Source organism: Scardinius erythrophthalmus, assembly GCF_964197995.2.
Source record: "Scardinius erythrophthalmus genome assembly, chromosome: 14".
Lineage (NCBI taxonomy): Eukaryota > Metazoa > Chordata > Actinopteri > Cypriniformes > Leuciscidae > Scardinius > Scardinius erythrophthalmus.
The window spans coordinates 26,641,804-26,785,688 of record NC_138234.1 but is presented as its reverse complement, the minus strand read 5'-3'; the positions used below and the strand labels follow the sequence as shown (position 1 = coordinate 26,785,688).

General features: G+C 39.1%; 11 protein-coding genes, 1 long non-coding RNA gene and 1 pseudogene across 15 annotated transcripts; 7 read left to right on the top strand and 6 right to left on the bottom strand.

Moving 5' to 3' along the window:
• Positions 1-334: 334 nt before the first annotated feature.
• On the bottom strand, positions 335-1,170 carry LOC308702201 (beta-1,3-galactosyltransferase 2-like; annotated as a pseudogene). Its single transcript has one exon. The product of its transcript is annotated as a beta-1,3-galactosyltransferase 2-like (transcript).
• A 1,250-nt stretch (positions 1,171-2,420) lies between these two features.
• On the bottom strand, positions 2,421-4,942 carry LOC308701749. The gene is made up of 3 exons (XR_014031499.1): positions 4,678-4,942; positions 4,006-4,143; positions 2,421-3,741 (listed from the first exon to the last, which is right to left on the bottom strand). It is a non-coding gene; the product is annotated as an uncharacterized lncRNA (long non-coding RNA).
• A 7,764-nt stretch (positions 4,943-12,706) lies between these two features.
• LOC308702200 (beta-1,3-galactosyltransferase 2-like) lies at positions 12,707-13,597 on the bottom strand (the record flags this gene model as incomplete). Its single annotated transcript, XM_081384867.1, has 1 exon — positions 12,707-13,597. The coding sequence occupies one exon, from the start codon at positions 13,595-13,597 to the stop codon at positions 12,707-12,709; it is 891 nt and encodes a 296-aa protein (XP_081240993.1).
• A 5,843-nt stretch (positions 13,598-19,440) lies between these two features.
• aars2 (alanyl-tRNA synthetase 2, mitochondrial (putative)) lies at positions 19,441-29,898 on the bottom strand. Its single transcript, XM_081384022.1, has 22 exons — positions 29,615-29,898; positions 29,073-29,261; positions 28,371-28,516; positions 28,099-28,290; positions 27,696-27,840; positions 27,460-27,605; positions 27,276-27,384; positions 27,158-27,196; positions 26,309-26,423; positions 25,894-26,021; positions 25,651-25,795; positions 23,765-23,934; positions 23,564-23,677; positions 23,336-23,476; positions 23,122-23,259; positions 22,664-22,767; positions 21,046-21,154; positions 20,850-20,975; positions 20,650-20,760; positions 20,483-20,566; positions 20,289-20,402; positions 19,441-20,212 (listed from the first exon to the last, which is right to left on the bottom strand). The coding sequence occupies exons 1-22, from the start codon at positions 29,870-29,872 to the stop codon at positions 20,030-20,032; spliced, it is 3,006 nt and encodes a 1,001-aa protein (XP_081240148.1). The 5' UTR covers positions 29,873-29,898; the 3' UTR covers positions 19,441-20,029.
• Positions 29,899-31,413: 1,515 nt separating this feature from the next.
• rrbp1b (ribosome binding protein 1b) lies at positions 31,414-52,889 on the bottom strand. 2 transcript variants are annotated; one of them, XM_081383662.1, is made up of 28 exons: positions 52,839-52,889; positions 49,866-50,571; positions 49,616-49,764; positions 49,400-49,522; positions 44,660-44,812; positions 44,443-44,561; positions 40,977-41,130; positions 40,269-40,407; positions 39,950-40,101; positions 39,755-39,792; positions 38,776-38,883; positions 38,574-38,636; positions 38,430-38,490; positions 38,312-38,346; positions 38,124-38,211; positions 37,113-37,205; positions 36,841-36,933; positions 36,611-36,685; positions 36,437-36,526; positions 35,579-35,671; positions 35,434-35,496; positions 35,157-35,249; positions 34,188-34,271; positions 34,044-34,109; positions 33,753-33,836; positions 32,580-32,660; positions 32,332-32,475; positions 31,414-31,826 (listed from the first exon to the last, which is right to left on the bottom strand). In XM_081383662.1, exons 2-28 carry the CDS (start codon positions 50,542-50,544, stop codon positions 31,791-31,793), a joined length of 3,156 nt encoding a protein of 1,051 aa, XP_081239788.1. In that variant the 5' UTR covers positions 50,545-50,571; positions 52,839-52,889; the 3' UTR covers positions 31,414-31,790. The 2 variants fall into 2 exon arrangements, with proteins under 2 accessions (XP_081239788.1, XP_081239787.1); XM_081383661.1 differs by having other exon boundaries at positions 31,415-31,826; positions 36,437-36,685.
• Positions 52,890-57,138: 4,249 nt separating this feature from the next.
• On the top strand, positions 57,139-57,987 carry pet117 (PET117 cytochrome c oxidase chaperone; the record flags this gene model as incomplete). Its single annotated transcript, XM_081383660.1, has 2 exons — positions 57,139-57,364; positions 57,835-57,987. Exons 1-2 carry the CDS (start codon positions 57,269-57,271, stop codon positions 57,985-57,987), a joined length of 249 nt encoding a protein of 82 aa, XP_081239786.1. The 5' UTR covers positions 57,139-57,268.
• Positions 57,988-60,847: 2,860 nt separating this feature from the next.
• Positions 60,848-66,869, top strand: kat14 (lysine acetyltransferase 14; the record flags this gene model as incomplete). Its single annotated transcript, XM_081383659.1, has 10 exons — positions 60,848-61,106; positions 61,276-61,397; positions 61,622-61,743; positions 61,834-62,015; positions 62,759-63,178; positions 63,981-64,561; positions 64,645-64,778; positions 65,612-65,787; positions 65,874-66,064; positions 66,254-66,869. 10 exons carry the CDS (start codon positions 60,848-60,850, stop codon positions 66,425-66,427), a joined length of 2,361 nt encoding a protein of 786 aa, XP_081239785.1. The 3' UTR covers positions 66,428-66,869.
• An 8,361-nt stretch (positions 66,870-75,230) lies between these two features.
• On the bottom strand, positions 75,231-83,225 carry dzank1 (double zinc ribbon and ankyrin repeat domains 1; the record flags this gene model as incomplete). Its single annotated transcript, XM_081384866.1, has 19 exons — positions 75,231-75,402; positions 75,476-75,550; positions 75,642-75,769; positions 76,206-76,289; positions 76,376-76,461; positions 77,433-77,523; positions 77,615-77,698; positions 77,814-77,917; positions 78,005-78,209; positions 78,306-78,461; positions 79,293-79,415; positions 79,531-79,623; positions 79,699-79,812; positions 79,892-80,009; positions 80,169-80,257; positions 80,352-80,452; positions 80,971-81,086; positions 82,887-83,043; positions 83,117-83,225. 19 exons carry the CDS (start codon positions 83,223-83,225, stop codon positions 75,231-75,233), a joined length of 2,205 nt encoding a protein of 734 aa, XP_081240992.1.
• Positions 83,226-84,108: 883 nt separating this feature from the next.
• On the top strand, positions 84,109-88,948 carry polr3f (polymerase (RNA) III (DNA directed) polypeptide F). Its single transcript, XM_081384017.1, has 9 exons — positions 84,109-84,566; positions 85,298-85,415; positions 85,503-85,570; positions 86,100-86,167; positions 86,271-86,383; positions 86,469-86,612; positions 87,750-87,857; positions 87,941-88,132; positions 88,588-88,948. The coding sequence occupies exons 1-9, from the start codon at positions 84,511-84,513 to the stop codon at positions 88,663-88,665; spliced, it is 945 nt and encodes a 314-aa protein (XP_081240143.1). The 5' UTR covers positions 84,109-84,510; the 3' UTR covers positions 88,666-88,948.
• Positions 88,949-91,031: 2,083 nt separating this feature from the next.
• nptxrb (neuronal pentraxin receptor b) lies at positions 91,032-94,422 on the top strand (the record flags this gene model as incomplete). Its single annotated transcript, XM_081384185.1, has 5 exons — positions 91,032-91,724; positions 92,898-93,132; positions 93,222-93,463; positions 93,546-93,725; positions 94,189-94,422. The coding sequence occupies 5 exons, from the start codon at positions 91,032-91,034 to the stop codon at positions 94,420-94,422; spliced, it is 1,584 nt and encodes a 527-aa protein (XP_081240311.1).
• Positions 94,423-98,626: 4,204 nt separating this feature from the next.
• On the top strand, positions 98,627-102,502 carry dnal4b (dynein, axonemal, light chain 4b). 2 transcript variants are annotated; one of them, XM_081384248.1, is made up of 5 exons: positions 98,637-98,739; positions 99,212-99,294; positions 101,497-101,583; positions 101,700-101,783; positions 101,871-102,502. In XM_081384248.1, the coding sequence occupies exons 2-5, from the start codon at positions 99,223-99,225 to the stop codon at positions 102,033-102,035; spliced, it is 408 nt and encodes a 135-aa protein (XP_081240374.1). In that variant the 5' UTR covers positions 98,637-98,739; positions 99,212-99,222; the 3' UTR covers positions 102,036-102,502. The 2 variants fall into 2 exon arrangements, with proteins under 2 accessions (XP_081240375.1, XP_081240374.1); XM_081384249.1 differs by lacking the exon at positions 101,497-101,583 and having other exon boundaries at positions 98,627-98,739.
• Positions 102,503-106,066: 3,564 nt separating this feature from the next.
• fam20cl (family with sequence similarity 20 member C, like) lies at positions 106,067-114,295 on the top strand (the record flags this gene model as incomplete). Its single annotated transcript, XM_081384772.1, has 10 exons — positions 106,067-106,443; positions 107,423-107,598; positions 109,044-109,122; positions 109,837-109,929; positions 112,403-112,518; positions 112,603-112,783; positions 113,100-113,209; positions 113,411-113,492; positions 113,595-113,654; positions 113,737-114,295. 10 exons carry the CDS (start codon positions 106,067-106,069, stop codon positions 113,984-113,986), a joined length of 1,524 nt encoding a protein of 507 aa, XP_081240898.1. The 3' UTR covers positions 113,987-114,295.
• Positions 114,296-129,695: 15,400 nt separating this feature from the next.
• LOC308702650 (sialoadhesin-like) lies at positions 129,696-133,519 on the top strand. The gene is made up of 9 exons (XM_081385659.1): positions 129,696-129,800; positions 129,955-130,023; positions 130,205-130,546; positions 130,620-130,859; positions 131,197-131,523; positions 131,611-131,820; positions 131,968-132,049; positions 132,429-132,492; positions 132,587-133,519. The coding sequence occupies exons 2-9, from the start codon at positions 129,978-129,980 to the stop codon at positions 132,794-132,796; spliced, it is 1,521 nt and encodes a 506-aa protein (XP_081241785.1). The 5' UTR covers positions 129,696-129,800; positions 129,955-129,977; the 3' UTR covers positions 132,797-133,519.
• The last annotated feature ends 10,366 nt before the right edge of the window (positions 133,520-143,885 follow it).

Here is a 143,885-nt window from a genome sequence, read left to right as displayed (position 1 = left end):
CCCCCCCCCCCTTTTTATGAAGAGAGGACATCAAAATCATCCTCACTCCCTGAAGGCTCCATTTTGTATTGTTTTGCGAATTTTTCCGCTACGGGTTAATTAATTGCCATCGGACTCAGTGTGCAAGGTTTCTGTGTGTGATGAATTTGATAGGATGACAAATACGAAAAAACGCACACAAAAAATTCGGACTGGTTGAAATTGCAACACATAAAGACCTTAGTTTACCACTTTAAATTGAGCATGTTTATAATTTCTAAATGAATTTGTTTTAGGGGGTATCAAAACAAAAATGTCAGTGGGATATTTTTTGCAACACTTTGCCAGAACTCTATTATCTGCTTTGGTGACCTAGCGATTGTTGTAATGACCTTGGAAAGACCTTCATAAAGGTCAGAAACTGAGAAGGATCTGATGCACGTGAGGGTTTAATGCCCAACCGTTTCAGACAAGTGCCCAAATGCATCCTCTATGTTTAAGTGCTTCACGTCCTTGGAAGCCTCAACTATTTTTTTGGGAAGGTCATTGGAGAAAACATATCCTACTCCCAGCACATATGTGGGGTATTTCGGTTCGGGGTACAGCTCCTCTGAGACGTAATATTTAGATTTTTTTGTTTCTGATGACATGCTGGTTCCACATCAAAAAACCAGTGATGTAGTTCTGTCTGGGTGTGTTGGGTGCCAATAGGAGAGTCATCAAGTTTTCCAGATTTAAGTACATGTCAGAATCGACCTTCATACTGAAATTGTCTTGAGGACAACGAGTGGCCAACCAGTCCATGATCACCATGGTCTTTATGGTCAGGTTGAAGTACGAGTCCACAAAGTTGCTCTGCAGTAAGTCTCTGTGTTGTCGGCTCTCTTCCTCCAGTTGCTGTTGAGCTTTTTCAGAGTCGGATCCTCCAGTCAAACCCACCAAGAACAGAGTCATCACTGCTTTTCCCTGGACTGTGCTCTCACTCCCCCACGTGCTCCGGATGGCGTTACGAGCTTCTACCTGATGGGGCGCCACAGGGACCATCAAGACCAGGAACGGAATCTGCTGACATTTATCAGGGTAATCAAGAATGAAATGATAGTTGCTTGGATGAGCTACATGATAATGCACTGAAATGGGTTTGGTGCTAATGGATGAAGTGGGTTTGTTCAGTGTAGTAGGTGTTTGCATGATTTTCCAGAAAGAATGTTTGCCAGACAAGCCCTCAGTATAGGACCAGTGGTGGAGAAAGTACTGAATCTCAGTACTTAAGTAAAAGTACAAATAACCAGAGACAAATTTACTTTAGTAAAAGTAGAAGTACCACAATGAAAACCCTACTTATGTAAAAAGTAAAAAGTACCTGAAAAAAGTACCTGATTTTAAATGTACTTTAAGTATTAAAAGTAAAAGTACTTGCATAACAATTTATTATCTTAATGTCTATATTCTAATAATTAGGGCTTTAACAATATGCAATATGAAACCGAAATCGCGACACTCAGATCCACGAACCTGTGTCACGGTGTGAGAAGGCAGAATTGCGACACACCCCTTATTTGAAGTTAACATTATACAATACATAGACCTACACCACAAAACTAGTTGAGGATAAATTCTTTAAAATTGGGGAATCCCCGCATTATGGACGTGACATTTGCAGTAAAAACTTGAAATATAAATTTTCAGAAAATGCATTTAATAGGCTACATATTGAAACTGTTTATATATCCATACTTCCTTAATAAAGGAGTCCAGACATTAGCAAAATATCAGTCTATAGACACATGCGTTTTATATTTAATATGAGGGAAATAGGCTACACATGCGTTACGGACGTGACACAAAAAAATCTTTAATTTTTAGGTGGCCAAATATTTTTAGTAATTCTGTGAATTACACTGCGCAAAACAAAATTAATACTACCCACCGGATAAAGAAGGGTTGGCACTCCACAGAACATAACATATTCATTTTATCTTTTGTGTTCGCATTTATGAAGAAAAAACAATGTTACGGACGTGACCGCTCTGAAAGAGGCACTAAAAGACTGCTTTAAAACTTTCACAGAGACCTCAAACAGAAAGCGCAAAGCCTTTCTTTAAAGTGAATTTCATTTTGTATTAATTGTATCTTAATTTTAATCAGCTTCATCAACCAATTGCCTGGATTTAATAAATAAGTAAATATAGGCAGACAATAGATAATCACGACACGGAGGCGCCGGCGTGTGAACTGGAGCTCGTCTCATAAATGAACCGAAACTCAGTGTATAAGGTGTATATATATATGCTTAAGGTGTAAGCGTATAAGGTCAGCGTATACTTGCCTCACAGACCTGAGAAATATATATATATAGAAAGCTTGAAATGTCTTCTTTTAAACAGAGCAATTCAAAACGAAAGAAAACAGACTGCTATCTGCTTATGTAATCCTTAAGAAATGTGCATTTCTCTCTGGCGTGTTCACTACTGCAAAGATCGCGAGTCAGCATCGTCAACTTCATCTTTGCAGCCGACACTGACACAGAAAACACTTGTTTATTAATAAACAAAATGTCTCCTTGCTATATTTTACATGTTCCTAGTCATTTTTGACGGTTCTTTGCGACAGCTTCTAGGTGCTTTATTGGCAGCGCCACCCTTACATGTTACATGAACGCTCATCACCATATCATCACCGAAAACATGGAGATTTTTTTCAATCTCTGTTTTGGCAGGGTGCAAAAAGTAACAGAGTAAAAGTCAAAAGTATGCACTATTGATTCTACTTAAGAACAGATGCATGAAAAATGTACTTAAGTAAATGTTAAAAGCACATCTTAAGACTTCCTGGGCATCTTCATGATGGGTGTTTGAGCATTACCTAGTCTAGGTTTTTTTTTTTCTTTGTACTGTTATTTGTGTTTAGTTATTGTAAACCACTTTGGGCAACAGCTGCTGCAATATAAAATGAAACTCTTCAGGCAAATTAATAAAATAAAAGAGACTTAAAGTATGCGATTTATTTGTTAAACAGGAAAAACATCCCAACAAAATCAACACCGCATGCATGGCCACATTCTTTATGGCCAGGAGGACCCCCCCTTAGGGCCAGGACATGGGCCATCAGAGTGAGTTTTTTGGCAGTTTTCAGCACATACTGCAGGCTTTGCTGGTTCGGCCGCAGGCTTCACCACAGGCTCTGGAGGACCCTCCTTAGGGCCAGAACATGGGGCATCAGGATGAGTTTTTCAGCAGTTTTCAGCACATACTGCAGGCTTTTCTGGTTCGAATGCAGGCTTCACTGCCGGCTCTAGAGGACCCCCTTAGGGCCAGGACATTGGCCATCAGGGTGAGTTTTTTTGGCAGTTTTCAGCACATACTGCAGGCTTTGCTGGTTCGGCCGCAGGCTTCACCAGAGGCTCTGGAGGACCCTCCTTAGGGCCAGAACATGGGGCATCAGGATGAGTTTTTCGGCAGTTTTCAGCACATACTGCAGGCTTTTCTGGTTCGGATGCAGGCTTCACTACAGGTTCTGGAGGACCCCCCTTAGGGCCAGGACATTGGCCATCAGGGTGAGTTTTTTGGCAGTTTTCAGCACATACTGCAGGCTTCACTGGAGGCTTTTCTGGTTCGGCCCCAGGCTTCACTGGTTCAACCGCAGGCATCAGTACAGACTCTGGAGGACCCCCCTTAGGGCCAGAACATGGGGCATCAGGGTGAGTTTGTTGGCAGTTTTCAGCACAAACTGCAGGCTTTGCTGGTTCAGCTGCAGGCTTCACTGCATGGATTCAGTTAGTCAGCTTTAGTCAGTCCGTTTTGCAACATTCAGTCTTAGATGTACAGTACAAAACACGCAAAGCATGAACAGAAAATTGTACTTCGAGAAAGAATTGTATTTTAAGTGTTATTCATCTATTAAATTTGTAAAGCAATCCTGTGCTTGAAACTGTGCCATCGGCTCAATACTCAATACACGGTGAACGATAAAATACATCCAACTGAAATAACAAGGCTGACTCAAACACTAATAGAACATAAATACCTGTTAATGGAGCCATACACTGACGTCCACATCCATTGCTGCAGCATTTCTCATGTTTCGGACAGTCACTATCTTAGGAACACAACTCTGCACAATTTCCTCCTCCAGATTTTGTGTTTGGACACTGTCCTGGCTTTGCTGTGATACAGACACATGGCAAATGAAAAAAAGTGGTCAAAGATCAGAGTAGATTTTACAAGAAAATACTACTATTTTTACTAAATTCTACTTTATAGTTTCACATTTAGGTTAGTTTAATTAACATTGTCCTCCAGAGCAGTCTCAATCACAAGTACATCCTCCACGGCATGACCGACATCTTTACTAGACACCACAGGAGTGTTGTTGTAATAGTTTCAGTATTTATAAGTCAGGGGTTTCGCAGTGTGCATCTCAAACTTGAAAATATTCATACATTTATCTGTTTCAAATCAAGTAGAAATACCATTTATAACTAAACTGACAATTAGTTTCAAAGACACAGAGTGCCATTAAAACCTATCCAACTACTGGTGAGATGTGTTATAAAAGTACAATGCAGAAAGAAGACATCCATCAATATGTTGTTCATAAGTTTACTATTACAACTAATTGTACTGAACATCATATTTTGTAAGGCATTTATTTATGCATTTCTTCAGGCGGTGTAATGAAGCTAAAAGATCTTCTCACCTATGACTCCAGCATGGTTTGTGCTCAAACATGCAGACAGACACAATAAAACAACACCCAACGAGCCGTACACTCGAGCTGTCATCCTCTTGACCTGTGATCTCACAATCAACTTTACTGGAAAACGCACTGAATTAATCAGTCAGTAGGAACAGTGAGGCACACAAAACTACACCAAAAACAGGTGCTGCATAAATTGCTGTCCAAAGATTTATAGATCCAAGGAAGTCTGGGTAACTCCAACCCTGATGAAACTCACCTGCGTGTAGCTTTCTAGTAGCCTAATCTTGAAGACCTTGATTAGCTTGTTCAGGTGTGTTTGATTAGGTTTGGAGGAGCACTGCAGTCACGCCAGATGACATAATTAGAAGATTGAGTGTTTCTATGGCAACACTATCAATGAAAAAATGGTCAGGTGGTACAGCGATCACATGGTACAAGTCGGAGCTCTCAGAAAATTGCACCTTTACAAGTTGTTGCTATGAATAACCTCTTACATCTAAACTCTACAGGAAATGGATCTCTACATTGCATAAATCTGTGTAGAACATGAAGAGACACAGCATACACAGACACAGGGGCATGTCTAGAATTGGAAACTGAATTACAATTGCTGATTGACTTGTGATGCGGATCCAAATAATTATGACTAACAACAATGTTTTCAAGCAACTAGGGAATACAACCATGCTTATATCAACGCCACTTTATTTAAACATCAAAATCATACATCTAAAACATAAGTTATCTATGCGAACAGTGCGATGTATCTTGCTATACATCCCCAGGCGTGATAGACTTTGGAAGCACCTATTACACCTCAGCTTACAGTTACAATCACAGCTCATGATAAGGAGCCCACCCCCTCTCTATATATACAGCTATGAAACCCAAAACGGCATTCTAAGCACGCTCTTCCCCTGTGTTATGCGAGTAGGGAAGCTTGGTCAGATACCTTGCTCTGTTCCCAGAGAACCGGGGTTACGCAAGTGACCTAATGTTCTCTTTCAAACACTATTTAAGGCCATACAGTTGATGGGGCTCTAGCGCTTTGGATAGTGTTTATAACCTTCTGCAGAAGCCCGAATGTGTTTAAATTGAACCCTTCACTGGCGTAGACACAAAGATCGACTTGTTCCAGGTTGTGGGTAAAATATTTGCCAGTGCAGTGCATCTGACAGTGCAGGTCCAGCTGGGCAATCGCTGCCTGCCACAGCCTCACCGGCCAACGAGGGGCTATCAGAAGGATAGATCATTGGTTTTCTCTTACTCTGTCCAGGGTGGGAGAAATTAGACTCAGCGGTGGGAATGCATAGCAACACGTTCGGCCACAAATGTGCCAGCATATCCACACCCAAAGGCACATTTTCATCCCTGAAAGAGAAACATACAGCAGACACTTTGTGTTTGCCTGCAAGGCAAAGAGATCTACGGCAGCCCTGCCACACATACCCAAAGTTGATTCTGGACCCCAGATTCAAGAGATGAGACTTGAGCATCTCTGTGTCCCTTTCCACACACTCCCGTGAGTGAGCGCATATCAGAAAATCGTCCAGATAAGCAGATATTCTGGGCTCATTGTGCCTCAGCGCTGTTAACACTGCCTCTCTGCACCTGCTGAACCCGTGCAGAGTTAGGCTGAGCCTGAATGGAAGAATAAAAAAAATGTGTACACTTCGCTCTGAAAGGAAAAACTGATATATTTCCTGTGTGCAGGACAGATGCTTATAGGACTGAGTTTGATTTACAACATTAAACATTGTGTGATGGTGCGTAACTTGCTTGAGAGAGAGAAATAGATATAAGCCATAGTAGACAATGATAATGTAATTGTGAACATCAGAATGAATCTTGTTTTAATGTGACACGGAGTCAAATCGCATCTGAAGAAGGAGAAAGAGAAACATTAAAATAATAAATAATCTCCCTTGGAATAGTTTTTGCCACAATCAGTCCTAATTATTTCGAAAGATTGAGTAGCACAACACTTATTTTTTCATGCAATGTTTTCGCTGAGTAAGTTTTAGCGGCAGTCTGCAATTTTCTGTGGAGTTTTTGTATGTATTTGAAGGTCAATTATGTTATGAAGTTGATCTATCTCATGAGTAAGCTGCACAAAAAGTGACCGTGCCGGTTTTTCCTGTCTGACTTCCATTGAAACCTCTTTCACAATGTTTTCTGAAATATGTAATTGTAGTATTCTACATAACAACATATGTTTTTAAAACAAAGAAATATGCATTTTTGGGAAACATAGTTCATCTTTACCTTCATGCATTTTGGTCAGTAGTGTATAGTTAGTATATACTCAGGCATTGTTAGGGGCCAAGCACTGAAGGTGCGGAGGCACCTATTGTATCTGTTCCCGTTCTTATTATTATTCTTCCATTTCTTCTTCTTCTTCCGCTCTGGGAGTCTATGGCGGCCCATAGCAAATTTGGAGTCTCCAACTCAATCCCTCTAGCGCCACCAACTGTCCTAAGTTCCACTCATGTTTATGCTAATAACTTTTGAACCATAAGGGCTAGAAACAAAATTCCTTAGCTCAAGCCGATTCGAATGCACCCTATGACGTCATTTTCCGTCAAAATTTGTCCGCCATTTTGAATTTTTTGAAAAACCTACTTTTTCTCCTCCTAGGCCGTTGCTCCAATTTTCACGAATATTTAACCAGATCATCTCCAGACCATGCCGACAAAAAGTTATGGAATTCAAGTTGATTCGTCAAAATGTTTTCGATAAACTCACAAACAAATTTTACGTAGCGCTTGCGAAAACAGACATAAGGCTGTATCTCCACAACGCTTTATCGTATTCAGACCAAACTTGGTACATGTCATCACAAGCATGACCTGAGGCTACATGCTGCGTTTTGGCGCATTTATCCATATTGACCATTTTAGGCGTCGACCATTTTGAATTTTGTACCAAAATGCTGTATTTTATGAACGAATTGTTACGAAACTCGGTATGGGTCATCAGTACGATACCTTGAAGCATGAGAAGTTTTGAACCAGCAAATTAAATTTTAAAATGCTTATAACTCTGGCTGTGGTTGACTGATTTTCATCTCATTACATTCCTGAATCCTTGCCGAGTTAAACAATACCACACATGCTAGGTTTCGCCTTACGGTTTGTGTTTAGCGCTTTTAAAGCACATTTGCCAATATCTTCGAAACCGTTAGAACAATCGAGACGAAACTTCCAAAAATGCTAATAACTTTTGAATAAATCTGCCTATTGTAATGCCACTGGCCTTAAGGTTTGTCATTGTAACCTAATTCTGACCACATCACATCAATTTTGTAACTACGCCACCTATTGGTCGAAAGTGATAATTTTTTCATATTTTTAGTTAATGTATATGATTTTTCAGCCATTTTTTCTGAATTCATCTTTAAATGTCTTTAATTGCTCCTTGCTGCAGTTGGCCTGACACTCCCAACCATGTTGGCATGTCTTCTTCGTCTTCTTGTGCTTGGTCCCGATGATTGCTGCTTGCAGCTATGTTTTCCACTTGTTATTGTTAACTATGACTAAAACTATTAAAAATCATTTTTGTGATTGAAAAGTGGAGATAAAGCTAAAAGCTAAAATATAAAATATTAGATGGATTTCTTTTTTAAACCCAAAAAAACAGAAACTAATAAAAATGACAATGACAGAAGCACACAGTTAACTTCAGGGAATTTGACATTTTAAATCTCATTCAAAATGTTAATAAATACTATAATAGTATATAAGAAACTGATTTTATTTTCAATACATTAAAGAGTTTTTAATAACTGTGAACATTTTCAGGTATAACAATGAACTATGGGATCTTATGTGAACTTGACAATTCCAAGCTTAATCTAATTAAGTTGCAATTACTTAAAAATGTCAGTCTTCTGAACTTAAAACTAACAAGTTTTTCCTGAGTTCTGTCTACTTACTTAAATTGAGGGAACCCACTGCCTTGTAGTAACCACAACTTATCGTACATGAGTACTTATAATTCACTTGAGACTGATTTGATGTAATCTCATTTTATAAATTTCTTTGAAAGTCACAAAAATTGTAGGCTATACAATTCTTAAAAAATACAAAACTGTTCAAAACAACATTGTGTTTATTCCCATACTTCCTTAAAATGCACAAAAAACCCTCTTCTCTGAGAATAAATGACATTTTAAATTGTCAATCTGTAATTATACTATTATACTTTCAATTTCAATATATTCAGAAAAGCAAAAATTGTATTCAACTAAGTGGAGAAAGCACTTTTTCACATTAAAACACAGAAGGTTCTACTGATGCTGTAAAACACATATGGGTAGTCAAGAAGACTCCTAAGTGACTTTTTCACTCTGTACATGCTACCCTTGGGAGATATCATTTGGAAGCATGGCATTATGCTGATGATACTCAGCTCTATATTTCTTCACGCCCTGACGAATCCTACCAATTCACAAAATTAACGGAATGCATAGCTGATATGAAAAAATTGGATGACTAGTAATTTCTTAATTCTGAAAAAACAGAGATTCTAATTATTGGACAAAAAACATCCTCACGTAATAACCTACTGTCTAACACTTGATGGCTGCTCTGTCAAGTCTTCGTCGTCGGTTAGGAACCTGTGTGTGCTCTTTGATACCAATCTTTCATTTGAAAGTCACGTGTCTAGTATCTGTACCACCGCATTTTTCCATCTTAAAAATATATCTAAAATACGTCAAATGCTCTCATTGACAAATGCGGAACAATTAGTTCATGCGTTTATGACCTTAAGGCTAGATTATTGTAATGCTCTACTGGGTGGTTGCCCTGCACGCTTAATAAACAAACTACAGCTAGTTCAAAACACAGCAGCTCGAGTTCTTACCAGAACCAGGAAGTATGACCATATTATCCCTGTTCTGTCAACACTGCATTGGCTGCATATTAAACATCGTATACATTTTTAAATATTGCTGATTACTTACAAAGCACTAAATGGTTTAGCTCCGCAGTACTTGAGCGAGCTCTTAACGCATTATAGTCCTTCATGTCTATTGCGATCTCAAAATTCCGGCCAGTTGATAATACCTAGAGTATCAAAATCGACCGCTGGCGGTTGATCCTTTTCCTTCTTCCTAACATTGTCCGGGAAGCAGACACACTCTGTCAGTTCAAAGCTAGACTAAAAACACATCTCTATGGCCTAGCATACACATAACACTTTATAAACTTCTATAATTCAATATTAGGCTGCATAGTTTAGGTCAGCCGGAACATGGGAACACTTCCCATAAATCCTGATGAACTCGTTACATCATAAGAAGAATGGTGTCTGCACTAATATTAGTCTTTCTGTTTATCCCGAGGTTTACCACAGTCCGCCGGATCCAGGGCGTATCCAGATCTGATGAAGGACCAGCGCCTGGGCGCGATGACAACACAGTCCTGAAGTATCAACTAGTCTCTCCCCTGTGAAGGCCTCCTTCCCTTCTCTTTACCTCTGTATAGATAAAGCATTGTCGGGATGATTCCGGTTCACGTGGCTATGCGGAAGCATTAGAAGTTCTGTATTATAAATTTTAAGGCCAGACAAGTAGTTTGTTGAGGGTTGGTTTGTAGGGAAGGACTACCTGCGCGCATATATTCACACCTGCGGACATATATTCAAACGCGCATACCTATAGACTGAACTCGTAATACGCATGTGCACGCCATCAGCGTTCTCACGGGTTTGCGTTTTTTAAGTTTGCGCAGAAAGAACTTAAGAGTTTTCTGTTAAAACGGTGTCGTGTTACCGGCCCCTAAGTTAATAAATAATGATCGTTGCGACTGAAGTGAATCAATCAAAACTAACTTTAGCTGGACAATAACTTTATTCTTGAGCTGCTGTTAAGACAAAACAATCTCTGTTACTTTAATTTCCTATTATCAATGTAACGCCACTTTGGAACAATCTACATTGTTAAAAGCATTATATAAATGAAGATGACTTGACTTCACTTGACTAAAACCAAATCAAAAACAATCCCAAAAATGTCTATTGCCTCAGCAATCCGCCCGAAGACACTGTACACCAGGGATGGGCAACTTCGATAGTGACGAGGGCCAACATTTTTCTCCTTCATACCAAGGTGCCAAATTACTAATCCACACTCACACCTTTTACACCGTCTTACTCAATTGACTTTTTATTAGGGGAATTCAACAATGTATTTTTTTTTTTTTTTTAAGATTTTTTTAACTATAAAACTTGTGAAATTATGCTAATACAAATAGGAAACTTTGTTGTCAGTTATAGCAATATAAGTCTACTCCAACAAGCAAATGTAAACATCTCAATTGCATTGTCTGTAAATTTGCAACAAACAAATGTACAGATGTCCTAGGCTATTTTTGATTACAAGCCTAGAGAACATTCTCAACAGTTAACAAGTGCTTTTTCAAAAAATAGTAGGCCTATTGGTATTAATCTAATCCACATCCACATATTATCATGAATAAAAATACTATTTTTAAAAAAAGTATAAGAACATAATTAAGTGCACACATTTCTGTCATGCATTTGGCAAAAAGGATTTTGTTGACTGCATTTTACCTTTGCAATCAAAGACAGGTGCAACTCATGCGTCACCTGTATACTTCTCGTTCTGTTCGCTTAACCATTTCATTCCGTGCTGATCCGAGCCAGCTGGTACGGCTATGGTTTCGTTTTCCACTAGTGGCGATAGAGCTTTGGGTGCTAAGCCTTTTCTACATAAATGCAATGAATATTTTGATTTATAGATTTTAATCTGCGATGACATGATATAAAGGTTCATTTATATACAGGCAACATGCAATAATGGAGAATAAAACATTGCAGTCAAGTTAAAAAGAATTTCCCATCTTTTGCACCGATAGGCTTGTGGGCAGCTCGGGTGAGCCAAGTTCGAGTTCCGGCTCGAGGACCTTTCCTGATCCCGTCCCCGCTTTCTCTCTCCCACTTCACTTCGCTTTCTGTCTACTCACTGTCCTATCATAATAAAAAGGCAAAAATGCCAAAAATAAATCTTTAATAAATAAATAATGCCCGATTACCTGTGGCAGTTGTTTTCACAAGTTCACACTTACGAATGATTGAGTGAGAACGGGGGTGAAAGTAGCCTAATTGGTAAAGACCTGGGGTTGGGTATTGATAGACCACACTTGTGAATGACTGACCACAGCAAAATATCACTGTCTAAAAAATCATCTTTTCAAATTATGTTTTTCTGAAAAAAAATGGTACTTTCGCCCCTGCTCTTCCCTTAACGAGTAAAATAAGGGTATTTAGCGTGCCGTCCGAGGGGATTGAGGGCTCCAAGCTTGAAATTTTGCCTAAACCCAAAGTATTCCCAGCTAGGAATAGGAACCAGCCGAGTGTGAGGAGTCTGGGTGGTGTTTTTTTTTTGTATTCATCATTCAGTGGCTCTGAATTGTCAAAACACCTCTCAAAATGCATGCTACAGATTCGCATCCATAGCAAGCATTTTGAGAGGTCATTTCAGAACCATGTACAAGCAAACGCCAAAATCCAGAACTAATCAGATCAATTGGTTACAGAAATTGGTGGTCTTTTTAATGTGTGGCTCCAGATTGCTAGCAAAGCATCAAACTGAGCCACTGACATCGTGAAGTAAATTTTGAATTGCTCTGGATGGACCAAATATTTCCTCTCCCCCCCCCCCCCCCCTCTTTTTATGAAGAGAGGACATCAAAATCATCCTCACTCCCTGAAGGCTCCATTTTGTATTGTTTTGTGATTTTTTTAATTAATAGGCATCGGACTCAGTGTGCAAGGTTTCTGTGCGTGACGAATTTTTAGGATGACAAATACGAAAAAACGCACATGAAAATTTCGGATTGGTAAGATAAAATGTTTTGTGAATATGGCCTCTTTTGTGTAAATGTATACAAAAATAAGTTGAAATTGCAACACATAATGACTTGAAATTACCACTTTAAATTGAGCATGTTTATAAGTTGTAAAAAAAAAAAAAATTTAAGGGGGTATCAAGACAAAATGGTCAGTGGGATATTTTTGCAACACTTTGCCAGAACTCTATTATCTGCTTCGGTGACCTAGCGATTGTTGTAATGACCTTGGAAAGGTTGTGACTTTTAGAATCCTTCATAAAGGTCCGAAACTGAGAAGGATCTGGTGCACGTGAGGGTTTAATGCCCAACCGTTTCAGACAAGTGCCCACATATGCGTCCTCTATGTTAAAGTGCTTCACGTCCTTGGAAGCCTCAACTATTTTTTTGGGAAGGTCATTGGAGAAAACATATCCTACTCCCAGCACATATGTGGGGTATTTCGGTTCGGGGTACAGCTCCTCTGAGACGTAATATTTAGATTTTTTGTTTCTGATGACATGCTGGTTCCACATTAAAAAACCAGTGATGTAGTTCTGTCTGGGTGTGTTGGGTGCCAATAGGAGAGTCATCAAGTTTTCCAGATTTAAGTACATGTCAGAATCGACCTTCATACTGAAATTGGCTTGAGGGCAACGAGTGGCCAACCAGTCCATGATCACCATGGTCTTTATGGTCAGGTTGAAGTACGAGTCCACAAAGTTGCTCTGCAGTAAGTCTCTGTGTTGTCGGCTCTCTTCCTCCAGTTGCTGTTGAGCTTTTTCAGAGTCGGATCCTCCAGTCAAACCCACCAAGAACAGAGTCATCACTGCTTTTCCCTGGACTGTGCTCTCACTCCCCCACGTGCTCCGGATGGCGTTACGAGCTTCTACCTGATGGGGCGCCACAGGGACCATCAAGACCAGGAACGGATTCTGCTGACATTTATCAGGGTAATCAAGAATGAACTGATAGTTGCTTGGATGAGCTATATGATGATGCACTGAAATGGGTTTGGTGCTAATGGATGCTGTGGGTTTGTTCAGTGCAGTAGATGTTTGCATGATTTTCCAGAAAGAATGTTTGCCAGACAAGCCCTCAGTATAGGATTGAGTCTGATTTACAACATTAAACATTGTGTGATGGTGCTTGAGAGAGAAATAGATATAAGCCATACTAGACAATGATAATGTAATCGTGAACATCAGAATGAATCTTGTTTTAATGTGACACATTAAAGCTCTATCCGGAGTCAAACCGCATCTGAAGAAAGAAGGAGAAAGAGAAGCATTAAAATATTAAATAATCTCCCTTGGATTAGTTTTTGACACAATCAGTCCTAATTATTTCGAAAGATTGAGTAGCACTACACTTATTTTTTCATGCAATGTTTTCGCTGAGTAAGTTTTAGCGCCAGACACACACAGCCAGTGACAATAACACCATTCTAATAAAAGATCAAATTGTTTGCTATTGGTATTAATATCACACACACACAAATTACCATTTGTCTGTGCAGTTTCTGTATGTATGTGACAGTCAAATATGTTCTGAAGCTGATCTATCTCATGAGTAAGCTGTACAAAAGTGACCGTGCCGGTTTTCCCTGTCTGACTTCCACTAAAACCTCTTTCACAATGTTTGCTGAAATATGTAATCAACATATGTTTTTTTAAAACAATGAAATATGCATTATTGGGAAACATAGCTCATCTTTACCTTCATGCACTTTGGTTAGTAGTGTATAGTTGGTATATACTCAGGCATTATTTTCACTTGTTATTGTTAACTATGACTAAAACTATTAAAAATCATTTTTGTGATTGAAAAGTTGAGATAAAGCTAAAATATAAAATATTAGATGGATTTCTTTTTTAAACAAAAAACATAAACTAATAAAAATTACAGAAGCACACAGTTAACTTAAGGGAATTTTACATTTTAAATCTCATTCAAAAAGTTAATAATCCTATAATAGTATATAAGATACTGATTTTTTTCAATACATTAAAGAATTTTTAATAACTGTGAACATTTTCAGGTAAAACAATGAACTATAAAAGGTATTATATAAAGATCAGCAGAAGTATAAAGTATCAAAATATGACTAATTATAACCTCATATTTACTTATAATTGTTCAGTCTATTATGGGACTATAGTTACTGCATGGTGTTCATGAAAGTGTTGATTTTATAGCATGAATGAAAAGCACATAAACAACAAATAAAAGCAGGGACCATACCTCTTCCACATGCTTCCAAATCCAAATGTCATGACTGCATATCTAAATGAACTACTAGAACATGCATCAGTTTTTTGCATAGATCATATTTTCATAAGTAGTTAGCTGGGTGGAGCTATGCATTGAAATGACTGCATTTGTGATGCAACACTCTGAATCTCCTTCCGATACTATTATAAGAGGAGCTTTCCACAAATTCCATGGTTTATGGTGACTATTTGCTATGTTTGATGAACTATTACTTTAAGTTTAGAAGTTTAGAAGTTCTTGAAACAAACGATCTAGAACTTGAACTACTGATGACTTACTGCGGAGTCTCGCCTCACATAAATATGTGTGCTTCTTCTAACTAAACTGCAAGAAAAAACGTATATATACGCACGCACATACATACATATGACCCCAAAAGTTGGGATATTTTGTAAAGTGCAATAACATTAAGAATCTGTGACTTGTTAATTGTCTTTCAAGTTTATTTAACTGACAGAAGTACGAAGAAAAGGATTCCAATGTTTTCACTGAACAACTTAATTTTATTTTGTAAGTATAAACACATTTTGATGGCTGATACACACTAGTTTACCAGTTTACCACTGTCACATCACCTTTCCTTTTAATTGCATATATATACATATTTTTTTTTCATTTGGGAATTGAGGATAATTGTTTAAGTTTCGCAAGTGGAATTTTTGCCCAATCTGCTCAATATGTGGTCATCATTGTCTGATTCTACTTTTCATGGTGGGTGATCATACATTTTCAATAAGAGACAGATCTGGACTGCAGGTTAGCAGTGAAGAACATTCCTTCAATGGTGTAGAGTGTCTATGAAACCACTCTGTTGTAGCACGTGCTGAATGAAGCCTGTTGTCTTCGGAAAGACATCATGATGCCAGTAAATGTCTCTGTATAATTCCAAATACGCCTCCACGTCAATTGTACCTTTACACAAATGCAAGTCAACCATGCCGTTTGTACTGATGCATGAACATACCATAGCAGATGTTTGCTTTTGCACCTCTCGCTGATGAAAGGCTGGATCGTCCTCTTCGTCTTTGGGACTGAGAACTCATGGACTCATCTGACCATAGCACACATTTCCACTGTGTTTTGGACCATCTGAGATGAGCTCGGGCCCAGAGAACACGGCAGGATCTCTGCACTGAACTGATTCAAGTGGCACTCCTTGATGCAGCAGCAGGCTGTGTTCAGTGACATGGTTTTCTAAAGAACTCTTGAGCACATGTGGCTGTATTTATCACAGTAGCATGATGGCTTCTCATGTAATGCCATCTGAGGGCTCAATGGTCACGCACATTCAACAGGTTTCCTGTCTTACCCGACACAGACTGAGATTTCTCTGGTTTCGCTGAATCTCTTCACAATATTAGGTAGGAGATGCAAAGACCTAAATTCTTTGCAATCTTGCATTGAGACATGTGATTTGTGAAATTTGTGACAATTCTCTCATGATATTTGGCATAAAGTGATGAGCCATGACCCATCTTTGCTTGCAAAGACTGAGATGCTCCTTTTACACTCAATCACGACACTCACCTATACTACCAGTTCACCTGTGTACTGTTTCAAAAGAGTTTAACTTAGATATTCTATAAGCTTTTCAGTTTTATTTTGCCTCTGCCCCCACTTTCAAAATGAAAATTTGTTTATATTTACAAAATACAATTAAGTTGTACAGTGAAAACATTGGGAATCGTTTCTTCGTACTTTTGTCAGTTAAATAAAGTTAAAAGAGAATTAACAAATTCTGGATTCCTGAATACTGAATATAGGCCTAACTGAACTGACTTTATTTTATTTTTCCAAATGTCCACATTCCAATGAAAGATCCACATTTACTGCCTGGGAAATGCCATATTTAATCAATAAAAACAATAAGAATAATAAGACACTACAGAGCTGTTACCAATCAAATTAAATCACTAACACCAAAATGTATACACTGCAGAGGTGCCGCAGAAATTGCTTCTGAATTGGTACAATTACAACTGAATAAATACACCTTCAAAAATGGAGTACAGGTTATAAAAATACACAAACTTTTCGGAAAACATACCTCAGGTGCGTCATGATGTTTTTTTTTTCTGTAGTAGGCTATGACTACAAGAAACTTAAAGACATTAAAATGTTAGTAGGTTGGTAGCCTATTTTCATTGGTTGCCATGGCGGAATGTACTTTGTCTCTCGAGTTGTAGTGCTGTTGTTTGTTAAACAAATGGGAACCAATCAGAGCCGCAACCAGTTTACATTTTATGTCCGCAACACAACAGTCTTCGTGTTCACGCGCGCGCACATATGAAATGGAATAATGCCGCGTTCCAGGCAACCTGTAACCCGTGTTTTTCCAACTCGTAACTGGGAGTACATCGATCTAGTACGAGTTCACGGGTGGGAAGTCACGGGTTTGACTGCCGTTCCAGTGCACTTTCACGGGCGTAAGGTTGGAAAAACACGGGTTACAGGTTGCCTGGAACGATGTACTCCCAGTTACGAGTTGGAAAAACACGGGTTACAGGTTGCTTGGAATGATGTACTCCCAGTTACGAGTTGGAAAAACACGGGTTACAGGTTGCCTGGAATGATGTACTCCCAGTTACGAGTTGGAAAAACACGGGTTACAGGTTGCCTGGAACGCGGCATAAGACCACATTCTTTAATAGATTATAATTCAAACGAAATAGATGTTAAGGAAAATGAATTAACATTTTGCGTATGATGAAATTCTTACGAAATTTAACCATTACATGGTTTAAAAAAAAATCCATTGTTTTTGTAGTTAAACCACGGTAAACACAAATTAAACATTGTTTTGCTACACCAACCATAGTGTAACCATGTTATTTGAAGTACAACTGGTTATACAAATGGTAATCAATCGGCAAAAAAAAAAAAAAAAGAATAATAATAAAAATAAAATAAATGGTTCCTACAATTTTACTAAAATAAAACTATGGTTAATTTTCGTAATACACAGAATGAACATTATCAAAACACAATGGAAATACCACACACACGAGTCAATGAAAGCACCAGGGTAGAACTGCAAGCAGGTGGGAAAACACTGAATAAACTGTCCACAAAGTGTAAGGAGATAGTTCAAATAGGAATTTGAGGCAAGTTCAGTTTATTTCGACATCATATTGTGGGTGAGTTTTTAAAGTATTTTTTGTCTCCCTCTGGTGACTGAATACTGTGATTCTCTGATGAAGAATAATAGAAGATTCTAGCCAGCAGGGCGGCGCTCTGACACAGTGAACGATGCTTTAATTTCATGCATGATTATACAGTCCCCTCCAAAAGTATTGGAACAGTGAGGCCAATTCCTTTCTTTTTCCTGTAGACTGAAAATATATGGGTTTGACATCAAAAGATGAATATGAGACAAGAGATCAACATTTCAGCTTTTATTTCCAGGTATTTACATCTGGATCTGATACACAACTTAGAAGATATAACTTTTTGTTTGAACCCACCCATTGCTCATGTGACCAAAAGTATTGGAACAGATTAACTTAAAATAGATTAAAGTGAATAAGACTTAATATTTAGTTGCAAATCCTTTGCTTGCAATAACTGCATCAAGCCTGTGACCCATTGACATAACCAAACTTTTGCATTCTTCTTTTGTAATGCTTTTCCAGGCTTTCACCGCAGCCTCTTTCAGTTGTTGTTTGTTTTGGGGGGCTGCTCCCTTCAGTCTCTTTTTAAGCAGGTAAAATGCATGCTCTATAGGGTTTAAGTCTGGAGATTGACTTGGCCAGTCTAAAACCTTCCACTTCTTGCCCCTGATGAACTCCTTTGTTGTTTTGGCACTGTGTTTTGGGTCATTGTCTTGCTGCATGATGAAGGATCTCCCAATCAGTTTGGTTGCATCTTTCTGTAAATTGGCAGACAAAATGTTTCTGTACACTTCTGAGTTCATTTTGCTGCTGCCATCATGTGTTACATCATCAATGAAGATTAATGAGCCCGTCCCAGAAGAAGCCATGCAAGCCCAAGCCATGACATTACCTCCTCCGTGTTTCACAGATGAGCTTGTGTGTTTAGGGTCATGAGCAGATCCTTTTTTTCTCCAAACTTTAGCCTTTCCATCACTTTGGTAAAGGTTAATCTTTGTCTCATCAGTCCATAAAACTTTGCCCCAGAATGTTTGAGGCTTGTCTCTGTACTGTTTGGCAAATTCCAGCCTGGCCTTCTTATTCTTCTTGCTAATGAGAGGTTTGCATCTTCTTGTGTAGCCTCTGTACTTTTGTTCATGAAGTCTTCTGCGAACAGTAGATTGTGATACCTTCACTCCTGCCCTCTGGAGGTTGTTGCTGATGTCACTAACAGTTGTTTTAGGGTCTTTCTTTACAGCTCTCACAATGTTTCTGTCGTCAACTGCTGATGTTTTCCTTGGTCTCCCCATTCGAGGTCTGTTACTTAGTACACCTGTGGTTTCTTTCTTTCTCAAGACATTCCAAATGGTTGTACTGGCTATGGCCAATGTTTGTGCGATGGCTCTGATTGATTTTCCATCTTCTCTCAGCTTCACAATTGCTTGTTTTTCACCCATAGACAGCTCTCTGGTTTTCATGATGGTTACACGTCTAATTATAAATGCACTCTGCACAGGTAAAACCAAAATCTGAAACTGAGCGCAGACATTCAGTGCTATTTATTGTTTGAATAATCAATGTAATAGGACACACCAGGGCAAAAAAAACACACCTGCCAGTCACATGTTCCAATACTTTTGGTCACATGAGCAATGGGTGGGTTCAAACAAAAGATTGTATCTTCTAAGTTGTGTATCAGATCCAGATGTAAATACCTGGAAATAAAAGCTGAAATGTTGATCTCTTGTCTCATATTCATCTTTTGATGTCAAACCCATATATTTTCAGTCTACAGGAAAAAGAAAGGAATTGGCCTCACTGTTCCAATACTTTTGGAGGGGACTGTATATATTACTGACACATTAGATAAATTAATTACGTATTCATTTTTTTGCATTTACAATTAAATATTTTACTGAGCAATGCCATTTCTTGAATTAAAAAAAAAAATTCTTGAACCAAACCTACTATACAAAGTGTACCCAAAACAGAGGAATAACTTAACATTCAAACATATATAGTATATTCCCTACCCTTTTAAAACAAAGGGGTCAGAAAAATGTGCTAATTTTGAGGAAGCATATCCATTGTGGTACGCTGGTACTGTGTCAATGATTATCCAAAATTAGTTTGTCATGATGCATTTCTAATTTTGTTGTGAGCAAATTCTTCAGCCCAATGCAGGACCTCTGTAACATCTGAGACTTTGGTTGCTTTTCCCACACCTTTAGCAACCTCGTTTGAGCCATCTGCATTTCCTTCCAAGCGTGCGCACACATGAAGAGCCCATTCGATCGCTGAACCACCAGCAGAGCCCTAGGAAGACAGTATGAAAGCAATCTCACACCTGTGTGGTTATACTGTAGTTGTGTGATTTTGTTGTGTGCTGTACCTTGGGTACTTGGCAGGCAAAAAGCACCTTCCCTGACTGCTGCAGGTGAGCAAACAACATGACCAGGGAATCGGGACTGCTCTTGCTCAGCTTGAGCACAGTCTTCATCAGCACCTAAACACGATAACATGTAAACCAACCAATTGTATACATTTGATACAAATATAATCGTCAAAGATCATCACAAAACATACCGATATCGAGACCGTCTGGATCAAGTCCACAAGCACAGTTTTATTAGAGTGTTTGTCCAGCAGCTCTTTGGCTTTCAAGGCAGCCTGAAGCAGAAGAAACAATAAGCCATATGCCTAAACAACAGATAATATTAACAACTAGCAAGACAACCTTTAGACGTTTCTACCTCTGTGATCTCCAATTTTCTGATGGAGGTGTTGCTGCTCTTCTGCATCGCTTTCAGGCAAGTCTGCAACTCTCGTCTCTGCCATTGCGGGATTGGTGTGTTATCAACCACCTAAAACACAAAACACGATATAGACGAATGAAATTCATACATCATGAACTGACTTTCCAATGAAGACGAGAGGTTATGGAGTTACGTACATTCATTAGGACGCCGATCTCTTTGGAGAGTTTCTGAGCTGCTGCTATAGACGGGACGCTTGCAACTTCTACCCGTGCCACCAAAGACTCCAACTCCTCCTGCATGGCTTGGCCCGCCTCACGAGCCTGGGTCACAGGAACAGTTAACATCACAGAAACTGAACTGCTGCCCAATGGTAGATTTCGTTTTTCGAACCTTTTTGGCTTCATCTCCAGTAACAGCAATGATACGGCTAATGCCTTTCACCATCTGTCGCTCAGACACAATGACGAAGTCTCCAATTGCTCCCGTCCTCAATAAATGCCTGATAAAAGCAACAACATATTAGTGAGCTTGGCTTAGGGTTGGGTGATATGGCAAAATATCATTTCACAATTCTTTTCAGACTTTTTAGATACGATTTTGTTGGATTCTAAGACAATTTTTTTCATGTTACTTAGCAATAGTCAAACTAATCTCCGCATTTAAAACATTTAGCCCTGTAAGATGAAAGAACATGTAAGGGTTAATGCCCTTCGAGGTGTCCATTGTCAGGTATTAATGGACGACGGCGAGGCGTGATTTAACGTGATCGCCTCCGCTGCGCGTCGGACGGCTGCCTCCGCCGAGGTCCATTAATACCTGACAATGGACACCTCGAAGGGCATTAACTCGCTTATACCATGGTCACTTGCCAAATAACATATTTTTAAAACATTAGTTTGTATTTTAAATTAGTTTTACAATCGAAATCTAAAGTTTTTACAAACAGTAACTTGGTTTCCCTGGTTACGCCTGACGGTTTATTTACTAGGTGTCCTCTATCACTTTTTAATGGACACCCTGCAGCCAATCAGAATCGAGTATTCACCCAGACCATGGTATAAGAAAGAATAAGATATATTACATAAAGGCCCAGTTTCACAAACAGGGCTTAGATTAAGCCAGGATTAGACCTTTGTTCAATTAGGACATTTAAGTAGCTTTAATAAATGTGCCTTAGAAACAAAAACATTACTGGTGTGCATTTTGAGACAAAACAATGGCAGTGATATATTTTAAGAAGTGTCAGTGCAAGTTGCTTTCAGTTAAAACAGATTAAACATGCATTTTAGTCTGGGACTATCTTAAGCCTTGTCTTTGAAACCGGGGGAAAGTATTAAGATGATTAGACTACAGTCACTTTAAGACCTAATGCACAGATCCAATATTCTCAACTGCGTGCGATTTCTTTCCCAGCTGTTTACATTCACTTGAGGCATAACTGACTGTGTTTATGTAAACCTTCTGTTTTTGACAAGTTAAGCGCAATAAGACGCGAAAGTATTCACTGTGCGACCGGAAAACATATATCAGAAGTTCAAACTGGCAAGGCTTTAAAACGCATGCAAATAATAAACTTTTGTGATGACGAAGAACAGCAAGGTCACAATTGGTGAGTGATCGCGATAGAGGTGATAAATGAAAAAACTGAAACGCCAACTGATAGAATCTGCACTGTAGCAAGATACTGACAATCTCTCTGTACAGGAGACATTTTAATCATTTATGATCATTACACACCTTGGCGGCAGCTTGGAAATGGTCAGATGTATAAGTGGTTCGCCCAAAGCAGCGATAACTAACCCTGATCCTGGAGGGCTATCCTGCAGAGTTTAGCGCCAATCCCAGACATGTCACATCTGAACCATCCAATCAAGGTGTTCAAGATTATTTGAAAATAACACGCTGATGAAAAGTTGGAACTGAAGTCTGCAGGAAGCAGCAGCCCTCCAGGAGCAGGGATGGCTGACCCCTGGTCCAAAGAGTTCCGGCAGTTTCAGAAGAACCTTACGTGCCACAGCAAAGCTCCACTGAAGCTTGTCTAGCAGTGTTTGAGGTAAGCAGATTTGAAATAGGCATAGCCACGGACACCACTCGCACTGGATCCGGATACACCTGAAACAAATGACATGGTCAACACCTTACATATACCCCAGTTTCCAGCAACAAGGTGGGGGGCCAAAGTTCTGGCCCATTTCCTCCAAAGAATAGGAAGTTCTGGGGTGTAAAGTCCTAGTTCTTTTATCTTACATCTGGGCTGTCCAATCCTGCTCCGAGAGGGCCGCTATGCTTCGGCGTTTATCTCCGATCCTACTTAAACACACCTGAACCAGCTAATAAAGGTCTTCAAGATCACTAGGAGCTTTCAGACAAGTGTGCTGAGGCAGGACATTTGCTCTCCAGGAGCAGAATTGGACACCCCCGTCTTATCGGATATAAAAAAGTGGGAATCAAGCCATCAGTATTTACCTCATCTATAGTTCTCAGACCTGGAATCAGTTTAGCTCTGGACAGAGGGACCTCTTCTATGTGCACCTCTGCATTTTTACGAATGATGTCCTGGGCCAACTCTTCAACTTGCTGTAGCTCAGATACACTAAGGGAGCCCTTTATACAAGCACATACATGTATAAGCCAGTTTGGAAATCATTAAATCCCTGATGCAGACACACAGTCATTGTACCTTCACACTGAAGTCGAATCGGAGGCGGCTGGCGGTGCAGTGTGACCCTCGCTGACTAACAGAGGGACCTAGCAGCTCTCGCAGGGCGAAGTTTAGCACGTGTGTGGCAGTGTGCTTCACCATGCAGCCCAGACGCCGAGCCTACAGTTGGAAATGCAACACTTACCAAAAGGTATCTACATGATGCGTTGCCATGTCTGATGGTACTTTTACTCCTACTACTCTCACCTCATCCACATGAAGATGCACTTGGTCCCCAGTTCTCAAAGTCTCTGCTGCTGTGACTTGATGTACCACATAACCCCCAGCCAGACGGACACAATTCACAGGGAACAGCACATCCTGAAAAGCATAACCACAAATGCTAACTTCATCTTGTCTGCTTATCAAATACATAAAAATAAGATGAGATGTGATGTGATCAATAACCTGTAATCCATCCTTGGTGAAGTAACCCTGGTCGTGCGCCTGTCCTCCCTTCTCTGCATAAAAGCTGGTCCGGTCCAGAATCACACCACAGCGCTGACCCTCACGCACCTCTGAAACCAAAGACCCCTCACAGTAGAGTGCCAGGACTGACGCTCTGCAAGGCTCAAACACTGAGAGAGGGAAAGAGTCAGGATCATTGTTCAGTCTTATACCATGTCCCAACCTCGTGTGATGTAATAAAGCGACAGGCAATAAATCCTATTCCTTCTGTAATAACTAGAGTTCTTGTCCTAATCAACTGAAATGCATTGAAATGTTAGCCCAGCCAACACTGAAATCTCACTGGTAGCTATGCAGTGTGTAGCATGTTGCTATGTGGTTGATAATGTGTTCTGAGAGTTATTCAGTGTTCTGAGTGTTCTTTAGCATGTGACTTTTTTTATTGTGTTGCTGTGCAGATACCAAGATGCTCTGAGTGTTTTTTAACATGTTGCTATGCAGTTGCTCAGGTGTCTTTAGAATGTTGATATTCGGTTGTTAGTGTTCGGTATTCGAATTTGTGTGCTTTTTCGTGTGTTGCTGTGCGGTTAGTGAGGTGTTCTGAGTGTTTTTAGAATGTTGCTATGGTGTTTTAACAGTATTTAGTGTGTTGCTGTGTGGTTATTGAAGTGTTCTTTGTTTAGAATGTTGCTATGCAGTTGCTAATGTCTTTTAAGTGTTTTTAGTGTGTTGCTCTGTGGTTAAGGTTTTCTTAGTGTTCTTTAGAATGTGTTTTATTCTGTGTGTTGCTGTGCGGTTACTAAAGGCCCTTTCACACCGGATGCGTAACGAAAAAGCGAATAGTTCGTGTGCGAATAGTTCGCGTCAAAACCCATCACATGAGCCGCGTAAACACGGTCTCTATCTCTATCTTTGACGATTAGCTTTCTATCCCAAATGTAGTTTAGCCTTCTAGCCTACACAGCACAGGACTATACAACAACTAAAACTATCACACAACATACTCACAGTCGTGATAACCGAGTTGGTTGGCAATGCTACGCCACACAATCATTGTCCTTGTAGTATATGATTGGCTGAAGTCTTTTCTGTCGCCGCAAAAGGAAAAAAAAAATCATTTTTTCGCCGCAGCACATTCGCGTTCGGTGTGGTTATTGCTATGCAGTTACTGAGGCGTTCTGAGTGTTTTTAGAATGTTGATATTCGGTTGCTAAGGTCTTTTAAACAGTTGTAGTGTGTTGCTGTGTGGTTATTGCTATGCAGTTACTGAGGCATTCTGAGTGTTTTTAGAATGTTGATATTCGGTTGCTACGGCCTTTTAACAGTTGTAGTGTGTTGCTATGTGGTTATTGCTATGCAGTTACTGAGGCGTTCTGAGTGTTTTTAGAAAGTTACTTTGGGGTTGTAAGGTCTTTTAACCGATTTTAGTGGATGATGTGTGGTTATTGGGGTGTGTAACATGTTGTTTGACATGTTACTTTGCAGTTCATAAGGTGATTTGAGTGTTTCTGGTGTTCTTAGAATGTTGATATTTGATTGCTAAAGTATTTTGAGTAATTTTTGTGTTCTTTAGTGTGTTGCTTTCTTCACGATATAAATTTTTAGTGACAAGCTGAGCCATTTCGCATTAATTATCGCAGGCGATACGTCCGCGATAATTAATGCAATATGGCTCAGCTTGTCAGTTAACTACGGCTCTGTGTTGTAAATGGCGCTCCATTTGAAAGCAGGTGATGGCGATTTACTACTAATCAAGGAACCGGCTTTACTGACGAGATGCGCCTAACAATGTCATGCGATATATCGCCCAGCCCTAGTCAGGACACAGTTTTAATGATTTAACTGCCTTACAAACTCCTGCACCAATGAACTTTTCACTCAAGTACCATATTGTCCATCAGACCCCAGACTGTAACAGTATTTCAGCGAGTCGTCAGTGTGAGGAACTTTTCGGCTTTGTAGCTCCGCCAGGCTATGAATATCCAGCTGGTCCGCCCTATCTCCATCATCCTCCTCCGACTGAAACCTCAACTGAGAAAAAAATCCAAGTTAATCCATATACCCACTATAACAGATAAATCAATAAATCAAATGCTGGATTAAAGAAAGCCATATGCTAATATCAGTACCTTCTCATATTCATCTTCAAGCACCTCCATTTCTTTTTTATCAACCATCTTGCCCCTCTCCTCCAGCATCAGGTCAATGAGATCGAGAGGGAAGCCTAGGTTACGATGTAGCGACCAGGCAACCGAGGCTGATTAATAGATACAACACAATGGACACAGAAATAAATATTCATGCAGGTGCTATTCACTGAAATGGGGTAGAGTGTGGTAGTTAAAGATCAGGGCTGGTGACTGAAAGGTTGAGAGTTTAAATCCTACAAGAGACATTTAAAATGAGCATATATCGGCCGATACCGATATGGTGGCCGATATATCGTACATCCCTATGTAAGTGTCAATGAAATGCACTTAATATTACAGAGCCTAAACAGATAATAAAGGGAATAAAGCGAATTACACCGCTTTGTGGGTTTACCTGGAAAAACAGCAGAGTCTTCATCCATATTGCTGAGAGTCCTGTCAATCACCCTCCTGCCCTGCTTCAGCGACGACAGGAACTGGGCTTCATTTTGATTAATGAGATCCATGATCTACAGAGGAGGAACGCAAATGTTTTACAATTTATCAAGGGTAGAAAACAAAATTCAGTTCCTGCACTTTGTTCACAGCAGGTTTTCTAAGTTGAAGAAATGCCACGGTACACTGAAACATTAAACTCAGAAGTACAGTTTCGCCAATAATACAATTTAGGCTAATGCAGATAAACCATGAACTATTGTCATATTATGGACGATAACTGATAATGGCTGATATTAATATTATTGTTTGAAATGCTACAAGTGAATTTAAGCATCATTTTGAGATTTGCTTAATGTTACATTTAACAGTGTTATTAAATTCTTAGTGTTTTTAAAGATTCACTTGAATTGCTTTTTAGAACATGGTAATACACTACCGTTCACCAAGGCTGCATTTATTTGATAAAAAAAAAACAGTAAAAACAGTAATATTGTGAAATATTATTACAATTTAAAATAACTGTTTTCTATTTTAATATATTTTAAAACATAATTTATTTTTGCAATGTAAAGCTAAATTCAGTGTCACATGATCCTTCAGAAATCAGTCTAATATGCGGATTTGGAAACATTTCTGATTTACATTAATGTTGGAAACTGTGATGTATTTTTCAGGACAGAAAGTATCTCTCCTGTCACTTTTGAACAATTTAATTCATCCTTGCTAAATAAAAAATAAAAAAGTATCACAGTAGTGTATCTTTTTGCAAGAAACGTAATACTAAGGTGTTTTGTAACATGCTTACCCTCTCAGACTCTGTGTTCAGCTCAGGATAAGCATCACCCTAAGAAAAGGGAAGAGAGCGGGAATATAAAACTTAAGACAATGCAGTGATGACAGTAATACACGGATGGACATCTCACCAGTATATGAGCTACAGTAGGCACCAGGCTTGCCAGCGTACCCTCGGGGGCCTGCAGCACTTCTGTAGAAAACCTTACGGCACGTCTCAAGATACGTCTTAACACCAGCCTATCACAAAGATGGCATATTTCAGAAATTGTATGTGTTAAATTACCTTGCATACTTCGATGAAGTCAAACTCACTCAGCGCCTGTCATGCCTGGATAAATTCCGTCAGCGATACACACGCAGATCGTTCGAACGTGGTCCGCCACGACCCGATAGGCCATGTCCACCTGACCCGCGTCCGCCTCTCCAGTCCTGCCCTGATATGCAGGAGCCTTAGAGCACTACATGCACAAACAATAGAGATAATGTGGCTTGATTTATATTGAACCTGGAATATTATTCTTTTAAAAGGTTAAATGAAGGTTAGAGACCTGGTGGATGGCGGACAATAGAGGTGTGAAAAGATCTGTGTCATAGTTGGAGCGTTTTCCCTGCAGTACGGTCACCAGTCGCTCTAAACCCATCCCAGTATCCACGCTGCACTGGGGCAGAGCTCGCAGGCTACCATTGCCCTCCCTGTAACATAAAGAGAGTCAATTTTCAAATCCTCACGATGTGTGTTACTAACACATTACTCCACAAATAAAATTTGCGAACATATTTCATTAAATTACAAAATATTTAAAAAACTTAAAATACATAAGTAAAAGCTAATTCAAAGTATTTATAAAAACTACTATATATATATATATATATATATATATATATATATATATATATATATATATATATATATATAAAATGTAAAATAACACTGGAAGTGACTTTTCTAACCTGTTATACTGCATAAAAACTAGATTCCAGATTTCCACCACATCCGGACTGTCTGCATTGACCAGCGAAGTGGCGTTCCGATTCCCAACATGATCGTAGTGAATCTCCGTGCAGGGGCCACACGGACCCGTCTCGCCCATTTCCCAGAAATTATCCTTCATTCCAAACGGCAACACGTGATCCGGCTGCACTCTGCACGGGAATGTCACAACAATCCGGTGAATTTCCAACTGAAAACGAATCAATTTTGCTTTGCACTGCTTTGAACGTACCCTATGCTGAGCCAGATTTGCCGCGTTTCCTCGTCGGCAGGGAGACCATTGGCCAAGTCCCCAGAGAAGTACGAGACATACAAGCGCTCCGCAGGAATGCCGTACTCTTCTGTTAAAAGACGCCAGGCCATTGCACAGGCTTCCACCTGGATTGTGAATCATTAATTTAATAAAAAATACATGAAAATGCTACAGAGCCCATAATTGGATATAGTGATGGGAAACTAATTACAAATGAGATGGGAGGAAAAAATATATATTTCAATGCATTTGCATTCACTCTCAAAACTTTTGCGTTCCCCGAGAAACTTTGCATTTGCTCGCAGGTGTGAGGGAAAACAATATCAGGCTTTTCTTTTTCTCAGGGATTGTGATGCTTTTGAGAAAGAACACAAAGTTTCTCAGGGGAACAATACTTTTGCAAGAAAATGCTAATGTTTTGAGAGAGAATGCTAAGTTTCTCTGGGACGTCAATACTTTTGAGAGAGAATGCTACGTTTTTCCCCTATCTCGTATTTTTTCCATCACTACTTCCCTTAGGGGCTCAGTAAAATGCAATTCAATTAACATCTTGAATAAACCTCTTGCTTAATGAACATATTCATGAAATTTATTTTGATATTTTTTTAGGGACGTAGTGTCCTGTTGTGGACAATGAAGGGAAAAAAAGCCTCATTAAAAGAACGCAATTATGGACCAGACCTTGAAGTAATCACCAAACGACCAGTTCCCCAGCATCTCGAAGAAGGTGTGATGGTACATGTCTTTCCCCACATCCTCCAGGTCGTTGTGTTTGCCTCCGGCGCGGACACACTTCTGACTGTTCACCACCCGCCTGTATGATGCCATCTCACTGCGGGGGTCCGCACAGCCCAGGAGAATCGGCTTAAACTATGGGACAACAGTCACAGACCATGAGAACCTGACATCAAAATTATCATTACAGAAGACAGCGCCCCCAAAAACACTTAAACCACACTTTAAAAAATAAATGCACTTTTTTTTTTTATATTCTAAATATATAATAAAATAAATGAGAATATATAACTTTAAAGTTTATATTATTCATCTATTTTTTTACTTTACTTGTTTATTATATTTTTTTAAAGTGTAAACCCTACATTTTCCAGACAGCATTACCATGATACGTGTCCAAAAAACATAGCAGTGCCACTGCACTTTGACATGGGTGTTCGGTGTTATATTTTTAATATCTTGCATGTATCATTATTGATTTTGAGTACCTGGTTCATTCCTGCATTGACGAACAGAAGACTCGGATCTCCTCTCGGACGCACTGAGGAGGACGGCACCACTCGGTGTTCATAACCTTCCTTGAAAAAGTCGATAAACTTCCGCCGTACTCTTTTAGATGTGAATTCTTCATGAGATTTTGAGTAGGACAGGGCCGAGCATGTTCTTATTCCCGCCAATAAAGTGCATAATTTTGCATTTAAAAGTGCACAGTGGAGCTGTTTCCCCAGCACTATGCGCGCAGCCATCTTGCCGAGTCACAACGTCAAACAGCAGCGTCCAATCAGCGACGAGAATGAGATGAAACTGAAGCTAAACATGACTATGTTATCTAAATATATTCTATTATTATTATAATGTGCATCAAATATATATAAAAAATATTAATACAATATTTTAAATGTATAAAACAATTATATTTACTAATTCAGTGTGTATATAGGCTATATACAGTCAAACCAAAAATTATTCAGACACCATATATAATTTTTTTTTTTTTTACTAGTGGGTGCAGGACACTATAGTTCATTTATGTGAGTGAGGATAGCAAAATAAAGTAAACTGTGATATATTATACCCAAAAATCCTTCATACAGTGGACTACCAGTAAAATTCATAACAATTTGGGAGCAAAAATTATTCAGACACTTTGACCTGACCATGTTTTGCCTAAGTGTTTTTTCTTTAATTGCTAATGTGACATTTTTACACCACAGACTAAACAAAATTAAGCATTACTTGCAATTGGTTGACCCAAATTGGTATTATCTAATTGTGAACTTAAATTTAACAGTTAAATGACAGCTATTCAACCTAATTCATTTGTGAGACAGTCTAACAACAGATGGATGGCCAAAACCAGTGAAATTGAAGGTGTCTGAATAAATTTTGGTTTGACTGTATATAACAGAAAACAGGTGGGGAGAATTTTAAATCAGACAAATAATGTATTCATAAACTTACAACGTGTTTAAAGTCCCCCTGTGGTGAAAATCAAGCTTTTAATGTTGTTTATATGTCTATTGGGTGTTTTTAATATGTTTTAAAACAATCCATGTGCACATTCATAATTCAACACCATTGCTGAGTATTTTCTCCTTAAAACTGCAGTGAACCAATAACAGGACCCTATCATACACCCCGCCCAATGCAGTGCCAAGCGCGACGCAAGTGTGTTTTGCTAGTTTCAGCCCGACGCAGTTATCATTTTCACGTCCTGCGCCACGTTGTTTAAACCGCAAATGCAAATGCATTTAAATATGTCATTTTGTCGATCAAAGATGAGTTTAAGTGCTTAAGTTATTAAACATCTCAGTGTTATATTAATGTAAAATTTTTAAATTATTAAATGATTTACTGTGGCCCTCAATATGAGCATATTTAATAAATCACACCAATAACAACAAACAAACAGTTAGAATACTTTTGTGGAAACCATGATATATATATATATATATATATATATATATATATATGATATATATATATATATATATATATATTCTAATTATATATATAATATATATCTATATATATTATATATATATCATGGTTATATATATAATATAATATAATATAATATATATATTATTTTTTTTGGGGGGGGGGGGTTCTTTGATGAAAAGAAAGTTTACAAGAACAGCATTAATTTGAAATAGAAATGATTTGTAAATGTCATGACTGTCACTTTTTAACGCACTTTTGCTGAATAAAATCTTATTGACCCCAAACTTTTGAACAGTAGTCTACTTGATTTTTTATTTGAAAGTAAAGAAGACCAACACACAACTCAAAGTACATACTGTATTTTATTATCATATCATCACATTTGTTAACAGCCAACTACAAAAGTGTAGTAGCTTTTACTGCATTTCTGCAACATGAAATGTTCCTTCCTTTGACTCTCATGAGAACAAACAAAAGATAAAAAGAGCATTTGCCCAAATCATCCTGTACTGTATCTTTCAACACTGAGCGGTTTGCAATAACTTTAGGTGTTCAGTCACCTAATAACAGCTCCAATAAAACATAAAAATATATTATGCTTTCTCCCTTAACGATCCTCACTGGCTAATAACAGTCGGCACATTTGCCACAGTAGCAGAGAATACAAAAGCAAATAATGCATAAGAATAATTAAGGCACAAGGTTGTTGGATTTATTCGGTCAAACAGATGTTCCTTCTTTTGACTCTTCAGTTTCCTGTAGAAAAAATAAAATGAATTAGACGTCACAAAATCAACCTCCATTTAGTCACCATCAGATCAAAATTGACAATTCTTGTTTTTTTTTTTATGGAATCTTGCGGTATTTATTTTCTTTAAAATCACAATAACTTCTCTCATGATGCGTTTACTGGCATGAGGGCGGGGCAACCTGTCACTCACATGAGATCGACCAATAGCAAACCACAACCATCCAATTGAATCCTGATGGACAAAATCAAGTCCCGCCCTACATTTGTTCTTGTTCGACAAGCTGTTTCACTCGGATATGCGTCACAATAGTGAAGAAAAGACTTATAGCAGCTTCCGTTTCATGCTGACTTTAAATGTTACTGATATATTACATACAATAGATATATTACATACAATATATATATATATATATATATATATATATATATATATACGTTTAGCATAGATTGAAGGCCTTACATTTTGTGTGCTTTCCTCTTGTGAATGTATGGAGAGTGTTAATAATGTACCTTGCCCTGTAACTGTTCCTGCAGGTTCTTCACGCTCTCTCTCTCTTTGTCCAGCTCTTCCCGAGAGCTCTTCAGGAGCTGCTGCAGTTCAGAGGCTGCCTGGCCGAGGTCCTGCGTCAGCTTCTTCTCTTTCTCCAGTCTCTCCTGACATAGACACCCAAAAAACACACAAAACACACACCATCAGAGAGCGGAGATCTTTTATATGCTGGTCTACACCTGAGATTTTGAAGAGGTGTTGTAGGAACCTTTAGCTCTTCAGTTGGTCCTTCTCCAGCAGCTTTCAACTCTTCTAACTGAGCCTCGAGATCCCTGACGCACTTCTGCGCCTGAGTGGAAATATACATGTGTGAACACACCAAGAAATTCAAATACGATATAACAGTTTAAATTATATTCTAATTAAAACTTATTTAAAAGAAATTTAATAAAATTAATATTAAATAAAAAAAGATATATTAAATTAGTAATAAAAAAAGAACAACAACAAACTAAAATTCAAATACTTGTAATTTAAAATAAAATGAATCCAAATTAAATTGTATTTGTGAAAATGAAAGTCAAAAATATCAAAATAAAATTAAAATAGTTAATTTAAATTTAAATTAATTAATCAAACCAAAAACGAAAAACAAACCCACATAAAATTAAACCCAAATGAAATGAATCAATTAAATATTAAAACAAATTTTATTTAAAGCAAAATCAATTCAAACCAAATCACATTAAAAATCTAAATAAATTAAGTAAAAATTAAATAATTATAATTAATTAAAAGTAATTAATACATTTAAATAAAAAGCAAATCCATAATCAAACAGTAAAAATAAAAATATAAATTCAGTTAAACTAAATTTAAGTGTAATTAAGTGAATTAAGTGTAAAAGGAAATAAAATGAATTTCAAAAATCTCAAAACACAATAATTTATTTTATTTTTTAAATAAACCAAATAAAATAAAAAATAAATTAAAAAAACATTTTATTTAAAACCAAATTAATTAAATTTAATACTTTAAATAACATTTTCCAATAATAAATTTGAATTTAAAATTAAATTAATAAATACAAATCAATAAGAAAATAGTCAAAAGGGGCTAAATCTCAGTCCATAATACTAATTGAAATTTAATTATGAACAAAATAATTAAAAAAAATAAAATACTAATTTTTAATTTAAAATAAAATCACTTAATAAATCAAGAAAAAAATGAAATTTAATGAAAGTTAAAAATCTCAAAATACTACAATATAAAATATAAAATAAAATAAAATCGTTTTAAATATTAAAACAAAATTTAATTATCTAAATAACAATAATATTTTTTTATTTAAGATGAAATTATTAAATGTAAATAAAAACCAAATCATAAGAAAAGAGAAAAAAAGTGAAAGAATCTAAACACCGCTCTAAATTGTCACCTGTTCATAGTTGTTTGCAACCTGCTGTCGAATGTCCTCTTCTGTCTGCAGTTTATTTGTTGCCTCCTCCAGCTGCGTTTTCACCTGTAAAGTTAGACATCGAGGAGTAGAGATTCAAGTTTAGTCACAGTTACAATACCCACACACAGCATATGTATACATGTACACATGATGTGCATGTACTTGAACTGCTAAAGACAGAAAAAAGCATGCCAGAAAACGGTCTTCAAGCTATGCGGAACATAACAGACATGCACATAATATACATAAATACACACAACCAGTATTGACCTGAGTGGACTGTGCGCTCTTCTCGTTCTCTGCCTGCCGACTCGCTTCCTGTAGCTCCTGCTTGACCTGTAATGCACAGCACAGCTGCCACTCAAAGTAGAAAGTAGAAATGTGCCACATAAGACAAACCGTTGTTAAACTTACCAATGAAAGTTCTGCTCTCTGTTCCTGAGCCTCTGCTTTGGCTGATATCAGCTGGACCTGAGTTTCTGATAACAATGCCTTCAGCTGAGAAGAATATAAAGAAGGATATGACAACATATTCAAACATGTTAACGTAAACGTCAGTGAGTCGTTTAGGGTATGATTACACGACAACCATGGACTAAAAAAAAAAATAAAAAATTCCTTTGCATTTTTCAAGTACAGACGACAACGTTGTCAATATCCGCAAAAAAAAAAAAAAAAAAAAAACGACTAAAACACTGTATTATTCATGCCAGGCCAGTAGATGGCGATATCACCGTAAAGAAGCACTACGCGCCTATAGACTGAACACGAAATATGTAATAATAATCATCCCTTTCATGAATTCACGTTTAGTGACGATAATCACTGTAAAAAATTTCTAACCCTCCCAAATAAAAAATTTCAAGTGACCGATAACATCTAAATTTTTCAATTGGCCCAAGTGAAATTCTGTAAATTTCAATTGGCCCAAGTAAAAATCTGTTAATTTAATTTTATAATTTACAGAATTTCACTTGGGCCAATTGAAAAATGTAGATGTTATCGGTCACTTGAAATTTTTGATTTGGGAGGGTTAGAAATTTTTTACAGTGATGGTATCATTTTTTAAAAAAATGGACTTTGAACCCAGTTTTCAATAGTTTGCATTTTCAGGTCCCCATAAAAGTTTTCTGTTTTTTGTTGTCATGTAAACGGCCCCTTAGACAGATCTTCTCTTTTTAAATAAAACTCATTTAAACATGAATGAATGAATGAATAAGGCATTTATATAGCGCTTTCATATGTACTACTGTACACCCAAAGCGCTTTACAATCATGTCAGGGGATCTCTCCTCAATCCACCACCAGTGAACATTAATATAAACATTAAAGAACTTCCGTTCAAAACGGGAAAACTATACAGGAATCAGCGAGTCGTTTCACCTGAGACATTTCTTCTGTGTACGTCTGACTGATGGTTATGGATTCCAGTTGTTTCTCTAGCTGGGCTTCCAAAAGCATCACCTGCCCCTTCAGCTACAGTGAACAGAGGAACAGTATGTTTCAACAAGAGCAGCGTGAACATTCATCAAAGCTTCTCCTTTTGCATTTCACAAAAAAAAAAAAAAAAAATGAATACGGGGTTAGAGCAACGCGAGTCAGAAACCTAGTCCCCAAGTCCCCAAAACCAAAGAACAATATGGCAAATGTGAGCATGAACCTGATTGGTGTCCTGTCTTTCCACATTTATCGTCTCCTCCAGGACCTTCACTTGATCCAGAGCCTGTGGGAGATCCAAACTTCAGCACAACTGAAGTGTTGTAAACAGTCACGCAAATCCAGGGTCAGTGAAGGGATGTTCTTACCGTCTGTTTTTGCTGCTCAGCATCTGAAATCTTTGACTTCCACATGAGCTCGCCGTCCTCCACACTACTCTGCAGAACTTTCAGCGTGCTCTCCTGTACAAAACACACATAACAAATGTAACACATAATAAATGTAACATTTACAGACTTTGATATCATTATGGTTTCATTCTTCTTCCTAAAAATAAACATTATGACATTAATAATGTGAGTAAAGAAGTGAAGTGAATAAAGTAATCAAATGTAAAATAACACTGGATAGTCTTCACTGTATAAATTAAACAGATTAATCCTTATTAAATTTACAAAAGTTATTCAGTCAAGAGCAGTGAATGAGGTTTGATTAACATTAAAAACACAGACGGCAGGAGGAATATTAGGCTGCTGTCACTTTAAGACCTAATGCATGGATCCAATACACTGATACTTGTACACATCTTTCTCGATTGTTTATATTCACTAAGCCATAACCAACCGTTTACTAGGATACTGGCCGAGACAGGCATTTCAAAAATGTGTCCGTTCAAGTGCAAGAAGACATGTTGTTTACGTTCATGTTCTCACAACATTGCATAAAATTCATACAAATATTACTGGCCAACTGGAGATTGACACCGTTTCAAATAATCACCAATGCAATTTTTACGCTTATTTGACGCTTAGTGGGTGTTAATGTTTGGCCCTGCTGACACCTACTGGCTTGGATGTACGAAGGTTTAGTTTTTGTTTTTGATTTCACTTTTAAATCTCATGCAAATGTAAATCAGTTTAAACATATCTGTAAATTTCTTAGAAAAAACCTGCTTTAAAAGAAAAAAGTGTGGTCTATGTTCGCCTGATGTGTGCGTGCCGCCATACCGTTTCACTGAGAGTCGATCTGTACTGCTCACACTCAGCCTGAAGTGACCTCTGTCTCTCTTCTGATTGGGCGAGTTTCTGCTGCAGATCCTGACACATAATCAGATAAACATGAGACATGAGAAGAGAACAACCGTGCATTGCAGGTGTGCGTCTATAGACATGATCTCTCACCGTCACATCTGAGCTTGACTGATTTTCTGTCAGGTTCTTCTGTGCTTCATGCGTGAATGCTTCCAGCCAGTTTGTCTACAACATACATATGTTTATTGCAAAACAAAAAACAAAAAGTATACAAAATATGATTTAATTTAAATATTAAATTACCTGTGCTCTAAAATTATTCACACATTTAATACATTTATTCACAGGTTCACTTTACATAAAAAAAAAGGAATTCCAACCTGATGCATTTCTATGCTGATGTGAGGGAAGAGCGTCTGGAAAGCGTTTCTGGTGTCTGTCTGGAAAGAGCTCAGCTGCTGCTCGACTTCACTCTACACACACATAAGCCTTTGATCACTAAATTAAATTATACCACACAAAATGTTTAATAGTTATAGCCAACTACAGCCTTTTGATGATAATGAACACCTCATTCATCATGGTTTGTGTGTATTGTGTAGATATAGAAGTAAGTGCGTGTTTATACTGTACGTGTTTATATCAGGGTTACCTGTGCGGCCTTGGCTTGGCTCAGTCTTTCTTCACTCAGCCTCTCAGCAGCAGATAGGGCTTCCACTGCGGCATAGTTTTTATCTCGCAGTTCCTGAACACACACCACAATTAGATGTGGATGGATGGGTAGTTAGAGATTGATAAATATGAACTGAGAGGTAATCAATATGGATGGATGAGCTGGTTAGACAAATGGGAAAGGCAGATACACATGGATGGGCAAGCAGGCATGGATGAATGAGTGGGTATATATGGACAGATGGGTTGAGTAGATCGTAGTTAGATCAGGATGGACAGATAAATTCAGGTGCACCAGTAGGTATATATGGACAGGTTGGGTAGATGGACGTAAAGGTAGGCTAGGTCAGGTCAGACAGAGTGTGGATATGGATGGACGAGTAGGTATATTTGAATGGGTTGGGGAGATATGGTCAGACAGGCTGGGTGGATATGGACATGTAGGCAGGCATGGACAGACAGGAAGATATAGACAGACGAGTGAGTAGATATGGATGGATATGCTGGGTAGATATGAATGGACACATGTAGTTAGATATGGATGGACGAGTAGGCATAAATGAACAGGTTAGGTAGATATGGACGCAGCTTGGGTAGTTATGGTCAGACAGGCTGGGTAGATATGGACGGACACATAGAAAGACCTGGACCAATGGATTAGGTAGATATGAAAAGGTAGTTTAATATAGATGGACAGATAGATAGACATACGAGTAGGATAGATATCGACAAGTTTGGTAAATATGGATGGACGGTAGTTATAAACGGACACATAGGTAGGTAGATATAAATGGACGAGTTGGTATATATGATCAAGTTGGGTAGATATGGACGCACAGGTAAGGTAGATATGGTCAGAAAGGCTGGGTAGATATGAAAGAACCCATAGGCAAGCGTGGACCAACAGTTTGGGTAGATGTAGATAGATAGACAGGTATACAGTGTGGACAGTTTGAATATGGATGGACGTGTAGGGTAGAGATGAACTCACATTGCTCTTGGCCTTCACTCGCTCCATCTCTTCTTTAAGCTGTTGAAGTTCCTCCTCCAGCGAGATCATGCGTGCGTCCTTCTCCAGGCTGACAGACACAAAAACAAAAGTCGGTCATTATCAGAAGCATCCAGGAAAGAATAAAAGAAGACAAATATCTGGAGGAATTGACAAAAGAAATCTCTTACTTCTCAAATGGTGGTTCAGCTTCAACAGTATCAGCCTGTGGATTTAAAATTAGATACCAATTCACATGTATTACACACATGCAAATATTCAAATCAAATTATCATATGCTCAACTCACACTTTCCATCTTCTCCAGCTGAGCCTGTAGAGATGCCACAGAATCTTCCTTTTCTTTCAGACTGAGGGATAGTGAGAAAGAAATGTTTTTAATCCATACTGTCTACAAAATATACTTGAAGAAAGCATCAGCTGTATTGTATACCTAGCTTTCAGTTGGTCGATCTCAGCTGTGTATTCCCTTCGTTCCGTGTCCGCCTCATTAACCCTGAAAAACGAGTCCGTGTTTAGATCAGACACCAGAGAGTAGCACATTCACTGAGGTCTTAGAAACAACTGGTGTCATTGAACCGATCTTAATTTGAAGATAAATTAAATTCATCAAGTTTAAATAACGAAAACAGTACCTATTCTGAGTCTCCTCAGACTGAGCTCTCTTAAATGTGTCAAGCTCCTCCCTCATCTGATTAAGCTCCGCCTCCATTGATGTCAGCTGGTCCTCCCTCTCTCTCAGACTACACACAATATATCAAAGCATGGTGAATGTGATTTCACCAAGTGAAATAAGTTCCTGGATCAACATCTTTGTTGATCCTAGAACAACATTCCAATTAGCCAATCAGATTTGAGGGACGGGTTTACAGTTTATGTCAAGTTTAGTCTTACAACCAGGGTTAGGTGTTTCTACATCAGTGTTATTCACCTATCATTTCCCTTACTCAGTGTTGCCAGATGTACGATAATTATCGTATTTGTACGATAATTTTGACCTCTGTACGATGTACGATCAATAATGGAAAAAATCCTATAATGTACGATAATTTCAGAACTGTGTGACACTTCAAATGATGGTCGTTGTAATCATAGGGCTTCTCATTGATCTAGCTGTGGATTCTACGTCTACCGGGGGAAGAACGTGTAGAGAGAGGGAGCGAGAGACCTTGCGTGTGTGTGCTAGTGTGCCTCACGAAGCGCATGTAAGGACCCAACCAATCAGTTGTAAGTGCGGGCGGGCTTTTAATACTCCCGAACCGAATCAGAACCGATACACCCCCCACCCCGTTGGAGATTTCTTGACTCCCAGAAATGACTTTGTGCAGGTTGGGATGTCTGTCATTTTCATGTCGTTTCAAAAAGTTGTTTGTCAATAAATAGCTGTATTCTGTACTGGTTTGACTCGTGAACGATCATTTTCTTCCAAATACGATAATTTTGAGCTTCTGGTACAATACTTCGACATTTCCAATCTGGCAACACTGCCCTTACTTATGGGTAGGGTTAGGGCAAAATGTTCAGGCAGGAAAATCTATTGATCCAGGAACATGTCAATTAAAAATTAAACTTTAAATGTAGTGACTCAAATGAATTGTGAACAGTTCACAATACCTGCTCTTCAACTGTTCAACCTCCTCGCAGTTGATCTTCTATACAGAATCAAAACAGGGATGAGAATAGTATTATTTGTTATTCAAAAAATTACATGCAGTACAGTACCTGATATTAAAATCTCAATGCTCATGTCAAAAACCTGGTTTTGCTGCATTGCATTGGCAACTAGATCACAGTGCTAAATATTTGTACCTGGATCTCAGCCTGTACGGTTGCTTCTGTCTCCACAGAGGGCTTTTCCTCAGTAACCTGTGGTGTCTGAGACAGCTGTGCTCTCAGTATCTCCAGCTCTTCACATCGGTCTTTCAGCTCTTTTTCTGTAACGCGCATACGCTCCTGGAGTACTGTAAACAGAAGTTATTTCCATCTTAAAAGGTACAAAAACATAAAACGCTACAACTAGAACATGCCCCCTTTAAATGTTTTTTTTTTTCAACTCACTGTTTCCATTTGGAAACTGAGCCAAGGGAATGCATAATAAATGAAACAAGATGTGTTTGAGTGTACTGACCGGTAAGGGTCTTGGTTTGTTCTTTTGATGCATCTATTTGAGTCTGTAGGGTTGTGCTTCTGTGCTGAGCCTCATGGAGTTCTTCACAGACTCGATCCAACTTCTGCTGCAGAGCCTTCTCTGCCTCCACACGGGACGCCTAACACAGACACAGAGGATTGTCAAAGGAATAGTTCACCCCAAAACAGCATCCAATATAGCCATACAATGCTTTGTGTAAGAAACCAAAATTGAAGTCAATTGCAAAGCTATTGTACAGATTCAGATTTGGAACCTGATAGCCCCTGTTCACCATCCACTTTCATTGTGTATGCGTGCAGGTTTGTAACAAATATAAATAAACGGAGCAATTCCAATAGGGTCCTCACGCCATCAGTGCTCGGGCCCTAATGATGACTTTTGGCGAACTGTCTCTTTAATATCAAAGAATGTATTATTGCTAAACATCCAACATGGGAGTTTTAGCCACAGGGGTTTACATTTCTTGCATAGCTAAGCTGGGGAAAAAAACTCAAATAAATACACACACGAACAGAAAAAATGTCCTGAAAGAAATACAAGTCATCACAAAGACAGATAGGAATTGCTTTTAAAGTTAATGTATATGGTGAAATTCCTACCTAGGGGAAGAGAATTGTCATGGTACAAAGACCACAATCACCTAAGAGAGATGAGATAAAAGGAAAAAGGTCAGGGGTCAGGGCTTACTTGTGTTTGCGCTAGCTGTTCTTCAGCAGTGGACATCTTGGTTTCAATGGTCTTCCTGCGCTCTTCCTCAGCATGCTGAGCAGTCGTGCGCTCATTCAGCTCTCGGTTTAGACGCACACAATCCTGACGCAGCTTTGCCAACTCTGCATTCTGCCTGTGCGTGTGAAAAAGCCACAGATTTACAAAAAGGAAATGGTTAGATAATACGTTTTATAGCTGGAGGCAGGTTTAGTGTTAGCTTGCGCTGTGTAGCTTTTATTTTATGGCTTTTGCTAGGGAATTACAAGGGGAGAAAGAGGGGGAATGGGATCACAGGTTAGATTTGATGAGCACTAAGGATAATAAATGTGCTTTCTGTCATTTCTGTACCAATTAAATGAATTTGCACAATTCGATTTTTATATTTTCTTAAGAAAAACCTGTGATGCTTGCCTGGGCAAAATGAAGGGGCATGGTTTGCCAATGCGTTGCTATGTGATTGCTAAGGTCTTCTGAATATAGTTGTTATCTGGGCAGCATGGTACAGGTGATCTGGGCAATTGCTTACGGGCCCAAAAAAAACAAAAACAAAAACATGCTCAAATCTCTGGGGCCTGTTCTTCGTACGTTGCTTAAAACATCCGAGATCAAATGAGACATCCAAGATGATATCATCGTGCTAATCATGACCTGGCTAACTCGGTTCTTCGAACACACTTGCCGGATATGATTAGTATAGCTGGTTTGAGTCATCTGAGATAATTGCGCGTTCATGCGCTGGTTAAAAGGGGATATGTATCGATAGTAGAAACATTGATCAGCAACGCTGCTATTGGCTGCTCAGCGTGGGCGTGGCCAAAGAGCGCGCTCAGTTTTTCTCCTTAGCAGAGCAAGAACTAATAGTCAAAGTTTATTCGGAATTTTAATGTTTAATTAAAACGCCAGGGAACACCTCAAAGTCTGCAAAAGCCAGGAGAGAGGGCTGGCAAAAAGCAGCAGACAATTTAAATCCGTTAGAAGTGGCCATGTTAGATGTTTTTATCACTTATTAGCCTATATTTTTGTATTTTAATAATTGCATAATTACTTTGTTCATTGTAATGTCAGAGTCACCACACTAGAACATGGGAACAAATAAAAGTGAAGTACAAAAATATTCTACATAATGGTATTTTTTGTTATATAGTCTCTTTTATAAAAGGCACTGTTAAATAAATGGTTGTCTGATTATAAAAGCAACCAAGAAAAAGGCTGAGAAAAGAAAAGATCTTAGTAGCCTACACTGTAAAATAATTTTAGCTGCATTAAATGAAGGCCATATAGTCATTTCAACTGTTAAATCTTGAGTAATGATGAATTGCTTTGACTTGTGAAAGTGAAAACTGATAAACTTATGTTAATGTAAAAATATTAACACTTGTATCTGTTCCCAAGAAAGTGGTGGCTGAAATATGTGCAGTAAGTGGACATTTTCTAACTTTCCAAAATAAATAAAGTATAAGACTTTATAATGTCCATTTGTTTCCATTGCACTAGACAGTGAATAAACCTTCTCAGATAACTGTCATATGGAGGAACTAGCCTACCTGCAAGTGCATAAATAACTCTACTTAATTTATACTTGTATGCTTTATGGCTGCAATATAAGTTGCAGGATTCCACATCTACAGAAAGGCCTACAGAAGAGTCTGCACAGACAGAGGAGACATAGGCAGGCCTGCTACAGGTGGGCAGTGTATAGCCAACTTTTCCTTTTTATTTGTTGCATGAGGCATGTGTCTAATATCACTTGACTACTGGCTTTTCTTTACAAAGAACAACTGAAATAAAACTCAAGGAACTAAGCATATTTGTATTTTATTAAACATTTAATGAAAAGTGTGTTTTTTTGGCAATGTTGTGTAATATGGCACATGCAACAATGTCACAGGCCCTGTCAGGTGTGCAACCCTCAAGAGTTTTCAGACACTGACATCTTCCCTTTAGTTAGCCAAAGTTCATTTCAATGTGTGCCCTTGTCCTGGAGCTGCATTGTAACTGGTTTGGGTCAATGGGGTCATAAAACACCTGTCTGCAGGAACATGTCATAATCACCTATGAAAAAATGCAGTTCTGTTAGGATCAGCATAAGTGTATGTAATGCAGTGAGCTTGATATTTAATTGTGTAACTTTTCTTACCACTTTCAAATAATGTGCATAAATGTGAATCTCTGAAAATGCTTAAGTCATGCACAGACCCTGGCCGTTTTGCTTTCACATTTGTGATATGGAAGATTTTAGTCAATTGCCTTCTTTTTTTTTTTATATAATATTACTAATCTGGAATATTAAGAATCACAATAGTAACTGGGCTGCACATTTACATTGTGATCCCTCTTTCTGTTCACATAATCCCCTTATTGAGGCCTTGATGGCAGTCTATAGCCTATAGTCTACCAATCACGTTAGTGAAGCCTGAGTGACATATACTGTAATCGGCATGGTCATGATTGCATGATCTTCATAAAAAATTATGACAGCCTAAAAAAATAAAAAATAAATGAAAAAAAACTTTAAAAAAAATGCTTTACAACATTGGGTCTTAAGTGGCTTGGAAATTCCACACAAAAAAACCCTAAACCTGTTTTTTTAAACCTAAAAGCGCCAGGTAAACTCCGAATGACACGACAGACAGCACTTTCCATGAAGTTCTCCGCATCTCCAATAGTGTAAAGGAAAGAGCCACTCGCAAATAATCTTAGGGCAATGCAAACAGTTTGTGCTGTAGTTAAAGCCCGACTCCGACAAGTCGAAAATAAATGTGCGTTTCCAACAAATTAATAATGTAAACGACAATCTCACGAGTCACGAGAAAAAATATATATCTCAGAGAGTGCACTATCGCGCTGCGCTGGACTTCCCGTATCAGCTCCGCTTATGAAGCCGCAGTCTAATCCTGATAACATGAAATAAGCCTGCTCCCGAGCAGGTTTAAGATTGCGCACCTGTTGCTATGACAGCAAGTCCAGGATGAGCGTCGAAGAACCAAACAATCCAAGATCATGCCAAATCCCCAACAATCAAATCCAGCTAAGTGAGTTAGCGACGTACGAAGAACGGGCCCCTGGTCTCTAGAAATGGATGAGGTCCCTTCCACCCGTTTTGGTTGGCATCCACCTGGCAAAATCCTAAGTATGGCTTAGGGCCCATTCACACCAAGGACGAGAACTATAAAGATAAAGCTTTAATAATAGTTCTTATTCTATGAGAATAGTGAAGTACACACCACAGCTATAAACGATAATGACAAAGAGGAACTGTGACTCAGATATAACGACTCAATCAGAATTCTCTCTAATTTAAAGATCTCAAGATTTAAAGCGTCATAAGTCTGCACTGGTGTTGTGTTGGTATTCGTGTCCGTAGAGAGGCCTAAAGAATTACCCCAAACTTTTAACCCTACATCGGTTTCACTGTAAGGGTTTATAAAGGGACTGTGTTCAGTACCTGCTTTCAGCCTGGCTAGTGGCTTGATTGAGGGCATCTCTGAGAATAGAGTTCTCTTGCTGCAGACGGGCCAGCTGAGCAGTCGGTCCATTCTCTAACTGCTCTTGCAGGCTTTGGATCTGTGGAAACACACATAAACAACTCATTTAATAATCTAACAACACACTACACAGCCTAGCGAGAGGGAAATAAGTGTGAGAGGCTGTTGACTTGTGACCTTGCCGTTGAGCTGTTGTGTCTCGTTGATGTGCTCCTGGTAGGAAGTCTTCATGTGAGCCTGTAGGGCTGCGATCTCCTGGCCACGGGCGCTCAGCTCAGAGCTCATACGGGTCTCTATGGATGTCATCTTGCCCTTTGCAGAAGTCAGCTCCTATTGGCCAGAGCAAAGAGAGTCAGAGATACGGTTAATGACCCAAGACCCTCAGGGTTAATGTCACTTTGACAAATAGAACATGTTCCTGATCAGCGTTTTTATCAACCAATCAAAATTTTGAGATCGGGAAAAAGTTAGAATTAGGTGCTTAGGGTGGTGTGTTATCAACCAATCATATTTCCGATTTTAATGTAGTAAATGGTTATGGTTGGGGCACAGGCAGGGATTTGGTTAAGACTAGTTTTCAACAGGATCATTGCTCCATCCAATCTCCAAACTGCTTGTTCTTTGTAGCTTTGCAGGGATGCTGGAGCGTATCCCAGCATCTCAGGCGTATACAGGGAAATACTATGGATGGATGGTGTTGTAAAGTTTTTCTTTCTTCAAAGCAGAGACCAGGAGACAGTTGGGATCGCGTTCAACGGAAGTTATTCTTTATTGAGAACTCCTCTGTACACGGCTGTAGAAACTTCCAACATGATCAGTCTGACTAACATACTTTACATGGTTTCTTTATAGGTCTTTTAGTGGGCTGTCCTTAAAGGTGCTAAACATACACACAGCCTTAGAGGTAACCACTAGATCTAATCATCTAAAGACAATAGAGGCAATTGCCCCCAACTGACTTCCCCAAATGGTATAAACACAAATGGTCCCGAGAACTAAGACTATGTAACAGTCACACACAGTTCAGCTCTTAGTTGGAAGATCAAAGACAAAACCCCTTACTATTACAATGTTTTGACAGCTGACTTAAAGCTGACTTCTGATCAGTAAATTGATGCCATCATGTTTACCTTGAATGCCCAATACAGTGTAATTCACCTTAGTTTTTCATGTGATGTTATGTAAGGAAGTAAGATCAGCAGATCTTAAACATATTCTTAAATTTGTATCCTTCAGTCCCCCGTTTGAGAGTTCTTAAAAACTCTCACAAAATACAAATTTAAACACATAAAGTTAATTCTTGTAACTGGTGTAATTTACAGGCACATCGCATATGTTCATTCTTGTAACTTGTGTAAGTTACAGGCGCATATAACTTGCTCTGTATTGTTCATCTGTAATTGCATGTTGACAGAAAAAAAAACATGCACTTAGGGTCCGTGAAACCTTACGAGTAATAGTCTTTTCTAGTTGAAAAAAAACTGTTATTTCCTTGTGCTGGACGTGAGTCATTTGTTGGTTGACATACTTGATACTAACAGGTTTCTGAACCATGAAAAGTTATCTTCAGTCATATTAACTAGGTGCAGCACTCAGATAATGGTGCAGGCTTGTAGTCTTGATCATATCGATGGATGACTGAAGGTTTTGTATCTCTGCGTTGTGTATTTTTTTTCTTTTTTTTCTTTTGTGATTGGCTCGTTCAGCAGTGGGTGTAGTTGTCTTCTTGAGGTTGTGGCTTCATATGCAGGTGAGACGTCGTTGCATATGGATTTTTGGAACAGCCATCAAGTGTTTATCTGCACAGAGGAAGAAAGAAAACAAAAGACGACAGAGCAGTATTTGTCCAAACACTAGGGTTGTAGCAGTATTTGTTTAAACACTAGGGCTGTAGCGTCTGCTGCGGTTGTTTCATTCTTTCCCTATCTCTTAATTGATTTGACACCTATGGACCAGTGAGGTGGGGATAAGAGGGGGGATGAGGAAATCTTCACCAAATGGCTGACCCCCGAGGCCTGTTGCACATCGGTTCTTCCATTGGCTCCGCCCTGGTCTGTGTGTCCTATTCTGTCCCTGTTGTGTGCACACTGTACAGTGTGTGAGAAAAATTGGCACATTTCCATTCTCCAGTGAAACATCAGTCCTAATAAACATCATTAACAGAGGATGGTTGTCTAACTGCAATATTCTGTGATAACATTTTAAGGCTGTGAGTATACTGAATGTCCCTCAAACAAAGGCTGAGACAGTCACTTTCCTTTTGTTCTATTAAACAAAAATAAGTCTTTCATCTTTGTTGTGTGTTACTGGGGAAATTAAGCACTCACAGCCTAAATGGTTAACACGGTATCAGGTTGCCCCACGAGGGGAGGGGTTGCTTCAGAGTAGCAAGCAAGCTGAGCAGGAGCTGAGTAACCTTATTTACATCTTTAAAATTCTTTTTGTTTTTTCTACACTCATTTCCAAAATGTCCGTGCTTGCCACAGTAAGAACAACTGGCTTCTCTAGGGCTTTTGCGTTTCTTTTGCTTCTCTGAGTTAACCTTAACAGAAACTGCTGCAATTCTTACTCTCTCTTTGACATCAGAATCTCTTTCCCAAATAGTTAAACTATCTAGGTTACTTCTGAGAGTTCTTTTAGCCCACGTAATATCTAGGAATGGCAAGGCTGTTCTGTACTCAGCTACAAGACCATCTGCCCAAATTCGGATTAGAGCTCCTTTGTCAGCTAACACACTTTCGGAATCCTCCACTATTCCACTGTGCGTTACAGCTACCTGACAGAATCGTTCTGTGTACTCACAAACAGTTTCACCCTTCTTTTGTACACAATTGGTAATTTTCGACCAATCGATTTTGGGTCCTAAGATATTCTTTAGGATTTTCAAAACACCTTCTCTCAAATCGCCTTTACTGACATGTTCCAGTTCGGAAGTAACAGCAGACTCAAAATTGTTGAATTCAGATTCAGTTAGAATTTGTGACATTAGCTGTGTGACTTCCGGCAACGACATGTCATAAAGATGCATTTTACTGAACAATGCTCCTCTAAATTCAGAAAAATTTGTGCGTGCTGAGGGTAAACTCTGGGAGAGTCTATCTATATCCTTAGGACCTAAAGATGTTTTGGCAACCGTTTGTATTTGGACAACAGAAGAGGTCGGAGTAACACTTTTAGTTCCCTGAGATCTTCTCCTAGCCCCACAAACCTGCACTGAATCTACAGGCTGATCAGTTACTGATTGGATGGCTACATTTGTTTCAACGAAAGCTTTTAAGTCAGGATAATTGTTATCAGGCTGACTAACTTCTTCCACATCAGTTTTTTCTGTATCTTTGTTGCGGTTTACTTTCTTCGTCACAGAAGATAATCTAGCACGGAGCTCTTTGATCTGTTTCTCTAGCTCTGAGTTGCGCTTAGACTGTTCTGTAGCTAGTGTTAAACCGAATTCTCTGTGACAACAGATAATGGCTTTCATATCGTTCTTGCGAATACTTGCTCCTAGTACCTTCTTACAATCTTCAATTGACCACACTTTTTCTGGATCAATGCAAAATTTCTTTGTTAAATTCAATCTGACTGGCTCAGTCACGATGGAGTCCATGTGCTCTGTTAACAAGGATTTGAACTCATTGTCTGTCCATAACGGGCTAGCTAATCCACCTTTCTCCGTTGTGGAAATCAGCCTAGCATTCCTTCTAACCATTTTGTAACTTTCTGTTACCACAAACAAACACTAAAAAGCTTCTCTCTACTGTCTTACAAACAGAGGGTAACAATCTTATTAGCACATGACGCTAACTCTTCTCTAGCTTACAGAGAATAGGTCTTCTCTTAGTAAGAGGATACACACAATATTAACATGTAACTGTTAATCTTCCCTGCCAACAACAGAGGGTAATTTTCATCTCTAAATGAAAAACTTTTTTTAGAGGCTTATCTTTTTAGTTAACCAAACTCTACAACTGTTTGTTAACTACTTCTCTGAACGGTGCAGAGGAAAACATTTGTACTGGTCTGCATTGGTTCTTTTAATGGAGTGAAACTCACCGAGTCTTTCATTTGTAGAGAAAGATTCCGTCTGGAAAAATTCAGTCTTTGAGATCTTTTCAATCTGGATTCAGAAAATTCAGTCTGGAACTCAGTCAGCTTTGTTGAGATCTTTGAGCTTGAAGTTTCAAGATGCAATTCTTTGAGTTTCCTTTTTTTCTCCATCCGGGTCACAAGGCACCATCTGTTGTAAAGTTTTTCTTTCTTCAAAGCAGAGACCAGGAGACAGTTGGGATCGCGTTCAACGGAAGTTATTCTTTATTGAGAACTCCTCTGTACACGGCTGTAGAAACTTCCAACATGATCAGTCTGACTAACATACTTTACATGGTTTCTTTATAGGTCTTTTAGTGGGCTGTCCTTAAAGGTGCTAAACATACACACAGCCTTAGAGGTAACCACTAGATCTAATCATCTAAAGACAATAGAGGCAATTGCCCCCAACTGACTTCCCCAAATGGTATAAACACAAATGGTCCCGAGAACTAAGACTATGTAACAGTCACACACAGTTCAGCTCTTAGTTGGAAGATCAAAGACAAAACCCCTTACTATTACAATGTTTTGACAGCTGACTTAAAGCTGACTTCTGATCAGTAAATTGATGCCATCATGTTTACCTTGAATGCCCAATACAGTGTAATTCACCTTAGTTTTTCATGTGATGTTATGTAAGGAAGTAAGATCAGCAGATCTTAAACATATTCTTAAATTTGTATCCTTCAATGGCCAGTCCATCACTGAACATTACTCCAGGACCAACACAATTATTTTCAACAGTCACTCATGACCTTGCAGTGAAGAAGCTTGATTACGGGTAGAAACTAATTTGAACCTCATTGGTTTGTCTATGTTGGCACGTATTACCTTGGTAAGCTCTCGGAGACGGTTTTTGGCTGCAGCTACATTGCCCTGCTCAGCGGTCAACTGCTTTTCCTTCTCCTCCAGCTGCTTCTTCAACGGCGCCAAGGGGTCACCCTTCTGAGATGCCTGCCATGAGAGAAGGAAAGAGACATGAGTGCTAATAGAAGGAGACAAGTATTAGCAGTTTGAAGAAGGGTTTATTAGGTGATGACTTAGTACCAGTTGGCAGGAGTCCTTTCCTGCCTTCTTGCTGATGATCTCAAAGAGTTTCTGGGTCTCGGATTCACTGAACGATGCACTATTCAGACTGGAGACCAGAGTTTTATATGGTGACGGCTGGGGGACATCAACCGTTTCCACAGAAACCACTTAAAAAAAAATCTAAATTAGTATAGACTGATGCGAGCAGTGCAAGTTTGAACCCCTACTATTACATCCGTCCTAGATGGATATGACCAACGAGACTCACCTGGTTCAGCCTTCTTCTTAGACTTCTTCTTGGTTGGAGCTTCAGTTTTGGGTTCTTCATCTTTAGGGGGAGCAGCAACCTCAGGAGCAACTGCTTCTTTCACCACTATCTCTGCAACCACTGGTTCCACCATAACTACAACTTCTGGGACCTCCACGGGCTTGACGGGGGCCGGTGCCACCTTGGCCACCTTCTTCTTTTTCTTCTCTTTTGGGGAAGGAGCAATTGGGGCCACCACAGCACTTACAGTAGGAGGGGCAGCACACTCAACAATCTTAGGAGCTGGTTCAGGTACTACTGGCTTGGGCTTAACTTCAGGTTCAGGCTTGGGAACAGGCACAGGTTCAGGTTGGGGTTCTGCTTCAACTTGGGGTAATGCGTTGGGTTCACTGTTTTCTACCACAGGTTCAGGGATGGACTCGGGCTCAGATTCTGGAAGGTTCCCATTTGGCTTCTCCTCCTTCTTCTTGGCCTTGTTTTTCTTTTCAGATGCCTTTTTCTTCTTGTCAGAGCGCTGGGGTTGGATCTTGCCTGAGTCTTGCCGTTGTTTGGCCAGGGCTTCTTCGTAAGATGTCTCCTTCATGGAAAAAGTTGAAACGAGCGTAATGCCAATGGCGGAGAACACCATGAAGCCACCAAACACCACAATTCCCAGAGTTTGAGGATCGTACATATCCATCTTTGCTCAGTCCTTTCCCTCCTAATCCTACAAAAGTACAAAAGCCATCAGCACCTTCTAAGAAAAAGGCTATGATCTGTTGACACACTCAAATGTGCAAACAAGGACTATTTAATGTTAATGGACAACAACATCCTCTGAGCATTTCACACAAGAAGTCGTAGGACAGTCAAAAGAACCACTGCTAAAGTATATCCTGTAAAGTATTATTTTTGAACATTTTCTCACAGATAAATGCCCCAATCAATAACTCCTGTCCAGATGTCTTTAATAAAAGTTTTGGAAGATTGAATGTTTTCACTAAAGTTTTGTTAATGTTTCGTTGGCTAATACGACAGTGGTCTATGACTTTATACTGCCACCTATATGCATGGATGCAGCATTGAGAAAAAGCAAAATCTTTCAGTTAAAGTTTTGTTGGTTAATACAACTGTGGTCTAGGACTTTATACTGTCATATATATGCATGGATGCAACATTGAGAAAAAGAAAAAGCTTTCAGTTACTGACCGTAATATCCTATTCACCAGCATTTCTGCTACTTATAAGTCATTTATACTGCTTTGTCATGTATTTGGCTTCCATGAGGGGTCAAAAAAGTAGTAGTACTGAGTACTGAGTGGATGTCAGATTTTTTTTAGTTTTGTTTTTTTGCCTTAAGACAATGTGAAAAATCTCTCCCTCTTGCAAAGTTTAAAAAAAAGAAAAAAGTTATTTTCACTGAAAACAGCACCTCCATAACTTTTGCCCACTAAAGTTCATGTTATGCAACACCCCGTCGAGACCAAACTCATCAACATTCCCTCACACAAACAGAGAGGGGCATACATACAGTTTCCAAGGGACAGGTCTGTGTGCAGCAGACCACAATAACCTTCCCCCAACATCACGTTTTAACTAGCAGCCAGTGCAACTCTTGCATGGAAGTTCTAGAGAGAGGGTCTCTACATATCTGACTCGGGCACTCAGGTAAGGGGGAGAATACTGACTGGGCTTGATTGAAATCGGCTACCCTTAACAGCATATAACTTATATGCATTATAATCTATTCACTGCTTTGCATTTATTAAATAGCCTATAATGCAACCCATTACAAAAAAAAAGCAATGTGGCTGTAGTGATTCCACACTACATCTACAGAACAATTACCATGGTATTTATGAAGTACTATGAGGAACTCATAGTATTATAATGATGCATGTCCAAAATCATGACGTATCTGGTGATCATGAAAGCCTCAGGAGCTGTCATCAAAAACAAGCAAATACTTTTCTTTTTTACCACATTAAACCACATAGGTCTTGTTTAATCACAAAAGCCTATTTCTTGCAATTATTTTCCTAAAATGATCGATGTGGGAATATGGCTATCCTAAAATGGATCCACGTGACTCAGAAGAGAGAGGACTCAGGAAATGCAGAGTTCCTACATGCAGGACACATACTCCTCATCTCAGTGAAAGGGGGCTGCTTTCATATGTTGGACATTAACCCTTGCAGCAACATTGCTGAGTCGCTGACGTTACATAATAATGGCTGAAAGAATTCGTTTTTTAAAAAAGTAGGCTACTTATGGGAACTTTGCCATATGGTTATTTCTCCCCCATTTGTCCTCTTAATGATATTACTTTGCTTTGACAAAGTTTTATATATATATATATATATATATATATATATATATATATATATATATATATATATTACTTTTTAACTCTTCTCCTCTTGAAAAATCATAGAATATTAAAACACATTTCCATGATGATTAAAAAATAAAAAAAAGCTAATGTAAAGTTCGTAAAAAATGAAAGTAAATAGAAATTTTGGATAATTATTAACACGATTCAGTCATTAAATTTTTAGGAAGATTCAATTAACTTTTGGCTAATTTTACAATTGTTAAAGCCTAGAAATGAACTTGCTCTTATGCTTGATGAAACACCACAACCTCGAATAGCATGTTAAATCATTATGTAAAAGACACAAAAAAACAATACAGCTACAGAACGGTAACTTACAAAGCCAGTGAGCACAGCAAGATATTGTATAAAGAAAGACTAAAATTATAAAGTGACAAAGTCAATAAAAGCATCAGTAAGGACACGTACGCTCGAGCAGAAGAAAGATGCTTTGAATTAGATTATCACAATGCACAAGTTCAAACCATCTGAGAATACAAATTATTTTCAAATACAACCTAAACATCAATATCCAAACCATTTGTCAGACTGACAAACTTTAGCTTTTTCACTGGTGGTGAAAAAACACATAAGGGTGATTAAAAAAAGCGTGCGCTTACCTGCGTTCAAATGCACAGTGATAAAGAATCGCCGCTAACTTTTGGAGTCGTGGCACTTTTTGAGAGTTGGCGCAGCGCCCGCCTCTAAAGCTGATATGCGACCTGATACTTACATCTGATTGGATAAACGCCTGTCAATCAACGCCCTTTAAACCAACCGCGTCACGCGTAGTATCCAAATGCGTACAGTGGGAAGCGGAGAGAGCTGTGAGTAGCCTATTCGTTGGGTCGTCGAATGATAGCCTAAAAGTTTTTAAAATATAAACATAACACAGAGAATGTAATACTTTAAAATCATTACTTATGCATTAAAGTAATCAATTTTATAATACCACCCTACAAAAGTACTTTAGTGGTATCATAGTAGGCTACAGTTACTGCTCTGATAGTTTTATATTTCAGTCAGAACGACCACTGTTAGATGTCACACTTTAGACACACTTAAAAAAGTTAAGTGCCTAAGTTAATACTTAAGGTGAGAGGTTTGTTTAAATGCTTGCCTTAAAAAATAACACTAATTTAGAGTTTAAAAAAAAAAAACTCTTGACTAAACAAGAAGGGGAGAAAAGTGTACAAAATTGTTAGCTAGCTATTGCAAAACCCATTATCTTTTTCCTATCAGCTTGAATAAAGCTTAAATGAGAGTATGTTCCCCTCAAACATGTGTAGGTGATGTAATAGCTCTGGAAAGACTTCCAGTAATCTGAGATAACTAAAGTTTACACTGAGTGCAAAGAAATGTCATAGAGTAACTGAAAATCAATAGGCTACTTACTATTTTAGGCTACTTTTAAGTCTTACGGTGTTGTGCTAGGGTTTGTTAAGATGTAGGTTGTGCTGAAAGGCCTGGATATTAAGATGAGAAAGAATTTACTGAAACTCTTCCCAAAAAGCGTTTTACCCCAGTCATTCATTAGATAAACAAGCATAGTGCCCTTGGCTGCCATCTCTTTGCTATGGATTAAAGTCTTTGCTAACAAACTTCTACTGCAGTTGTAATGTTTGTATGATTATTATAAGTGGGGCTTTCTAATGTGCAAATATTCCACGTATACTTAAGGTTAAAGATCTGAACAATCCAGTAAGATTGGGTTTTAAACTTCAGTGCGCAGCTATGTTGCTTCAGAAAATGTGAAAATCTACTTGCGTATTATTAGTTTGCGGAGACTTAAAGACTTAGAGACTTAAAGTGATACTGTGAGATATAAATGCAAAATTTACGAAAAATAGTTGCAATTTTGGTAAACTACATTGAAATTAGGTTAAATAAAGTCACAATTATGGGAAGTAAAAACACAATTGTTTGAGATATATTTGTAATTGCAAGATATAAAGCCACATTATGAGAAAAAGAGTCGCAATTGCAAGATATAAATTCTCATTGTGAGAAATAAAGTTGCAATTATGAGAAATAAAGGCACAATTGTTTGAGATAAATTTGCCATCACAAAATATAGTCACACTGTGAGAAATAAAGTCACATTTGCAAGATATGAAGTCACGTTCACTGTAAAAAGTGATCAGTTGACTTAACTTAAAAAAGTGAGGAAACTCGTGGCCTTAAAATTATTAAGTAAGAAAACAATGCATAATTGAAAAAAATAAGTTGTGATGTGGAATTGTCAAGTTCACATAACTTATTTTTTTCAATACATGATGTTTATTTACTTAATAATTTTAAGGCAACGGGTTTCCTCACTTTTTTAAGTTAAGTCAACTGATCACTTTTTACAGTGAACGTGAGATATGAAGTCACAATTACAAGAAACAAAGTCTCATTGTGAGATATAAAAGTCGTAATTAATTTCTAAATATAAATTCAGAGAGATATAAAGTCACATTGAGAGACAATTATGAGATATAACATTGCAATGACCTTAGGTGGAAACTGGCTTCTATTTTACTCATAGAAAATAGTGTTCACCCAAAGAATTGCTCCAAAGTTCATTGAATGTTTGAAGATACATCTAAAACACTGTTAACACACATCCACCCACTCGCACTAACACAGAATGTTTCTTTTTCTCAGAAACGGGGTTAAAGTGAGGCAAGGTAAAACATCGTAGCTCATCTGGAGGCATGGCGGTTCACACATCATTTCCAGACCTGATAGAGAAAAGGATAGTCTACAGATCAACAAACAGCCAGGGAATCTGTTTACTTCATACCAAGACATCCATTTCCATGCTGATTTCTTACAGGATGCTGCTGAGTAGCACCCTGCTGATAAGTCTACTTCACTTTAAAGGTGGTGGTGTTGTTGTTGGCAGCACATCAAAACGGTGTGAGACGGACCGAAAAAAGGATGAAAGATGGAGAGAGGGGGTCACTTATAATCATGTTTCTGTGTGCCAATACACACAACAACAGCATTTCCGAGATAAAATCCCCTATGTTCAACGCCAAAAAATCTAAAAATTCAAAAGGCAACATATTTGCTTGGGGTTCCCTATTTCCAAAATCTCTGTTTGAGCCCGTGGAGGTGAAGGGGTGGAGTGGTGTTTGGGAAAGCTGGATGTTTGCTTTAGCTGTCACTGACTAGGGGTGTTCCATCAAACAAACCTTTACGGCAGCCCCACAGCTGAGGAACTCTGAGCACCAGATGTGCATGTTCATCCTTCTGACTCAGGCTTTGACTCGCACAGATGCATAGGCTACATATTTTCCACATGCAGTAAAACAATTACACTCTTAAAAATAAAGGTTCTTTATTGGCATCTGTGGTTCCACGAAGAACCTTTGGCATCCATGGAACATTTCAAATGCACAAAGGTTCTTTATATTGGTTTGTTAAGATCTTCAAAGTAAGAAAATGATTCTTTGGGGAACCAAGTATGGTTATTTTATGGCATTGCGGTTTCCTTTTGTGTGCATGTCTTCCGACTCAATTGAGTGCATACGTTTTTTATGTGCATTTTTAGAATTTATGCACATCTTTGCGTTTCCAAACAGCGTTTTTTTTAATGCGATATCCCAAAATGTGCATAAAAATCGGTGGATGGAAACATAAGCGCTGCTGTGGTCGGGCATGTGAAAATCGGAGAGGAATTTACTTAATTATTTCGCAACAAATCATAAATGATTACAATGAATTTCGAGTAATTATCCCTATTTATTTCCAGTAAAATACAATTGTTTTCTCAAAGTATTACACATATTTCTATAAACTGAGTTTAATTAACAATACGGTTAATGTCAACCAGATTTCACATCAATATTGTTTTCAGAAAAAGGTTTTGATTTTAAAATTTAGTGTAAGATAACATTTAAATATTGATTTTGAATACAAACTGATATTTTGAAGTCCAGTTTTAAGACATTTAAAGTGGTAAATTAAAGCATATAATAAATTACCATGATTAATTATATAAAATATATTATACATTAGTGCCGTCAAATCAATTAATCACATCTAACAAAAATTTTTGTATATATATATATATATATATATATATATATATATATATATATACATACACGCACTTTAATTTAGGGAATATGCAGTTGAATTAATTTTGTTTTATTTATACTTCCTTGAATTCACATTTGAATTACAAATCTGCATTCTGTTTTCTCCCACATTTCAAAGGGGAAAAGTGTTTCAAAAGGGATTCTCAACTCGGTTTGGAATGGTCAGACAAAATCCCGGGATGATGTGCAGAATACATTATGACTCTTAACATGTGGATTCAGACTTTGGACAAGAAAAAAAGAGAGGAAGTGAAGAATGAGTGGAGGAACCAAAGATGTTATTTCACAAAACAACTCTTGCGTTTCTACATTAGCGAAGACCTTAACCCGCTGCCCTTTTATTGATTTTTGGTGACAGATCATCAGTCTTAGTTTTCACCAGACATAGGACTTTTGATAAAAACATGTTGGACTATAGATTGCAAGTAGTACTAAAGATAAACAGTTAAATGCAATCACTGGAATAAACAGTTTTGCTTGGAATAGCATAATGCATGCAGCAAAAATGTAAATACATTTGCCAAAATGTGCAGTATACAACAGACTTAATATGTGGGATATATCGCAAAAATGCTAAACACTTGATTTTCAATTTCCTTTGTGACTAATTATGACATCTCATTCATTATTTGATAAAATAATTACATAAAATATTTGGTTATGTTGGATTGGTATACATTGGAAATCAAAAATATTTTTAATTCAATACTGTGCAAAATATCCTAACAATTTGGCAGTCCGATCAAATAATCAAACACGATATGTTAAAAATATGAGATTATGTGAATACTGCGCATGCGCAGTGGGCGTATTGCCGCTCCTGGTCGGTAGGCGGCAGTAAAGAGTCATATCCTATTGAAACCAAACCACCACAAAGGATTCAGCTCCATTCTGTTATGAAAGTGCTCTAGCCATCTATTATCCTACTGTAGTTGTATTCACAGTAATGCTTCATAACTATGTCTACGGTCTCTAAGCTTGTTTTGGGATTATCGGTAGTGCTCACTCTCAGTACCGTTGCAGGCGTTCATCTCAAGCAGAACTGGGACAGAGAGGTAACGTTAACGTTAAAAACACTCTTGACCTACTAGCCAAATGAACACTATGTCTTTATGAGGCGCTGTTATTGAAGTATCTATTCTGTTTGACCTTTGGTGTACAGTATGCGTGCAATCAAAACAAGTACAGATGTGCAAGATAGTCGGGTTTTTACTGTTTTGTCAAATGCAAAACATACCATTTTACTATAGTAACGGCAACTAACGTTACTCGGGTATCTTGGATGACATGTTCTGTTCAGAGGGAATCGTTTTATTCTCTGGCAGTTGTTTCAGTTTATACGTGTGTTTAAGCTACTACTTCATTTCAAATACATTTATGTAGAAACCTAACACAGATATCTTACCATTGTAATGAGGAGCTATCTGTAGTTTTACCAGTGATTATTATCAGGGGGTTACTTCAAATGTCGCATCTTAGTATAAAACATGCAGTGTTTATATGTGAAATGATCACGTGTTCGCAGAGGCTGCACGACGGAGTGCTGCGCGACCTGGAGCGCGTGGAGCGGAAGCGCGAGAACCTGCGCGTGCTCGAGGAACAGATACAACTGACAAGAGAGCTCGTGGCCGCGCGAGACCGACAGGAGGCTGACACGCCGGGGACACACAGTTCATAAACCGACTGGTACAACATATTACTACTACTATTATTTATAATTAATTTACAGTCGCACAACTATTACTCGTGTTTCTCTCACGAAATACCTCGGTTTCATTTTCATAATTTACAGTCTATGATTGTCACACACACACACACACACACACACACACACACACACACACACACACACACACACAAAACTTTTGATAAATAAATAATAATGGTAGCACTTTGTTTTAAGGCGTAGTCACACGTTAATAAATGTACTTACTATAGTAATTATAGTTACTTATGCATAATTACAAATAACCAACCCTAACCGCAACTCTATAGTAAGTACCAGGCACGGCGTTATGGGTGGGCCTGACGGGCCTAGGCCCACCCACTTTTTAACAGGCCCACCCAAAACTTTTCTTCAAAAAGAAAAAAACTTAATATTCTAAGTTTGTCAAGAATTATAAAAAAAATAGCAATAAGCTCATCATTTGTGCTTAAATAGTCTAAATGTTTAGTTTTAAAAACAATTTTAAAAAGCTGTTATCTATTTTGATGTTTCTGCGCAAGTTCAGCAGACAGTGGTTCGGGTTTGTTTCAATCAGAGCGCATTTCTGAATATTCCGCACCGCTCGCTCATTCCGCAGGGTCGCTCGCTCAACCCAGAATTGCCTGCTGCCTGGCTTGAAAATATGCGAAATATGGGCTGCCTCCGACTAATTTTTTTTTCTAGTCGACTAGTAGTTTTTCATATAAAGCCATTCGTGGACAAATCGTATATTATTTTAATTACTTAAACAGGATATGAGCGTTTACGTAATATAGCCGCACTCAAGCGCACGACCGCACACATAAAGCTTGCCACAAAGAACCGGTAAAAGTAATGATTATGAATGTGTCTAAAATAGCAAGGAGACATTTAATTGTTTATTAATAAACTGGTGTTTTCTGTGTCGCTGCAAAGATGAAGTTGACGATGCGGACTCGCCATGAACGCCAGAGATGGATGGAGATATGGATTACATAATCAGAGAGTAGCCTATTTCTTTTGGTTTTGAATATTTTCGTTTAAAAGTAGACATTTCAAGCTTTCTATAATAGATAGCCTATATTTCTAAAATCTGTGAGGCACAAGCTGAGTTTCGGCGCCCTCCAGTTAACGTGCAATGCAAGTGATCGTGTTGGTGCCTTATTACATTGTCTGCTATATATTTCCTTCTCATTTATTAAATACAGGTAATTGGTTGATAAAACATTGATCAAAATTAAGATACAATTTATAAAAAAACGAAAACCTTTTAAAAAGAGTCTTTCTACAAAAAAAACACTCAATGAAGTGGTCAAAATCATATGGAAGCTTGTTTTCCGCCACTGAATAAAACATTTTAAAAGATAATTGCGACTTTTTATCTCACAATTGCGAGTTTATATCACGCAATTCTGACTTTATTTCTCAGAATTGCGAGATATAAAGTCAGAATTCTGACTTATCACGCAATTCTGACTTTATAACACTTTATTGCGAGTTTATATCTCGCAATTCTGACATCTTTTCTCAGAATTGTGAGATATAAACTCACAATTGTGAGATATAAAGTCCAGTTGAAAAAAAAGACGGACTTTTTTTTTTTTTACCTCAGAATAGTTTATATCTCACAATTCTGACTTTATAACACGCAATTGCGACTTTACATCATGCAATTCTGACTTTATATCTCCCAATTGCGTATTATAAAGTCAGAATTGCGTGATATAAAGTTGCAATTGCGAGAAAAAAAGTCAGAATTCTGACTTTATAAGACGTAATTGCGACTTTATTTCACGCAATTCTGACTGTATCGCAATTCTGAGAAATAAAGTCAGAATTGCGAGATGTAAACTCGCAATTGTGAGATAAAAAGTCGCAATTATCTTTTTTGTTATTATTATTTTGTTGCGGAAATAAGCTTCCATAAAATCATGTCTTACCCCACTCCATGTCATATCTTTCTCGGCGACCAGCGCCGTTGCTCGGAGGGCGCCAGCGCCTCTGCCTCGCGAGTGGATGATAGCCCTGAAGACGCCTAGCAATGGTATACCTTTAGTGGTAGTATACCTTTAGTTAAGTTATACCTTAAGAGTCTTCTTAGCGCACTAAGAGACAAAGCCAGGTATGATGCGTAATGGAGATTCCAAAGCGCTCTTCTTTGGTCAGAACCATGGAGAGCGATCGCGAATAGTTCCGTCTTATGCACCGAAGCTTTTTACAATGCAACAAAATATTCAAAGAGCATCAAGCTATTAAAATCTATATTATGTATACTCACAGATAATATAACAGTATATTAGTCAATAATTTTTATTAGGTTAAACAGTGATTGGATAAGGTTTTTAATTTAAGGCCCACCCACAATTGGTCTGGCCCATCCAAAACTGAAATCCTGGCGCCGTGCCTGGTAAGTACATGTAGTTAATTAATATTTCTTAGTACTTATTTGAGTAAGTACACTATAACTACGTCACCTTAAAATGAACTGTAACCATAATAAATGTTATTGTTTTTGTTGTATTTGACCCATTGTAATCTTATATTCTAATAAATAAGGTTATGACACCAACATTTTAGATCCCTTCTAGGTAATTCCTATACCACAGCGAAAACTACTTGCATTGCTAATAAGAAGTTCAAACATTATTAAAGACAAATCAACTAAATAATGCATAATGCAGAATAATCTCTTTCGTGTCTTGAATGTTTAAATCGGCAAGACTTAATTAAGTGGAAATTCGAAACAATTCCGTCAGCTGTCGTGAGCGTCTTTCATGCTGGTCCCGGTCCATTGGGCAGCCCTTATTTTCAAACCCTGTATCTAATCGCTTCCTCTTATCTGTTAGGTTGAAAAATGGACAGTGGGGACCAGAGGGGTCTCACGGCACAGGACGAGGAGACCATGTGCACGTCAGCCTCTGAGGGTCTGGAGGAAGGCGAGGTGGAGGGAGAAACTCTCCTCATTGTGGAATCGGAGGACCAGGCGTCTGTGGATCTGTCTCATGACCAGAGCGGAGACTCTCTGAACAGCGACGTCGGTGAGGACGGAGAGGGGAGCTGGAACGAGGACATGTCGTTCTACTGCGACAAGTGCCACAAATGGATCCCGGCCGGTGAGAAGACCATTAACAAGGGACGACATGTCTGATATGTGACCAATTTAAGATGTGATGTTCAACTTGGGCTGCATTTGTTCACTCAATAAAGACTGATCTGAAAAAAGTGTGCTTCGTCTCAGAGCTGTCTTTTCCGTTATTTTTTTTTTTTCCTTGTTTGGTTCAGCTCAGCTACGCGGAGAGCAGCCCAGCTACCTGAAAGGAGACAACTTCTTCAAGTTCACCTGCTCGGATTGTGCGGAAGATGGGAAGGAGTGTTTTGAGAGGATGAGGCTGACCTGGCAGCAGGTACGCACTCGGGAGCAATTGAAATAAACATAAAACATATTTAGTTAGCTTGACAAAAGTATCTGAAAAGGATTTGTCCTGAAAAGATATCTGTGTTTATATACCTAAAATAGCATTACAAAAATGGAAAATCTCATAATATTCAAATAAAGACTTATGAGATGATTTGATTCTGCATTCTGGTTAAAAAAAGGTCTCTGAATTGTTTGATTTTATGCTTATAGGTGGTTATGTTGGCCATGTATAACCTGTCATTAGAGGGCACCGGACGACAAGGTTACTTCAGATGGAAGGAAGATATTTGTGCATTTATTAGTCGGCACTGGACGTTCCTACTTGGTTCCAGGTGAGACTGAGTATCAAAACTGTTTTAGTTTTAAAATCACCTGATTTTGAAAGGCGAGTACGTTTATATTTTATGATTATTCATGCTCAGAAAGAAGACGTCCACGTGGTGGAGCACCGTGGCAGGGTGTCTGTCTGTCGGCAGCCCAACATTTTTCCGCTCCGGTGCACAGGAATTCGGAGAACCCGGCTGGTGGAAGCTAGTCCAAAACCGGCCTCCGACTCTGCGGCCCGAGGGGGAGAAAAGTTCTGCTGCCTCAATAAAGGCCAAAGGTAGTAGTAGTTTGGTGAACGTGATTTTAAGCTTTTTGATTGGTTCTATACAACGTGTAAAACCATATTTGGAGAGCAGAGACGTTTGAGGGGATTCCCGGGAAATGCTCAGAGGTGACGAGAGGAGTTGAGAAAAGCAATATTCATTTCCAGCGAATTTAGTAAAACTTTGTAAACTTTAATAGTCATTTAAATACCTTTACTCAATTATCTGGACTACGAAACTTTAGGAGATTATTTTTGAATGTCTGTTCTTTGAAATTTAGCAAAAAAAAAAAACAACTATATTATTTCATTGTTTTTCCACATAATCGGCCCATATCTTAAAATGGAATGTTGCGACTTCTGACTCATTTCGCCAGATCGGGTCACATATATTGAGCACGTTGACACAATGGCCAATCAGAGACATATGTTGAGCACGTCGACACAATGGCCAATCAGAGACATATATATTGAGCGTGTCAACACAATGGCCAATCAGAGACATATGTTGAGCACGTCGACACAACGGCCAATCAGAGACATATATATTGAGCACGTCAACACAATGGCCAATTAGAGCCATATATGTTGAGCACGTCGACACAATGGCCAATCAGAGACATATATGTTGAGCACGTCGACACAATGGCCAATCAGAGACATAAAATAAAAATTTTGACAACTCTAGTGATGCAGGATATTTCCCTTAATTTTAAATGTAAATGTAACATTTTGGGGTCTGCATGTTGTTATTCCAGCTGTGTCGAAGCCGTCTCTCGACCCCATAATCACTGTGGAGGGTTTGAGGAAGCGTGGAAGTCGGAACCCAGTGGAGAGCGCCATGCAACTGAAAGAAAAGCGTTCCCGAACACAGGAGGCAAAAGAGATCCGGCGTGCACAGAAGGAGGCGGCCGGGTTCCTTGACCGCAGTGCCTCGTCCACACCTGTAAAACTGGGCAACCGTGGGCGGCGCTCGGATCCGTATCTGGAGAAGGGTGAAGTCATTGACTTTTCCTCTCTCAGCTCATCGGACAGGACCCCGCTCACCTCTCCCTCCCCCTCCCCCTCGCCCGACTTCTCCGCCCCTGGAACGCCCGCCTCACACTCTGCTACGCCCAGCCTGCTGTCAGAGGCCGATCTCATCCCGGATGTCATGCCCCCTCAAGCTCTGTTCCACGGTGAGTTGATGCTCATGCTTACTGACCAAACACTTACTTACTTTTCTAAACAAAACTTAGGCCGCGTGTCCAACAGTTGAACGCGCTTGAGAGTGTTTTGTTCCGTTGATAAGGAATATCAGCGGAAGTGTTACTATTATCTCATTTCACAGATAGTTTGTTTCTGTGTTGTTTTTTTATATAAAAATGTCGATACGTTGTAAAGTATTTGCTCTGGCTCTTGTTTTAAATAATTTTGTTTTGTTATTATGCTTGTTGTTGTCATCTGTTGACGTTGTACAAGCAGAATGTGACGGTTGGTCAGTGTGGTATTAGTCCCGCCCCTCCTCCACTGTGATTGGACGGCTGGGTAAAAAGTGACAGTGATAAGCGTTGCGTTGCAGTCCTTACGCTCCTAGCATTTTAAAAACGCGGCGCTTCCATTGAAAACAATTGGAAAAATCCGCCAGCCGCATGAAAAAACGCTTTACAGTTTCCACCTGATAGATGCTGAGATGGGCGAAAAGATGGCATAGACTTAGCTTGAGGGGTCTTTACCTTGATACCTACTACCACATAGTAACATTCTAAGAATCACTCATAACATCCTTGCAACCACATAGCAAGAGTACCACCTTGAGCACCCTAGAAATGCCCTAGTGCCCAACCAGAACACCTTTGCAACATCCTAGTAATGTCCTACCAACCACTCCTTATTTTATAGCTCATATATTGATATTTTAAACATATGTTTAGAAAAAACAGACGTAGTTGCAGCACCTTCATTCACTTCATCTCTAATAACTGTACGACTTTCCATCAGACGATGAAGAATTGGATGCTGAGGGTGTTATCGACCCCGGGATGGAGTATATACCCCCTCCCAGCATGCCTTTGGCCACTGGCACCATCATGGTCAGGAAAAAGCTACGTCCGGCCGAGCTGATCAAACAAGAACTGGAGAGTGAAGATGAGGAGCGGGGTAGAGATGGCGAGGAAGACGAGGGCCAGGATGAAGGCTTGTTGCCGACGGGACGGGGGTGCGGTATAGAGCGGAGGAAGGTTCTCCAGGATAAGGGTGAGGGTTGCGTGCCTTTGCCCGCCCCTCGTTACACGTTCATCAGCCTTTACGAGGAGCGCGTGCTGCTCCACAAGCTAGAGGCCTGTCCGCAAGCGCTGGCCGTCACGCCACAGGCCAAAAGGCTACATCGCAAGCTACTCGTGCGCCAGGCGAAAAGAGAGCGAGGGCTTCCCCTGCTGGATGTGGATCAGGCCGTGAGTGCTACACTTAGCCTGGTGGGGGGCGTGTACGGGGCACAAGGGGGTTTGGCCAGCCACAGGACGAGCAGAGAGGAGAAATACAGAACCACCAGCCAGGACCTTCGTATACTCGATCGCTTTCAGGTAAGCCATAAGAAAACCTGTATGGTATGTAATTTAACTTCAAGTGAGAAACTAGTTAGATGTCTTGTGTTTTGTTTTTTCAGTCAACAGTGTCCATTAGGAAAGGGTTCTATCAGCCCACAGTGTCCTTCTGGCACAGGCTAATGGGTTCTGATGCCTGCATGGATCAGACCATCAAGAGTCCTTACACATCCAGAGTGCTCAAGCCATACATCAGGTACACTCATGGACACATCTGAGCATTTACTCAATGTTAATTTCTTATTATTATAGGCTGTTTCATTTTTCATATTTTCTTGCTCTTTTGAATGAGATAAAAGGACTATATGTCCAAAAAGTGGCAAGTCCGTCTTGAAATTTAGCAAATAGTTTATACTTGAGGTTTGTGAAATAGTCTACCATTTATTTAGATTTTATTTCTGTTCTTTTTCCCTATTGCATTGCATTCTTCTTCTCACCAAGGCTGCATTTATGTGACCAAAAATACAGTAAAACAGTAATATTGTGAAATTACTACATTTTAAAAGGACTGTTTTCTATTTAAAAATTTAAGATCCATTTTATTTCTATGATGTAAAGCTGAATTTGTATCATCATTACTCCAGTCTTTAGTGTCACATGATCCTTCAGAAATCATTCCAATATGCTGATTTGCTGCTCAAGAAACATATTATTTATTATTATCAGTGTTGTTGTTCTGCTTCATATTCATATTTTTGATAAATAGAAGGTTCAAAAGAACCACATTTAGTTGAAATAGTGCAAATTAGTATAATTTTAAATGTCTTTACTGTCACTTTTGATCAATTTGTTGCATGTAAGGATTAATTTCTTTCGAAAAACAATTTTTACTGACCCCAAACTTATGAATGGTAGGAAAATTTAGTATATTCCTAATGACCATGGTTTTTACAAATACACCCCTATTTGATGTTCAGTCCACCCAAATAATTTATGGAAACTAAGCTGCAAAACTGAGTCACAGGTATGAGCCTTGAGGACATTAACATATGATTCCTGCTCAGTAGCTTTGTGTGTGTTTATGTGTAGGAGAGACTACGAGAGTCGGCCGCTGAAGATGCGTTTACTCTCAGAGATCCGTGCGTACCATCACAAGAAGGACCCGACTTGGGTAGCTGAACCTGACGCACCTATAGACTACTGCTACGTACGGCCCAATCACATCCCTTCTGTCAACTCCATGTGCCAAGAAATCTTTTGGCCTGGTAATCATCATTTCATCCTGTCAAATACAGATTTTTGGATAAAAATAGTTCCTGAAGGAATAAAAATGGGGTCTTTTGCCCATCAGGTATCGACCTATCAGAATGCCTCCAGTACCCAGACTTCAGCGTAGTGGTGCTTTACAAGAAAATTGTGATCGGTTTTGGTTTCATGGTGCCAGATGTGAAGTACAACGAGGCCTACATCTCCTTCCTGCTGGTGCATCCGGAATGGAGGCGAGCTGGTATCGCCACGTTCATGATTTACCATCTCATTCAGGTGAGAAACTGAAATCGTGATATGGTTTAGGATGTCATTTAATTAATTAAATAAATGCGCTGCGTGTTTCAGAGTGAAGCACGGCAATGTTCACACGTGAGCAGCTCATGATTTTTAGCGCATTTTAAATCGCACTTACATTACAGCCCTAGTTCATACAGGGATCTCTTTCCTGTCTCGTCTCTATAGACATGTATGGGAAAGGATGTGACCCTTCACGTATCGGCGAGCAACCCTGCCATGCTGCTCTACCAGAAGTTCGGCTTCAAGACAGAGGAGTACATCCTAGACTTCTATGATAAATATTACCCGGTGGACAGCAAAGAGTGCAGACACGCATTCTTCCTGCGCTTGCGCCGCTGAGGACGTCACATGATGCACAACACAAACTGGAAACAGTCTAAAATGGAAGTCAGGGAGTGTTTGTTGGTGTTTTCACAGTCATATTTGTTGGTGTTTTCACAGTCATATTTGTTGCGTTACTTCCCGTTTGAGACTTCGTTTGACATGCTATTTCATTTTATATGTGGTTCGATGTTTAAAACAAAGAAAAGGATATTTTATTTCTCTGTATACACACCGTGATGATAACTCTCTTCCTCCTTTACATCATGCGTCTTTTTTGTAGGTAAAAAAAATTGGTGTTTATTTTAACACTCATGTTTTTGTATGCACACACAATTATAAAAATGTTGCCACCTGTTGATTAAATATTGAAATGTTCAATATTGTGTTGTTTTTTATTTTTCTTATTAAAGCTGCATTCAGTAATCTGGTGCTAATATTAAAAGTTCTACACATTTTTAAATGAATTGCATTTTTGTGATAGTAATAGTCATCTGAATGGTGTTCGCTCACATAAGATGAAGACTACTCATAATAGATTTTTTTCTATGAAAAAAGTAGGCTAAGTGTTCTAGTAAGCTAAGTGTTTTAATTCTACAGTGTATCGCGCGGTGTAGTTTGCAAAGAGCGAAAATTAGACAACAGAACACAATTATCATCTTGCTTCATCAGCGGAAAGAATGGGAGAATCAGGACCTGTACAGTCTCTAAAAAAACATAAAAAGAGAGACAAGACAAAAAAAAACGTGTAATTAACGGTACGGCATACACACAATGAAACAGACAAAATCCTGACTAGGGTTGCCCAAGTTGCAGCATTTTCTTGAACGGGTAAAGAAAGGAAATGAAACTCACTAGTTATATGTGTAATTTAAATAAATTTCAAAGATTTTAATTCAGCGTTGTTCTCCGAGCTTTTGTGGGCAAAATCGTACTCGGTTACTAACGTAACCTCGGTTCTCTCTAGAAGAGGGAACGAGTACTGCGTTTTATCAAAACGCTACGGGAAAAGTCTCTTTTCACGAAACACTGAAGCAAAAAATTATCCTTTAATTTTCATATATGTAAAACGCGTTGCGGCAGCAGCAGTCAGCTATGGCGAGACGGCTTGCTCGCTCATTGGCTGCTCTGCGGCAACTGCTTAAGCCTATCGAGCGAGGCCTGAGATGACGTCAGGCCAATGAGGGCGCTTCGCGCCCTCCTCGCCACTTCCCGCCGAAACGGGCGTGGCTTACCTCTATAAAAGGAGCTCGAGAAGGCTGATTCACTTGATTTTGATCGCCGAAGCGAACCAGAGTGAACCGTACGCACGGCAGAGAACGCAGTACTCGTTCCCTCTTCTAGAGAGAACCGAGGTTACGTTAGTAACCGAGTACGTTCTCTTACGAGAGTTCTCTCGTACTGCGTTTTATCAAAACGCTACGGGAACCCCTTGCAAAACGCCGTGCGTGCTGGGATAAAAACACTGATCACCGGAAGCTATTTCAGGCACACAGTGCATAATCACCAGATTGACTCACACAGAGTCAGGGAATAAGGGTGGGAGCCTTAATTCCCTATACTGTAGCGTCGTAGAATAGACATGTCCACAGACGCAAGTATAACATCACATAGACAGGGTAGGGAACCTGAACTAATGTGGGAAATGTGGGTCTTACACAGTTCTGCCCAAGATAGTCGGTAGCGCATTGCGCATGGGTTTCAGTGGTCTGACTAGACGGCTGAACAGATTACACCGACAAAAGCTTAGCCTGTAAGGCGGGAACCTCTAGGTTATAAAACCTGATAAATGTAGACGGAGAGGCCCAGCCTGCCGCCGTACATATATCCTGTAGGGAAATCCCGCTGGACCAAGCCCACGAAGAAGCAACGCTTCTCGTAGAGTGCGCTCTAACTCCCTACGGGCATGGAATGCCCTTGGCAGTATAAGCCAGCGCTATGGCGTCAACTATCCATCTGGATAGACTTTGTTTCGAAACAGCCATTCCTTTGGAACGTCCACTGAACGAGACAAAGAGCTGCTCTGTCTGTCTGAAGACAGCAGAGCGGGACATATAAGCTCTTAAAACCCTAACAGGGCAAAGAAAACTCGAGTCCCCTTCCTCACTCGATGCCGGCAGGGCAGCCAGGGAAATAACCTGAGCCCGAAAAGGCGTGTTGAGGGCTTTCGGCACATAGCCGTGCTTAGGTTTGAGTATGACTTTAGAGTCATTAGGACCAAACTCCAAGCACGCCGGGCTCACAGAGAGCGCGTGCAGATCGCCTATGCGCTTCACTGAAGCGAGAGCCATCAAAAACACTGTTTTGAAAGACAAATGTTTGAGGCTAATAGACTGGATAGGCTCAAAAGGGGCACCTTTCATGGCCGCCAGGACCGTAGAAAGGTCCCACATAGGGACTGAAGGAGGTCTGGGTGGATTCAGTCTCCTAGCTCCCCTGAGGAAGCGGATGACTAAATCATTCCTTCCCAGTGACTGACCCAGCGTTGAACCGGAGAACGCTGAAATAGCCGCCACATACACTTTGAGCGTGGAAGGGGATCTGCCCTTATCCAACAGCTCTTGTAGGAAGGAGAGAACCTCCGTTACCTCACATTCGAGGGGTGAAAGGCTCCGAGCTGTACACCAGCCGGAGAAAACCGACCACTTTGAAGCATAGAGTCGCCTGGTCGACGGCGCTCTAGCCTCCGTGATGGTATTCATGACTCCCTCTGCGAGACCAACGGGTATCCGTTGAGCGCCCACACATGAAGGGACCATAGTTCCAGGTGTGGGTGCCAGATCGAGCCCCTGGCCTGCGAGAGGAGATCTCTCCTCAACGGCACTGGCCATGGAGCGATGTCTGCTAACTGCATCAGAACTGGGAACCATGCCTGGTTCTTCCAGAACGGTGCTACAAGCAGCACTGGGCATTTCGTTTTCCTGACCCGTTCCAACACCTGAGGCAGGAGGAAGATGGGGGGAAAAGCGTATAGCAGGCAGCGCGGCCACTTTTGGGACAGCGCGCTGTCAGTCTTTGAAAAGAGTGCGGGGCAGTGAGCATTTTCGCGGGACGCGAATAGGTCCACCTCCGCTTTGCCGAATCTCTCCCACAACAGCCGGACTGTTTGTGGGTGTAGAGACCATTCGCCCGTAGGAACGTTGTTCCTGGACAGTCTGTCCGGGCCCACATTCAGCAGCCCGGGCACATGTACTGCTCTCAGCGAGCGCAGGTTGTGCTGAGCCCATAGCAGGAGGCGTTTCGCCAGCCTGTACAGGGGTATGGAATTCAGACCGCCCTGGCGATTTATGTAGGACACCACTGCCATGTTGTCCGAACGGACTATGACGTGTTGGTCCTTGATGTGGGGACAAAAACGCGTCAGCGCGTTGTGCACTGCCAGCATTTCTAGGCAGTTTATGTGTTGGAGCTTTTCCCGTTCCGACCATAGGCCGAAGGACGGTCTGCCCTCGAGCAGCGCTCCCCATCCCGAGGTGGATGCGTCCGTAGACACCATCCTCACCCTCGAGGAAGTCCCCAGGCTTACACCTGATTGGTACCAGTCGTTCGCCATCCAAGGCACCAGGGCTGTGACACAGTCCTGATCGACCTTGAGGTGTAAATGACCGGACACCCACGCTCTGCGCGGAACCCGCGCTTTCAACCAGAACTGCAGCGGGCGCATGCGGAGCAAGCCCAGCCGGAGAACTGACGATGCTGAGGCCATGAGACCCAGCATCCTTTGAAATTTTCTGAGCGGGGTGAAAGCGCCGCGGCGGAAAGACATCGCCGCGCGCTGAATGTTCAGCACGCGCTGTGGCGACAGCCGCGCTGTCGTAGACTGTGAGTCCAGAACTATACCCAGAAACGGAATCGTTTGGCTGGGGTTCAGTGAACTCTTCGCCCAAATGACCGTGATACCAAGATTCTCGAGGTGATCGAGTAAAATGGCTCTGTGCTCTATGAGCTGAGATCGTGATTGGGCTAGGATCAACCAGTCGTCCAAATAGTTCAGCACTCGCATGCCTCTGAGTCTGAGAGGAGCGAGCGCTGCGTCCATGCATTTCGTAAATGTACGAGGTGCCAGGGACAAGCCGAAAGGCAGGACTGTATACTGGTATGTCTGACCCTCGAAGGCGAATCTCAAGAATCGCCTGTGATGTGACGCTATCTGTATTTGAAAATACGCGTCCTTCAGATCTATCGACATGAACCAGTCTTCTCGGCGAACATGCGCGAGAATTTTGCTGGTTGCGAGCATTTTGAAACGGCGTTTCACTAATACTCTGTTCAGTCGTCTGAGATCCAGAATGGGTCTGATACCGCCGTCCTTTTTGGGGACTAGAAAGTATCTGCTGTATATCCCCTGTTCGCTTTGAACTCGGGGAACAAGCTCTATCGCCCCTTTGCTTATCAGTTTTGATATTTCGGCGGCGAAGTAGGTGTGCTACATTCAGCGGAACCGAAGTTTCGACGCGCGCTGTGAAGCGCGGAGGGCGTCGACAAAACTGTAGCGAGAAGCCTCTCTTTATAATGCCTAAGACCCAGTCCGAAACCCCTGGAAGCGCTGCCCATGCATCTGCATGGTTGGCTAAGGGCCGGATACAGAGCGCGCTCTGTTCGCCGTGCGACAGAGGTGCTATGGGGCTCACAAACATAGGCGTTATGCCTGCGGCATTTGAGGCGGGGGGCGCGCTTAATACAGCGGGCGGAGCGCTCGCCCTTGACCTTACAACAGTGTTTGGCTGAGTGAGGGGGGGCTGCGCGAGTCCCATGGGACTCATGTGTGCGAGTAGATGTGGGCTGTGAGCGGGCACATTTACTGCTTGGGGCGCGCTGCTTGTGTAAGCAGCGCGCGCGCTCACAGGTCTCGTTTTTACAGAGAGCCTGTGATCTGATAGACATAGTGTTCGTGGGCACTGAGTAGTGGGCACTTTTACTATGTGGGGAGCGCAATCAACCTGAGTCGATTTTATTTGCGCGAGCCCTAAGTGCAGGGCTGTGCTTGTGTGTAGGGATGGGCACTGAGAAGTGGGCATCGACACTACATTTATAGCACCATCGGCCGTGGCCGGGACACCAGAAGTACCGTGAGTAAGTGTGGGCGCGGGAGAGCGGGCACAGTTACTGCAATGAGTGCACTGTCTGTCTGAGCAGAGTGAATGCACACAGGTTTCGTCTTTACAGAAACCACAAGGCATGCAGAACATAGTGTTTGTGGGCACTAGGCAGTGGGCACGTTCACTATGTTGTGTGCGTGATCGACCCGAGTCGAATATATGAGCGCGGGCCCTGTGTGAAGGGCTGTGCTAGTGTGTAGGGATGGGCACTAGCAGTGGGCATCTTCTCTACACATATAGCATCATCGGCCGTGCTCGTGGGCAGCAAAAACACGTCTGTAGTTGCCTCTCGGGGAACAAACAGAGTGATTTGCATTCGGCGGCATAAATATTTTCTGCCGGCCGGCCTGGGATTCGAACCTCCGATCCCCCGCGCGCAAGTCTAAGAATCTACCACTGGACCACAGTGAAGATACATTGACAAAGTCAGCGCGAGTATTATCCGCACTGGCGTTTGCTTGTCAGGCATGTACCACGTGCTTGTGGGCAGCAAAAAACACGTCTGCAGTTGCCACTCGGGGAACAAACAGAGTGATTTGCATTCGGCGGCATAAATATTTTCTGCCGGCCGGCCTGGGGTTCGAACCTCCGATCGCCCGCGCGCAAGTCTAAGAATCTACCACTGGACCACAGTGAAGATACATAGACAAAGTCAGCGCGAGTATTATGCACACTGGCGTTTGCTTGCAGGCATATATACCACGTGCTCGTGGCCAGCAAAAAACACGTCTGCAGTTGCCTCTCGGGGAACAAACAGAGTGATTTGCATTCGGCGGCATAAATATTTTCTGCCGGCCAGCCTGGGGTTCGAACCTCCGATCGGCCGCGCGCAAGTCTAAGAATCTACCACTGGACCACAGTGAAGATACATAGACAAAGTCAGCGCGAGTATTATCCACACTGGCGTTTGCTTGCAGGCCTGTACCACGTGCTCGTGGGCAGCAAAAAACACGTCTGCAGTTGCCTCTCGGGGAACAGACAGAGTGATTTGCATTTTCAGAACGCCTGCAAAATGCCAGAATGTGAGAAGAGTGGAAATCGCCCAGATTCAGCGGGGGTGAAAACACTCCATTCTCTTTCGCCAGTGACGCGCGGGAACCGTAGAAACGGTGTTCGGTTGCAGGCAAGCGGGTACTACGCGCTCGCTGGCTGCAAAATGCATCTCTGCAGTCGCCTTCAGGGGACTTACAGAGCAAAGCATTGGCGGCATAAATATATATGCCACCAGACCGGGATCCGAACCCCGGTCTCCCGCGAGGAGAACCTATAATTCCACCACTGAGCCACAGGGGGATACAGGCTTTGAAAGCGGCGTCAACATGTATTCTTCGGCGTTTGCTGGCAGGCAAGCATGTAACAGACTCACTTGCTGCAATAATATTTCCAGTCGCCGAACAGGGAACTGAGAAATGTGAGAGAAAAGAGGTCAGACCGACCAACGGTGGGACTAAGAACACTCTTTTCTCCTTCGCCGGTGAATGACGCGTGCAGAGGCAGGGTAGCTTTTCTTGTAACGTAAAGAAAAACTAATCCCGCCGTCCGCTTCCAGGAAGGGCAGCCTCGGAAAGGATGCCTGGCGAGTCCTCAGAGTCACCGTAGGCAATTGGCTCGGAGCGAGCGCGAGCGCTGCATGAGAAGGCGTCTTGAAAAAGACGCAGCTCTTTTAGGGGTGAGTGTTGCAGCGAACACACACACACACACACACAGAAAACAGAGCAATATAGCAATAAAGGATATAGGCGTCGGAAAGCGCAGCAGGTACGGCTGTAGAAGGCGGCGTTGGCCAGCGGCTTCGAGGGCTCGTCCCGCTGAAGTGCTTGCTTCGAACGACGCTTGCTTCCGTGATCCAGCGATGCGTGCGCTTCGCTGAAGAGATTAAAATCAAGTGAATCAGCCTTCTCGAGCTCCTTTTATAGAGGTAAGCCACGCCCGTTTCGGCGGGAAGTGGCGAGGAGGGCGCGAAGCGCCCTCATTGGCCTGACGTCATCTCAGGCCTCGCTCGATAGGCTTAAGCAGTTGCCGCAGAGCAGCCAATGAGCGAGCAAGCCGTCTCGCCATAGCTGACTGCTGCTGCCGCAACGCGTTTTACATATATGAAAATTAAAGGATAATTTTTTGCTTCAGTGTTTCGTGAAAAGAGACTTTTCCCGTAGCGTTTTGATAAAACGCAGTACGAGAGAACTCTCGTAAGAGAACTAATACTTTCAACAGGAGTCTATGTGATGGTGAAGACTGTATAGCAATGACATCTTGGGAGAAATGCAACGCGTTCAAGTTGTTTACGTTTTCTGAAGAGACATAATCATTTTATATGATGAACAGATTAAATTTAGGCTTTTATTCACATAAACATTCATCAACACATCAGTTGCGGTAAACGGAAGCGCAAGCCTGTTCGCTTGACGTGCGAGAACCATAGAACCAGTGAGGTTCATTCTCCTGTTACGCAGCACGTTTGAGCTTCCGCTAGAACCAAAGAGGTTTGTTTTCGCGCGTCAAGCAGGTTCAGTTGAGCTTTTGTTGATGTTCACTGATTATATCAATAAAAGCATAATTTCAATCTGTTCATCATATAAAGTGATCATGTTTCTTAAGGAAATTTGGACTAAACTGCTCGATTCATATTGATTAGATTTACAATCTCTTTATGAACTATTTAAAGCTACACTGTGTAATTTTTTAAGTTGATTCTTAGCATAAAACACTTTCTTTCAAAATGATATGTGCTCATTAATGTGTAATTACTTCTACCAACTAATCAAGTATTCTCGTAAGCGTAGAATCTGCCATTTAGAATACATAGGAGCGAGTCGCTCGTATGGCGGCAGCCATGTTGCGCCTCCATCTTGAAAATACATTAGCCAAAGAGGGACATACCTGGAAATTCAAGCTTTGCCTTTCGCATTTGACACTCATTGGCACCGTGACGAATGCGAGGGGGAGATTACTCGCGACTGCCGGCAGATTTGAAATAATACGGCCACCGTAGGAGTTAAAACGCCCTCAGAATGGGAGGGGCTAGAAAGTAATATTCAGTTGGTAGTCATAAACAATTTTACCACTAGATGGGAGAAAATCCTACACCGTGTAGCTTTAAAGAGTCTAGTTGAGTAGCTGTCAATGGAGGGACAGAAAGCTCTCAATTTCATTAAAAATATATTTATTTGTGTTCTGAAGATGAACAAAAGTTTTACAGGTTTGGAACGACATGAGGGGTAAGTAATTAGAATTTTCATTTTTGGGTGAACTAACCCTCAAACCAACAGAAAGCTCTGTGTGCTTCATATATTGCTACACTAATGCCAATAAACCTTTTTTGTCAGCAAAATGTTGCTAATGTGACCCAAAACTAACACCGTTGTGGTATCGCTTGAAGAAGAGTACATGAAGAGGACAAATATTAATGCTAGAAGTTAGAACTACTGAATAATGCTTCTAATTAATCACTGTAATTGTAAACCGCGATAATCAGGAAATGACACTTTTACTTAAAATGATCAAATCACATAAAATATATTTAGAAATAAGAATTTTGCATCTATATGGTCAATGATAAATGTGTGGTCCATATGGCTGTAATAACCAATAATTAGTTTTAAACGTCATATTTGCTGGTGAGATGTGCATCTTGACTTGGTTCAGGTGGCAAAGGAGGACTTAAACAAAACTCCAAGTACTGTATTGCACTGATGAGATTTGGTTTGAGTGAGATGTGGAATGTCTCATGAGAACGCATCCAGTCCAGACACGCTCCTGGCCTTGGTGTGGCGCTGTAGCAGACCCTGTCCCATGTGAGCTGCCATCAGAGAGACCACAGAACTGCTTCCGGCGGCCACGGCAATATCATACGCCGTCTGGCCCCGATCATTCTGCTTTCTGATACTTGCGTTACACCTATACAAGACCAAGATATTTTTTTAAATCAAGCCTTTGTAACTTTAACACCATTTGTGTTTGTGAATCTCACCCCAGGAGTATCTCAACGCTCTTCAGACCTTCATTTCCCAGAGCCGCAGCCTCATGCAGGGCTGTGTTTTTCAACCTGCGACCGACACGGATGATAAAAATAGCAGTTTAGCTCAGATTATTACTGGACATATCAAAATGAGCTTGAAGCTTATTTTCGAACTCACGGTCCAGTTGCTTGGTTAACGTCGGCTTCTCTCTGCACCAGCACAGGAATGACATCGTGATGCCCGTTTAGCACTGCAGCAACCAGAGCAGGACGACCATCACTTCCCAAACATGCTGGATCAGCACCCTGCAGAACAAAACAAACCCTTTACAGGTTTATACAGCTACACAATTAACCCTATGAAAGCTTGTTTCCATCACGGAATAAAAAAAAAGAAAAAAAAAAGAAGGTAATTACTGACTTTTATAACTCGCAATTCTTGACTTTTTTTTCTCTTAGAATTGTTAGATATAGTCTAGATGAGTTATCCAGTTAGAATTGCGAGATATAAACTCGCAATTGCAAGAAAAAAGTAAATACTTTCTGCAAATTTTGTTAATTGCGCCTTTTTTTTTTCAATTTTGACTGTATAACTCGCATACAATTGCAAGTTTTTATTTCTCGCAATAGAAAGTTTATTTCGAGATTTCCCGATTCTTCTTGATTTCGGCAACAAACATGTCATCTGAAGCTATGAATTTTGCTGGTGTTTGGAGTGCTGTGATTGGCTCTTTAGCCTCACCTCATCCAATAGCTGCTGCACCACTGAGATCCGGCCCCGCCCCTCAGGCCCCACCTCCTTAAGGAGAACACTGTCTTTAGATTCCTGAGAAAGACATTAACATTCTATTCTTTGTCTTATAAATGAAAAGGGTTATTATTTCAGTGTTTGTGTGTGTGTGTGATGCTGACCGACTGCTTTTCTGTAGCGTCTGAGGTCCAGATCTTTTTCGGCTTCTTCCTTTTTGCTGTCAATCCTGCTGTATTAATGTTACTCTCTGTACAAACAACATATGATACAGAAAAATAGTCATAATCATCACTTAAATCAATTTCTATTAATGAATAAATAATAGATGTATCAAAAAGTAGTAAGAGAAACAAATACATTGTTAATATTCGTTATTAATAAATATTTTGATGCTTAATATGTTATTACTATTGTAAATTATAATTAAATGATTAATTAAAACAATTACTATTATTTAAAAGTGTGTGTATTATAATTAATATTTAAAACGGTAATAATTAAAACTAATAATAGTGAAATCAATTAAGTTCTTTAGTATGTTTAAAATTATTTGTATTTATTATTCATTTGAAATAATTACTATTATTAATAAAAAAAGTTAACAAGCAAGTTTAAAATAATATAACCAGTCAAGTCTCCACAAGGAATATATATATATAAAAAAAAATGAATCAACAAATAAAAATAAACCTACAAATTTATAAATAAATATTATGATGCTTAATATTTCATTGTTATTATAAATTATACCATTAAATGATTAATAGTTTACTATTTGTATTATTTACCATGAAAATGGCTTAATAGACACACTAAATAATACAATGTCTTAGGGCACGTTTACATGACAATAATGTACTAAAAATGTAAACGTTTTTTCGTGTACAGACGACAACATTGTCAGAATGATCCCCGTTCACAGTCACACTGATACGCGAAAACAACTAAAACGCTGCTTTATTAATGCCAGGCCAGTAGTTGGCGATGTTACTTTGTAAATAAACACAACGCGCCTATAGCCTGAACACGTAACACACATGTGCATGACGTCACCGTTTTCACAAATTCGCGTTGAAAACAGTGTCGTGTAAACGGCCTCTTAATGACATTTGTTTGAAGCTTAGTAGGCAATAGAAAATATCATTAGTTCAGTATAACAGCAGTAGTAGTCAATGTAAAGGCCCCATCATGACAGAAAACCAATCATGTGTTTTTTACCCGGACTGGCTGAACTCCTGCCTTCTGTCACAGCACTGAGGTTCAGACTCTCTGATGCCACAGATCGGCTCTGCTGTCCTGCAGAAGACGACTGGAAAAAGACAACACGCACGCTAAAAACATGCAATGCTCAAGAGACTCTCTTCAGACTCAATATAAAAGCTCTCAGGAGTGTTTCTTACCCTGGATCCCTCCGGTGAGGCACAGATGAAATTGATGTGCAGACTGACTTCATAGCTGTCCTCCTGAATAACAGCAGAGATCATCTGGAGAGCAAAAACATGTTCAGGAAATGCAAATAATGATCATAAGAATAAAAAAGTATATAAAATGAATAACAATAACAGTAGTGCAAGTAAATACACATAAAAGTGGTCCTACTCTGCCCAGCCGAGGTTCTCCAATCAGAGCTCTGAACTCATTATTATTCTGAGTGTAACTGCGCAGATGAGCGCAGATGTGGTCCACCTGCTTCCTCCAGAACCCTGAATTATACATACAATAAAAGCAAATACAAAAAGTCATGCATATTTATTTGTTTCTAAAAAAAATCGTATTGTAAAGTAGCCTACCTCGGCCTGGACTAATGGCAGTGAGGAGGGGCTTCCTGTCACTCATCTGTTCCTGTCTGCTAAGCTCCGCCTCCCTCTGTTGGCTCTGTTTTTTCAGCTCAGTGCTGGATGGGAAAAACAGACCGACTGTCTGCGTCTGTGCATCTGCACACATGCGCAAACCCGCAGCGTGAGGCACGGTTGTAGATTCAGGCGCAGGAACCGCCTGCCAGGTGGCTGAGGGCTATATAAAGAATGAGAGAGTGAATGATATAACACACTGTAAGTTTTTAATGAGCGCCAAACAGTCCGTGTGCTGTACCTGATCAGCTTCCTGTGCGTCCTGTCCCTGCTTAACTTGTGAGGGCGTCCTGGGTGGGCCGTCCAGGAAGACGCCACACACGCCACAGTGATTAGCATACGGGTGACTGCTAGCTCCACACTGAGAACACGTCACAGCGCTGGCTCTGTGGCCCGGCTGCATGTGTCAACACAAACCCACACAGCCTTTCGTTTATATAGTACAAACTTTGTTAAATATACACAATGATATTTTGATAAAAAAAAATTCCATATTATAATTAACACCAAATATATAGTCTGGTGGAAAAAAACTTTCTGTGAGAAAAGGACATTAAGGTCCCATGAAGCTGCTTCATGATGCAGTTTCAATCCAACGTTGATGTATTTCCTATTGAAACAGGAAGTCGAGGCGGCACATAACAAAAGGCTCTAGTCCAGGGTTTCTCAAACTTGGTCCTGGAGGGCTACTGTCCTGCACAGTTTAGCTCCAACCCTGATCAAACACACCTGAGCAAGCTAATCAATGTCTTCAGGATGACTAGAAACTCACAGCTAGGTGTGTTTGATCAGGGTTGGAGCTAAACTGTGCAGGACAGTGGCCCTCCAGGACCGAGTTTGAGAAACCCTGCTCTAGTCGGTTCCTTGATTGAAAATAATGGTAAATCCCTTTAACTGTTTTTGTAAATTTAAGCCAGCGACACACCAAGCCAACGGTCGGCCGTCGGGCAGCGTCAGGGCGTTTTTGAGCGTCGACTGACTTCGTTTTCTGGTGTGTTTCGCACCGTTGACTTTAGTCGGACGCCGTTGGGTTTTTTTGGGCCGATTCAACAGCATTCTGTTGGCCAACACAACAAATCCTTGTGACCAACCTGTGAAAACTGCAAAATCCCTGTGCGAAATCTGCATGGGAAAATCTTCCTTCAAATGTAAAAAATTTGCCAAACAATGGTAAATGTGACTGCACCTTTAAAGTCCCCATGAAATCAAAATTGACGTTTTTTGTCACCTTTGCACCACACCAGTCGCAGAATCGAGCATCCGAGTGGTTGACTCTATTGCACTTGGAGCAGGAGACCATTTTGCCCTGTGAACTGGGTACAGGTGCAGCTCTCTGTCCACTTAAAAAAGGCTGTGGAATGATAAAGCATCATTATAACCACTGTAGTGTCCTATCACGATCCTAGTAATGATTCAGCAGACTTCTGATTGGCTAATGCTGAATTTGAGGTAGGCGGGGCTCTTACTGTGGTTTGCTGAAGGAGCTGGGATTCACAAGTGACACAATGTGTGATGTGAGAGGGGTTTCCTGTCCCACACGAGCCACAGATTAACTTATCCTAGAATAATAGCGATATAATATACTTAATACATTTAATTGACTAAGGAGTGATCCACTACAGATAGACATGTACCTGTAGTCTCAGACTAGCCTGCGGCTGCAGTTGGTGAGCCAATGGAGACTCGCACACCACACATGTGGCCGTATTAAGAGGCACCATGGTTTTACAGTGCACGCATAGACCCATCTGTGAAAAAGCACAGCAAATACTCAATCACTGATGATCTGAATACCATGGTATTGTGTAGTAACAAAGTATGTATTACCTGTCCTCCTTCAGTAGGGGGGAGTCTTTGACCAGGTATTGGGGGTACTGGTGATCCACAGTGCAGACAGAATCGGGCAAAAGGGTCTGAAGGGCGATGATTCAGGCACTTTGGACATCTTCAGAAAGATATATTGCACACACACACAATTTTCAGCATCATTACTCCAGTGAGTGTAACAGAGGCCAGACAGTGATCCGAGTAGAAACAGAGGAGTTACATATATTATCAATTAAATAATTTAATGCTCAAAGTAACATCTCTCCCCCTCGCTCACCTAAGGAAATCCGTCTCTCTCTGAATCCGTGACGTCTGAGTGCTTGTCAAGCTTCTTAAGGGACTTTCCACAACATCTGCACTCTGGTTCTGGTGGGATTGAGAATGCTGACGTTAAACAGGAAGTGTTCTGTGTCAGTTTTCTGCTTGAGATGAGTGTTTTGTGTATGTTGTAAACCTTTACTTGGTTTTCGACGGTCGGCCGTGCAGATGAACCGGGGCCGAGACGCTGTGAGAGGAATCGAGGACCTTTCAGAGATCTTCGAGATTCACTACTGGGAATATCTGGCATAAAAGAATGCAAAAAAGGCACAAGAAAGTCAAAGGACATGTAAATGAGTATGAATCTGAGACAATTATAATTTTTTTTTAATAGGTCTTATTTTCCCCAAAAAATCAAGAGAAAAGTAAATAAATTTTCATATAAAGAAAATATAGAATCCTATATTTAAGGTTTTTTTTTTGTTGTTTTTTGCATTGTTTGGCACATTAAAACTCCCTTGCCCAAATAGCCTACTGAAATGTGACTAATATTATCCTCATGACCGTACTGCAGGAACAATTATTAGTATTTTTTAAATGATAATGCATAATAATTTGTGACAAATCCACACTGACTAAAACCAAATAATTTACCTAAAAAATGAATAGAGGAAATGCCAGCTCCACTTTCGCTCTCCTTCAAATTCCTTGATGAATCCTGTTCAACATAAAGTACTGTTTATAATACATATTCTTAAATCCATGCAATGTTATTACGGGGGAAAAAAAATCCATAATGGGTTTAAAACTGACATTCTTGCCATTGATCGGTCTGCCATTCCTCAAAGAGTCATCCTCATGATCCGCAGTCTGATCCTCATCTGAAGCAGGATCCACTATGAAAACCTTGGTGACGACAGCACTCTGTCGGCCATCGCTGTATTACATTACAAATGGTCTTTATTTGGGTCAGTTTGAGGTCAAATTTGTTGCTGGGTGTTTCCCCACCAGGGCATTTTTGACTTTTAGAGAATAAACTCTCTCACGCATAAAATGAGAATTCTGTGGTTTTTATTCAATTTTTCGTAATATTTACACCCCATTTTAAATAATGTAGTATGTTTAACATTCGGTTACGGAAATGATAGTCACAGAATGACATTTTTGGAATAAAATGGAAAACTCTTTTGTCTGGCATGTCTCCATATAGTACAGAGCTCTTAAATTAACATGGTGAAGGAAAAATATGAGATGGGAGGGAAAAATTATATTTCAATGCTTTTGCATTCTCTCGCAAAAGTTTTGTGTTCCCCCGAGAAAGTTTGTCTTTGTTGGCAAATAACTCAAAGTTTTGCGAGCAAGCGCAAAGTTTCTCGAGGGAATGCAAAACATTTGCGAGAGAATGCAAAAGCATTGACATTTTTCATTTTTCACTTTCTATCACCATGTCCCTAGGGGCTCCATACTTTTGCATTTCGCAGATAAACTTGTGTTCGCTCACAAAACTTTTGCGATGAGGAAACTAAATTTCAGTGCCTTTGCAAGAGAACGCAAAGGGAGGGACTCAGAGGGACGCAAATATGTTGCAAGCGAACCAAATTTGTCAGGGAAAAGCAATACTTTTGCTAGTTTCTTTAGAGAACACAATACTTTTGTGAAGTAACGCAAATGTTTTGCAAGGGAACACAACACTTTTGAAAGAGAACAAAGTTTGGGAGCAAACACCAAGTTCGTCAGGGAATGCTAGAGAATGCAATACTTTTGTGAGGTAACGCAAACGTTTTGTAAGAGAACGCAAAGTTTTCCGGGGGAACTTCTATACTTTTCTAGAGGCAAAGTATCTCTAGATAACGCAATGATTTTGTGAAGTACAAAAACATTTAGCAAACGAGCGCAAAGTTTGTCAGGGAAACGCAATACTTTTCTAGACGCAAAGTTTCCTTTAGATTACGCAATATTTTTGTGAGTTAAAGCAGTTTGTCAGGGGAACTCAATACTTTTGAAAGGGAACTCAAATATTTTGTGAGCGGACGCAAAGTTTGTCAGGGAAAAACAATACTTTTGCTAGAGAATGCAATACTTTTGTGAGGTAACGCAAATGTTTTGTGAGGTAACGCAAATGTTTTGTGAGGTAACGCAAAGTTTTCCGGGGGAACTTCTATACTTTTCTAGAGGCAAAGTTTCTCTAGATAACGCAATAGTTTTGTGAAGTACAAAAACATTTAGCAAATGAATGCAAAGTTTGCCAGGCAAACGCAATACTTTTCTAGACGCAAAGTTTCCTTTAAATTACGCAATATTTTTGTGAGTTAAAGCAGTTTGTCAGGGGAACTCAATGGAACTCAAATATTTTGTGAGCGGACGCAAAGTTTGTTGGAATAAAGGAACACTTTTGAAAGAGAATTCAAATATTTTTGCAATCGAAGGCAAAGTTTCTCAGGGGGACGCAATACTTTTGTGAGAGAGCGCAAAAGTTTTGTGAGCGAATGCAAAAGCATAACGCCATGTCACCTTAGGGGCTCCGAAGTGTTGGAAAATAAATAAATACATTCAAGGCAAAAGTAGTAAAAAATAAAAATGTAATAAATGATAGGAAAAAGGCAAGGCAGTTTTAATGTAAAGCACATAATATAACAAAAAGAAACAACCCCTGGCCCTGGGACATCATTTTGTACCCATAGTAAGTTGAAGAAACACCCAGCAACGTTATAAACAACACACTATAAAATGTACCCACGCGGTGACAGCCATGGCTCTCACAGACACTTTCCCCACAGGTAAGCGAATAGGTTCAGTGAACTTCATAGTGCTGTTGCCACCAGAGCCCAGTCTCTTCATCTCCTCAGGCTTACTGCCATCCAGCGTGTACAGCAGCACACTCACATCAGAGGATTCTGGGATACATCATGTGCCATATCAATCACACGACGAGCAACAAACAAGCGTGTGTTAGAACCGCACACTCACCTGATTTGATCTCCACAGGAGTGCAGGAGTCAATCTCATGCTTGGCTTTGCCTGGAGGAGGCATGCGAATGGGGATTATTTGAGGTGCTGCCACTGAACCTGCTGTCATGTTTGCACTCTTCAACCTGCAATATCGGAGGGAAAATACATTTGTACAGAACTACAGATGCGTCTAATTAAGCACATGCATTAAAAGGTGAAGTGCATTAGGCTGTAGAAAATATGAGCTACTATCCAGACTATTTGTGTGTTTTAAGTAGCTTGAACCTGTAAAAATGTGAACCATAAACGAAATGAACTCGCAGTGCACCGCTGTATCCAACGACGCTGTAAAGAGATATTAAACGCTGTTGAGTCGTCACGTATCCCATAGCAACTGAGTAGCCTGGTACGCATGCGCAACCCCCCCCCCCCCCACCCCCCCCCCCCAACACACCCCCCCCCCCCAACACACCCCCCAACACAAACACACACACAAAGAATAATAACGTCATCATGAGGAGGAGTTACAAGCAGAAATGTGAAATACTATATTTACCTAAAGTGAAAACATGAATTATTATTTATTATAAATTCTACATAAAAAAAAGTGCATAAAAGTGTCTACATTTTTTTATTTTGTGTGAGCCAATGCTTCCCCCTACAGGCCAGTTATGAATTTCTCAATAATGCATATAAAACGATACATTATAATACAGAACACATTTTGTATAGATAAGTAGGCCTATGTCTTATGTATTTAATTATGTATTTCATAAGATATGCCCGTCAGTGTCAAAGTAAACACACTGATGCTTCATTTTAGCAACCTTTTTAACTGAAATGCCTGTGCTGGTTTATTTAATTATTCTTATAAAAGAAGATAAGTGTCATTAGGAATAGAAAAAAAAAATCTTTCTATGATGCTGAATGTCATTAAACAAATAACAACACCCGATGTTAATATTAATTATTCTCGTACTCCAGGAAAGTAGGTGGCGGTATGAAGCTTTTACTTGGTTCGCCTGATAATGCCTGTCTGTGTTGCCATGTCTTCTTTTATTCGTCACTTTGCGCTTGTTTTGGTTATACATATTGTAAGTCGCATTTGTGGGATTTATCGGCATACTTCCAGATAAAAGTCGGTGTTAACGACAAAAATAGCTTATTTTCAATTATTCAGATGAAAAAAGTCGCTAATTTTTGCTAGTGTTTGATAACCCGTTTGCACGTTTATTTGGCGCGATCTGGCAACCCAGCCGCCTGTAAACTCTCCCCGCCTACCGCGAGACTTGAGGAGTGCAGACTGACATTCTACAGCGTTTCACTTCAACTTCAAATGGATATATGAATGTATTATTACTATTATTGTTGACATTTGACTTTATCCTCAAGTAATTCCCTTCTCATGTACAATGACAGAAGTTAAAGTAAAAAAAGAGTCAACGGACCCTGTAGATATCGAGAATCGGTGAGTTCAGCGCAGTTTTAACATGCGAGTCTTGGCCTGTAAACAGTAACACAACATAACGCGTGGATGGATTTTTTGAAGCAATTAAAGTTAACATCAAAGCTATTTTGTAGACTTTGTTTATTGTAAGTACGCTAGTTAATGGCAAAACGAACCAAGTTTAGATCCAGAAGATGAACGTCGTGGTAATGATATGTGAATGTTTTTAATGTTGAGAAAATTTAAAGGAACAGTTCACCCAAAAAAAAAAAATTCTGTCATCATATACTCACCCTCATGTTGTTCCAAACATGTACGAGTTTCTTTCTTCTGCTGAACACAAAATAAGTTATTTAGAAGAATATGGATAACCAAACGGTTGATGGCCCCATTGACTTCTATAGTAAAAAAAATAAAGAAATACTATGAAAGTCAATGGGGTCCATTAACTGGTTTGTTACCGATATTCTTACAAATATCTTATTTTGTGTTCAGCAGAAGAAACAAGTTTGGAACAATTTGAGGGTGAGTAAATGATTTTTCAGAATTTTCATTTTTGGGTGCACTATCCCTTTAATTGTTTTTGGTTCAGTTTTGATATTTATATTTGTACTTACAGACAGGAAGATTTTTATCGCCCTTTTAACATAATGAAGAGCAAAGGAATGTTTTTCTTTTTGCCGTGCTGTGCAGAGAATTTTGGGAAATGTAGTTGATATTGCTCAAGGACCTTATTTTTTCCTCTGTTAAAGGATAAAAGAGCTGTGTCAGCAGTTTCCACAAGGGATCACAGACCAGGTCATCCAGAATGACATGCCGCACGTTGAGGCGCAGCAGCGAGCCTCGGCCATCAACAGACTGCTGTCTGTGGTGAGATGTTAAGCTCCAGCTGACGGTGCATGAAACATGTGTCTCTGCTCTTTATACTCATGTGTGATTCTTCATTTCTGTTCTCAGGGTCAGTTAGACTTGCTCAAGAACAGCAATGGCCTTTTATACAGGCTTAAAGATGTTCAGTCTGCAAGGTTTGTCTCTTTAAATGCAAGCACATCATCTTAATATGCTATATATAAGTGTGTATTCTATATATAGGCTATATATATATATATATATATATGAAGAGTTCAGATGCAAAAGCCTCTAAGTGCCATCTGAAATTTTCTTCTAGAATGATCATTTTTATCAAGCTTGTATGTTTATGTTCAGTTATTTCACTTTAATGGCAATGATAATTATCTATTAATTGTCATTAAAGTGAAATTACTGAACTTAAATATACAAGCTTGATAAAAATGCTCATTTTAGAAGAAAATTTCAGATGGCTCTTAGAGGCTTTTGCATCTGAAGTCTTCATATATAAATGCAAATGTGTGTGTGTGTTTTGTAAATGTGAACACAAGCTTAGTGAATTAAAATATATATATTTATTTATATATATTTCACACAAATTTAGTTTGCAAATATGTGCACATACATTTAAATGTAATTAAAAAAGGCATTAAAATTCATTTAAGAATTGTATAATGTATAATTTATGCATTTATTTTTTCACAGTAAAGTAAAAGGCTCTGATAACCAAGAAAAACTAGTTTACCAAATCATAGAGGATGCTGGGAATAAAGGTAAAATGAATTTTTTATTGTTTGCGTTTAGCATTGTTTTATTAAGCGACTGATCTATATTGATAAAGAGTTTATTTTTAATTGCTTTTTCTGTTTTCTAAAGGAATTTGGAGCAGAGACATCAGATATAAGAGTAACCTTCCACTCACAGAAATCAATAAAATTCTCAAGAATCTTGAGAGTAAGAAACTGATCAAAGCGGTGAAGTCTGTTGCAGTGAGTTGATCTCCAAACATTTAGACATTTGAAATGTTTAATTTGCCTTAGACCTACTGAAAAGTCATGGATTTTTCCCATCCAGGCCTCTAAGAAGAAGGTCTACATGCTGTACAACCTGCAGCCGGACCGATCTGTGACAGGAGGCGCCTGGTATAGCGATCAAGATTTCGAGTCCGAGTTCGTTGAGGTTCTCAACCAACAGTGCTTTAAGTTCCTGCAAAGTAAGGTTAGATTGTAACATTTCATAATCCTCTTAATCTTTGTGATCTTGAATTTTTCACACTTTGATTATTACACCGTTTTCTAAGGCTGCGCGATCTATATAAAACCATTTGCAATCCTAATATAGCATAGTGCTATCATGAAATCACAAAGGCTGTGATTCAGTTTAAAAATATATGCGCTCTTTTTTTTTTTTTTTTTTTCACAGAGAAGCAAAACGCTTTAATTATTTACATGCGTGCAGATTGTGTTAAAAGTACCTCAGCTCCGTTCACAGTAAACGCTGCTCCACACACACTCAGTCTCTGCATGTGCTGTTGGTTTAGGTTTCCAATAATGTGCATTTGGGAACGCAAAACCTCGGACGCGTGTTTCATAGTTGCACTGTGATCATTTATATGCGCGGAGCACGTCTCGGGTTTCTCAAACTGCATCTCTGTGTGCTGTGAGTTTGTGATTTTAATAATGTATTAGTAAATGTTAAAATTAATATTAACTAAGATTAATAAATGCTGTAGAAGTATTGTTCATTCTTAGTATGGTAACTAAGGTAGTTAACTAATGAACCATATTGTAAAGTGTTACCTATTTGTATTTTAAGTCATTTTAAAGGCTGTTGTTCACTTGGATCTATTTTTATTACCACAATTTTTGTTATCCGATTACTCGATTAATCGATGGAATAATCAGTAGAATACTCGATTACTAAAATAATCGATAGCTACAGCACTAGTCATAAATGATGGAAAATGGAGGAGAAGCGTTGTGTTGCAAGTGACGGAAAGTTCCATCAACGGCTGCGAAGCGTTGTGTTGTGAATTACGGAAAATGTCATCAATAATTGGGAAGCATTGTGTCATAAATGATGGAAAATTCCATCAATGGCTAGGAAGCAGTGCGTTGTGAATTACGGGAAATTCCAACAATAATTGGGAAGCATTGTGTCATAAATGATGAAAAATTCCATCAATGGAGGGGAAGCGTTGTGTAGCAAATGATGGAAAGTTCCATCAATGGCTACGAAGCGTTGTGTTGTGAATTACGGAAAATTTTGTCAATAATTGGGAAGCGATGTGTTGTAAATGATGGAAAATTCCATCAATGACCGGTAAAGAGTTATTAGAAATGTGTTTGTTTTTAGGCCGAAGCAGCGAGAGACAGTAAGCAGAGCCCCATGGTGCAAAGAAACAGCTCATTTGCCACGTCTCATGAAGTGTGGAAGTACATCTGTGAGCTCGGCATCAGCAAAGTGAGTGGGAATAATATCTTAATGCTGCAGAGTTATTAAACGAACTGAATGGGTTTATTATATGGTGATGTTCCTGCGCGCAGGTAGATCTGTCCATGGAAGACATCGAGACCATCCTAAACACACTGATCTTTGATGGCAAGGTGGAGATGACCATAATTGCGGCTAAAGAGGGGACGGTGGGGAGTGTCGATGGACAGATGAAGCTCTACAGGGGAGTGAATCCCATAATTCAACCCACAGGCCTGGTCAAAACACCATGTGGATTGTGTCCGGTAATGTATATTTAGAATAAATAATACTAACAGAATTTTCATTTTTGGGTAAACTATCCCTTTAATATCCATTTAAAACCCATTAATCTCATGGCATTATTTAATTGTAAATGCCGTGCAAATGCTTTCATGAAATAAAAATCTAAAAACCAATTCTGATGCAGCTTCTGAAAAAAATCATGGCCATTGCTGCTTAAAAGTTTGTGTAATAAATTCTTTCTTAAATCAAATAATTCAATCTTTTTGATGCTTCTCTCATTTAACACAATAATGACTTTAAATTATCTTTTGGGAGCAACCAAATTTGATGCGCGATTAATTAAACGGCTCATCATGTAATTAATTGGATCAAACCTTTTAATCAGTTGACAGCCCTAATAATAAATAGGATAAAACATATTTTAGTTGATTACATCATGTGTTTTAATGTGCTAAGTTAACTCTTTGTCTTCTAGGTGTTTGATGACTGTCATGAAGGGGGTGAAATCTCTCCATCTAACTGTGTTTACATGGTTGAGTGGCTGGACTTCTGAGCAGCCAAGCGGATGTCTTTGTTTTTCTCTGTGGAGAAAGTATTTTTCATGCAGCGATTCGATGCAGCTGAAGATTTATTTTATTTATGTTGAACATTAATGGGACGAGCAGAACAACACTGAGTGGATAAGAAGCAGCTTACATCAGCTTACATTTGGAGTCATAAAAAGACTGAAGTATTTTTTTCTGTTTTGGTAATTGTTTATTCTTTTTTTCACCCATAGATATGTCTTTCAAGATATACCTCAACCATTTCAATAAATAAAGGTTTGATAATTTGTTGATAGGTAGTCTATATATTGGACTGTGTTTGTGCACCTCTATAATTTCAATGCACTGCATCCATACTTTATCAGATTGTTAATGACACATGTGTTTTTTTTTTTAAAGACAAATTCAATAAATCAGCTCTGACTTAGAGTAAAAAAAGACTTAAATCTGCATTTGTGGTTAAAAAAAATTGCAAAAGAAAAATATATTTACAGACAAAGCAACTGTGGAGACAACTGTTGTCATGACGGGGCATATTTTATATATTAAAAATATTTTAGAATGTATCATTTTATGTCATATCGCATAATTTCACATTTTAGGTAATTTTAAGAAATTGTCTGCCATATAATTACATGGTTTACATGATGCTTCAAATGTTGTTCTTAAACTCCTTTCAAAAAAATCGTCAATGCTTATATATATACAAGTGTAAAGTGGTCACTGATAGTTACAAATCTATATCTGGAGTTAACGTTGAGTCGACAGTAGGTGGCGACGACTGACTGGTCTATGAGAGAATCATCATTTATCCAGCAGATTCGATTAGGGGGGATATAATGCCCTTTTCACAAGATGTAAAATAAGTCTTTGATGTCCCCAGAATGTTTATGTGAAGTTTTAGCTCAAAATATTCCACATATATTTTTATATAGCATGTTACAATTGTCACTTTTTGAAGGTGAGCGAAAACACACCGTTTTGTGTCTGTTCCTTTAAATGTAAATGAGCCACTGCTCCCAGCACAGAGGGCGGAGCTTCAACAGCTTGCACTCACATAGATATGCACTGAAAATTTCTAAAACGTTTAGCCTTTTATGTTCAAATCGGATTCAGACAAAGATGGAGAGACTCAAGAAGAAGTGACAACACGTAGAAAGCAACAGGAAATTGTCATTGATTAGCATATTCTGTCTTGATAATCTATAAATCGTGTTCAGGGGGCGGGGTTTATGTAAATTCTAAGGTTAGTGATGTCACTAACCCGGGAGGAATGTTGTGTAGTCTCTACCAGCCGTTTGTTGTAGTCCTTAAAAAGCAATTTCTTTAAAAGCAAAATATCTCCCTTTGCTTTGAACTTTGAGCGTCGTAACTTTTCAGATGTTTTTTATGCTCAAACAGCAACATTACACACTAACTGAAGTTAAAAAAGTGAAATCATAATCAACCACCCCTTTAATATAAATTCATTCAGGAATGAAACAAGAGGCGGTGAGTTACATTTACATTGTTGAAATGACTTTTCAAATAAATGCTCTTCTTTTGACCTTTCTATTTATCAAAGAACCCCAAAAAAGTTGTATTACGGTTTCCACAACAAAATCAATCAGCACAACTGCTTTCAACAATAATAATCATCAGAAAAGTTTCAAAAATAATCATAGAATGACATGGACATGTGACACAGAGTAATTATGCTGAAAATAAAGCTTTGATCACAGGAATAAATTTTAAAATATTCAAATCGAATAGAGGCTATGTATTTTAAATAGTAATAATATTTCACAATTTTACTGTTTTTACTGTATTTTTGATCACATAAATGCAGCCTTGGTGAGCATAAGATACTTCTTTCAAAAACATTTAAAGATCTTACGAACCCCAAACCATTAAATTGTGTATATTGGGTAAACTTAAAAGGTATACATAAATTGTGTCCTATTGTGTTCAAATTGGAATCACTAAATTTTGGTATAACAATTCTATTCATTTATTATGTTCTAATAGGCTATGCATTTTCTTTTCAGCATCTCAGTCTGTTCGCATGTTCTGCCAAAGCATTCATTGATGATGAAGAGACCAAAAGGTGTTTATTATATATATGTGACACATGCGTGACACGCATTTTTATCACAGTCTCGCGCGCAGTAGCCATAGTAACCGGTCGGAGGAGCGCTTAGCAACACGAGAGGAGGAGGCACAGCATCATCTACCGAGGGCGAAGGGAAAACAACCGATGCATCGACCTTTATTTCATCCACACCTGCTTCTGGTGGAGAAAACTGAATGTGATCTCGTTTACATTTTGTTTTGTAATTATTAAACACACTTAAAGGTACATTCAGCGCTTTGATAGGAAATCTCAATTGGCGTGATGAAGTTCGTCGTGGTTTTGGTGTCCGCTGGCCTTCTGGTTTTTCTTGGCGTGGGCATCTGCATCATCGCCAGCGTGTATTCGCGATCATCGGCCGCCGCGCCCCAGGCGCTCTCCGACAACAGCTCGCTCTCACTGCTGGAGCCGCTGCCGGGATCCGTGGCGCGCGCCGGCCCGCTCGGAGCTCTCCATGGTGCTGAATCTTATGAAGGAGGCGGGTTGGACATCGGCCTGGAGATACCGTCGCTCAATGAATTGAGCACTGGGGACGTGACTGGGCCGAGTCCCAAACAGTTCACCCTCGATCGCCTCATTTGTACCCCTGTTCCCATCAGTGATTGCAAATCAAGGGATTTGAGACAACAAGCCGATGACCCGTTTGCCGACGAGGAGGACTGGAGCCTCCGCATCACTGCTGAGGAGCTCCGACAGATCGTCATGCAACAAAACGACCAGATCCTCATTGACCAAAAGACCATCACGGAGCTAACCGGGAAGCTCACGGAGTGTGAGAACGGACTGGAGGAGAGGACTCTGCACGAGCGGAGTATGGGAGTGTGGGCGAGCAACCGGCGCCACATGGCCGGGGATGATGTGAGCAGCTCGGTTGCAGTACAGCTGCAGACGGCGCGGGCTGTGGAGGAACTGGAGAGGGCGATCCTTCAACTTAAAGATCGCATAGAGAAGTTGGAGGTTGGTAATAATAATACATTCTTTAAGACTTGACAGTATAATTCTCTGTCTGAAAGGGAATTTGGTGCTGGGGCAGGGGAAACAGTTTTGTAAATAAACTTGTTTGCAAAGATGCATCAAAATGTTTGGGGATTTTGGAGAGAAGTGTCTCTGTTCACAGATATTGTAGTATGTCTCTGTGTCTCTTTCTCGCCTTGACAGTGATTCCTTTCCCCTCCATCTTGTTCATCTCCTGAAAGGCATATACATAAATCATGAGGGAGGAGAGAATAGTACAGGTTCAGCTACACCTGATTTGTAGATTTTGTGATATAGACTCATGGATCAGAGTTGTTATTGTTAACTGAAACTAAAAAAAAAAACTATTAAAAATCGTTTTTATTAATTGAAATAAAGCTGGAATAAAATATAAATATTAAATGGGAAACTGGTCAACTAACTGAAATTAAATAAGTTGAAGTACTAAAATTGCTAAAATTATAACTGAAAAGTAACATTTACAATTTACTTTACAAAAAGTAAAATTTAAATGAAAATTTTAAATATCAGCTATTTTAAGATATTTTAAACAATAAAATACATACGACTAAAATAACAATGTTACGGATTGGTATAGTCAATAATGAAAATTCTGTCATCATTTAAAGAGGTTAAAGGAAATATCTTGGTTTTATGATAGATTTCCTGTTAGGGCAAAATTTATTTATCATTGAAACATGCATTTTCTGCAAAGCTACTGTGAAACTATATGTATTGTGAAAAGTGCTATACAAATAAATGTGAATTGAATTTACTCAACCTTATGTCGTTCCAAAGCCATATGACTCTATTATGAGGAACAATGTATTTTGAAGAATAAGTGGTTGCTCTTTTCTATGCAATTAAGGAACGCCCAAGCTTCCAAAAGGATGTAAAAGCAACATAAACGATTTAAAAAGGTAGTTTGTACAACTCATGCATCATATTCCAAGTCTTTTAAAAACATATAATTGGTGTTTGAGGATCAGAAATAATACTAACATCTTGCTCTCTTTGAATGTTAAAAGTTTTTCTAATTCAACAGCACATCATTAAGTTCTTGTAATGCAAATTAATCTAATATAATCAGATAAACACGCTAAACAGGATACATTAGGTTTTGCAATAATGACCTCTTGCATAATTCTCTCTCAGTTGGAAATCGGCCCTGCAGCGTTGAACCACACTGAGCACACTGTGAGCACATTGGGGAGCGTAGTGGTGGGCGAGCCTGGTAGGCCTGTGGAGGATTTGGAGGGAGAGCTGGAAAAGAAGATTAGACTGCTGGAGAAGGAGAGGAAGAACCTGCGCAAAGAGACCCAGAGCCACCACCAGCACATCGACCAGGGACTCAACACCCTGCAAGAGCGTATTGCAGAGCTGGAACAGAGTAAGGAGGAGGGTTGGGTCCAACTCAGGGGAAAGGGGGTGAAATTGTCTCTCGATTTTAAACTCATTCTCTTAATCTTGTCTCCTCAGGTCTTACAGATTACAGTTACCCCCAAGGGTATAAACTTTCCTTCCCCGTGCGAACTAACTACATGTATGGGCTTGTCAGGCGGAATATTCCAGAGATGTACGCCTTCACAGCATGTCTGTGGCTCAAGCCTGCGGAGAGTGGAATTGGGACACCATTTTCCTATGCTGTACCGGAACAACCCAATGAAATTGTCCTGTTGCAGGGAATTCATAATCCTGCAGAACTACTCATCAATGATAAGGTAAGACACATCGCCACACCTTCCATCCGCAACCTCCTTGCAGAATACAGTTGATGGACTCAACCGTTCCCTCCATTTACAGGTGGCACAGCTGCCTCTATCTTTGCCGCAGGGCATCTGGCAGCACATATGTGTGAGTTGGACCCTACGGGATGGAGTTTGGAAAGCATATCAAAGCGGAAAGTTGAGAGGACGGGGTGAAGGGTTATCCGCATGGCACCCAATCAAATCCGGGGGCGTCTTGGTATTGGGACAGGAACAGGTGAGCAAGACAGGGAGTTCTGGAAGAGTCTGAATACACCCTCGAAAGTACACCTTCACTCTCAGAAAAAATTGCTAACATTTTTAACCTTTAGGAGTGCAAAAGCTTGTCAACATGGGCAGTACCCTTCACACCCCTGAAAGTTTAGTAGCACCCTAAATGGTAAATCTTTCAACTCTAAGCTACTAACATGCACCTTTTAGGGGTAGATAAGGTACAAAGTTGTCCTTTTACTGCACCAGTGACAAGCTGTTTTACCCCTTAAGATTCAATTTTTGGACATTTTTTCCCTGACACTGTTTGCGTCCTTCAGGAGTCGTTAAGGTACAAAGGTGTACCTTTGAGGGTACTACCCCTTTGATAAGGTGTTGTTCCTTGAAGGTACCATTTCTGCACATTATTTTTGATGCAACATTGTGTTTATCTATGTGTAACCCTTCGGCTCTCCTTGGCTTCACTGCAGGACACCCTTGGTGGGCGGTTTGACGCATCCCAGGCTCTTGTTGGGGAGCTTTCCTTATTTAACCTTTGGGACCGGGTGTTGTCGCCAACAGAAGTAGCCGCTCTGGCGGCTTGCCCAGAATCGCCACGGCTGGGGAACGTGGTGCCCTGGACGGACCGAGATGTGGACGTGTTTGGTGGGGCTGTCAAGGACCACGTGGACCCCTGTGTTCAGAGCTCCCATCCTCGGCAATGAACGGGACCATGGGTTCATACCTTTCTTTTTTAAGGAGGTGGTAAATAAGAAAAAATAAGGCTTGAAATGTATGACAATTGTGCTGTGGTCCCGGTTTAAGTAAAGAATGTATTTACGGTAGAGCTACACTCTCTCTGAGTGTTCGTTTCTACAGGAAAGGGATTTGTCTGTGTGTGTGATTGTGTTCGTTCGGATAGAGCTGCTGCCGATGGCTTTTAAAGGCCTGTTTGTGTCTCGTGTTGCTTGTGTTATTTCATGCCCTTCTTAAAGCATTACCGCACAGTGGTCCCTTCAGATTTAGAGAATGTTTTTCTAATAAGATGGATGTGGCTCATTATCACAGCACTTGTCTTGCTCTTGTTCCATTATTTGTGTAAAGTGGAGCTTTCGCTTCTTTCCCAGAGCAGCCTTTTGCTTTCTTGTTTTTATTTCCAGTTCCTTAGGGTCACTTTCAGTCCGGCAGCACCTAAAGGACGGTGTACAACGTCTTATCTTTATCAGAACATGTCTTAAAATGTTGTTATTTTTGCATCTGGTGAAATGGGTACTTACTCTGCAATGTATTTTCTCTCACAGGTTCAGCGAGATCCAAAAATATTTGAACCAAAATGTGTTATTTGAAGCTTAGTATCTTAAACGTCACACAAAATTTTGAGGATCTGATATGCAGCCCACTCACTATGAAAATATGAATGTAAAACAGTATTTAGCATCTTGTCTTGTTACCTTTGCATTGTACCTATAGCCCTCCTTGCCCCACCACAGAGAAAAGCTTAGGGAAGTGCCTGTCTGTTTATTTGACTCTTGCAATTGGTTGATGATCAGCTGTAATGTCAGTGTAGTGCTTCTTCATATTTGCACCACCAAGGATCTACAATGATATTGTGACAAATGTGGATGAAAATATTAAAAACGTGAAGAAAATAAATATGAGAGTGCATTGTCTTAAATTGGATTTATTATTCACTACTCCTTAGACCAATCCAAAGCAAAACATATACATGGAGTAACACTGTACATGCACAATGAGATTATAATTGGCTCAATGGTTAGAATGAAAATTTATGCAAATCCTGGTTATTTTCATTCTCATCCTCTCATTCACTCTCTTCATGCTGCTTCTGAATTATAGATGTGTGTTTATCACCCCCTCCATCACACTCACTGACCCCTGAAGCTTCTCTCCCACCAGAAACCTTCTCTTTTCTCTCTCTCTCTGTGCATTTCCTCTGCTCTGTACAATCTGTATTTGCCATTTCAATTAATTTCATCTTTTCAATAGTTTAACAATCATAAACAAGCAGCTGGGCAAGAAAACACAATCACATAAAAAATAATACCATAACAAGGGTGGTGTACCTTTATTCCCTGCTGTTTGACACATTCATAAAGTGACTCTTTTCTGGTAACGCTCTGCCAGACTCCCATGTGTTGCAAGCCTCTTCTCTTCTTCTCATAGGTACCATTCTTAACTTCCTTTTATATTCTTGCTCACATCAGAGGTTAGATTATCCCCTCCCCCTGCTTTTATTTGTAAATCTATCTAGTAACTGAAAATCCCCTATAATCCACAAATCAAAGCGTGGTCTGTCTGGGAAACTCACGGAAAGCTTTTAGATGATCAAACGCTGTGCCGCAAAATCCGAATGCATTTAAATAATGTATATCCTAACCTACAAATGGCTAGCTTAACGCTGTCCCTGAATACTAAATTGGGATATCGGAGAAAGTATTTAAAATCACTTGAGCTTTATTGCACTGTTGTAAAGTTTATCTGCTGTTAACTTTTAACCGCAGCGCACATCTATAATTCACGCCTTTTATTTGACTGAAATGGGGAACTAAAAAGGTTTTTATTAGGTCAAGTAAGTGATTATTTTACAAAAAATGACGGTACTGCAGTAGTGTGAATTGTAATGTAATATAACATTACTATAAACTCTTGCTGACAGGTCTCAGATCAGCGTGACAGTTATCTGGGCCAAACTCAGCAGCTGTGCACAGATGTATCTAGAGCTTAATGCAGGTCAGTAAAAAGTGAGAGAAAACAAAGATGAATGTGGCGGGACGGATGCAGCATCTAGAGGGCAGTTTTCATCATGCAGTGCAGGGGTTGAATGGGGACGTGACACAGCTGCTGTCTGTGCTCATAAAATACTGAGCTTAAATGGATAGTTTACTTGTGTGGGTAGAAGATGTGTAAATATGCAGTTTTGGAATGACATGATAACATAGCTAATATTCATTTTTGGGTGAATTATTTTAAAAAGCAAGTAATAATGTTTATTATATATTTTAAAGTCACTGTGAAAGTTGACAATTCTTTTTTTTTTTCTTTTTTTTTTTTTTTAAAGGAATATTGCAGTATTTATTATAAATGATTTGTCTGATGTGCACATCATGTTACTAAAATCCATGTGCCTTTAATCCTAAATCAAAATAACTTCCTCTCCCTCTTGCAGTGACATCTCTTCTTTTCTGTGATGATGCGTTTACTGGCACGAGGGCGGGGAAACCTGTCACTCACATGAGATTGACCAATAGCAAACCAGCCATCCAAACGATTTGCAATGGACAAAAACCAAGTCCCGCCCTACATTTGTTCTTGTTTGAGAAGCCATTTAACTCGGATATATGTCACATTCGGGAAGTAAAGATTATCATGACTTCTGATTCATGCTGACTTATACATAACAGATGTGATCCGTTGGATGTTTTAAAGGAACCTTTTTAAGAATACACCAATGAAATTACCATTATTTATTACTCAACGCCACAAGAACAAGAGGTATTAGCCTACATTATAAACACAATTAGCTACAATTAGCTCTGTATTTTCTTTAAAAAAAAATAGCATAATGTATAGGCTATTAATCTTTACATTCCATATCATACACCCCAGTTTTCTTTCAAAATAATCCTTCTAAAATAATCTTGAGTAAATGCAATAATAATAAAACAAATTCAAAATTGTTAATTTTTCCCCCTAAAACATTATTACCTGTGCATTTTCCATGCTTTGTCCCAATAGACATTACGAAATAAAGAAAATCTCGCCAAATGACAAAATACAGGTGCATGACGTGTTCTTGAACTCCTTGACCGACACGCCAAATGACCAATCAAGAGCAGGGTTGCCAGATTGGGCGGTTTACCGCCCAATTGGGCGGTTTTGCAATCTATTTTGCGGGCAAAAATGGGTTTGGGCGGGTGGATAAAATTTGGGCTGGTTTCGGATCAGTTCGGCGGGTTTTTGTTCCCAAAACACCGGCACTTAAGATCCTTATTCCTGCGACCCAATGTTCAGCAGGCAGCAGTCTCACTCACTCACTCACTCACACACGCACGCGCGCACACACACACACACACTACAACTCTGGCTGATGTGCCCCCTAAAAGCTTATGATTTCTGACGCGACGCCAAACAAAAATTGATCGGACGCTGGTGGACAAGCGGCTTTAACCTCACTCCCTCCCACTACCTTAAAGTGACGCACGCACGCCAACACAGATTTGAATGTTGCGATATGATTTTGTCAAAGGTTTGACAGACGAAATGGAAGAAGATCGCGTGAGTGTTTGAATCGAGATCACAGACTTTTAAAGAATGGTGCAGCTCTGTAACGACACATTTCATCCTCTGTTGAAACGAAAGTGGCTATAACTTCGGTCAACCTCATCTGTAAGCAAGGGCAAAAAAAGAAAAAAGAAAAAAAGAAGCAATTTAATTTGAATTAATATCTGTAATAAAAAAAAATCGATTTTTTTTCCTCCAAGCCCTAATATGCATGTTTTATGTTGCCATTTGAAATAAATGAAATGTTAAAGTGGGTTATTTTTTATGTCCATATATCCACTGTTTTTATGTTAGCCTACTGAATGCTTTTTTCCAAGTGACTTTTATTGACAATAAAGAGACTCATCGATAAGTTGATCGCATTATTTTCCGTAACATAAGCTTGTAGTTTAGTAGAATAGTCTGATTGAGATCAGTAGCCTACTTTTGCGTTCATATTGTTTCTAAAATTGGATAGGCTAAGTCGAAAAATGGGTCATTTTAAAGCTTGTTAATGATTTTAATGTGTTTAAACGAGAAACAAGCCACACAAAAAATTGGGCGGTTTTTTGGGCGGTTTTTGACGAGGTTTTGGGCTGGAAAACCTTGCTGGCACCTGGCAACCCTGATCAAGAGTAGCTTCTTTTTGCGAGAGGCGGGGCTACGCTCTCAGCTGACGCGCAGGAGTGGTTGCTATGGTGGACATGTCTCCTTAGCGACGTCGGTTTAAGCTCATATAACTTGAGTTTTCTTTCACTACGGTACGTAAATGTCTCTTCACACCTTCCGCGTTCGCTTATATGCAACATTAAATGCTTAGGTAGTGAAAAGACTAATGGAAATAAAAGCTAGAGACCGAGCAAATCAAGTGAGTTAACAATGCTAACGAGCTAGCAGGTTTCCTAATATTATACTGTTTGCTTTTCAAAGCAAAGCTAGCTTCATAAACATGCAGAACTATTAGTAACCACCTTAAAATATGCTTTTATTTTACATTTATGTTATCAAAAAAGTACTATGGTAATAACGTTGTTTGGACAATGTACCATGGTAATATCGTGTCATTAAACCCTTATAATAGAAATGTCATTGTATTCTTTTAAGTACGTTTGCTGTACTATAGTATATATCAAAATACCATGGTATTAATGATACCACAGTTTCCCATACCCATCTTAGATTTATTAGATATGATTTCTGGTATCTTACATCTGTTAATGTTTCCTCATCTAGAGCTTAACATCATGGCAGAGACAGTTGATGGCAAGAAGGACGAGGCAGACTATAAGAGACTACACAGCTTTCCTCTCATACGGGTAAAAACTGTTGCTTAAATGGATTTTAATTTTCCTGGATCTCATTATATTAGGTTCAGATTCTGGGTGTGATTTTTATGGTGCTTGTCAAATACAATTCACCAAAAATCACACTTTGGAAACCAGCTAAAATCTGGCAAAAACCATTAACATTTAAAACTTCTCACACACTACAAAAAGAAAAAAAGGGAACACTTTACATACAATAAGGTCTTTGTTAATTTAGTTTAATACAAAACTTTGTTCATGTTAATTCACACTGTATTAACTAATGTTAAAAAATACAACTTTTGTATTTGTGTATTAGTAAATGTTGAAATTAACATGAACTAAGATTAATAAATGCTGTATTTTTCATTCTTAGTTCATTTTAACTATAGATAACTAGTGTTAACTTATGACACTATATTGTGAAGTTTTTACAAAAAACAAACAAACATGATTATACAAATATTTTTTTTTACAAGTTATGAATATTATAAACTATAGAAGCTTCTTTCCGCCACAGAATAAAAAAAGTTATTTCTCACAATTCCGCCTTTTTTCCTCACAATTGCAATTTTTATATCTCACATCTCTTAATTTTTCTCTCTTTATAGCTCGCAATTGCAAAATAATATCTCACGATTCTGAGAAAAAAATGTACAAAAAAAGCCAGAATGACCTTTTTAATTTTTCAGAATTGTAAGACATAAACTCGCAGTTGAGTGTTATAAAGTTCGAATTGCGAGATATAGAAAATTCTGTGGGGGAAAAAAAGTCTGAATTGTAAGTTATAAAGTTGCAATTACCTTTTTTATTTCTGTCTGTCAAATGCATAAATGTAAATGTCAATGAGATCTGCATGATTAATCGTTGAAAGATTACAATCTCGATTGAAACACATGCAATCTTATTCTTAAATGACAACGATTCTCCTGTGTCTATTAAACCTTTGACAAAATCACACCAGAACATTCAGATCTGCGTTTGCGCTGCCGCTGACGCATAGAAAGCAGTTGCCATGTATAGGTATTAAACAGCTTCACAGTCTTTTCAAAATCACAGTATCATTGTTTCTGTGCTACAAATATTCATAATATCATAGAAGTACTTGGATAAAAGTTGATAGTTCAGATATAAACACTGATGTCTACAGTAGGGCTTTGACTCCGAACTTCGTTATTCGAATATAATTCGAATATTTAAAAAAATAATGATATTCGAACGAATATTAGGCAGCCTTTAATATTTGAACCTGTTATGGGCATTATTTTTTGTAAATATGTTTGCTTGTAAACGTTGTTTTCAATTCAGATTCCGAGGCTTTTTCACGCCTGGTGAAGTTGTGAATCGCGAGCTCATTAGCAAGGCTATTATTGGTCATCTGGGCTCCTGTAAGTGACGGTAGCGTCCTGGTTAGCGCCTATTTTGCATACCAAAACTATGGCCGCGCCAACGGCTACAACAACCACGGCTGACGAGAAGTTCGAAATCTACACTCCTGACAATTTGAAAAGCAGCGTGTGGCGCTACTTTGGGTTCCCAAAGAAACAGGGAAAAATCATGAGTAAGGACAAAGTGATGTGTAAAATATGTAGGACCAAACTCACATACCACGCGACGACCAGCAACAAGAGAGCCCACCTGTCAACACTACATCCCAGCAAGATGGAAGAGGTGGAGGGGGAGGGATCGGGGGCGAGGCAAGCCAGAATCGACTCCATGCTATCTCCGGCAAAAGTCAAAGCCCTAGTCTACAGTAGTGATTAAAATATAGCTAATATTTGCATGTTAAATAACGATTGTATCAATAACATCATTACACCAGTAGGTGGCGACAAGTGACTGTTAAAATTGTATTCGTCACTGAATCATTCACTCAAGATATTCGTTCTAAAACGCTGATTCATCCAGTAATGAAACAAGTGAAGTATTTATGAGTGAGTCGTTGAACCGTTCATTCAAATTAACAAAACACTTAAATTGACTGCAGCAACTAACATTTTGTCAGAACCTCTAGTTAATTACGTTATTTTGTTTAGTTGTCTGTTCAGAATCATGGGAGAATCGCGATCTCTATTTGACACAAAAAAATCGTGATTTTCAGTTTCAGATTTTCAGATTTCCAGAATTATATAGCTCTACTGTCAATAGTACCCTCAGACAGTATGTGGGAAATTTGCATAACAAAAAAAAAGGTTTTATTTTGTGTCTGTGCAGCTGCCTTTAACCATGATATATGCGGGTCGAAACATATACATTTTGTACGCACATTCCTCAATACGTCAGAGTGTCGAAACTTTGCAGGTGTGTTCATGACCCTTTATAAAAATAAAAATAAATCACAAAACTTCAAGTAAAACATCAAACCACCAAAAATCGATGTGGGTCAAATTGAGCCGCTACATGTATTTCCTCCACAGCACACAGATATGGCTGAGGAGATGCGGGTGGAAACCATGGAGCTCTGCGTTACGGCGTGCGAGAAGTTTGCCTCTAATAATGAGGTGAGCTCACATTCCCATCTAAAAGAAGTAGTTTAGATATTAATAAGATCTCATTTGTGATTCCTAACGTTAGTTCCTTTTCAACAGAGCGCCGCTAAAATGATTAAGGAGTCGATGGATAAGAAGTTTGGGAACTCTTGGCATGTGGTGATTGGCGAGGGCTTTGGTTTCGAAATTACACACGAAGTGAAGAATCTTCTTTACATGTTCTTCGGTGGAAGCTTGGCGGTGTGCGTATGGAAGTGTTCCTAACTCAAAACACTGAATGACTCACTTACAAGTATATATCACTGAGTGACTCACTCACAAGTATGTATATGTTTCTTTATTGATTGATTATATATCCTGTACTGAACAGGGTGCATCATTTTGTACATTTTATTTTGAATGTAGCATTTTATGTTTTCATTTTCATATTAACAGTTGGCTGGCAGGCCATCTGTGGGTTTTATTGTCCATCTCTGCCACTCCTTTTCTCCATCTGTCTCCTTTCTGTCCGTCCTGTTTATCGTTTCTATTCCTTCCATTTTTTTCTGAATGGATAAAGTATTTTTATAAGACAAAATGCTATTTTTTTAATTAATATGTGAATACGTATGATCTGTTTTTAATATTTACGATATTTTATAAGAGTTGTAAATTTTGCACAACTGCAATGTGTTTTTGTTTTTATTAATGACTATTATGTCATGTGTAATAAAACCCCAATAGAAGTGAAACTCTTTTGTACCTTTTTATCTTGCACTCTTAAAAATGTTTGCCCCATATGCCATTAAAGAACTATTTTTGGTTCGCCAAAGAACCTTTCAATGAAAAGTTGTTAAAAAATTTTTTTTTTTTCTTAGAATGAAAAACATCTTAAAAATGTAAATTTCACTTTTGCTGTGAAAGGGCCTTTAACATTTGACAAAATATACCTTTTTTTTCTTGTTATTAAGAAATGAACAAGCCAGCCCAGGTGAGGAAAAAGTAATCCAAAAGTAACAGCATTACTATCCATATAAAGTAACTAAGTAACTCAATTAGTTGCTTTTTTAGTGAGTAACGCAATATTGGTACTAGGGATGTGGTCGAAGCTAAATCCGAATTCGGAAATGCACGGAAAATGAGTAATACATTCTACGCCCTAAACTGGGACATGGTGAGTCTTGCTGCGGTAGTCGGTTACATACAGTACATCAGATTTCACTTCTCACTTAAAGATAGCGCATTCAAAAAGCAACTTCAATACCACTCATATTGATCCCTGATACCCTCAAATTATGTACAAAATAATTAACTATATAATTGTGAGAGAGCGCAAAAGCATTGACATTACCAATCACCATGTTCCTTTAGGGGCTCCGTAGAATACGCCATTACCTTTACGAACATAGTATTCGTGCACATCCGTAATTGTAACATTAGCCTACTTTTAAAAGTAACTTTCCCCAACACTGCTTTTAAATGGTTGTCTGTGGAGAAAAACACCATGATCCTTTGGTCTAAACCACATCCTGTGTCAGGCAGTTGATTTATTTTGTTTAGCCTGTATGCATTGAGTGGATCTAAGTGGTTTTAAAGAGCATGGGTTCTAGTGTTAAGTTGTTGAGGCTCATTTTATTGACACATTATTGCACAAGGGAGTGTAGAAATCTGGCTCAGAGCATCTGTTTACACACATACACACACTGACCTGCTGTCAGGTTACTGTGCCCTCCTTCCCATTTATACACAGTAACCTTTCTTTGCTCACCTTCATACCTACAGCAAAAGTACATCCACTTGTGCATCAGGTATTGCACATTATGCTTAAGTAATAATTTACCAAATGCTGTCATCATTTACATAAAAACAGATATTTAGCAGAATGTTCATGCTGCTCTTTTACTTTCAATGAAAGTGCATGGGCACAGTTGCTGTCGAGCTCCAAAAAAAAAAAAAAAAAAACAGAGCCTCATAATAAAAGTTGCTCAGAAGCTGTGCACTATATTTAAAGCACCGAAATCTCCTCTGCTGCAGCTTTCAAATCTTATTTGCATTCATGTAAATTCAAATAGGAATGAAACTGCATCACCACACTGTAAAAAAAGTAAAAATTCTACACCAAAACATGTCAATTTGTTAACTGTAACTGTGCAGTGAAAGCTAAATTAACATTGCATATAATTTTACTGTATAATATTGCCAAATCTGTTTTTTTTTTACAAGTAAAGCTATACATTACTGAATAATATATGATAAAAACAGTAAAAGGAAGTTCCTGCGTGAAAGATTCTGATAGGCAAAGATGGGTATATTAACATTATATCACTTAATGAAATATACGGTTATGATTTGTACATTCGCAGGCACCAATATCACCCCGACCCCGTAATGGGTTTGTAAGAATTTTCACTTTTGTGTGCGCTTGAAATGGTGGAATGCACGTTCCTGCCTGGCATATTATAAAACCGTAGCCAATCTTTTGGTCTGCAGCACTTAATGAAAACAGCCTCCCACACTCTAAACAACTTTGCTTTAATCGTTTGGCCTTCTGGTGTCTCCCTTTTGATCAGCTTAATTTCAAAACTGTTCCTTAGCAACCCAGATAAAGACATAATAGACCATCCACTTATACAGGGTGCTGAATGATAACTAATTATATGTGTACATGCACTTCTGTGTGTTTATTTATCTAAAGTATCATCATTGGCTTAGAGTAACGCCATACACTTCGCCTTTTGCTGTGTATCTGATTTCTGATTGCATGCCATGATGCAAGAGAAATGATCTCAAAAACACCAGGCGGTGTGAGGTGTTCTCCGGGTTATTCATCTGCTGGGCACGATTAGATGTGAATGTGGTGAATGTGGGCGCATGTGTGCTTGAGAGATGCACATGCCTATCTGTCTCAGATTTACCATGGTGAGGAGGTCCCCCGTCAGATATACTGGGTGAGATTATGAGACCCAAAAGAGCATTTGTGCTCCTGTCCCAGCTGATTCGGAATAGTCTAGTAGACTTTGGATTGTACTCTACATGGCAGTTAAAAATGATTTTAATGTGAAAGCATATAACAGGGAATACGGGGGAAAATAAGACTTCAGTGAAGGAGCAACATCTCATAATTTGTTTGTTCAGTCCAACCAAGGATTTTTTATTTATTTTTTTGCCTGCTTTTTTATTATCAAGAATGTAAATTGTTTTATGTTTAAAAAATTGGAAAAACAAATTGTTGAAAATAAAAGATATAGAATAATGCTAAATAAAATATAAATTTTTTATTACATTTTCACTTTTTAATATTATAATTTTGTTAAAATATTCATATTTTATTAATTTGATTTAGATTGATATTATAAAAATTATTTTCAGTAATGTTAGCATTGACAGCAGCTTTTTAAAATCAAATTTCTGTATTTTTCGATCATGAACAATTTTTTTTTGTTTATAAAAATTTAAAAACAAAATACTGAAAATAAACAAAATTATAAAACATTTTTATAAATTTATTTATAAATATATTAAACATTATTAATATATTTTTATAACATTTTATAATATTTTTAAAGTTTTATTTAAATTTATTTTTCATTTTATTTGAATAATCTTTGGTAATATTAATTCAATTATTTTCATCAATATTAATAGCGTTGTCTTAGCTGATCTGATATACTGTAGATGGAACTGAGTAATTTGTTATTAAATTGTTTCTTGTATAATCTTGTCCTTGCCTTGCATAATAATAAATAATTCAGTATGAATGTCAGCTATTTTTTTGTAAGTAAAAATTTAATTTAAGTGTAAGTTTTCATGGCCAAACCCCCAACATTTGGAATCACTGTAAAGCCTCTGTAAGATACTCCTGGACAGAAAATGCAGGACACATATTGTCTTCATAAATTCCCGATGTGACCAAAAAAGGGCAAAATGTACTGGGTCGCAGGAGGCTAGAAGACAACTTTGGTAAAAAGTGGCACAGTTTACCCCACTCTCCCCTAACAGTCAATTCAGGTTCTTCTGAGTAGAGAATACACTACAACTCTGACGTGTGCTAGACGTTGCAGGGGGGAAAGTAAACACATCCATTCAGATCAACCTAACCTGGCACCTCTCCTCTGTAATGTTTGAGAGAAACAGGGAGTGCAAGGGAGCAAACAGGGGAATGAAGGTCTAAAGGACAAACTGAGCTTCCTTTTAGTCCAGGCGGACGGAGACGAAAACACCTTAATCTGGAAGCCGGGTATGTTTTGCTCTATATTCTTTAATACGGACGACTGTAGAGTTGAAATTAATTACCTTTGGCATCTCATTTCAGTACAATGCGAGTATGCACTCGTCGACGTTCACAGACATTGCGTATGTGGCTATTCATTGTCTTCCTGAGTCTGCATTTGCTTGTGGTTTCACTTGTCCTGTCCACATACCACACTACTTGTGAGCCCCGCTCACACCCTGACATCCAGACCTCCATCAGCTTCTTCATTCAGAATACATCTACTTCAACAAACACAATGGCTGCTGCAGGAAGTGACACCCTGGAGGTGGAAATAGACAGCGCAGCAGGTGACCTTGCCAAACTGGAGGCTCTGTACTCCCATCCGCTGTATCATATGCCCACCCCACCTGTGCCTAATGGTGATTGGTTGCTGAAAGTTCGAACGAAGAGAAAAGAGGAAGGGAGTAACATACAGCAGTGGTGAGGACTTTATTACGTCATTTATTTTTATTATTTTTGGCTACATGTGGCTTTGCTTGTTCTTCCAATCCAGGCTATAGTAAAACCTACTTGTAAATCATAGTGATGGTTCATTTGTGAGTGAATTTCGAGTGAGATCTTTTCAATGGGACTGTTTACACCTGGTATTAAAATGCGTTTTGTTTGATTGGATCACAAGTAGATGAGGGAGACACATTCCCCTTTACACTTGGTATTTTAATCTGTCTATTTTGTCCACTTTCGACCACTTCTGTCCTGATTTCTTCGAGGGGAGGGTCCATGGGTGGGTAAATGAATGGGCTTTTCAGATCTTTCGATCTAATGGACGAAATAAGCAGCAATTTACATATGAACACAAAAGGAGACGACAGAAAAACTTACGGGGAGCAGCATCTTTCATTGCCGCAAGACCACGCCGAACGCTGTGAGTGTGTGTTAGAAATCAGGAATGGTGAGAGAACATTGTGCTTGGTATGTTTTTCGTCTTCAAACCAAATTTGGGTTTTCAGCCAGTAAAGTTTAAATCCCTTCTGGCTAGCGCATTATGTTTAGGCATTAGGTCAGTAGGGGGAGAGTAAACTGTCTTTTGTGGCTGTTAGAACACATTCGACCACATGAGCGTTTACACTACGAAAGCAATCCGGTCGGATGCATTTTGCCTCTGGAAGTGGTTGAAAGTGGACAATCTCAAAACTTTTTAGACCCCATTTACACCTGCATTTAGCGTTGTCCACTAATCGACCAAATCGCTTCTTAATACCAGCTGTAAACAGGGCCAATGATTCAGTATAACTTGTTCACAAATCAGTCTGTGTCAAGATAATCACAACCGAAAAAAATCCTTTTTGTGTGATGCAGCATTCTGGCCTCTAGATGTCAGTATAAAGTTCTTGGTGCGTAATTACTTGGTGCACCTTTAATTATGATTGCTGTACAGTCAAAAACTTCCCATTCTTAGGCTGAGTGCTAATGAGGACGGCTATGATCCTATCCTCTGGAACACCAGTGTTGAGACACATCCGCCTTGGCTCCGGTTTCACCTTGGTATATCTCGCTGGCAGATGTATCAGCACAAAGATCCCAACCTGTCAGCGCTGACTCAGCAACTGGCCTCCCACCGCATCGTCAGTGCAGGTAGGTGACCTTAAATTTTGCAAGGCAAGGTCTTTATATGAGAAAGAAGGAGGGAGGAGGATTAGAGGTGTATAGACGTTTCCATCTTCCAGTAATGTAATAAGTAAGTAAATTGTGAGACAAAGTTTAAAGGACAAGTTCGGTATTTTACACTTAAAGCCCTGTTTTCAGATAATTTCTGATGAAATACAATGGTTAAGATTGAAATTTGGACAAATGCTGCTGGCCCGAGAATTTTCGGTTTCTGTGGTAGCACCCCCCCACCTCCACAATGGCTGCATAGGTGCACTGGAACCATCCTTCCTAAAACGCATTAAACTTTCGTTTACAAAGACGTGAAACTCACCGAGTGGTCAGGGGTGTTCACTGATATGCTCACACAAAAATCGCTGCAAAATATGCTTTCCAACAGGTTTTATCAGAGTTTTTGTCAAACTCCATTGACTTGTTTTGGATGTGCTGTGAGGTACGGTATTACTCCGCCGGAAGTGGGGTTGTTTGTATTCTTTCTGTAGGAGTGTCTATTATTCAAGCTCTCAACGGAAGAATGTACGGTTGTGAGGCGTTTGGAAAAATAGGTCCACAGTTTAACAACGAATGGTAAAACACCTGTTGGAAAGCATCTTTTGCAGCGATTTTTGTGTGAGCATATCAGTGAACACCCCTGACCACTCGGTGAGTTTCACGTCTTTATAAACGAAAGTTTAATGCGTTTTAGGAGGGATTGTTCCAGTGCACCTATGCAGCCATTCTGTAGGTGGGGGTGGGGGGTGGGGGTGCTACCACAGAAACCGAAAATTCTCGGGCCAGCAGCATTTGTCCAAATTTCAATCTTAACCATTGTATTTCATCAGAAACGATCTGAAAACAGGGCTTTAAGTGTAAAATACCGAACTTGTCCTTTAAGGTAAAATCCCATGGTGAGATTTAAAAAGCAGTTCAACCATGCAACTCTCAAAATATATTTAACAGCATGTTGTTGATAAGAATGGAGTGTAGGTAGAATTGATCTTGGAGGACTCAATCTGCTACACTGCTGCTGGACATGAGCACATGATGTTTTCTGAGATGATGTTTTCTGCTCAAACATTCTAAAAAAATAAAATTACAGGGATTAGGAAGGTAAAGTAGTAGAAGATCTTGACAGGTGGTGCTGGGGAGGAGGAGGGCAAAATAAAATGATCTTGGCTCAGTTCTGAACTGGACCAGGTTGAGACAAAAATGAATAAGATTGTGTATAGATAGGAAAGAGAGATGAATTGGTTGAACTTTGCATTTATGAAAAATTAAGTCAAAATTATGAGGTCAACTGTGAGACATGAAATTATGAGAATTGAACATAAAATTAATATTACATGTGAGAAATAAAGATGCAAATATGAAAAAATAAAGTTGTAATTGTGAGATATGAAGTCTCATTTAAAGGTTTCTATGGTAATTTTCAGTGCAAAAATCAGGTGGGACACAGCTGAAGTTGGTGATGTCATTTCGTAATTATGGACAGGCACTCTTCAAACCCATGAAGTAAGACCCAAGCATGTGCCTCTTAGTATAACTAAGTCATATCTAACTTGTCTATTTGTGTATGTATATATGAGTATAGTTTAAGTGACTGTTTGATAGAGACATTTTCTATTTACTTATTAATACTTAAAAGCATTCAGTGCTGTAATGAGTGAGACATTCTGATTTAAACCACAGACTCTTAGACTTTTAAAAACTTAGGGGCTGTTTATACAGTACATAATGTGTTTTTGCATTGCACTACACTGCTTTTCCATTGTTTTTTAACATAAACATGTGCTAGACAGACATTGTGCTTGTGTCTTTTGCAGCATCTCACACATGACACAGTGATCTAAAAATGTTGCGCTCAGGTTAAAATAAATTGCACTTTTTCAATTTGACTGCCCTGTGTCTCACATTTTTAAATGCAAAAATGGGTTCTGTGTGAACTGGCCCCAACCAGGATTTAAAAACATGAAACACAGGGCAGTGGAATGAAAAAAAAGCCATAAGGTATAGAGACAAAAAAACAAACAAACTATTTTTAACTTGAACGGCACTTTTTTCGAATGCTGTGTCACGTGCAACAGTCAAACACTGGAATTCAAAATTGTGCAATGGTTGTTCTAATGAACTATTGAACTATTGAACCACCCCTAAGACAATGTAAGAATACAGTAAAGTAGCACAGATATGTTAATGTAATTCAGGATCATTCTCGTTCAACTGAAGACAGGAACGGCAGGAGGAGACCAATGTGAATCTGTATTATTTCTCTGACTTTGAGAGGCACAATGCTGAGATCGCAGCCTTCCATCTGGACAGGTAAGAGAGACTGTATACTACATGTACAGCCATATAATTAATTTGTAAGTGAATTGTTTTTATGAGTCAGTTCTTTTCAGTGAATCAGTCAAACTGGTTCACAAATCACTCTGAATGATTAATTAGCTAATCACTCTGAATCAAAATTATATTAAAAACAAAAATCCTTTTCCAGTAATCAAAGCAAAGACGTCCAAAAGTTAATTATCTAAAATTGATCATGTAACATGCAGTGTTTGGGAAAGTTATTTTTTATAAGTAATGCGTGTAACTAATTGCATTACTTAGTTCCCTATCAGTTAATCATGTTCAACGTTACACCAGAAGTGAACTGACGAATTGGGATCTAGCCTGAGAGCCCAATCACCTTTGAGTGTAAACAAAACAAGCCAATGAACATTTGGCAAGCGAGATTTGCATCACGAGCCACGCCCCCGTGTTGAGAGTGTTGGTGTGACGGCACATCAGTGGTGGTCGCCATTTAAAGAGACATTTCCTCTGCATTCATTGCAGTTGAAAACGTCTCGGTTACGTATGGTAACCCTCGTTCCCCGAGGAGGGAATGGAGACGTACGTATGACGAATTGGGGATCTCGCATGAGAGACCAATACACTTCGAGTGTAAACTAAACGAGCCAATGCACAATGGCATGCGATAATTGCACCCCAGCTGCTGTGCATTGCGGCGTGAGCATTTAATGAGCAGCAGGTCCGTCACATCTTTGTTTTTCCGCTGAGGAGCCGGACTTGTGACTTGGCCGTACAGCAGAAGCTCAGCAACTGTGGCGATGGGAAGTATGTCTCTGTTCCCTCCCCGGGGAACGAGGGTTACCATATGTAACCGAGATGTTCCCCTTCATCAGTCACTCTCTACGTACGTCAGAGATGCTGGCGAATTGGGGATATCTACCAACACGCCACTGCTGCTGCGCTACCAGCGCTCCGCTTGAGTCTCCTGGCCTGACGCCATGTTGGGCAAAAGTAGGAGCTCTAAGCAGAGATGGTCAGTCATTGCTGTTCTGCAAGATCCATTCAGTGTGACTTATTGGATAACGCTGGGAAAGCATACCCTTGAAGGGAGGTATTGTGGCGGTTACACATATGGACTAGCCGAGCAGGGTAGTGCAACATATGGCAGTCTCTGGGGTAGACGCAACGTCTGAGGAACTCAACAGAGTAGCCATTTCTGGGAAGACTACTTGAGCAAATAAACGCACGTATACGCCCAACTCCATACCGAGATAAGAGATCCTCTGCACAGGGGAGAGTTTGCTCTTGTCCCAGTTGACCCAAATGCCCAACAGGCTGAGGTGACTGAGCACCATTTCCTTGTATGCACACAACTGATCTGGTGACTGAGCCAGAATCAGCCAGTCGTCGAGATAGTTGAGAATGCAAACGCTGCGTTCTCTGAGTGGAACAATGGCTGCCTCCGCGACCTTCGCAAAGACACACAGCGACAGGGACAGCCCGAAGGGTAGGACTTTGTACTGATATGCCTGTCCCTCGAACACAAAGCGCAGGAACGGTCTGTGTCGAGGGAGAATCGAGACATGAAAGTACGCATCCTTAAGGTTCGATCTCTGCAAACCAATCTCGGGGACGGATGCATTCGAAAATGCGTTTCTGCGTTAACATCTTGAACGGGAGCTTGTGCAGGGCCCGACTCAAGGTTCACAAGTCCAAGATTGGCCATAACCCACCACCTTTCTTGGGTACAATGAAGTAGGGGAACCACGGATGTACCTGGGGTGGAGCAGTGAGGTGAAACACAGAGACTCGACTCAGGAGGCACTGAGGCGGCCCGAAGTGGGGTCTGAGTGTGCTGTGCAACACTACCTGGTACCAGGGTGGGGCAGAGAGTGTGGGAAGGCCTGGTGCGGTCCCCGAAACACACTTTACTGCCCACTGGCGATAGAGGGGGACAGGAGTGGCAGGGCATGGAAGCGTCGCTCACTGCCATCTATGCCCTCTTGAGACCCAGAGATAGAGAAGCTGCTCTTACTGAGAATATGTGTACTGCTGACTGAGACGCCAGCGGCGGAACAGAATTTGATTAAACAAAAGATATTCCGCCCGTCCCTCTCCCAGGGAAGAGCAGCTGACTATTGACTCTCAGTCAATAAATGAGAAAACAACTTGTTACTTATTTGAAAAAGGATTGGAAAAAGATATTTTGTTGTAAATTTAAAAGTAATGCGTTACTTTACTAGTTTCTTAGATAGTTTTAGCAAGTTACCTAATCAGATTCATAGTTAAAGTAATCTGATTATGATTATGTAATTTGCATTACTTGTAATGTGATACCCCCACACTGGAAATAAGATCACGTGAAAATAAAATTACAGCTATTTAAAACGGTTTACCTTTGAATATTTTCTGCTATTTTACATAAAAAAAAGGTTTATAGTAGACATTATACTACACATTCTGTATTCAATACTGAACATAACTCTTTTTCTTTCACTTTAAGGATACTGGGTTTCAGGAGGATGCCTCCAGTGGTTGGGAGGCTTGTTAATGTAAAAAAAGAGATCAAAGATATCACCACTGACCATAGACTGGTCACAACATTTTACACCTCCCCAGGTTTGTCCCACTTGACTCTTCTCCATCACTTCCTCTGAAGCATGGTGTATTTGTAAGTCACCATCTGTCTTTCTCTTTCTGCAGTGGGGAATGTGTGTTTTTACGGCCAGTGTTCCTATTACTGCTCCACGGAGCATGCTATCTGTGGGCGTCCCGTCATGATTGAGGGGTCTTTGGCTGCTATGCTTCCAGATCTGTCGTTGGCACATCGCCGCTCGTGGAAGAGCCCCTGGAAGCGGTCCTACAGTCGAAGCAATCTGGCTCTGTGGGTGGAGTGTGTGTTTGTGTTATTTAAAGGGATAGTTCACCCAAAAATAAAAACTTTGTCATCATTTACTCACCCTCAGGACATTCTAAATCTGTATGCTTCTTCTGTTGAACACAAAATAAGACATTTTGGAAATATTTGGTATTTGTTTTTCTAATACAGTGAAAGCAAATGGGGTCCAAAGTTGTTTTCTGGACCCCATTGACTTTCAAAGTTTCTTTTTATGTTTGTCTTTGTTGTGTTTTTGTACATTTTTTGTGTGATTCGCAAATGAGGAACCACAGTAGGTAACCAATGATTATTTCTGTAACAGGTGGGAGACAGACACAAACTACTGTGACTCAGTAAAAAAGTCTCCTCCCTACGACCGAGGCACTCGATTGGTGGATCTGATTGACATGAGCATTCTCGACTTTCTCATGAGTGAGTAATGGATCAGTTAAGATAACTCAAGGGTGAACACTTACAAAAAAGTACTGTAGTTTTCTATGTATATCACAGAAATGCCATGTTTTTGGACTCGAACCATGAAAGTTTTTGAATTACCTTGCTTTCCTTTTTAAAATCTACTCTCTTTTTTAAAATTTTCATGTTTTCCTGATACTTTCCATCTACCATCTTCAGGTAACATGGATAGGCACCACTATGAAACATTTGAGAAGTTTGGCAATGACACATTTCTTATACACTTAGATAATGGAAGAGCGTGAGTATTCAAAATCAAGAGTCCAAGAGGTTTTCTGACATAGTTTTGTTTGGCTCAGTTTGAACGGGCGTGATACTTCTGTGTGCAACTTACGTGTTGTAGGTTTGGACGTCACTCCAAAGATGAACCTTCCATTTTGGCTCCTCTTGTGCAGTGCTGCAGGTAGAGTGAACATACTGTAAGTAACAATTTAAAGGGGGTTGTGTTTTTTATCAGCTTCTTATTCCCTCGTTCTTTCCCTCAGGATCCGTCGTTCCACGTTGCTTCGTTTACGTCTGCTCTCTCTCCCGACGTATCGGTTGAGCGATGTCATGCGTGCATCTTTGTCTCAGGATCCCCTTGCAGCAGTGGCACCCCTCCTTACTGAGCCACATCTTTTGGCTCTTGACCGTCGCCTGGCAACAGTCATTCAAACCATCCAAGACTGTCTGGAGCAGCATCAACATCACAGTGATGTCATATATGATGACATCACTGATTACCCTGGGGCTTGATGTGATATTATTTAGATTTATATTGAGTTGTATAACAAATCAATGACACATTATAGGGTTGTTAATTAATGTTAAATAAAGGGGATTATAACCATCTGCGACCAGTTGCTTGTTGCATGACTTGAGACAAAATTGACTCAAATTTTTGGGAAGTGTAACGCCTAAAACTTGAAGCTATAAAACATGAAGATGCTCATGTAGTGGATAGTTAACTGTTGCTGCCCAATGTAAGAACTGATTTTCCTGCTAAGCTGAGATAAAACTTACCCTGCAATAAAGCAATAAAACACACCCTGGACAGAAGATCTCAAAGACAGAGTTCATTGCAGTCATTGGTATAATGAGAAAGATTGAGAACTCAGAAGAATCCTGTTCTGCTCTTTGGGTGATGTCTCTTCAAGATTTCTCTCATCTCCCCCGAAACCAGGTGCTACCCCCTGGGGTACATGAACTGACCCAGAACAACTCTAAAAAATATTGGTATAACCCTTTGTTCTGGTCTGGGTATATAATGGTAAGTGGCAGAGCAGTCTGTGGGAACCTGTAACCAGGGAACCCCCCCCCCCGTTGGAAAACACTCACACATCACTGCGTGTCTCTGTCAGGAATGCATTACTTACTTTTAGAGTAATCTTTGAGTAATTGATGTCTTGTATTTATTATTTCTGAATTGGCTTTTAATCATTTACTTGTGTAATTGGCATGATACATTTTTACCTGACAAATAAATGTTACATCTTGATTTATTCTGAAATAATTATTTTAGTAGATTATGAGGAGGCTGGTGCTACCGCAGCTTTGTGTCCAGGATAGGTCAAACTAAAGGCGCATGTATGAACGGAGCAGTTGGCACGTAATCTGAAGACCTTTTGATTTCTGTCTATCACTGATTTAGCAAGTTGTATGGAAGTGGCTAAAATAAACTACACTTTTATGTACAAGTGAGCAGTAGGCATCCGACTTTAGAGGTATTAGCAAACCCTGCACCCTCTGACTATTTCAGAACTGACAAGTCTGTGTCCGTGAGATCCATGTAAACCCGGGGTGTGTGACTCTGCGCGGCATTGGGTCCATAATGAAAGAATAATTAAAAATATGGATACTCAGAATAATCAAAGATCTAAATTAAATCATAATCAATATTTATGATTATTTTCTAATAAGAAACACAATCTACATTTGATTATCATGTGAAATTGGAGTCAGATTAGGCATAGAGCTAAAGTAATATTGAAACTAAATTCTAATAAATTAAGTGAACTTCACTGGAGTGCTGAAAAGACATACACGCATTATCCCTTCGCCCACACCGTTGGATTTCCGTCATTGGGCCAATGGGTGGTCTTTACACCAACAACAAGTGGGTAAAGAGGTTTTTTCTTCTTCAGAAAAAGGAAGGAAATAACCTCATCTGTTTGCCTGGTCAACTTCAGACGATGACAGCACTTTTGCAACAGCACACAACTTCTTCATAACTGGAGAAATCTGCAACATGTAAGTATGTGAATCAATCATTTAAATTTGTTTTAAGAAAATTGTTAAATTGACATTTCCTTAACCATGTTCTAACTAACAAATACAATTCATGAAGGAGTTATTGAGATAAATGATTTGAAATTAAAGGAGAACTCTGGTCAATTTTAACATTGAGCTCATTTTTTTGTAAATTTGGAGTGCTGTCAATACAGAGAACAACGACAAAAATCGGTGTTGCCTACACCGTGTTATCCTGTTTTTAAAATTTGCACCCTGTTGACTTCAATGGGGCAAGTACTAAACCTGCTTTTAGCCTCTTAACATCCTTGATGTGTCATTACAAGTGCACATACTATGTCGAAGTCCATAGTAATCGATTGTCAAGTTCACGCGCGTGATCATAGGTAACTAAACCTATGCGTGTGAACTCGACAATCGATTACTATGGACTTCAACCGAAAACAGGATGTAAATACAGGTATGTGCGCTGGCTGAAATAACATCATTTTTATTAATATCTTTCACATCTACTGCAGTCAGATTCACCCGTGATCACTCTGAAGGAATCACTCACATTACCTGTGCACTTGTAATGAAACATCAAGGATGTTAAGAGGCTAAAAGCAGGTTTAAAACTTGCCCCATTGAAGTCAACAGGGTGCAAATTTTAAAAAGAGGATAACACGGTGTAGGCAACACCGATTTTTGTCGTTGTTCTCTGTATTGACAGCACTCCAAATTTACAAAAAAATTAGCTCAATGTTAAAATTGACCGGAGTTCTCCTTTAATGTGTGCCTCTCTCTCCATTTTTTTATTTTTTTATTCTGGACAAACAAGTGAATTATATTCAAAGTTTAAGCATGGACTTCAGACTCATATCACTGATCCTACTTATACACATCTCGGGTAAGAATATTGTGTTAATGGATTGTACTGTATCAATGTCTTATCAAAATTAAAATATCAATATACTTTAGACATTTTAGACATGAAGGAGAGTTGCCTCACTGCTGTCATGTGATTTGTCATATGAGGATCTTTCCTTCATCAATGCAATCTTTTTGGTGTAAGTGTTTCTTTTTCATCAGGTTCTCTAACACTGAATTGCTTCTTGATGAACCGTGAAGATGTTTGTGCTCTGAGTGAAAGCCCTGTGCAGCTGAGATGTTCTTATTCCAACACCAACATCACAACTGTGTTCTGGTTCAGCCGGAAACAAAGTACAAACTGGAGAAAGAGTGATGAACCTGAAGATTTGACTTTAGACTCGGACTACTCAGGACGGGTGAAGCAGGAGTTCTCATACAGCGGTTTAACACTCACAATATCAGACCTGAGAGAGAGAGACTCTAGAGAATATCAGCTCATGTTCATCATGAAGGATGGAGTTAAACGTCTCAGCTCAGCCACCATCAATCTAACAGTCACAGGTGAAACTGAGTCTAGATTCTGGTCACTTCAGCTGTTTTCATTTGTCATGTGATGAAGTTTTCTTATTTTTTACTTTATTTCAGAGCTGCAAGTGATAACTAATCCTGCATCTACAGACCCGAGAGATCAGAGTATAAAACTGACCTGTGATTCTTCCTGTACCTCTGAATATTGGTATTATTACTGTATAAAGGATGGACAGTATTTCACATATACAGAGTCTCGTGACATGCTTGTGTCACCCAGCACAGATTCTGGCAGATATTCCTGCTCTATTGATCGTAACTGTGAACATCCCTCCTCTTCTGTGTGTGAGTGTCAAATAATACACAAAATGATGGGACTGTTTGTTCATCCATGTGTATATTTAAACATGTTTTAAAGTAAGTGTGAGTTTTACATGTTAATCTGTGACTCTTCCAGGTATTTCTAAGACTGGCTGCTGGGATGTGTCTTACTCCTCTAGAAGAGTCTGTGCTTTGATGGGCTCAACAGTAGATATTTCCAACACATACTCGCCTCCCTCTGGTTATACTGTAAGTGAAACATTCTGGCAATACGTTCAGCCTGGTGACTTCAAGGATCTGCGTGAGGAGCATCAGTTCGCTGGTCGTGTGGAGTATGAGGGAAACACACTGAGAATCAAAGAGCTCAAGATGAACGACTCTGGAGAATATAAATTCAGGATCATCACTGACAGGACAGGAGGAACATACTCTGGATCACCTGGAGTCGTTCTTACTTTTACAGGTAACTGATCATGAAGGATTTGATAACATTTTAATGAGAAGATTCACAGAAAATGTACTGCCATCAAGAATACTATATTCCATTTTATAAAGTTTTCGTTTTCCATATCAGTCAAAATCAATGTTAGGCCCAACTTGAAATACTTCAACTCTGTTTTTCAGATACGCAGGTGATAAGCAGCCCAAACATGATATCAGAGCGACAAGAAGTGATATTAAGCTGTTCAACTGAATGCACTCTGAACAACAAACATACTTACATCTGGTACAAGAATGGACGGCAGGTAACGGATGGATTCACTAAAGCCAACAAGCTGTACCTGGACTCAGTCAGCAATGAAGAGCTTCAAGAGTATTCCTGTGCTGTAGAAGGTGACACATCTCTCATGATACATGTGCTTTAGTCTGAAATGATTGTTTCTCTGATAGTCATGATTCACTTCTTTGTCTTGTGAAGATCCAGTGGACATCACAGCGTTCAGCCATTATACAGTCATTCTGCTGGTGTTTTTACCTCAGTTTCTCATAATAGCGGCTCTGTGGATGTGGTGAGTAAAACATCCAGTGAAATTCACAATTGAATGATGAACAGTGAATACATTTAAGTGAATTCAGATTATAAGAATGTGAATTCTGATTCAACAGGTTTTTCATCAGAATGCATCTAATCTCAAAATCAAATGGAAGACAAAATTGAAGGTGAGAAATTATGTATATAAATAATCTGCAATAAGACATGCAATGATAAACACTGTAAATGTACTTAATGTTTTTCTATTTGTCTGTCTCTGAATCTGATGTTCCACATCTGTTCATCTGCTGTCTGCCCATCAGAGCTGGTAGAGTGATGATGTCATTGTGTTCTTCCATTGTGAGATCATCACCTAGCAACAGTCAGAACTATCAGCAGTGACATCAGTGATGCAGTGATGTCATATACAGTAACCTATCAATGAGTTCCCAGTTTTCATAATCAAACAAAACGATAGTACAGGTTTCAGTTTTTTTTTTCTCCTTATGCTTAATTTAAGAAACTTTTTTTTCTTTAAATATCCTTTAAGGATACACTTTAATGAAGTGGTGCCAATTTATGTTCTGCTTATCTTTAACTTATGAATCTTTATGTTTTAGTGCACACTTTCATATTTTATATCTATCTATAAATTACAGAAACGTATGTCTGTCTGTGTGTCTGTGTGTCTGTCTGTCTGTGTGTCTGTGTGTGTGTGTGTGTGTGTGTTAACCACATATCTCTCGAACCGTTAGTCCGATGGATTTCAAATTCGACGGATTTCAAATTCGACAGGTGTCTTGCCACGGGCACGAGCAAGTTTGACATTGTTTGGATGAGAAATGCAAAATATATCGTTAAATATGTCATTTTTAAAAGGTTGTTGTTTAAAAATAAACATTTTGACAAAATGGGTTGTGGTTTAAAAATAAACAAACACACACTCTCTGGATGTTAACTGAATCTGTAAGTCACACTGTTTACTTCTTAATAATGTTTATTTAAAGCTACGCTGTTTACTTCTTTATTACTGTGTCATGCGCGCTGAAGTTAGCCTGTAACTATGTGATGTTTAATGTTAAATAGTAGTAGTAGTAATAGGCTATGCCTCCATCAGCTCAACTGCGTGGCGTGTCCGTTTTTATTTCTGGCGTCTCAGACGCGGTTCGAGACAGATGCAGATATAAATGTAATTAAAAAAAATATCAATTTTCAAAATATTGCACCTGTCAATACAGAACGAAATATTCTGTAGCCTATTTTGCCGTCAATGCCGACGTTGTCTTTGCTGCTATATCGCTATGTTAGGTTAGAGCTTGCACACTGCTAGAACCGACGCCTATTTTTCACGCGACATGCAAGCGTGTTGGAAGCGTTTCCAGGTAAAATAGAATAGAAAAATATGTTTAGATGTCATTTTGACACGATAAATAATAATAATAATAATAATATATAATATTATATCTCAGCCGTGGAGCTGAAGAAGAGGACGAACGCCGTGCTTGGCTGACAAGTAACGCTGCACGTCAGGAAAGGCGCCGTGGAGCTGAAGAAGAGGACGAACGCCGTGCTCGGCTGGCAAGTAACGCTGCACGTCAGGAAAGGCACGGTGAAGTTGAGGAAGAGGACGAATGCCGTGCTCGGCTGGCAAGTAATGCTGCACGTCAGGAAAGGCGGCGTGAAGCTGAGGAAGAGGACGAACGCCGTGCTTGGCTGACAAGTAACGCTGCACGTCAGGAAAGGCGCCGTGAAGCTGAGGAAGAGGACGAACGCCGTGCTCGTCTGGCAAGTGATGCTGCACGTCAGGAAAGGCGGCGTGAAGCTGAGGAAGAGGACGAACGCCGTGCTTGGCTGACAAGTAACGCTGCACGTCAGGAAAGGCGCCGTGAAGCTGAGGAAGAGGACGAACGCCGTGCTCGGCTGGCAAGTGATGCTGCACGTCAGGAAAGGCGGCGTGAAGCTGAGGAAGAGGACGAACGCCGTGCTTGGCTGACAAGTAACGCTGCACGTCAGGAAAGGCGCCGTGAAGCTGAGGAAGAGGACGAACGCCGTGCTCGGCTGGCAAGTGACGCTGCACGTCAGGAAAGGTGCCGTGAAGCTGAGGAAGAGGACAAACACCGTGCTCGGCTGGCAAGTAACGCTGCACGTCAGGAAAGGCGCCGTGAAGTTGAGGAAGAGGACGAACGCCGTGCTCGGCTGGCAAGTAACGCTGCACGTCAGGAAAGGTGCCGTGAAGCTGAGGAAGAGGATGAACGCCGTGCTCGGCTGGCAAGCGACACTGCTCACCATGCTATCATGAGAGATAAGGAAACACCTGAGATATGAGCGGATCGCCAGATGCATGACTGTCAACGACACAACCTTCTGAGAGAGGAGGAGACCCCTCAGCAGCAAGAGGAACGACGAGCAAGGGATGCCACGTGCCATCAGGAGATGCGTCTCGCCCGTCTGGAAAAGGCATGAAAAGCCAATCGCAACCTTGCTCGGTGTGACGATACAGACTTCTTCCAAGAGGAACTTCATGGTGATTATAGGCACATGCTGAGCAAGACCTCACTGTTTGAATGTCCTACATGCTCACATTGTGGTGCCTATGTATGGAAAGAGGAGAGAAAAGGATTCCGCTGCAACTCCGGTAAGATTAACCTTACATATAACGTCACAAATCCAAAGCCTGGCTCAATCCCACCACAGCCTCCAGATGCAGAAACAATACAACAATGCGCTGGCAATGGCAAGTATTGGTATTAAAGAGGTAGCTATGCCTGGCTTCAACCCAGGTGTGCGTATACAAGGCAAAGTTTATCATTACATTGCCGGTCCCCTTCCTGAACAAGGTCGCACACCACTCTTTGCTCAGATCCATTTCCATGATCCTGCTCATGAGCTGGAAAACCGTAGAGCCCATGCCTCAAACAGTGATCTGAATTAAGATTTTTTACTGAGGACGCAAGAGGCCATTCATATGTGCGATCCATACGTGCAACAGTTTAAGTCAGCCATTGAGTATGTGACCCAAAATGACAATGCCAATGAATTGAAAATTGTCCTAACAGCTCGCACACGACGTCTTGACCTTCATCGTGGCACTGTGAATCTTCCACCACTGAATAGTGACGTGGCTGTCATTGCTCCAGGAGTAACAACTACACAGCAGTTTGGGAAACTGGCTGTCACTCTTCATCTCAGAGGAGGAAGGTTTCAGACAATCAACGCCATGCATCCAGCATATGACCCATTGTCATATGTGCTTCTTCTGCCTCAGGGTTCCCAAGGATACCACACTGAGCTGGCAGGTATCACACCAACATGCTTCTACCGTTACCATCTTCAAGTGCGTGACATTGCTCAACACTTCAATTTGCTGCTTCGTGGTGGGAGACTGACACAGCAATACGTATGTGACATGATGGCAAAAATTGAGTCACACCGCCTCAACTGGATCCGCCACAACCAGAAGTCTATCAAGGCTGAAAAGTATAAAATCATTGCTGATGCCCTGAATAGTCACTCTGAGATCATTCCTGGACGCCTAACCATCCTGCCACCCACAATTTATGGATCATCCCGATGGTACGCCAAGGAGTTCCAAGATGCCATGGCCTTGGTACGAATCAAAGGAAAACCTGACTTCTTCCTCACCTTCACTTGCAACCCGAACTGGCCTAAAATCACAGGATCACTTTTTGAGGGTCAACAGACTAATCAGAGACCAGACATCATTGCTTGAGTATTTCACATGAAGGTGGAGGCACTCCTCACAGACCTCCTCAAGCGTGACATCTTGGGACACATTGATGCATATGTGATGGTGAAGGAAACACAAAAGAGGCATCTTCCACATATACACATGCTCATGACCATGGTAGCCCGCGACAAACCCAGGACCGCCAGCGATATTGACCGTGTGGTGTCTGCAGAGATTCCTGACAAAAACACAAATATGGAACTACATTGCATTGTAACATCACACATGATTCACGGTCCATGTGGACAATGGAACAGTGCCAGCCCCTGCATGGTAGACAAAAAGTGCACCAAAGACTATCCCAAACAATTGAGACAGAACACAAGCTTTTCAGACAACTCCTACCCATTGTACCGAAGACGAACAGAAGGAGCACCTGGTTCTCCCATCATCAAGACCATCAGAGGTGGCGTCAATGTACCTGTCAATAATACATGGGTTGTGCCATACAATCCGTACCTCCTGCTCCGATACAATGCGCATATTAACGTTGAAATTGTGTGTGCTGTCTCCAGTGTCAAATATCTGTATAAATATTTGGAGAAGGGACCTGATCAGTGCATGGTGAGACTGGATGTGCCTGATGATGAGACCTGTGAGATACTACGACGTGATGAAGTGACACGTTATGAGTCAGGGCGTTACATCACTGCATCTGAGGGATACTGGCGCATATATGACTTCCCCATTCAGAAGAAACAGCCACCAGTAAAGATGCTTGCAATTCATCTAGAGGATGAACAGGTCATCATGTTCAATGATGAAGGCGCTGCCCAGAACCTGTTGGACTCAGGGCCACCTGCCACCACACTGACCGCCTTTTTTGAAGCAATGTCTCTTCATCCACACATGCGACACATTGTGTACCCAGATGTGTTTCAACTCTTCACATACACACGGAAGAAATTTCAATTGCGTAAAAAAAGACTGAGTGCTCACGATGACCGCATGGCTGACACCATTGGACGAATTCCAATGATTGCCTTCAACCCTCACACTGCTGAACTATTCTATCTCCGTCCGCATCCTTTTGTACCGCGTGCCAGGGCCAAATGCTTCAAAGACCTCAGACGAGTTGGAGATGTGGTCATGGACACCTATCTGGCAGCTTGCATTGCGCATGGCATTGTTGACAATGACCAAGAAGTAGATTCTGTTATGGAGGAGGCTGCAAATGTGACATTTGGCTCAGCACTGCGTGAGGTATTCGCCAACATGATAATGTTTGTTCTTAGAGGGGAACACTTGCAGTTCTGGGAAAGGCACAAGCATGTGCTGTGTGAAGATTTCATGCACAGGGCCAATGTGAATGAGCCAGATGAATTTATTGTGACTCAAGTGCTACTTGACCTTAAGGACCATGTTGAAAGACATGGTTTTACTTTAAATGGGAACTTTGGCCTCCCTGAGCCTGATCCACTTCACGTCCGGAGTCAAATTCCCCCCACATCCACAACATAGAGGAACTTCAAACTATCATTACTGACACAGAAAACAGCCTCAATGACGAACAGCAAAAAGTTGTTGAAACAGTGATGGAAAGTGTGGAACAGGGACTTGGAAAAATGATATCCCTTGATGCAAGTGGTGGAACCGGAAAAACATTCATATTGTGCCACATCGCAAAAGTGCACAAAGTGCGTGCACAGGGCAAAGTAGCTCTTGCAACAGCTGCAAGTGGCATTGCAGCTACCCTACTGCCGAAAGGCACAACCTTTCACAGTAGGACAAAATGTCCTCTCATTCTCACCGACGAGTCCACTTGCAGTATGAGTGAACATGACAGCACTGCAACACTCATTAGAATGACGCATCTCATGGTTGTGGATGAAGTGTCAATGATGGATCGCCGTGCATAGAAGCAGCAGATCGTACATTCCAGTGGCTCAGAGGTTCAGACAAGCCATTTGGTGGCATCACAATGGTTTTCAGCGGTGACTGGAGGCAAATCCTTACTGTTGTCCCACATGGTAGCCAAACCCAGATCATAGGCAGGTGTTTCAAGAGCTCACACTTATGGAAAAATGTTGAGATTCTTTGTCTAACAGAAAACATGAGGATCACTCAAGCTGCTGGAGAACAACAAACAGAAGCAGATTTTGCCAAATTCCTTTTGAATCTTGGTGAGGGGAAAATTCCTGTGGTTCCAGAAGAGGGTGAATTTGCAATTGAGCTCAATGAATCACTATCAATTTCTGGCGAGAAACTCGAGGACATTGTCAATTGGGTATATGATGACATGACAGTCAACATTTCCAATCCAAAGTGGCTATGTGAACGTGTCATACTGTGCCCAACCAACTCTGAAGTTGATAAAGTGAACGAATATATGACAAAGAATTTTCCTGGAGAAGAGCATGTTTGCAACAGTGTGGACACTGCAGAATCTGAGGGTCACCATATGTCCCCAACTGAGTTTCTAAATACCCTCTGCCCATCTAGTATGCCTCCCCATCGCACCACTTTAAAGGTGGGAATGGTGATCATGCTACTTCGAAATTTCGACCAACAAAATGGACACTGCAATGGATCGAGATACATCATTGAACAAATCCTGCCTCATCTTTTGGTTGCGACTTCTGTGATCGGTGTCAATGCTGGACGCACATTACTCATTCCACGCATTACCCTCATCCCATCTGAAAACATATTTCCATTCACCCTGCGACGTAAGCAGTTTCCGGTGAGACCCTGCTTTGCCATGACAGTGAATAAGTCACAAGGCCAGTTTTTGCAACGTGTTGGTGTCTTCTGCACAAGAGATTTCTTCAGTCATGGTCAATTCTACGTTGCAGCCAGCAGAGTTGGCAGATCAAGCAGACTTCGTATTCTTGCTCAAGATGATGAAACAAACAAAAAGCGCCACTTTCTGAGCAATGTTGTCTATAAAGAGGTGCTGACACAATAACAACATGTAATCTTCAAGAACAGCCAGTCTGCACTAACAAAACACAAATATCCACTCTAAATAAATATATACTCCAATGCATCATGTCAGTATCAGTATTTGCTTTCTACCATGCACAAATAAAAATGTCACTGACCTTTTGCTGTGTAATTGTAACAATGAGCACTCAAATACACCAAACCAACAATTACTAAAAACACACACAAAAACTGCTTTTGCACGTGTATATTATATATTATATTTCATTCTGGTGCGCTTAACGTTTTCGCTACTGTGTAATAGTAGCCTATGCTATTCACCAACTAAACATATCCTATTCAATGCGTTCACAGTCTCTTTCACGGGCATCAAACCAACAATTACTAAAAACACACACAAAAACTGATTTTGCACGGGCATTTTGCACTAGTTTTAATGGATGAACTGTAACCGCAGTAATGATGCACAACAAAATCAATAAAACAATTAAATAAGTGGACAGATTGTTTATTAAAAAGGATTTGTATTCTACTTAATTCTACTTTTTAATATCTGTGGTAAGCTGGCTGTGACGTGGGGTGTCAATATTTGTTTTCAGGATGTCTGTTAATGGGATGAAAACACATTGAAGGTCCAGACTCAGTGACATATCAACTATTCAGTATTCACTTGACTATTTTAGTTTCCCTGTTCTTTTAAATGGTCTAATTTTTGCTTTAGAGAAACATTTCCTCAAATCAAAAACATTGCAACATCTTTGGTCTACACAAAGAAAACAGTAGCATCAGCAGTCAAATAAACAAAATATAACAAACACTATCTGGACTAGTAAAGTAATAGTAGAAGGTGTAAGCTTCATTTCTGGGGGAAAACGCTACATTCTGGTATACAACATAATCTCTTTGTAGCCTGGCATTACCTGAACAAAATACAAAATCAAAGTAACAAAAATCTATGTTTCTTAGAATTCAGTTCTTATAAGACAATTTCTTAAATACTGGTCATAAGACGATTCTTTAAGGCTTAAGATTGATATTAAGTGATCACTTTTAAAGGGTTAAATTCACCCAAATGTTTTTCCAAACCCTGTAAGACTTTAGTTCATCTTTGGAATACAAATGAAGATCTTTCTGAGGAAATCTGAGAGATTTTTGTCCATTCAAAAAGTTCATAAAGAGATCATAAACTAACCCATTTGACCTGAGCCGTTTAGTTCAAACTTTATGAAGAGACATCATCGATATGATGAACAGACTTAATTTAGGCTTTTATTCATATAAACATTCATTAACGCAAGTGGTAGTTGGCTGTCAATGGAGGGTCAGAAATATCTCCGATTTCATGAAAAATAACTTTTTTCTGAATATGTACAATAGCCTTACGGGATTGGAACGACGTGAGGGTGAGTCAATTACAGAATCTCAATTTTTGTGTAAACTATCTCTTTAATTACTTAAGTGTAAAAGACACCATTGAGGTTTTAGATTAGGTCTGATATTTGTTAACTGATTTACAGTGCATATATGCAATACCATTTTGGACAGTCAGAACAACTAGTTTTCCCATTATACAATCTTCAATCATGCACCCAAATGGCAAAACGTTCATGTAAAGGTACATAAATTGCCTATCTATCTGGTTATATTTTGTAATCATTTACACTATAATTATTTGTTTTCAATTTCTGAAAATTAAATTTTTGAAATGATATTAACTGCCCTGATATTATAATGAAGAAAATGCCTAATTAAAATTCTTGAAAAGATAACCTGAAGTTTTTGAATTTTATTGCTATTTCTTTATAAAACAAAATACTATAATCAAAACTGCTGGGTCGTTCTGTGTCAAATCAACCAAATTTCAGAAACTTCCCTGGTTAAAATTTTTGATTTTGTTAATATGTTTTCTTAAGACATAAATAGTGATGAAAGCCAAACTATACTATGTCCTGGATAAATATTTTCGGAGTTATCAACTATTTTTTGGAAGGGGGTCAAAATGAAAGATTTCACCTGAGATTTGGATCAGGTCTTAAAGTGACGGCAGCCTAATAAACCTGCTGCTGTTTGTGTCATTTATGTTAAACACTGCAGTGTTTGATTATTCAATTTTTGTATATTTACCTGTTAGACATCCCTGAAAATCTGAATGCACCATTTAGGACACATGGGTCCAAAACAGCCCAAAACATTTTTACCTTTTTTTGTGCATTTTAGCTACTGTTACGGGGTTGTGTGGTGGTGACAAACGAACGACGCAGATGAAGAGTAACAGCAATCCAACACACACAACTATGACATTACAGTTTTTTTCAATCGCTAACAAGCGCTTACCCATACTTAAGATACTTTTTCTAAACTCTTAACACAGACTCACACCTACAAAACACAATTGGCCAAATGGTTAATTGTCTTCTCAAAAACACATTTTGTTAAATATATACTAACTCTTCATTTCAAAACAGAAAACATATTTCTCTGCGCACACACTAACTTTACCAAAACACTGGAAATCTGACTCAAAATTAAATTTTTCTGTCAAAGAATAACACTTGTTTTCACTTCACAAGGTTCATGCACTCAATCAAAGTACACCAGGTTTCAAAATCCTGGCTATTGTTGACATTACTAAAACTGCATAGACTTTTATGTTTCAGTTTTACAGGTATTTGCATGCAAAACGTGCAATCCACCATTTTACACTAAATTCTTGGTTGGGAACTGTCCACATGTACAGTACTGTTCACATTCATAATCATTCCAGTAAAAAGCAAATCAGTTTTTAATTCCTTTACTGTTTACTACAGGAGGTACAGTAAACACGGTTTGATAGAAACAGAAAAAGTTTTACAGTATTGCTTACAGTGAACAAAATATCCATGAAACACACAAGAGCATTCTGAACAAAAAAACAACAGCAAAAAAAAACATAAAATTACTGTATCTAATCTCTGCGATCTTCAGGGTTAGGCCACATGTTTTCATCAAGATCACATCTGATATCATCCAAGGCGATGCACCTGGGATAAAACTGCTTGGTATGTCGGATCCACCCTTGGAGCCAGCATCCATGCCTTCAAGGAGGGACATCTGCTCATGTGGCTGATGGTCATAAACCTTCCACCTCCACATTACATTTTGTCCAGGTTGACGCCTTTTGGCCAGATTGAATCCTGCCTCATCTATGTATATGAATTCATGAGGGGCCTGGTTGGCCTCCAATTCCATAACTCTCAAAACAAAGTTTATGTAAATCATGTCATTTACTGTATACCATACTGTACTGTAACCTATTGCTGTGTAGGTTACCTACTTGCAAAGTGCAAAGCTTATAGAACTGGACATTGAATTTAATATACTACACTATACCTGGACATATTGTCGTTGTAGCTCCTTGACTCTCTCACTGATACATTGTTTTTGAACTGATATCATTGCAGAAGCAGAGGTTTTTATAAACTTTCATATTGTGAAATATTACAGTAGTACAATTTGAAATAACTGATTTCTGTGTAAAAATATGTATGTCATGTAATAAATTGTGTAAAATGTAATTTATTCCTGTGATGAAAAGCTGAATTTTCAGCATCATTACTCCAGGAAGATGCATATGGACTCGAAAAGCTTGTTTCTTCATGACATTGTTCAAAAGCAACACATTTTGCTAGCAATCAAAATCACATTTTTCTAAAATCATGAAATTGACAAAAATGGGAAAAGTTTCATGTAAATGGTAAATAAATAGATGCAGTCCATACTGTATCTAAGGTTTGGAATATTGTTTTTGCTATTGTGGGATGTTGTGTGTTAACATTTGTAAATACTACAAAAACACTCTATAATTTTGTTGGGAGGTATAGCTTGTCTGTTAAGAAAATGTAAGCATTATGGAAATGTGTTCACTGACTGCATATTGTGTGAAAACGACAAGAAATGTGTGAATGGTATGGCCACAAAAGACCGATGCTGTGCTAATTGTGTTTAGAGTTTTGAAAATGTGAACACTGGCTGGACAAACGCTTGTTAGCGACTGAAAAAAACTGTAACATAATCCTAACACATGCATCAACATAACCATTAACAAGACCCGACCACGAATACAAAATGAACTGAACTTACAGTAAATAGTGAGAGGATAATGAGACATAAACACCTGAACTGAGTAAAAAATCAAATTAACAACCATGACGACAAACTATCTAAGGTGAAAACACAAACAGAGTCCATGTGGTGAAAACTTAGAATAAACATAACCAGATATCCCCGACAAGTGCTTAGTAAAAAGATGCCATTAATCAAATTTTTAAAATATACAGTCTTTATGTTGTTTATGAAATTCAATGTGTAAGTACTGCAATATAAAAATATATTAAAAACTTTAATGTTAATTACAGAAAAGCTTGCAATGAATTAGTTCATATTTTTAGTCGATTGACGGCACTATTGCAGTATCTTTAATTATTCTTGAGTTACAGGTATACAGTATGCAAACTTTGGGAAAAAAATGTAAAGTGCTTTTTCCAATTTTTGAACTATCACCATTGGCGTATACCGCATAATGCAACAAGGCTTGCTAAAGTCAACAGATTTTAATAAAAGACCTACCTATGTCTAAATATCAGAAACTTTGGTCTGTTTATGACAAAGGAAGATTATTTTAGGTTGTAAAATGTCATGTGGTGCGACTCCTCCAAAACTGTATGTTTATGAATTAATAGTTTCATCACATGACGTGAATTAACTTGTATTGAGAATGGTGCAAAGGTTTTGTCAAGTTGTCATTTGGGAAACGTAAAGCCTAAAAGTGAACTTGAAGCTACAAAACATGAAGATGCTCATGTAGTGGAGAGTTAACTGTCGCTGTCCAACAACAAGTGGGTAAAGAGTTTTTTTCTGCTTCAGAAAAAGGAAGGAAATATTATCAGCTGTTTGCCTGGTCAACTTCAGACGCTGACAGCACTTTTGCAACGGCACACAACTTGTTCATAGCTGGAGAAATCTGCAACATGTAAGTATGTGAATCAGTCATTTAAATTTGTTTTAAGAAAATTGTCTCAACCATGCTCAACAAATACAATTCATGTAGTTATTGAGATAAATGATTTGAAATGATTGTGTGCCTCTCTCTCCACAATTTTTTATTTTTTTTCATTCTGGACAAACAAGTCAATTATTTTCAAAGTTTAAGCATGGACTTCAGACTCATATCACTGATCCTACTTATACACATCTCGGGTAAGAATATTGTGTTAATGGATTGTAGTATATCAATGTGTTATCAAAATTAATTCCAATATACTGTTAGACATTTTAGACATGAAGGAGAGTTGCCTCACTGCTGTCATGTGATTTGTCATATGAGGATCTTTCCTTCATCAATGCAATCTTTTTGGTGTAAGTGTTTCTTTTTCATCAGGTTCTCTAACACTGAATTGCTTCTTGATGACCCGTGAAGATGTTTGTGCTCTGAGTGAAAGCCCTGTGCAGCTGAGATGTTCTTATTCCAACACCAACATCAAAACTGTGTTCTGGTTCAGCCGGAAACAAAGTACAAACTGGAGAAAGAGTGATGAACCTGAAGATTTGACTTTAGACTCGGACTACTCAGGACGGGTGAAGCAGGAGTTCATAAACGACTATTCAACACTCACAATATCAGACCTGAGAGAGAGAGACTCTGGAGAATATCAGCTCATGTTCATCATGAAGGATGGAGTTAAACGTCTCAGCTCAGCCGCCTTCAATCTAACAGTCACAGGTGAAACTGAGTCTCATTTGAGTTTTCATTTGTAATGGGATCAATTATTTTGTAATTTTTTATTTTAATTCAGACCTGCAAGTGAGGATGAATCCTGCATCTACAGACCCGAGCGATCAGAGAGTAAAACTAACCTGTGATTCTTCCTGTGATTTGACGTCCAGACCACAGAAATACTTCTGGAAAAAAAATGGACAATATACAAATATATATGATTTCAGAAGCAGAAGCATTACTGTTCCACCCAACGAAGCTGATGGCAGTTACTCCTGTTTTCTTACTGCAGATCTTAAGAATTCCTCCTCTCCTGTGTGTGAGTGTGACACTTGATATGCTTATTAGTAAACACTCATATAATATCAGTCATATAAGTCTATGTGGACACATTTAAAGGTTTTTTCATATCAAGACGATTGTTCATTATGAACATTCTTTGTGATTTTCTCATGCAATTTGTCTGTTCAAATCAAAGTGTGCATTTGAGACATGGGGTCTGTCCCAGTACCCACACTTGCAGACTTTGCACTTGACCCCTCATCTGTTTGCATGATGTTTTTCTTGAATTTGTGACAAACATTCCTCTTGTTGTGATCAAGCCTTAATAAAGCCTTAATTGTGACTTTCACAGCAGGATTCTGTGTCTCTTCCAGGTATTTCTAAGAGTGGCTGCTGGGATGTGTCTTACTCCTCTAGAAGAGTCTGTGCTTTGATGGGCTCAACAGTAGATATTTCCAGCACATACTCACATCCCTCTGGTTATTCTGTAAATAAAACATTCTGGCATTACGTTCAGCCTGGTGACTTCAAGGATCTGCGTGAGGAGCATCAGTTCGCTGGTCGTGTGGAGTATGAGGGAAACACACTGAGAATCAAAGAGCTCAAGATGAACGACTCTGAAGAATATAAATTCAGGATCATCACTGACAAGACAGGAGGAACATACTCTGGATCACCTGGAGTCATTCTTACTGTTACAGGTAACTGCTTATTCAAAATTGAGTTAAAAATGTTTCCTGTTTAATTTCTAATATGCCTTTGTGTGTATGTGTGTGTGCTTTCTTCAGATACGCAGGTGATAAGCAGCCCAAACATGATATCAGAGGGACAAGAAGTGATATTAAGCTGTTCAACTAAATGCACTCTGAACAACAATCATACTTACATCTGGTACAAGAACGGACGGCAGGTAACGGATGGATTCACTAAAGCCAACAAGCTGTACCTGGACTCAGTCAGCAATGAAGAGCTTCAAGAGTATTCCTGTGCTGTAGAAGGTGACACATCTCTCATGATACATGTGCTTTAGTCTGAAATGATTGCTGCATTAAAATGATGTACTTGATATGTATTTATTGTTTCGATGTTACAGTATTAGTGTATTTACATTTTTGTGTGTATCTGTAAATTCTGTCTTATGCTAGAAACGAACACAGCTTTACGGAACGCCGTAATCATACTGTCCGTGTTCCTGATCCTTGCACTCATAGGAGTCCTGTGGTATAGGTAAGCATTTGTTTCTATTATGTATTCTATTTTTCCCTGAGGTCTATTTGTAATATTTGTCAAGGGAAAAGTTGCATGACCATGGCCCTCTTCTATTATACTTATCGTTATGTTCTCTCGTTTTTAAAAATAACTTGCTTCCTCTTTATTGCTTTACCATGAAGTTGCTGAGCTTCGGAAAATCAGCGCTGTTGTGTAAATGTGGTGATGGTTAATGTGTCATGGGTTTGAAACAAGCTGTTTTTGCAGCTTTGTTTCAGTAGGTCTGTTTGGGTTGGGAGGAAGTTTTGAGTTTTAAAATGTTGTTTGTCTTCATATTACATTGAACTTATTCAATCTTAAGATCCATTAAAAATAGTTTTCTTTTGACATGCTGCAGTTTAAACAGGAGGAGAAGGAATAATTCATCTCAACAGCATGAGGACACAAAGGATGTTGAACAGGTGAGAGCATCTGAGCAAACAGGTTATTTGACACACTGCTTAAATATATTTTGTGTTCTGTCACTGATATTTTGTATTCTCCCTTAACTCTCAGTCGGGTTCTGCTACACTGTATGAAAATGCTGAACCCTTGTCTAAGGTCTGCACAGAGCAAGTTCACATGAAGGATCAGGACGTTTATTATTCAACTATTAATTTCAATCAACCTCGCATGAAAAACACATCTTTGGCACCTACTGCTGTACATTCAACCTCAGCTGATGCTCATTATGAATCTGTGAAGTTCAGTAGACCCTCAGTTTAGATCCACCATTAAACTCAACTACTGCCATATTGTGAACAAGCTTTTGCTCTTGTCAAATGTCTATGGCTGCAAGTTGCAAGACTTTTGTTTAAGACCAACAGGAGATCACATATTACACCAATGCTTAAGGCTCTTCATTGGCTTCCAATTAGTTTTAGAGTACAGTTTTAAATCCTAACTATTACTTATAGAGCTTTGCATGGTCAAGCTCCCTCTTTGAGGTCTTCAGGCCAAGACCTTTTAACTGTTCCTAGAACACGTTTTAAAACAAGAGGTGATCGAGTCTTCTGTGTGGTGGCTCCAAGGCTCTGGAACTCTCTTCCATTAGCCTTGAGAGCTTTGGACTCTGTGGAAACTTTTAGAAAACACCTTAAGACAAATCTTTTTAGACAAGCATTTAACTAGCAATATGGTTGTTTATGTTATGTGTGTTATTTTAGCACTTTGTGACCCTTCTTGTCTGTGAAAGGTGCTATAGAAATAAAGTTTACTTACTTACTTACTATGGATGTTCTGTATATTTGTGTAGTTTAAAACAGAATTTTACTTAAATTATCCAAAAATATGGAGGATTTGACTCAGTAGCTGTACATAGATATATTTCTCCTGAATTTTAATCTTTATAATGTATGTTTTTTTAAATACTTTTGAACATTGCCTGCTTAAATTGCATCATGTATGTATCTTTAGATGAAATAAATAAATTATTTCAGATCTCAGATGATTTATATTTCAAATAAATGCTGTTCCTCAACATTTGTTCATCAAAAAAAAAAAAAAAAAAAAAAAAAAAAAAAAAATCTGGAAAAGAAACCATTACGGTTTTGACTGTATTTTTCTTCAAATGAATGCAGCCTTGGTACATGTAATCTTTTCAAAAATATATAAAATCTTTCTGGAGCTAAACTTTTGAATAGTAGTGCATATTCATTATGATGCAAGTCTGCAAGCTGTTTTTGGAACGTGATTTTGATTTCTATAAAAAGAAAAAGGGAAGGAAATGAAATTGCTAAACATATTCCAGTTGAAAAACTGTAATGGGCGTGTAGTCTGTGTTTTTTTCTAACTATATTATACATTTACATTATGCAACCAGTTTACAAGCAGCAAAAAAAAAACCCAAAAAAACCTTAAAATAATTAGTAGGCTATGTAATGCAAAAAAAGACTAATGCTGGTCTTCATAATGTTTCCCTGGATTCTCTTGAGTCTTACCTTTTCTACTAGTAAGATATGTGCTAGTCAAATGTACTGGTTTGTCATATCCCTAAATATAAAATGTGATTAAACAACCTTAACCTTATTACTAATTACCATGATTCGACACCAAGGGAGGAGTGTAGTGGAATGTTTTCAAGAGCTGTTGCTCAACAATAAGAGTGTAAAATGGGAAGAGTTATTTTCACATCAGCTATCATTCTAAAAGGAGTGAAAGAATGGATTCATCTCCAGATTCTTATCTCTGATCTTACTGTCGCACACTCCAGGTATGATTCTAATGATCCCGGTGTAATAAATCCAGCTTAAAGGAATAGTTCACCGCAAAATAAAAATCAATTACTCACCCTTGAGTATGTTTAAACCATCATGACTTCATTGACACGCGAATCAAAATACTCTAGAAAATGTTTCCCCCCTGTCCATTCAATGAAAGTCATTGAGACCCATTTTGCACGCATTGAATTTTACTGTATGAATAATAATAATAATAATAATAAATAAATAAATCAGTCAGTTGATACATTGCTGAAACAGTAAATGTAAATTTTTAAGTAAACTTTTTTCATTATCAGGGCTAGACTGTTATATTTAACAAATAATCTTTAAAACTCACTCTGAATCTGAGTATAAATGGACACAGACGGCAAAGCCCATGTCTAACCACACTTGAGACAGAGTCATAAATCCTCACAACAGAGGAATTTCCCGCTTGCAATTCCACCTTTCTGATTGGTCGAGCTAACCCTGAGAGGTGTGACCTTTCTCAGGCTTTGAATTGCCTTTACACAAGCCCTTCCCTCTCTTGGCCTTTTCGGTACGTACGGGTTGCTGTCCTGCGTGGACTCATAACCAGCCATTTGCTCATTCAGGAGAGAGAGGACTCTCTCAAGCACAACAGAATCAAGGATAACATCAGGAGTTTGGCACAATTTCTTCATTCAAAACAGAAGAAGTCAATCGCAACTCCAACCATCAACTCTTCCGACTTCATCCCTTCTCCTGGTTGCTCTGCGTGGCCGCTCCGACCCAGGACCGGTGGGCCACAATCTGCACTCCAGCCATGTGAACAAAGTCAAACAAACCATGCAATTTCATCAGTATTTTTTCATTCAATGCAGAAGAAATCGCTTGAGACTCATCGAACCATCAAAATCCTTCTTCAGGAACTTCACGAAATGCTTTCACTGCAAAGGCCACTCCAGTATACATTTAATGATGTGCTCTGAAAATAATAAGCCGATGGTTCTTTTCATAGTTCATAGTTCCTTTTCCTGCTTCTGGTTTCATTCTGTCACTTACCATTTTACCCAAGTATGTGATTGTATGTATGTGTGTTTAGATTAGTTATGTTTGCGATTTAGTTAATAAAACTTGTGCACAATAAGTATTTGGTTTTGATTCTCTGCTTGCAACAAAGTTTATTTTATGATTTAGATTTTGACTACAGGCTCTTAGTAGTACTGTACAGTAAGAAAGACATTTCCCTCCCCCGGAAATGAACATTTCTTAGAATTAATAAACAATTAACACTGAGTGTTCATGGGACGAACAGGTTGATTGATTGTAATATTAATTTTGAGCTAATTTGCAACACCATTAATGTTTTGCTGGGGTTACAGCATTTAAATTGAAATAAATTAATTAATCAATGAATACAAAAAGGACAGAAACAAATAATAATAAATATTTTTAATATACTGCAATGGAAGCTATGTCATAGGGATCCAGACTTTAAAGGTGGTATCAGTGATTTCAGGCCCAAAAATATTTTTATCACATTCATCTAATCTTTCCTAACGATCCGCTAGCTGCCCGCCCCATAAGCATGCCGTCAAAAAAAACCGCGTCTCTATAGGCAGCCTAGGCTCTGAGATCTGCACACAAAAACAAATGGTTTAGCCCAGTGGTTCTCAATCCTGGTCCTGGGGACCCACAGCTCTGCACAGTTTGTATGTTTCCCTCATTTAACACACCTGATTCAGATCATCATCTCGTTAGGAAAGAGCTCTGAACTGAACTGGGTGTGTCAGATAAAGGAGACATATAAAATGTGCAGAGCTGTGGGTCCCCAGGACCAGGATTGAGAACCACTGGTTTAGCCAAACACTCAAAACCAAAACAAAGTGTTCCAACCAATCACGGTTGGACAGGGGGAGGGTGTTGTGAGGTTTTGAGCCAGCTTTTTCTTCAGCTCTGACTTCGCGTGCAGCCGTGCACGAGCACAAAACCTCACAACACCCTCCCCCTGTCGGTGATTGGTTGGAACACTATTTGTTTTGGTTTTGAGTGTTTGGCTAAACCAATTTTGTTTGTGTGCAGATCTCAGAGCCTAGGCTGCCTACAGAGACGCGTTTTTTTGACGGCATGCTTATGGGGCGGGCAGCTAGCGGATCGTTAGGAAAGATTAGATGAATGTGATAAAAATATTTTTGGGCCTGAAATCACTGATACCACTTAAAGCTCTTAAATTCTCCTCTGTTGCCTAGATGAAAAGTTTCCATAGTTCTTAGGCAGAATCCAGAGTTTAACTGTAACAACAACAACTAAAATAATAATAATAATATTACTAAGTAGAAACTATGGAAGCCTCTTTGTAATGAAAGTTCAGGCCTTTGGGCTTCAGCCCCACCTAGCCCTTATGTTAATCCAGCCCTGAGTATACCATTTCCTGAGAGTATTACAGTTTGGAGACGGCAAAATCTAATATATATATATAAACTTGTCTGATTTTATTCTCTGCTGACCTTTGATATATTGTGCTGCTAAAATATAAGTCATTCTTATCAATATTTAGCTTTTTATATTTACTGTTGGCCAGAGACAAACATCATCATGTGACTTTCTATCTTTCTTAATGTTAATTCATGCTGTTGGTTATTGAATGCATCATAAATGTATCTTTGTATAATTTCCCATAATCCTGTGCCTATTTCAAAAAAGGGGGATCTGGTAATTGAAATTAATATATAAATGTGTGTGTTTCATTAAACCTGATTAAACATTGATTCGCAGTTAATTCAGGAAAAATTATCAAATAATATTTGCCTTTAATTTATACTGTTCTGAAATATTTATAAATATTTTTTTGTCTATTTAGATTTTTATTTAATGTTTCTAAAAAATAGGTAATGACAGAACTCAAGGTTTGATAGATCATGTGACATGATGGCTAATACTGACTTCCTGAATTGAGATTGACTAATCATTTTCAGAAGCGTACCCACGTAAGAGGGGACGTTCTCGCGACCTTGTGCAACGTCCCCTAAAAGTTCTCTAAATGTAACGAAAGTTCCGAACCTTTACAGAACATTCGGGACGTTCATAGAACGTCCTCTTTTGGTTATGAAAGTGTTGCAGTTCAAGGTTCCTTATATGACTTTAGGGGGACGTTCTATTTGGGGTATTTTATGGTCACATAGCAAACGTTACAAAGAGGACATTCGGGACATTAACAGAACGTTCTCGCATGGTCCTCTGTTGGTCATATAATAACGTTACCAATGTGACTTTAGGGGAACGTTCCATACTGGTTATTATATGGTCACACAACAACGTTACAAAGAGGACATTCGGGGCGTTAACAGAACGTTCTCGCATGGTCCTCTGTTGGTCATATAATAACGTTACCAATGTGACTTTAGGGGAACGTTCCATACTGGTTATTATATGGTCACACAACAACGTTACAAAGAGGACATTCGGGGCGTTAACAGAACGTCCCCATACGGTTCTCAGTTGGTCATAAAATAACGTTCCCGTTATTACTTTAGGGGGACGTTCGATATTGTTTATTTTATGGTCACATAGCAAACGTTACAAAGAGGACATTCGGGACGTTAACAGAACGTTCTCGCATGGTCCTCTGTTGGTCATATAATAACGTTACCAATGTGACTTTAGCGGAACGTTCCATACTGGTTATTATATGGTCACACAACAACGTTACAAAGAGGACATTCGGGGCGTTAACAGAACGTTCCCATACGGTTCTCAGTTGGTCATATAATAACGTTCCCGTTATTACTTTAGGGGGACGTTCGATATTGTTTATTTTATGGTCACATAGCAAACGTTACAAAGAGGACATTCGGGACGTTAACAGAACGTTCTCGCATGGTCCTCTGTTGGTCATATAATAACGTTACCAATGTGACTTTAGCGGAACGTTCCATACTGGTTATTATATGGTCACACAACAACGTTACAAAGAGGACATTCGGGGCGTTAACAGAACGTTCCCATACGGTTCTCAGTTGGTCATATAATAACGTTCCCGTTATTACTTTAGGGGGACGTTCGATATTGTTTATTTTATGGTCACATAGCAAACGTTACAAAGAGGACATTCGGGACGTTAACAGAACGTTCTCGCATGGTCCTCTGTTGGTCATATAATAACGTTCTCAATGTGACTTTAGGGGAACGTTCCATACTGGTTATTATATGGTCACACAACAACGTTACAAATATGACAAATTAATGAAAGCAAATATGTATTAAATGTACATCCAATTCATGAAAATATTAAATAATAATACAACAAGTATTAAACTTAAAAATAATAACACTGGTTAAAATGCTAGCCAATTTATTACGTCCTCTCTGCTAATTTTTTTTACTCTACTTTTACTCTACAAATCTAAAAACCTTGATGTGTCCATAAATCCCTTATTAACAAATAGACATACAAAACAATACAATGTCATAGATCAAGGCAACATGAAAATAAGCGATGCATAAGTGATGCAGTTAAATTTTTCACCACAGATTTACATTGGAAAATTGTGGATTTTTGTGGAGCTTTGACACTGTCTCCTAGCCTACATGCTGAAGTCGTGCATTCAATTTGAATTTATCAAGCGCACTTTACGACTTAATATAGTCTAAAAATACTTAGCAACATTGCTGCAGGATGGTGAACACATTTACCATTTATTATTTTCTATATAAATGTCTATACATTTCTATATAAATATTAAAAATTTATATTTTAGTGAGGCACTGCCACACCCGCGGCTGACTGACTCTGTTGTATTCAGAAGGGAGAGCTGCAGCCCCATTCAACTGTGAGCCACTGCTGCTGGTGCTGGCTATATATCTTCCATTATCTGTCCTTTATGTGCGGAGTGGGGAGCGCGCGCACTGCAGGCCATGGAAGCGCCCGCACAATCACTTGCATTTTTGCCTGTCAACAGTGTAAACAACTTAAAATAAAATACAATCATTTCTGGTCATACAGATACGAATAATACATTATTCAAAGCTTTTATTTGTGTAAACTCACAATATCAAGAAAACATTGTGCTTTTGCTAAATAAACCACCACAAAAAGAACTGTTTTAAAGGTTACAATCTGCTATGAATATGAAGATTGAAGATTGTTGTATTGTATCTTCTATAAAGATGAATATAACATTTCGTTAATTAAAAAATAAGCACTTTAATGTTGTATCAATAAATAAACAACTTTTGTCTGTTAGATGTGTTTTGACTACTTTTTGTATGTTGTATAATTATATCTAGGTAATGAAGATACATTAACAAAAAAAATCATATATATAAATATTAATATATATATATATATAGGCTATAAAACCGCTTGAGCGATACATAATTTCAAGAAAGTAGCTGCTTGATAAAGTGGACAAAGTTAATGGGGATTTCAAATTGTCCATAAACTCAATATGCCACAAAGATCACACCACGACTGAACTTCATTCTGGGGGAAGAATTTTATTTTATTTTACCATCGAAGAAAAAATCAATTGGATGAGTCAGGTTCTGCACATCTGAGAAGAAGAAAAAGGTAAGACGTTTACAATCTCATACATGATTACAATAACGATTTTTCATGAGAAATGTTAGGTAGCCTATCTATAAGACGAATAAAACACGACAATTTTACAACCGGGAAATATGACTTATTGGGTCTATTTGCACTTCAACATTTTTTAATAAATTTTAAAAAATAATACTAAATTATAATTATTATAATACGAATTATATATTAGTAACTAATACTAAATTATGCTCACAACAATTATTTATTTGAAAACAATACTTAGTTTCAATATAACGCAAAGTATGGTGATATAATGGATAGGCCTATGTTTTATTTAAAAAAATAATAATATAGGCTAGGCCAAGCCTACACACACACGAAGATATACTCCAAGTTGCATTAATTAATTAGTTAATTATTGGGTGCGGAACCCAGTTTTTTTTGTTTTCATTTATATTATATTTTATTACATGGCTTGGTTGAATTCTAATGTAGAATGCGGTCTGTTTTTTCTCGTTGCCATGAAAAACAGTGTTCCCAGCTAGCAGGGAACGTTCTCAGAACTTTCGCTAACATTCCCTACAAGTTTGGTTAATGTTCTAAAGAAAACATTTGAATGTAATGTTTACCGAACATTTTAAGGATGTTTTCTCATTTTAAAAAATGTTCCTATAACGTTATATGAAAACTAAGATATAACATTTTAACTGCAACATTCAAAAGATGTTTTGGGAATGTTTCTGAAATAACAAGTTGTACTATGATCTCAAAATATCATTGTCCCTATGTTTCATTATAACGAAAGAAGAACGTTCTCTCTGTCACGTTAGGAAAACGTTTTGAGGATATCATTGAGAGATGAGATGTTGAATGTTCTTTATAAAACGTTATTTTAATGTGACGAGTTAACAAAATTATAACATTTTATTTGCAACATTTTGAGAATATTTTGGGAATGTTGTTAAAGTTAAAGTTTGTACAATGATCTCAATATAACATTGTCCCAATGTTTCATAAAAACAAAAGAAGAACATTCTCTCTGTCACATTTGTAGAATATTTTGAGGATATCATTGAGAGATGATATGTTGAATGTTCTTCATAAAACGTTCTTCTAATGTGACGAGTTAACACAATTAGAACATTTTACTTGCAACATTTTGAGAATATTTTGGGAATGTTGTTAAAGTTAAAGTTTGTACAATGATCTCAAAATAACATTGTCCCAATGTTTCATAAAAACAAAAGAGGAACATTCTCTCTGTCACATTAGGAAAATGTTTTGAGGATACCATTGAGAGATGAGATGTTTATTGTTCTTTATTAAACGTTCTTTTAATGTGACGAGTTAACAGAATTAGAACATTTTATTTGCAACATTGTGAGCATATTTGGGGAATGTTGTTTAAGTTAAAGTTTGTACAATGATCTCAAAATAACGTTGTCTTAATGTTTTGTCATAACAAAAGAAGAACGTTCTCTCTGTCACATTTGTAGAATGTTTTGAGGATATCATTGGGAGATGAGATGTTTATTGTTCTTTATAAAATGTTCTTCTAATGTGACGAGTTAACACAATTAGAACATTCTACTTGCAACATTTTGAGCATATTTTGGGAATGTTGCTAAAGTTAAAGTTTGTACAATGATCTCAATATAACATTGTCCCAATGTTTCATGATAACAAAAGAAGAGCATTCTACTTGCAACATTTTGAGCATATTTTGGGAATGTTGTTAAAGTTAAAGTTTGTACAATGATCTCAATATAACATTGTCCCAATGTTTCATAAAAACAAAAGAGGAACATTCTCTCTGTCACATTAGGGAAATGTTTTGAGGATATCATTGAGAGATGAGATGTTGAATGTTCTTCATAAAACGTTCTTCTAATGTGACGAGTTAACACAATTAGAACATTTTACTTGCAACATTTTGAGCATATTTTGGGAATGTTGTTAAAGTTAAAGTTTGGACAATGATCTTTAAATAACATTGTCCCAATGTTTCATGATAACAAAAGAAGAGCATTCTACTTGCAACATTTTGAGGATATTTTGGGAATGTTATTAAAGTTAAAGTTTGTACAATGATCTCAATATAACATTGTCCCAATGTTTCATAAAACCAAAAGAAGAACAATTCTCTCTGTCACATTAGGAAAATGTTTTGAGGATACCGTTGAGAGATGAGATGTTTATTGTTCTTTATAAAATGTTCTTCTAATGTGACGAGTTAACACAATTAGAACATTTTACTTGCAACATTTTGAGCATATTTTGGGAATGTTGTTAAAGTTAAAGTTTGTACAATGATCTCAATATAACATTGTCCCAATGTTTTGTCATAACAAAAGAAGAACATTCTCTCTGTCACATTAGGAAAATGTTTTGAGGATATCATTGAGAGATGAGAGGTTGAATGTTCTTTATAAAACGTTATTTTAATGTGACGAGTTAACACTAGTAGAACATTTTACCTGCAACATTTTGAGCATATTTTGGGAATGTTGTTAAAGTTAAAGTTTGTACAATGATCTCAATATAACATTGTCCCAATGTTTCATGATAACAAAAGAAGAGCATTCTACTTGCAACATTTTGAGCATATTTTGGGAATGTTGTTAAAGTTAAAGTTTGTACAATGATCTCAATATAACATTGTCCCAATGTTTCATGATAACAAAAGAAGAGCATTCTACTTGCAACATTTTGAGCATATTTTGGGAATGTTGTTAAAGTTAAAGTTTGTACAATGATCTCAATATAACATTGTCCCAATGTTTCATGATAACAAAAGAAGAACATTCTCTCTGTCACATTAGGGAAATGTTTTGAGGATATCATTGAGAGATGAGATGTTGAATGTTCTTCATAAAACGTTCTTCTAATGTGACGAGTTAACACAATTAGAACATTTTACTTGCAACATTTTGAGCATATTTTGGGAATGTTGTTAAAGTTAAAGTTTGGACAATGATCTTTAAATAACATTGTCCCAATGTTTCATGATAACAAAAGAAGAGCATTCTACTTGCAACATTTTGAGGATATTTTGGGAATGTTATTAAAGTTAAAGTTTGTACAATGATCTCAATATAACATTGTCCCAATGTTTCATGATAACAAAAGAAGAACATTCTACTTGCAACATTTTGAGCATATTTTGGGAATGTTGTTAAAGTTAAAGTTTGTACAATGATCTCAATATAACATTGTCCCAATGTTTTGTCATAACAAAAGAAGAACATTCTCTCTGTCACATTAGGAAAATGTTTTGAGGATATCATTGAGAGATGAGATGTTGAATGTTCTTTATAAAACGTTCTTGTAATGTTATGTGTTAACACAATTAGAACATTTTAATTGCAACATTTTAAGGATGTTTTGAGGATGTTGTTGAGATAACAGATTATATAATGTTCTCAGTAAAACATTGGCACAATGTTCCATAATAACAGAGGAGGAACATTATCAAATCAACGTTCGTAAAATGTTTTGAGGATATCACTGAGACCTGAGATGATGAGTGTTTTTAAAAAAAATTCTTGTAATGTGACGTGTTAACAAAACTAGAACATTTTAAATGTAACATTTAGCAATCAAACTACACAATTATTGTTAAATTGAGCTTGCTGGTCAGACAGCAGGCCAACAGGGTTCACGATGGAACATATGGTGCATTTAAGTCCTCCTGGGAAGTTTGTATTCATGAGGTTTTACAATTTTGTTTAATGTTTTAAATTAATGAAGCCACTGTAAACTTTATCATCACATATTATACTGTTACATATTAATGCTATCATATTTTGTGCAGGCATTAGCTTACTTCATTGTCACTGCTGAATACCTAAGTATAGTGGTATCCCACAATGTTTCCCACTGACACACCCCTAACTCTTCAAGATCGGGGTTAAAGAAAATCCTGAGCTTCCTACTCATATTCTCATCATTGTGGTGGCGTTCAACTTGTAAATACGATCTTTATGACATGACTTGAATGCACCAATAGCTCTAGCTTAATTAGGGACAATCCATACAAACACTCTTTGCTAAAATACATTACAGACTGTCACAGTAAGAAGTTATT

What these genes read in the sequence shown, in the direction of transcription:
- aars2 (XM_081384022.1), bottom strand. Translation starts at nt 29,872, where the DNA reads ATGGCTGCGCGCATAGTGCTGGGGAAACAGCTCCACTGTGCACTTTTA. An exon ending in CAAATCTGGCTCAGCATAGG is followed by an intron (nt 28,291 to 28,370) that starts GTACGTTCAAAG and finishes ATTCCCGTGCAG; the next exon opens with AGTGCAGCCGGATCACGTGT. An exon ending in TTGAAGATGAATATGAGAAG is followed by an intron (nt 25,796 to 25,893) that starts GTACTGATATTA and finishes TTTTTTTCTCAG; the next exon opens with TTGAGGTTTCAGTCGGAGGA.
- rrbp1b (XM_081383661.1), bottom strand. Translation starts at nt 50,544, where the DNA reads ATGGATATGTACGATCCTCAAACTCTGGGAATTGTGGTGTTTGGTGGC. An exon ending in GTCTCCGAGAGCTTACCAAG is followed by an intron (nt 44,813 to 49,399) that starts GTAATACGTGCC and finishes TCTGGCCAATAG; the next exon opens with GAGCTGACTTCTGCAAAGGG. An exon ending in AAAGACAGGACACCAATCAG is followed by an intron (nt 35,250 to 35,433) that starts GTTCATGCTCAC and finishes TGTTCACTGTAG; the next exon opens with CTGAAGGGGCAGGTGATGCT.
- polr3f (XM_081384017.1), top strand. Translation starts at nt 84,511, where the DNA reads ATGACAGAAGTTAAAGTAAAAAAAGAGTCAACGGACCCTGTAGATATC. An exon ending in AAGCGGTGAAGTCTGTTGCA is followed by an intron (nt 86,384 to 86,468) that starts GTGAGTTGATCT and finishes TTTCCCATCCAG; the next exon opens with GCCTCTAAGAAGAAGGTCTA. An exon ending in GTGAGCTCGGCATCAGCAAA is followed by an intron (nt 87,858 to 87,940) that starts GTGAGTGGGAAT and finishes TCCTGCGCGCAG; the next exon opens with GTAGATCTGTCCATGGAAGA.
- dnal4b (XM_081384248.1), top strand. Translation starts at nt 99,223, where the DNA reads ATGGCAGAGACAGTTGATGGCAAGAAGGACGAGGCAGACTATAAGAGA. An exon ending in AGAGTGTCGAAACTTTGCAG is followed by an intron (nt 101,584 to 101,699) that starts GTGTGTTCATGA and finishes TTTCCTCCACAG; the next exon opens with CACACAGATATGGCTGAGGA. An exon ending in AGTTTGCCTCTAATAATGAG is followed by an intron (nt 101,784 to 101,870) that starts GTGAGCTCACAT and finishes CCTTTTCAACAG; the next exon opens with AGCGCCGCTAAAATGATTAA.
- LOC308702650 (XM_081385659.1), top strand. Translation starts at nt 129,978, where the DNA reads ATGGACTTCAGACTCATATCACTGATCCTACTTATACACATCTCGG. An exon ending in GAATTCCTCCTCTCCTGTGT is followed by an intron (nt 130,860 to 131,196) that starts GTGAGTGTGACA and finishes TGTCTCTTCCAG; the next exon opens with GTATTTCTAAGAGTGGCTGC. An exon ending in ACACAAAGGATGTTGAACAG is followed by an intron (nt 132,493 to 132,586) that starts GTGAGAGCATCT and finishes CTTAACTCTCAG; the next exon opens with TCGGGTTCTGCTACACTGTA.